We start from the raw sequence: 119,986 nt of genomic DNA, 5'->3' as shown, positions 1-119,986 counted from the left end.
TGTATGGAAGTGCGCACATTACGCCGATTCAATTTGGCCGATTCTTCATACAATTTAAAATCGGGCACAACTATCGGCCAACTAAAAATCGATGGTCTGCGCCTAGTCTTAGACTTACACAAAATTTGAAATGTGGGCGGTAATCTTTGAACCTAAAATATACATACTTGTAGGTAGGTAGTAGGTATGTGCATGCATGCACATACAAGTAAAATAACGAGTCAAGTCAATAAAATATCAGAGAAAACTTTTTAATAATACAATTTAAATATCAAATTATGATATAGGTCAGATGACTATGACGGCTAAAACAGTGTAACTGACTGATCGACCACCAACATTCTAGAAGAACCATATAGGGTACTGTGTATAATATAAATACGCCTAGCCTTCAAACAAACAATTTTGTGAGAATGATGTTAGAATATTACGGTTAAAATGAGGCATTAGATTAAATTTTTATAGCTTTGTTTTTTCCTTGTATGGATGACATTACAAATTAATGATGTTAATTGCACGTAACATATTATACTTTTTCGCTAGAGATACTTACGGTTTTGGGGAATTCCCGCTACCCTATTGTTATAAATAAACAATATTATAAATAAATACTGACGTCATAGTACGTTAATACCAGAAGTATAGCAAATAACTCGCAAAAAATTATGCACACTCGACGAAAATTTACGTAGATATGATCTAAAGCAATATTACTCATAGAGTTACAAAAAATATACTACGGAACTCATAAAGATCGTGACGTGGTTATTTATGTTTGTGTTGTGTTACTCCTAATTTTTTGCGCAGAGTTAATGTTAAGGCTTGGTATTTCTGCTAATGTAGGTATTTCGCGCTGTCAAAATCTGCGCGCGCAATACTTCGCCAAAGACAGCGCGCCAAAGAGCTCTCGCGGCTACACAGTATAGAAATAGCAGTTTAGAAATACGCAGTTGGTTAGGTTAGGTTGACTTCCTTCCGTTCAAGCGTCACACTCACAGCACTTTCTAATATAAATCATTTCCAAGTAATACAAATTAAAACAACTTTCAAAATTTTTGGGAATACATTTTAGAATCGAATAAATATAGAATATAACTGCCAAAGTAAACACGGTTCAAAGAGGCGTGGCGTCACCCGACCTTCCGGAAGTTCCGCGCCGGCTAAAAGAATTTCAAGATTACGTCACCCGACCTATCGGTAGATCCTCGGGAGCTTGAGCGATTGGAAAAACATTTTATGATCAGTTACTCGTAGTAGCGATTATTTAGAGCTTGGATAATAAATTATAGTTATTGCAATTCACAAAGCTTTGCATGTGGTTAATTACATTAATCAGTACACGCATCAATTTTGTTCAGTCTTTTTGTTTATTAATTTTTTTTTTCATTTATTATCATTTTACAAAGGAAGTTCTTAAACATATTACAATTAAATGCATTGGCATAAATCACTGAGGTTTGTTTGCAATGCTAGATGCGGTCAGTCTATTAAATAAAAATAAAAATATCATACCTACCAAAATTGCATACATATTTGTTTGTATTGGTCTGGGTGTTTTCTTTCCATAATTTATGTATAATGTATGTACGGGGCTCTGTATCGAAAATCACTATGAGCAACGAGCATCACACATTGCACCTAGAGAGCATTACCGCAGCAAAATTTTTATAAATGTTGTGCTTTAGAGAGTCGAGAGTATATCAGATAATTAGTCCATCGTGAGCAGAAATTTGTCCACTAATAGCAAAATTCGTTCAAATTATAGTTTGAAAGTTATTGTCTAGAAGATTCTTTTATCTTGCAGCTTAGACCTTTAGCTACAGACCTTAGACAGTATTTTTGAAACATTCTTACGCATGGTGGAGGAAGGGACGCTCTAGAGCAGTGGTTCTTAACCGGTGGTCCCTGGAGGCATTCCAAGTAGTCCACGATGTGCACTTGCACACCTTGGTCAAAACCACTTTTAACTGATTTTTGCAGTCAAACTGGTTTTGACCGATTATGAGGTGGTCTCTGACAAGACAGAAATTTGGTAAAATGGTCCCTCATGACTTAAAGGTTAAGAACCACTGCTCTAGAGACTCAAAACTACAAGGATACACATGAACTCCAGTTTTAAATCCGTTGATATCTGCTGCATCTGCCATATTTTTGGCTATAAGATTCTTCTATCTTACGGCTTAGACCTTTAGCTACAGACCTTAGACAGTATTCTTGTGAAAATTCTTACGCATGGTGGAGGAAGGGACGCTCTAGACACTCAAGTCTACAAGGAGTCACATCAACTCCAGTTTTAAATCCGTTGACATCTGCTGCATCTGCCATCTTTTTGGGTAGAAGATTCTTCCATCTTGCAGCGTAGACCTTTAGCTACAGACCTTAGACAGTATTTTTTTGAAACATTCTTACGCATGGTGGAGGAAGGGACGCTCTAGAGACTCAAGTCTACAAGGAGTCATATGAACTCCAGTTTTAAATCCGTTAACATCTGCTGCATCTGCCATCTTTTTGGTTAGAAGATTCTTCTATCTTACAGCTTAGACCTATAGCTACAGACCATAGACAGTATTTTTTATTATTTATTTGTGTCAGTGTGCTCTTCTAAAGAGTGTAAGACGATTGTATGTAGGTACTATTAAAATGTAATTTTAACACATTGGTTTTGTCTCATATTTGAGGAATGTACTATGTATCATGAGTAGAGTCTTCGTTTAAAAGGATGCGAACGATTTAAATTTCAATAGGTAGACAAAATTGATAATTCTTAATTATCAAAAATTTAAGCTTTCTCCAGTAACACTGATATTATTATACTGTGACTCATCAAAGTCATCATTGTCAAAAATATTGACAAATCGCGAACTGTCACGGCCAAAAAACTGACACGCGTCCGTCCTCCGTAAGCGCCACCGCGCGACTGATTGAGATTGTCCAAGCCGTCATGGACGATTTTTTCCACATTTTTTAACATAGTAACTAAATAAGACGCAATATAAAAATTTCATCCGTTAAAAGCCCTCAAGTTATTTCTGAACTTTAGTTTAGTAAAAGATTTAGAATCTCAAATCGCTTATTTTAAAAATAAAACCATAAATAGAAAACGAATAGAGGTAACTTTGGGAATATATTCTATCGAGTCAACTTCATCAAATCGTGTTTCCATCCGTTAATAGCCCTAGAAAATATCCTCAACTATGCCCAATAAAAATCTTAGCCTTTAATTTTACTGTTTAGTACCTCAAAAATGAAAAATGAAAACCTCATTTTCGCCATTTTCTCTGCTACCCGGCCTTAAAACTTCCTCGATACATACTTATAAGTAAGCCCTATCTAACATATACTAATATTATAAATGCGAAAGTAACTGTCTGTCTGTCTCGCTTTCACGCCTAAACCACTGAACCGATTTTGATGAAATTTGGCATAGATATAGTTTGAGTTCCGGGAAAGGACATAGGATAGTTTTTATCCCGGTGTTTGAAACAGGGACGCCGCGATAACGTTTTTCTGTGACAGAAAAAATTCCACGCGGGCGAAGCCGCGGGCGGAAAGCTAGTAAAAAATACAGGCGTGTCTACTTATTAACGACGGCCTACTTTACCACTAGCTGATGTCCCTGATAGCTATCAGGAACTTATCTGTCAGATAAATTACAAGGCTTCTACCACTTATACTAGCTTGGATTAAAAGAAAAGGGAAGATACGGCACACGCACACGCGTCTCAGTTATATGACACTCAAATGATGCCCACAATGGGCACAATCATTTCGCTACAGTCACAATCGGTCTGACCTACGCAATACAAGTCAAGAACTAAAAACAAAGTCCATGGCATCACTTTTAATTTGGAAAATATAATACTCATCTAAGGCCCAGTTTTTTGATTCATAGTTAAAATAACTAATTGTTAAATTTTGCTACTAATGGTTAAATATTAACAAAATGTAAACGAATAGTTAAAAAATGTACTAAAAGTCAAACTAACCATTGTTCGAAAAACATTTATTTCTGATATTTAACCACTTGTCATTTGACATCTGTCAAATTTGACCATTGGTTATTTTAACTACGAATCAAAAAACCGGGCCTAAGATGTACTACTAGACATCAAGTGTATCTATGTACTTCTTAACTCAATAGAATTGTTTAAGGCCCGGTTTTTTGATTCGTAGTTAAAATAACCAATGGTCAAATTAGACAGATGTCAAATGACAAGTGGTTAAATATCAGAAAAAAATGTTTTTCGAACAATGGTTAGCTTGACTTTTAGTACATTTTTTAACTATTAGTTAACATTTTGTTAATATTTAACCATTAGTAGCAAAATTTAACAATTTGTTATTTTAACTATGAATCAAAAAACTGGGCCTAAGACGGATTAAATTCCATTTTGCAATTTCAAAATGAAACTGAAGCCGGCTTAATGTTTGATACCTCCAGAATTATTTCACAATGTTTGATTATTTGATGACGGGATTTTGATTAGGTACTCAAAAAGTCGTCTTAAGCTTTGAGAAACGTAATTAATGCTTAATTTGATTGCAATCAAAGAGCATTTTCCGACGTTCAATCATACTAAACAGTTTCTGGTAATGTTGCTATTTTTAATTTAATTTTATGCAAATACAAATTGACACTAAATTATGATAAACTCGATCAGTATTCATGTTTATTTATCGAGACAAAACATATGAAGATAAAGATTGTAGTACCTTATTTAGTTTTAATAAGTCTTATTTATCAACACAAATGTGCAGGACTGAACAAATAGCAAATTGCTGACGAAATGTTAGGAGGAAAACAATAATTTACAGCTACCATTTAAACCGAGTTAAATTATTTAAATTAGTGAGCGATTAACTATCGACAAGACACGTTAGTGATTGATTGATATACGATATAAATTCATGAGTTTGAATAAACTTATTTATCCACTTCTGATAAGCGTTGTAAATATTATTGGCGCTGATAAATTGATAAGGCTGTGCATAACAAATACATTTTATACGTACTAGGTAGTACGTAAGGTATATTGTATATTCATATACCTAGTGACAGTGTCTAACGGTACTTGAAAAACAAGGCGCAGCACCCCAGTTACTCAGAATTTCGGAATTCTTAATAGTCCGCTCTGGCCTTGTTTAAAAATGGATTTTTCCACAAACATCAACTTCGATAATATCATCTATCCTTCTCTAAATAACTTCTACTGTCTCTACTTACTATAAGAAGCTACTATGAGACAGAGATGTAGAAATTAAAAATATTCACACACCTCTATCTAACGGACCAACCCATTTTCAGGTTAGCTTCTTTTCCCATGATTAATCTTGTTGAAGGATATACGTATAATCCTATGCGCCCTCAATCAAAACAAGCCAACACATAAGTAGAGTCGACATCAAATCAGACTAAAGTACGGCCAACTAGCAGCGATACAAAAGGTCGATACGACTGTCGAGTTGACAATATTATATTGTCTCTTCCCATCTTGTGTATTTGTCGTAATGTCTCGTTCTCCCGCCAAAATATGTCAAAGTCAGACGGATTCACCCATGACATTGGGTTTGTTTACATTTGGTATCGCTTCTCGTTGGCCGTACTTTACCTATAGATTTTTCTTTCAAAATAGCGCATATTACAAGTATCAAGTATACTAGGTGCCGTCATCTGTACATTTTATAAAGTGATGGTTATCACTAAAATCCTCGTCTGAAGTGGACCGATTTACGATAATAATATGAAACTTGAATAAGTATAAATGCGAAAACAACAAAATTATATTAAATATAATAATATCGATAAATTATGTCAATAGCACGCACAAAAAAAGAAACTAATAAGAACCGTGACAATGCTTCAGTGTATCAGTATTAATTACAATTCATGATTTTGTATGTCAAAGCGATTTAAAATCAAGATTTTTATCATGCCAAAATATTATTTTCAACCGAATCTAGTCAAAGTCACGAAAATCATTGGGCAATTTCGAAAATAAAGAGACGTTGAAATTCATTAAGTTGTAAGGGTTCCATGACCAGTTAGACCTTTAGAGAAAATATTATCCTCCTTTTTTGTGCTCTGGCTAAAACTGCAAAGTCATTGTTTATTGATCATTACGGGAGTCGTCAAGCAAGTGACCAACACCATACAATACCTGAATCTTATTGCATCATCGTGATTCGTGATCTTGTCATAGGAAAACCACTCTCGAGTAAATAACTTGAGTTTTAATGGCTTGCGATCTCTACATTTAAGGGCCAGTTTCGAAAAACAGGAAAGAATGTTATTATTGTTTGACAAAATAATGCTTTTTGAGTGTTACAGTGATACCACTGTAACATGTCTCCATTTTATTCGTGCACCACAATTTTGTAAAATTGTTGATGAGATTTTTTATTACATGTTTTCAATTCAGTATAAGCGTTTTTTATCGGACTGATGATAGGTGGAAACGAGTTATACTGGTCAAGCTGGAAAATGTTTACGTAGGTGTATCGAGTGGGCTTGAAGGCGCCCTCTGGCCTGATGGGTATACTAAATAAACTCGGTTAAATTTAACAGTGACAGTGGTTTGGTTACAGTTGCAGTGTTAAACTCACTTAATTCCCCATATAGGGGACACAATGTAAAATTACATAAGTATTAATTCCCAGTTTAGACAATGATAAGATATCACAGGCTTAGAAGGAATTTACTTGATTAGTCGACAATTAGATTTTATAAAGGCACATCTCAGCTGTTGCCGCCTACATAATATAAGAAAACGGAGAAAAAATTAAAGGAAATGTGGAAAGAATGTTAATTATTTGGTAATTAAGGAAAGACTTCTTAATCTCAACCGATATTGCGCGTAATTCTTCAAGATAACAAGTAAAATACCTTTATATTCCGTGTGCCAGAACAAACAAGAACTGAAAGGAGGTCATCCTATAAATAATGTCCCTCTAAATTGAAGAAGGGGCCGTCCTAAGTAATAATAGGACACTTTGGGTTAAATTTTGCTGAAAAATAAACTCCCGAGGTTGGAGCTCACCCCTGATTTGATTCAACTTGAGTGTACTCAGATGAAGAAAAGACCAAAAAAACCTTGTCTCTAGAGTCATTAGAGATATCAGGATTGCAGTTTTGTTAAACAAACCTGAATGTGCCGAATTTCCCACCTCAAAAATTCAAAACATTAACGTATGACAGTTTATTTACGATGAGTACATTTTTCTGCAGTTCTCTCTAGATAAGATAACTCTTAGTGAAAAAATAAAATGTTTTCCCAATCTTATCTTTGTTTATTTTTGACACAATTATCAGTACCTCGGCCATGAAAATTGAAAAGCAATGCTGATAACGGAGCCTTAACTCTTATTATGAATGCACAAATAAGTAACTAAAGACGGGGAAAAGAATTATACTTCATAAGCAAACAATAAACTTCTTGCGCAAATGTGTGTGGAAAACAAAAAAATATAAGAAAACAAAGTAAATGTCACACATCATCAGGTTTAAAAAACAACATTCCACGTGCCACTTCAAATACAATAAATCAATTATTGCAATTAAATGCAAGAAACAAATAAGCAAATAATCTTCTTACGAGCTCGTCGATAGCAATTAAGTAGCTATCATTTTAAAAACAAAATAAAATTCCCAAACAATTACATGCAGAAATTATACTGACTATCGCAGAAGGATTTAGAGTTAATTATTATCTCATAAATTTAATGCTCATTTTATTACCTAATAACTGCAGTTATTAAAAACAACCAACATTATCTTATCATTAGTAAAAAAATATTAATGCGATAATGGTTTACTGCGGTACGCTTGTGCAAAGTGAAAATTCTTATAGAATTTTTGATTACTTTTAAAAATAGGGAATGAGGAACATTTACAAGAACAACTTTACTTGCATGCAAAAAATGCATCTTCAAGTATAAAATATCGACTCTTTTAATTTTTCGAAAAAGGGAAACAGGAATCCTTTTATCACTGTTGATTAGATAAAGATCGAACCACGTGCCAGTATGTTAAACAGGCAATCGAGTTGACATATCGATGGTAACACTTCTCAGATCTCGTGCATTTACTCGCATATTTAATACCTCTGTAAATACATTAACATTAATTACCATACATTGAATTGCGCAAAACTATGCATCTGCTCATAGTTGAAATAGCAACCTTTGAAATAACATGAAAATAACATTGTGCCTATATCCTTATTGCTGATATAAATTAATAGTTTAATTATAGTAATTTTGCGTTTATTAGACGCTAATTTGCTATAAATATACAAGTACTTCCTATTCGCCAAATATCTACCTCGGAAGATTCTCAGTATTTGAATCTTTGATAAATATTCAAGGTTCCACGAACATTAAAGATTTGTTATCAAATCTTGTAAAAATAAAACATGGCAGCATCGAAAATGTTTCAAAACAAGTCCAAATAAAAAATGCGTCTACAAAAGCGCTTATTATACTGCAAAATTGCACAATCATGGTGAGGCGGCATAATCGAACTCTCTTTAGACTTAATTGGACCAAGGTCGAAACACTCGAAATGTGCTCGAGATCGGCGTTGGAGCTTACATAAATCGTTTAAGAGCAGTAGAAGAATGCACTGCTATGACTGATACAATTTTGGCAGCAAACGATGATTAGAAGACCCCAAATATAGGCTAAACTCTTAAACTACTCCCAACAGAATATCTCTTTAAAATCGATGAGATATTTTCAAGAATGGCAGTAATAATATAAATCTCAATCGTGATGTTCATTTTTGAAACTAGCAGCATTGAAAGTGAAGTTAGTAATCTGTCACGACTTAGCCATAACAAAGCATGATCAGCCCACGTTAAGTCAATTAAAGCCCCAAGTAACACAATGATTGATTTTCGGAACCAGTATGTATACAGCAATGAATATAACGAATTATAACTCTTTGTACTCTTCGAGCCTACTTTCACCATACAGAATGGAGGAAGTGTACCCAACTGAGATGAATCACAGATGGCTGTTGATTACATTTCACGAATCGATAACTCCATTTGAAAAGCAGTCAACAAATCTTCTCGAGACATACGGCACAGTGAGTGCGTTATACATTCATCTAATATAGAACAAATTCATCTTGCTGTCGCTGCGACGATTTATAAGTCAGACAATCTTAATAAACTACAGAATTTTAACGAGGTTCTAAAGTTATAACGGAAACTAGCAAGTTGTGGATTAAAAAATCTACACAGAAATGTTTAGAAAGAAAGAAGTGAACCCAATTTCACGCATCAACAGTATAACCGTCTCCTCACTTCTACGTATAACTAAAAGAAACAGCAAAACGGTTGCTCAATTACAGCTATCGACGTTCAAAGTGTTTTACGTTCTAAGCAGAAAAGTGCAAATTACATTTTTCCTTCCTGTGTTATTATGATAAAGTGGGGAAATTGTTATTAGCAAATATTTCAATTTTGATGAAACGGTGCACTAACTGTTTGCAATTCAAGTTAACGTTGCAACAACGAGTTCATGTATTTCGACAGTAGAGTACACTGATATTTCTATAGTAGCTACCTTATCGAAGAAACCTAAATCCTTTTCAAATAGCCACTGGTCATTAAGACATGAGCATTAATCATACTGGCTGTCAAGGTCTAATCGATAAACAACTCTTCCGTGACATTGTATTACATTTCGTCTCGCTTCCACATGTGGTGTGTAGCATTCGTGCGAGAAAGACGACTGTTATAGTTCACACGGTAGAATAGTAGACGCCACTGCATTTATGGTGAATCTAATTACGTTCCTCTCCTTTTATGTCTATGAGTTATTGTCAGCCTGAGGGTATGAGGAAACGTTGCCTGTTAACACGGCTAGATTATCTTGAATCGGTATATGAACACGGTGAATTTATTGTTCTGATACAATAATGTAGCTTATTGCGTTTGCTTTTCTGATTAGCATTTTGATCTAGATTCCTTATTACACTTGGCTCTATGAATTCATTAAGACCGGTGGCTTTTTTATTTAAATAACTCCGACAGTCTCCAACTACTTCTTCAATCACAATATTTTTCACGTCATAGTAATTTTGGAGGCCATTAGTTGATTTACCAAAGACTATCGACATAACCAAAACAACATTACATTGATTTCCTAATATTTATGGCACGACAACGCCATCATTTGTCCTCAAGCAAGTTTGTGGCTTAATACCAGATGTAGTGGAGTCGGTTTGCCTTGGCCAGGTCGATCTCGAGCGATGCCCCTATTCGGTCATGGCACGCGCACACTACAGGTGCTTCCGAGGTTCAGACGGTCAGACCTTGTTGGATGCCGGTCAACTTGCATTACGGTCATTGTGCCCTAGTATTATGTTTCTGGTTTTATTATTTTTGTACAGTTGGCCGCACTTCAAGCCATTCTGTGGTACCTTTTATGTGTGGTTTTGCAACAAAACTGTAGATAGTCTGGTATGATGGCGATTGTACATTTTTGAGTATCGCCTGTCTTTTGTTTTTTTCATTTATTTGGATGGTTGTAGCCGCAGCGAATTGATAATATACATAAGGAAAGACGCACCAAAAACACCATCACAACCATCGGCTGTTTTTATTCAATGATTACTTTTATTTGAATATGCATTCAATGCATGTAAAGTGATATGTCCGGAAGTATTTCCTTGGAGTTACATGTTCTGTTCTCTGAGTAATGACTTTACATATTACCTACAAGTAGGTAATCATTGGACGCCTTTCAGCAAAAGAGAGAAATAATATAAAAGAGTAAAAGCTTTGTTGAATTTAAGACGGAGTCATGAATTGAACTCAAACTAATTAATAAGTAATTAAGAGAAATTAGGTCAGTTTCTAACGAGAGTGTTCGAGGAAGAACAAAATTAAACAGCTTTGTTACAGTTTAAGAAATGCCAAATGGCGAAAGGATTCAGTGTTTTGGTTTTCTCTGAAAGTGATTCATCATGATGACTCAGTCAAGTTGGAAATCCATGAGAGTTTTTTTACTTCCGCTGCATACGCGTAAAGTCAGTGTTACGCCCGTATTCACAAAAGTGCTTGCTTAAGTGAAGCAGCAAAACGCACAGCGTTGCATAGAGCTCTGTGATTGGTTCGTGTGTCACCCTGTGCGTCCACGCGCACTGTGAGACCTCATCGTAATGTTTCTGAATACGGGCGTTAAAGTAGCATACATTACCTACCTTGAAAAGGTTTTTATTCTATGGTATCAACTCGAACTTACCTGCAACAAATATAAATTACAAATTAAACTTCAATAATCATTGAGGTCAAACAATAACCGTTTTATTTGGAATGAAATAAACTGTAAATATTGCCTCAGACTTATTGTAATTCAAATCATAATAATTATGTCAATAAAGCTCTAATTGTGATTGCGTTTTTATAACTTTTACCATCATAATTAACGAAAACGATTAACAGTTTGACACCGCGTTAAAAACAATCTTTGAAGGTTTAATAAGCCTGATTGTCAGTTAAGTTTCCAGAACGGTCTATCTATCTATCTATGTCAGCCTTTGGGTTCGCCTTCGAACATAGGCCTCCTCTTCAACCCTCCACCGTTTTCTGTCCCTGGCCACACGCATCCAGATTAGAGACGCTTCCAGAACGGTAAATAGAAAAATAAAATACGCAATCATTTTTCAATTTTATGCCATTAGAGAAACGCTAATAGAAATATGTAAAATTTCATCATTACACATTTTCCTTATTATTTCGGAAACCTATCAAATTCTTTGTCTCACAAAAATCAAAGCTCAACATTCTTATTTCATTAAAAAATACCTTGGATATAAGACTAAAAATAAATGTCTACAATAAACAACAATACAATTCCAATAATGAAATGGGAACATCATTTCTATTCATGAGACGCTAAAACAAGAGAAGAGCGGCAAAAGGTCTTCAAACAGAACAAAAAACGGCAAAAAATAACAAAACATACTCCTCTTTAATTGGGTTCTGCGACTCAGTTCAAAATAACGCAAATGTCATGTGAAAAATAAACCGGATCCAAAGCCAGCTCCGCCTAACTACGTTATTGGCGTTGTAAACAAAGCAATTAATGACAAAAACGTTTTAATATTATTATTATTCCCAAATACCAAGTAAGTGTGTCGTTGGCCTACTTGTAAGCACTTTCTCTGATTTCTTTGATAACGAAAGTGCCTATCTCTCTCTCTGATTTATGTCTGGGACAATTGCTTTCGAGCAAAAATTCTTCCAGTTCTAATAACCTATATTAATTTTCGTGATGACCTAAAGAATCGGAGACACCGAACTTTAGAGAATATGTATTAATTACAAAGGGGAAAAAATGTTAGATATTTAATATAGTATTTATGGGCATTTCTCCACTAAATGGAAAATCGCTGTCCCAAGCTAAATTTATGTAGTAAACCTTAAAATTTCTCAGGTTTTTGTATCAATACCGACATAGAATTAGGTATTCTTAGCATGACATAGCATATTTAGTAATTTAATCATAGAATATTCGAATAAATAACCTCAAACGTTTCAAATCACAGTCCCCTGGTACGTCCCTTTTCCAGAATTACACATATTGTTACAAATGTTTATTATATTGCTGTTGATATTTGAATAAAAAATATCCAAATACATTAACAATAACAGTTAGCATCTTAATACATCACAAACAATGTTTACAATATAATTTTAATCAAAATATCCTTCTGAGAATGCTGTCCTCAAATTATTAAAACATTCCCCTGTTAAAATTTTAAAACCGGTTTAAAGTCATATTTAGTTTTGGCGCAAAGCACTTAGATCGCGAAATGGAACGCAATAGGTGTTAAGGTTGTTCAGTTGTGTAGCTAGTGGCCAGCCGCTATTTTGTTTAATGCTACGACTGCGTCATCTGGTGAACCACGCGTCTCGGCCGTCAGTGAAAACATTCCCCTGGTGAGCCTTTTTTTTACTATTTTAAGAGTTTTAATAACGACAATTTGTTTAAATTAATTAATCTTCTAGTATGTAGCCACATAAGTTGCGTTTATTTTAATGTTTTTAAATGATATTGTTTTATGAAGTATTCACGTAAAAATAACATTCCCCTGGCGAACATTCCCCTGTCATTTCATAGCACAGGGTACTGTTCATACCACAGGGGACTGTTCATACTACTGTTTTCCTAGGTTTTGACCACTAAAATAACGTCTTTTTAGTAGGTATTATCTCAAAATTTCACCGAAAAAGAAGCTACGCGCAACATGAGTAGAATTTCTAGAACAAAAACGTATAGCTGTGCAATTATGATATCATCGACTTGAAACATTACCCTACAAGAAAAATTGAAAAAAAGAAGAAAAAAGTAAAACTTTAATTAAAATCAGTTAAAGATATGAGTTGTCGTGAGCATAAGGCTGTAAAAAAGGTTTGGAGGGAGCACTGTGCTAAGTTTCGTGCAAAAAAGAAAGTCATGAAGACATAACAAATAATTTGTGTTTCTTTACGAGATCGAATCAGAAATGAGGAGATCCGTAAACGAACTAAAGTCGGTGACGGATTAGCAAGCTGAAGTGGCAATAGGAAGGCACATAGCACGCAGAACTGATGGCCCATCGGCAGCAAGGTTCTGTAGTGGAGGCCGCGTGGACGTCCCACGCTGCGTTTTACGGTACACAAGGTGGACCGACGACATTATAAAGATAGTAGGAAGGCGCTGGACGCAGGCCGCTACGAATCGATCAACATGGAAGTCTTTGAGGGAGGCCTATGTTCAGCAGTGGACGTCCTATGGCTGAAATGATGATGATGATAATGAACAAATAATTTCGGAAGAGAAAATACCTACATCTGATTCAGAAGATTTCGCAGAAGAACATCAGGCGCCTTTAAGATCATCTGACCCAACACGAAATAACAAGAATAGCGTTTCAATATTACATTCACCAGAAACGGGGTCAAAAAACAAAAATTAGCAGTAATAATGTTTTTTGTTTATTACTTTTTGTATTTTTTTGGTTCTGTTTTAAAAGGCAGGATACTACATTTTTGATTATTATAAAGATTGACTTTAGTGTCATACAATTTAAGTCTTAAAACTTAATTGTTCGTTAAGTTTAATGCTACTGTTATTAGGCTTAAGAAAAGTCATTATAAATTAGTAATATTTGTTTTAATAATAATATTTCTTGTTTCAAAAACTTACATATTTTTATAATGGCAAAGAAAAATAAAGAGTTTGTTTACTTAAAGAAAAATACTAATTGTTTTTGTCCATAAAACATTCCCCTGGGTGGTTGCAACAGTCCCCTGTCGCAGTTTTGCGAAAAATCGCCAATAACTCAAAAACTAAGGGGAAAATGTGTGGGCTTTTTTAGATATGTATTTAAATTACTATTGCCCTGAATTTCATTAGCAAAATTTCTCAACAATGAATAAAATTACTTCAGGACAGTCTTGTATGGACGATTTTCCAAATAGCAGAGAAACACCCTTATGTTTGGTTTTTCTTTACATTATTAATCAGAATCTACGCGGAAAATTAGCTAGTTAATTAAATATGTTAGTGAATAAAATAAAACGCATACGTTCAGTCAGATAGTTCAGTCACAAAATAACATTCGCTCAATAACAAAAGTCAACAATCAACTTAAGTTTTTTACGTCGATGTTAACTCTACATTTTATAAATTTACGACGTACAATTTTATCCGATGTACGCGTATCAACTTCCGCAGTTATTTATGGTACTTTTACCTTGTGCCTGGCAATAGTGGCAATACTAAAGAAACGATCGTGTAAGCTCATGCAATGAGATCACATAATTAGATTAGATACGTAATCACTAGTGATGGGCGAGGTCTGTTTCACAAGTTTTAGTCGAATTACGGCACTTTAAAGTGAACTCCTAAGGTATTTGGTTCGGTTTAAATCAGTACTTTCAGATTCAGTTCAATGAACCGAGGTTCACCGAAATCTGGTTCATGAACCATATCCCCGCTCGCTACATTTATTAAGCAATTTGGCAAAGTACTTTGTAGTCTAACATCAAAGACTTAATATTTCTACGACGATAGTAAAAGTGGGTGCGCTTATGTGTCAATTTTGTCGCAACCGCGGGCATAATAACTGACGTTCGACCGAATTTCAAATTCCAAATGTTCGGCCGAAGTTCACATTCACATTCCGTTGATATTTGCATTCCGCCCATCACTAATAGTCATTATTATGGCAAAATGCGTGTCGAAGAAACGGAGATCGATGTACTGATTGATTTCTCTTTCGTTGCAAGAATGTTTTTGCGAATCGAACACATATTTCCGTTTGTTGTCTTTTGTTTTGTTTCTGAGTCACATTGACATCGTTATTTCTTTTGTTTTAATAATGCTCAAATAATGAATTCGCTTTGAGTAAACACAAACCGTCAAGGCAATAAAGGATGCAATGCGAATTCTTAAAACAGCAGTAAGCCTTGCAAAAGTTGTTAAAGTCCAGCGATTTCCGCAATGAGGTTAGAAAAATTTGTGCAAATGGGACATCCTCGTCTTGTGACATTTCCTGGTGCAAATAATTAAGTTTTTCAAGTAAAAAAACCTTCCATCTCCAGATTGCTTCCTCGTGAATATGCATTGACACAAGGAAATTAACTGTAGCGTTTTTATAAGGGAACGCGGATGGGCTTAATGAGTTTCATGAAGCTCTTGACATTTTTAAAGCAAATGTTTTTCTCTTGACCTGCATGAGGCGGATGCTGATTCAGCTAAAGAAAAGCAATAAGACGGATCGCTTGCGGGAAATAAACATGTTGGTGAATTTGCATATGATATGATAATGAAATGCAAAATACACATTTTTGCGTTGAACTTTTAATTCAAAATTAACCACACTTCGATCGACGCTTGGCACTTTTAATCCAACAAAGGCATGTTGATAACCTGAATCTAAATCATTGATGGAAAAAAGAGTAAACAATTTTATTCAAACGTGTTCTATTTACTAACAAGTAACTTTTAAAGGTTAAAGCGTTATTGCCCCGTATAGATTTTTATCTGATGAAATCACTTCGTCGTATGGCAAGCCGTGACATTATAACTCCAGGATAAAGTATACTGATCAGCCAATAAACATATTAATGTTAACACGAACGCGTGCTTGGACTTGGAAAACTTGAAAAAGTACTAACATCGTTTATAAACAAATGATATTGCTGTATCATTATTATTTTTAAATTGTAAATTAGCACCATGTCAACTACATATTTAATAAAGAAGTGTATTTTGTGAGCTTCATAGACCGCCTTCCGTACATATTTTAGTTTTTTTTATGCATAACAAGGCAGTTATTTGACCACAATCGCACCTGATGTTAAGTGGGATGCAGTCTAGGATGGTACATATCTGCCCTGTAAGTGCCTATTCAGTCTCGCCTTGAAAATGCCCGGATTATAGTCTTCGGGAAAGACAGCAGCAGGCAGCGAATTCCAGTCCCTAGCTGTTCGCATTATAAAAGACTCATCAAAACGCTTAGTGCGAGCTGGTGGAATGTCAACAATATAGGGTTGGTACGTCTACCTGCGTCTGGTTCCCCTATGATTACTGTGAACACACACTTCTTTTTCTAATAACAAAATCTGCAAGGAAATGATAAGCTGTCCTTTAGTTCTAGTTTCGTCCGATCGTTTCAACCTAATGCCATCGACTGCTAGACAAAGACCTCCCTCAAGGATGGACCGACGACCTTATAAAGGTAGCTGCAGGAAGGCCCTGGATGCAAGCCGCTACCAACCGGTCATTATGGAAATCATTGGGGGAGGCATATGTTCAGCAGTGCAGCAGTGGACTCCCTATGGATGAAATGATGATGATGAAGTTTTCGCTGATATTAGCTATTCTATTCGCAGAATGGATGACGAAAGCGAATATTGTGATAGAAAAAAGTCACCGTACGATTGCTGCGTAGAAAGTATCCTATTATACCCGAGGCAAATAAAGCGTGGGTTGGCCAAGTCATAAGTATTATTTATTCAATACAAGTAAATGCTGAGAGATTTATGTCTGCCTAGTAATATATTAGTTCTGTGGTCGCGATATAGCAATTTAAATAATTTTCCATAGTTTATTTATCCTCAAATACGTATAAAGTGAAATAAAGGGAAATAGATAAGTGCTATTCCGTCGCTGTCATATCATCTAGAAATGTGTTCGTGATTTTTTATCAAGGAAATTATAAAATGATTTATAACTTTGTTGATCAGTCGAGAGCATGTTCTGTACCTATTGTTGTCGCAAAGTCGCACCTATTTCAAGTAAATAAGGTGCTAGTGTTTAATTTATTGTACCTTACTGATACTGGACAATGATACCACAATGATAGGTTATCGGTAAACGTTGTGGTAGTTAACTTTAACTGTAACGTTATGGAGTGATAACTTTCATGCCGGTTAATAAATCACCATTTAATTATCGCGTTTACAACGAAATTCTGTTTTCATGAATGTTTTTACGAGTATTTTAGTACTTACTACTTGTGTAATATCCTTTATTTAAATCGATATTTATTTCAGAACCAGTTGAACACGCACATTAAAATCCGAAATGAGTTTTGAATAGCTCTTCAAATGTGAAGGTGATTTTGGATCTAAGTATTCTTCAAAGACAAAAATGTTCAACAACAAACCAAAGACACTCAGTCATCTATACTAATATTATAAATGCGAAAGTGACTCTGTCTGTCTGTCTTGCTTTCACACCTAAACCACTGAACCGATTTAGATGAAATTTGGCATAGAGATAGTCCCGGGAAAGGACATAGTATTAGGATAGTTTTTATCCCGGTTTTTGAAACAAGGACGCGCGCGTTAAAGTTTTTCTGTGACAGACATAATTCCACGCGCCGAAGCCGCGGGCGGAAAGCTAGTAATATAATATGTCATAATAGTAAAGGACGTGTATTACAATTTCATACAGTCAGTGTCAAATAGTTCGTGTCACCCAGAGTAGCCAATAGTAGTTCTCACGCAACTAGGGTTGCCAGGTCCAAAATCACAAAAGCCGGACTTTGTGTTTCATTTGGCCGGACATTTTACCCTAAAAGCCGGACATGTGACGGTGGGGGGGGGGGTGCAATTAGTGTCAGCTCATAAGTGAGTACCATCATCATCGGTTGCTAACCAACATCCTGATGCGTGCGCTTCATATGATTCTGTGGCTTTAGTTTCGCCTGGCGCGGCAACCGAATAAAAAGCCTAACAAAAGCCGGACAAGGCAACATTTGGCCGGACAAGACCCTAAAAAGCCAAACATGTCCGGCTAAAGCCGGACGCCTGGCAACCCTACACGCAACACGTCTTTGTTATGGTTGCATTGTCTACTTTTTGGCCACTTTAGGTATGACGCTGACTGCACAACATAAGTATTAATAATGTAACAGTTATGGATAAAGAATTTAATTGTGATTACGCAGATTAGAAAAATAAAGATAAAATAATCTAAAGAAAAATAATCAGTTGATCCTATGGCTTTAATAAATACTTGATTAACAGATTAGCCCGATATAAATGATCCCCTGTCCAGGTTCATAGTTCTTTGTTTTAAAGCCTAAAATAATTACTGAATAACTCTGGTTTTCTCAAAATAAATATGTAGTCACTGATGACTCTGTTGTGAAGTTATACGGTTCTTGATAAAGTTTCAGATAGAAAATCTGTTCATTCAACTTAAAGTTCAGCGGCCAGAAAGTTTTATTAGATTTTATCTTCTTATTAGACATCAGTAACTAGTGAAACAAGCCCTTTCTTGTTAATAGTGAAACTTCATTTCGTGGCCTCAAGATATTTCTTTTTAGGTTCTACTAAAGTAGAATCAATAGAGCCATAAATGGTTTAAGAAGATCTAATAGTCGCGGAATCAACCAAACTTTTAAACTGTGTGAAATAATTAAGATCACACTTATCTGATCGCTAATTAAAATCTTATACACATTTCATAACAAATTGTAACAAGTAGCCAAAATTACGTCCACTCCGTCCGCAATCTAAAACTAACATTGCCCAACTGTTCTTGCGCTAAATTCAAATACCTAAGGCATTAAAGGTAATACATAAGAGCTAAATTACAACATCCTTGCAAATGCAATAGACGGGTAACGGAACGTTTTGTAACGTTGTATCGTGACAAACGAGCCCGTAACGTGTAATTTCACCGAAAATTACACACAACAATGCACGCGTTGGTAAATGACTCATGGTGTTTCTATGGTTGCGAAGTTAATAAGGCAAGTAGAATTAACCCTCAGTAAAGAAACGTTCAAGGCAGTTTTGATTCCGAAATCACTTCGCTCCAGTTTTTCTCACTTTCTATTACTATTCACTTCGATCTATAGATCGTTGCATCCACGAAGACGCGCCCCACCAATTTTTGGTCAAGAGAAGTGCGGGGTGCGGATTTGATCGGAGCAATCCAAGCGTCATTATTGTAGTGTGCGTGTACACTCATGGATAATTTAGCGTGTACCGATAACACTCAAACATTAGCGGAAGAATGGTGGGGCGCTTCTTCGTGGATGACACGATCTATAGCGAAATTGAATCAGACCAAAGACAGAACCTCGAAACCAGCCGCTTGTCGTTACATTATTCCGCGAGCCCAGCATTTTCATAAAGTGCGGAAAATCACTTGATCAAACAATGATATGGTTTACGCAACTTACGTAATATAGACCGGTCGATTAATGAATGATTATGTTTCCATTTTATTGATTCTAGTCATATCTGGCTGGATTCCTTTTGACTTGAACCAGATTGAATAAAAGTTTTTTCATTCATTTGTCAAGTACTTTAAAAAGTGGACCATTCCCGCGTTTGGAACGCGTAAAACGTAAACAATGCTTAATCCACTTTACATATTTAAAACGTAATATGCTGTTTCCTTATTGTCACTTAAATGCGCCTTTCTTTTGGCAGCTGCCCAAGTCTGAAGTCCAGAAAAACCGACATTATGCCTATCAACAAAGGACGCCTAGGAAATTGTATGCGACAAAAACTGTGTGCTTCCTTGTTCCATCTTCTGCTGTGAATAAAGAAGAGCATGACGGCGAATGACCTGATGACTCATTGCAGACAAAGAACCGGCAATGACCGACGACAAAACGAAATAGAGGAAAACTGCCGAGGCGTGGTTTAAATCCAAGATCGCTGCGTAACGACTTGGGAGGAGTAGCAATGAAAATTTCGAAGCGCATATTTCGAATGGTCAACGCTTGGACTACCACAGTAAAGTAAAATACAGTTCACTCCCTCTCACGGAGAGCATAAAAGAAGTCATCAACGTAGACACAAAATTATGACCAAGGAAAATCGACTTCAAAAGACTAGTTTTGCTGACGCAATAAATAATATTACCGCGATAAACTGAAAGGTTTAGATTAGTATTATCTTTATTTGGCTTCGACGATCCCAGACCCTAGCAATAAGGAAATGAATCACAGAGCGAGGATATAGAAGACAAGTCGTATGCGCCCGCGCTCGCATCTTACACCGTAGTAACTGTGGTTTAATTTTAACGCGTCTCTTTGTGAGTAAACTAAGACGATTGCATTCGCGCATCTGGGATGAGTAAGCCACGCTCTGAAAACGCGCACCGCATTTATTTTAATCGTATTAAAAGGAACAGTTCAGAAACATTAAACGTTCGAAGGAATAAATTCTGAAACAACGTTTTGTGTAATCAATCACGCGAACGCATACGAACAAGCAGGAACTTGGCAATTAGTGGAAACTGCGTCGAATTTTCTAAGCTTACGTACCGCCTACTCTCTGGGCCTATCTATGTAGTAAACACGGCTCTAAACAGGTCGTCGCTCTCCAACCTACTTTCCCTAAGAACATTATACGTCCAGAGACTGCGCGTAACGTTATGCGCACTGCAAGTAAAGCTACAGGTCGGGACGTTGATGCTCGTAGAGACGTTTTCAGCATATTTATAAGGACATCGAACTGCACGTCGAACAAGGATTTATATCGATCATGCAAAACTACTACACCTTTTGGAGACAATGATATGCCGTATGCGCACGCGCGGCGAATGTATGATTTTTTGTCGCGAAGCCATTTCTTTTTTATTGTTCTAATTTTCGACACGCAACCACATAATTGGCATAAGCACTTTTAGACTGTTATTTTTGGGAAGCCGCACCTTGATTGTTAATCTAATAAGTGCGTACCTAAGTTAAGTGGTAATTGGCAATAGATTAAAAGGCCCTTAGTAGGGTCTCGCTCGGTATAACATTAATAATCTTGTTTAGTAAGTAAACAAATAAATCATTGTCTACATTTTGACACAACTGAGTCGAGAAGGATTCTAGTTCTGAGCGTCGCTTGAATTTTTACAGAGATAGGGCGAACAATCTGAAATAAGGACGACTAATAATTCAGTTTCTTATTCGTGTTTTGGATATTATGTTTCTAATAAAACTTGGTAAATACTAAGCGATGGAGTGGAAAGTCCCCTAACACCAGTTATGTAAGAAAACCGCTTCATATTAAAACTAATAGCGATAGTAGAAAATCGCTAGATATGGGAGCTAGGTTTTTATTATTGGATCGATGCGATATTGCTACGTAATTTGTCGACATGAATTACTAGATTGCTATAAGCAATCAAAACAATTATAGTTAAAAGGCAAAATGCCGCTTATTACGTGACAACATAATCCAAATAATATATTTCGCGGAACATAGGTAAGTGCTGATTAAACTATGTAATCATAGTAGAATAAGCATAGGAACATTTATAATATGTAGATAGACAATATGAAATGTGAGGAAGCTGTATCATGACGAGCAAATATAAATGGAAGCCATGTGTGTCTTATAGCGCAAATGGAGTTAATCGACCGAATTATTTTCCCATCCACATTAATTCAAGTCTATTTCTCGCTGTTGCTCATGCCAGCATCTCCCTACGAGCGAAAGGGATAGCCGAATACGAGACTACGAAAACGGCGTTGGGAGGACGTGGTCTCCTGTAGACGATTTGTACCAAAAAGACTTGATAGAAACCTGATATTTATTTTGTCAAAATGTGGCGTTAGTGTGAGTTTACATACAGATAATACTTTAGATAACGTAGCACTTACGCACTGAAAAGTTTGACAATGCGACTTGCCGACAGTAAATAATACTGCTTCCTCTTTCAGCTTTGTTGCGGGGTGTCTACTACTACTTCACAGTTCTGCACCGCTACCCTCACACGCACACACAGCTCTACTGAATAGAGTCCTAAATGGCTACCTATGGAACAATAATTTTGACATAGAATTTAGGTAGATAGTGAATGGTAAAGAAAGCGTTTGATTTTTGCACAAAAAACCTTTTAAAAGCAATTATTTCTCTATTCATATTCAGCAAAATCGTCATAAAATTGAGACAGGTAATGCGTCCAAATGCTGGAATTATCACCCTAATAAATGCTCTTTTCAAGGCCTGAGGGCTACTGTCAGGGGTGTAGCTACTAAGGGGTTAGGCGGGGCAGTGCCCCGGGGTCCTCAAGCTCAGGGGGCCCCCGAATCCTTACCAGAAATACTCAATTGAACTGAACTTTGAAAATTTCTCCCATTTTCAAAATAAATAGACAAATTCAAATAACTAGGGAATTCCCCTAAACTCTTTCTGTGGGTTGCAGTGGGGCCCCATTTTTTTATTTGCCCCAGGGCCCTTGGTTACCTAGCTACGCCACTGGCTGCAGTGCTGTATTATATTCAGAACCAAGAGAATATGCTGAAACTTAAATACCAGGAAACATTTGCCAGTAGCAAGTCACGACGTCATTTATGCCTCAAGTCACGCCAACTCAGCATATTTCGACTTATCTTGATGGGGGTCATAAATTTGCAGTGAAGTAGCTGAATGATGTCAGTCGTGTAAACGAAAGATCAATGTTAATCGCAATGTTTTCGATACTGATAATTCAAGCAAAAACCGATAGTCACAGTGCAGTGATCAAGTCATAATTTTGATAAAGAGATGCTGTTCTCTCTGCTCTGATATTATCTAAAGGTTACATTGTGTGATAAATTCTCGCATTTTTATCAGCCAGCTGGAATTACATTATATGGAATTAATGTTAATGGTAACCTTTTGTCTCTTACCTAATCAGATGCAATTCGGAACTTGTAGGCGGCATTAATATCCAATAAATATGTAGATGTATATAATGAGGGACACAAAGAGAATATTGATATCGCAATTACATGATTGCACAAAATTTGACTCTTATTTGCATTGCAATATGGCCATACTTGTCTTTGTTCATCTATTGCGTTGTAGACAATTGCTATTGTGAAATTTTAGTCTTTATGAGATGTTTCTTAACTTAAACAATTTATGTTTTGTTTATTTCCAAATAGATTATCTACATTGCATACATATTCTATTATACAACAAAGTAATTAAATAAATTTGACTAGGCAATTAAGAATGTTATAATCGTTTTCATAAATCTCAAGCTAAAGTAATATTTTTATTTATCACATACATACAACTTAGATGAAGCTGAAATAAGTGAAGAATGGAAGCTTTGAGCCAACATTTCTAAACGTTTAGGTATTAGCACAACATCACATCAAATTGTAATTTTACAAAAATTTGCTGTAAATGGGAATGCTAATATCTTCTTAATTTACATCAATTATCAATTAATTTAATAAAAATATCAGCAGATTTTATGAGATTCATGAAGGGAAAATGACATTAGAGTGAAGTAAGAGGTAATTTAACAGACGTACATCTAGTATGATGTCTGTTAAAAATAAACTATTTTTCTGTTTATTTTGCATTTACATTATTTGATAGTATTAATAAAATAAAGTTGTGATCATTAAATACAATAATACTTTTCTGAAATTAGCAAGTCTTTCAATGAAAATATAAGTTATAGATGCAAGAAAAAATAAACCATTTTTTTAGTAAAATGGTTTATTTTTTCTTACCTATTAAATGTCCTGAAAACTGTACTTGGATACCAATTACTTTTTCATAAAGATAGTTAGATACGGCGAATATATTGAGCACATTAATGAAACCTGTAAGACAGCATAGACTTACAAATTTTTTATAAATTCAAATAATACAATTTGGAATACACTATCAAAACCTAATAAATTAAAGTATGTACCACAAGGCAGATATTTATGTTATGTATATTTTTACTGCTTTGTGAATTCTGACTAAAATGCAAAATGTAACCGTTTTCATAACAGTTAGTCTAACGGAAAAACAGAATACCTTGATTTAGGAAAAGTAGAAACTGACTTTATTACTTGCCGCAATATTTTACGATTTAAAAGACTTTAATACTCACTTTCAGTCGTGTAAGATTTCCATCTCTAGCAGCGTTGTATACGGCTGTTTTGAAATCCATGGTGGTTCTCTTTGAGTCGCAAAAACACACAATAAACAAAATGCCACGTTATGAACAGCACTTTCTTCTGAGAATAATCATTGAAAAAACACAATTTCACGAATAATCAAAGCAACCAGTTAATTAATTTCAAAACACTCCGACACGACACCCTTCTTCGCTCAATGAACAGCTGCAGCGCGACGACGTCCTGCCAAATCTGCCATTAAAATATCCACAGACAAAATTAATCCATCGCCATAGACAAGGATGAGAAAAATATTGACGTTTGCTTTATGTGTTGCCGTAACTAAAAAACATAAAGGAGCCTTTACACTAAGTATTGCATCAGTTAAATCAGAGACAAATAACAGTAACGCGTTATTTTTCATTAATTTAACTGAGAATACCAATCTTATGACCGAATGATGAATGATGTTGATGGATGACATGACAGCCGAACAAAAATTACGGCGTGGATTTATGGTTAAAATTTAGCGAAACTGTCTGTTGCTTGTTTTACAAAGTAATTGTTGAATTAGAGTTTTACACAGAATTTTATAAGCTTGTTTGTAATCTAAATTAGGAGTTGTGGATGTTGAGATAATGACCGATAATTCAAAAGTTTTGAGGCAAAGTTTGTGCATATCATTGTCATTAGCGCGTAAGTCGGGCTCCCCGGTGTTTAGTGTGTTATAGCAGCGGCAGACAGTATTTTAGGAAATGGTGCTGATTGTGTTTGCTAACGGATCAAAAGAGAATTTTATTTGATTGTGTGTATTGAAGTAGCAGCGATAATTAGGCGTCGAGATGTATCCAGCGCCGACGCGGCACCCGGCTGCCGCGGTAAGGGTTTGTGTTATTTTCTTACTTTACCAGCCGTTTTGTTTGTAGAATATTGTCCGAGTGACTACTTGAGTGTCTCAGATCATTGCTTTTTGAGTTATTTGCACCACAAACTGCCTTATTGGCCTCGTTTTTGTATTTACATTTGCAGGGACCTCAGCCTACGTCTGGGCCCATAAAGTTTACGATAGCCGACACTTTAGAACGTATCAAAGAAGAGTTTAACTTTTTACAAGCCCAATATCACAGGTAAGTACTTAATTAATTGTTGAAAGTCACTTTTATGTTGTTACTTTTCGCTGATAATGTGATTGTTTTCAGATTGAAGTTAGAATGTGAGAAACTGGCAAGTGAGAAAACAGAAATGCAAAGGCATTATGTTATGGTAAGTTTGGCATAGAACATCTTTTACTTCTATAGAAGTTAATAATTAAAAAGATTATTGATGTTTTCTAATTTCATTTATTTGACCAAGTATCTTAATTTCCAGTATTACGAGATGTCGTATGGACTTAACGTGGAAATGCATAAACAGGTACGCTAACAATTTAAGCCATGTTAAACAATTGTTTACGCATACTTTTATGCTAATTTCTTGTTAGGTTAGATGACTATATTTTTTTTGCTTGTTTCTTTAGTAAGTTCACAATAAGTTAATTAGTATTTATTTATGTTAATTTGACAGTTCATTCATTATTAATTTTGAGATGCTTTTGCTATTAATAACTGTCTATATTTTTTCTAATAAGTGTTGTTCATTGAGTGCAGAATCTAAAAATGTTTAGTTTTACCAATTATTTTGATCAGTAATAGGAGTTAGCTAAATTTTTAACCACTTGAATTGAAGGCAGGCTGACCACTTCATAATAACCTAGTTGTATATTTTAAGTCAAAATCTTATGTTAATTAAAAATAGTTTCTTTTAAATATCATAGGGCCCAATAATCTTCAACATACAACTTTTTTACAGACTGAAATAGCAAAGAGGCTTAACGCTATAATAGCCCAAGTTCTGCCGTTCCTTGCGCAAGAACATCAGCAGCAAGTGGCGTCAGCGGTGGACAGAGCGAAGCAGGTCACCATGTCTGAGCTCAACGCTATCATTGGGGTAAGATATGTGCGTTACGACTCATTCATAGTTACTAATCGAAAGCTAGCCTTGTAATGGAGATAATGTTTATTTTTTTCGTTTTAAGCAGTTTCTATTAGTTTTATAATTGTTAGAGATTGTAATAACATTTTAAAATAAAATAATGGAATTAAAAAACTTGTTTTACAAATAGTATTTGACATTTTTGCATTACTTGAAGTTACTTTCATGTTTTTTTTATTAAGTTTACCATTTTACATCATTATCATAATTAATTAAAAAAAACTGCGGTTATCATGCCATAGTAAAATATGAAGCATGCTAGAGTAAAATGCATAAGTATCTTTGATAAATGAAAACAATTGAGTATTGTATCATTAACATCACAAAATTCACAAACAAATGAAGTACGCTTAGAACTAGCATGCAGTGACATAACAAGAAACATATCTGCACAAACTATACCTACCCATTTACTGCTATGTATTTTAACATTTTCATTAAAAAAAGCAGCGGCATTCAATGAGGTAACGAACAAGAAGTAGCATTAATTTGCATCAAAAAGGTTAGATGAATGCTCAGAATTATTAAGCATAAGTCTGCCCTCGACCATGTCATGCAACCAAGTTGAAACATCGGGATGGTAAATATCTGTTTACCGTTATAAAAGTTTTGGTTGCAAAATCCCGTGAGAATGATAATTTTATAGTAAAAATGCAACATAAGAGTTAAAAATATTACTAAGCACAGATGGAAAGTGAATATAATGCTGAAATTAATAGCATTATTAATATTCCGCAGCAGCAACAGCAACAAGGCCTCCAGCAACTCCTTGTAAGTCACGCACTAGTGTTTGGTTTATGTTTGTTGTGATTAACATTATTATCATTATGTTGCCATATATTTTGTTATCATCCAACAGGTGTAATTGGTATTGCCATTAACGAAATCTTTTGCATTTTCTTTAGTTTATTATTTGTTATTTGCTTTTAGTTAGAATATGTGTATTGTTTGATATAACAAAGCATTCTTGCTTAAAAGACTATTCTTAAATACAAGTACATAACTACACAATTCTTAACAATAATGCTAAATGTTTATTCTTTATTTATTGAATGTTTTACGTACATAGATAACAACTTACGCACGTTATGTACATTACATTATTGTTAGAAAAAAAACATAAATGTTTTCGTTTCATTATTGTTAGAAAATACATAATTGTGATGACTTGGATATGGACAAGATTCTTCCTTTAAAATATTTCTCCATATTTTCAAATACATGTTTAATTTAATGTTCACTTGCTAATCAAAGCAATGCACCAGTGAATTTGTAATGTTAGTTTCATAAATGAAAATGCAAAAGGTAACAGCGATTTAGTCGAAAATACTATTCAATGGAACTGTTTTATTATTTTTCTAACTTCACATATCATTGTTTGCAAGCACCGTAGCATTGTTCACTTAGTTTAGCCTCTTAACTCGTACTACTTGAGGTATTATGCTTGTTATTATTCTCAAAATAGGCTAGATGACAAAATTTCAATTATTTGTCCATCAGATAGATAATTAGAAAATATTACTCATATTTTTTATTTTTTTTCATAATTAAATAATAACAGTGCTACATCAAGTTGAAATGGCGCGTTACGTCACGCTTGAGTCGATTTTTTACTCAAAAGTGACGTCACGCGACATTTCAACTCAATATAATATTGTAAATATTCGATTATGAAGAAAATTCAAAAATATGTGTCCAAAAATGTTTTATTATCTGTCTGACGGACTAAATAGAATTTCGATTTTATTACCCAGTCATCATCCCTATTGTTATGAATTAATATAATATGTTTGATGCTACATAAGTATAAATCGCTCATACAATCCACTTTGTGTTAAGTAATTTTGCACTTCATTATACACTGTATCAAAGCATTCATGTTTATGTTTTATACATTTTAATTTGCTCATTATTTACTTTCCGTGTCTAATAGTAGATTTTAACGGTTGCTGAACAAACTGGCAATTGTTATTATAATATAATTATATGTAGATAATAATAAATCATTGTAAATCAAGTGTCAAGTGATGCAATAATAGTTGAAACACGTTTTTAAGTTTTGATAAATGGAAACTTTTTAATTTCATTATTGTGTTATAATTCATATTAACAATATTTGGTATCTTACATGGGCATCGTTCTATAATGAAAATCATACCTACCATACATATTTCAATACATAATAAGTGGGCATTCCATTTTCAGTATTTTACTAACACATAAATATTCATAATTCAATGTCATACCTCATGACAAACATAACTAAGTTGTTAAAATACGCTAATTGGAGTTAGATAAGAGATTTTATTGCCATACGGTGTAAATACGCTGGGCCAATATTGTCACACCAAATAACATTGTTTGTGGAGATTACGACTGTGTTCTTACGCTCTACAATACTACATTTCCCAGTGGATTTTACCATCAGTAAAATTTTTGTTTTGTGCAAACATTTGACTGAATTAAAAACATTATTTAGTCTAATATTGTGAAGTGCCTATTTCAGTTCTCTGTAGGACATTGGCCTCCACAAAATACTCTAAACTTTCCAGATTTATGGTTATTCTATACCTTTGGTATGTTGAACTAAATCCTTGATTTTTAACAAAGTTATACATAATATTGCGTGGAGAAAAAGCGTATCGCTCTCTTCTGATGAAAATTACATTAACATTAACTAAGAACTAGTTATTTAAATAAATGTTGCATTTATGTTTGACAGTGATATTGGTTTAAAAACAATATCCATTCTAAAGATTTTAAAAGTATGATGTTGACGAGTCCACTGTGTGTGAACAATGTTTAAATTAATATAAAATTACGTTTAAACAAGCTGGGTTAAACACACAGTCTTTATCAATATTAAATAAAAGAGACCTGTCTCAGAAAATATTTTAACACACACTTCTTGGTACACGCTCAATATTAGTTTTTAAAAGTTTTTGAATATAACAAAACTTCGAATCGCCATCAGAATATGTAATATGAAAATTTACAGCGCCCCTGTGAACGTAACAACCCTTAATCTGGTAGTGGCAGAATTGTACCACCATATTTTGAACTTTATTTAGTAACATAAGGTTCAAAACCAATGAAAAATATTTTGCTCTATACCAGTTAAAAGGGTAAAGTGAAATTAGTATGTGAAATGGTAGCACGAAACTAATTTTGACAACCGAGATTGTCACGTTATCGTCTAATTCGAAGGCTGTAGGCCTAAGATGCGCGCCATGATAACTTTTATCGACGTCAAAATGTATGGGCAAAATCGATAAAATGACGTGGTAACCGCTTATCGCGGCGCGCATCTTAGGCCTACTGGGTATCGAATTTTGTCGAATACGCAAAGTATTCGAAGACGAAAGTTTTTCCTGCTAGAGGTACAGGCCTCATCCTTCGCCTTTGTCCAAAGAAGTAGGATTTAAAGTTTATTCCTCACCAACATGACAGAAAAATAAAAATCGGGAAAATAGCGAGTGCTAGAGGGATGATACCTGGAGGTGTAGTGTGAGTTTACGTCAAACGCATTCGATATCGAATGCGTAAAAAAGTGACATTAAATGTCTGACTGATTGTACAGCGCCCCTAGCGGAAACTTTCAAGAACTAAAATCTTCACGCAGTCGATAACGAATGCGTTTGACGTAAACTCACACTACGCCCTCAGAACTATGGTTCCTGTGTCTCGGATGTAACACAGTTGTTGTTTTGTAGCAGCAGATCCATGCTTCGGCGGGCCTGTCACACGGAGTGGGCGGGGCTTCGGGTCTGCTAGGGGCGGGCGGGTTACTCTTCGCGCCGGGGGCGGGGCCGCCGCCGCCGCCGCACTTGCCGCCGCAAGCGCATAAGGTGAGACCATAATGAAAGAAAGAAAGAAAGAAAAAATGTTTATTCAGTATCATCGACAATACACTCACAATACTTAACATTATTTAATGAGAAGGTAATTACAATGATACTGAAAAGGTATCCACTCAGCATGGTGTCGTAGCATCTCAGTAGATAATGCCACGACGCTGGTCTTCCGTGGACACCCAAACAGGGAGAGCACTACTGAGCACAACAATTGCTTATGAATAGAGATGGGTTTGTAGCCAGCTAGTTTGGATAATAACTGATTATTATCTATTAATAGCCATTATTAGCCATCCATTGGCTAGTAACCCTGCTATTAATAGTTTCTTACGTTTTTTCTTCCACCTTTAAAATCAAATCAATATTAAAATCAAATATTACTCAAAGAAACAAAAAAGAACTAAAATATTAAAAAACATCAATGTAATTTATATAATATATAAAAGACATTGTAGTTAAAAAAGAATCTAAATATAAAAAAGCAGAAACTGACTGACTTAGTGACACTCAACGCACAGCCTAAACGGCTAAACGTAGGCACTTGAAATTTGGAAGGGACGTAGCTTAAATACCGTAGAGGTGCACTAAGAAAGGAATTACCAAAATTCCCAAGGGAACGGGAATTAGCGGGAAAATCCTTTTGTATGAAAAATCTAAACCGCTTAAGTTAGACGCTTGAAATTTGGCATGTAGGTACATTAGTAAACTTAAAGCTTAGTTACAACAAGGAATTCCCGAAATTCCCACGGGAACGGGAATTAGCGGGAAAATCCTTTTGTATGAAAAATCTAAACCGCTTAAGTCAGACGCTTGAAATTTGGCATGTAGGTACATTAGTAAACTGAAAGCTTAGTTACAACAAGGAATTCCCGAAATTCCCACGGTATTGGGAATTAGCTGGAAAATCCTTTTGTATGAAAAAAGTAAACCGCTTAAGTTACACGCTTGAAATTTGGCATGTAGATACCTTAGTAAACTGAAAGCTTAGTTACAAGAGAATATTGCAAAATTCCCACGGGAACGGAAGTTAGCGGGAAAAAACACATGTATGAAAAAATCTAAACCGCGTAAGATAGATATAGGGGCTAAAACGGGATCCATGCACATGCCAAATTTCAAGCGTCTATCTTACGCGGTTTAGATTTTTTCATACAAATGTTTTTTCCCGCTGATTCCCGTCCCCGTTGGAATTTTGCAATATCCTGTCGTAATTAAGCTTTAAGTTTCTTAAGGTACCTGCATGCCAAATTTCAAGCGTCTAACTTAAGCGGTTTAGATTTTTCATACCAAAGGATTTTCCCACTAATTCCCGTGCCCGTGGGAATTTCGGGTATTCCTTTCTTAATGCACCTCTACGGTACCTAAGCTACGTCCCTTCCAAATTTCAAGTGCTAAATTTGTAAACTATGAAGAAATATGTTTAATCATTAGTATAACATTAATAGCAGGGTTACCATCTGAAATCGGCTATTATTGGCTATTAATGGCTAATAACTGCTTTTAATCCGTTACTAGCCAATTGCTATTAATCGGATTATTAGCACTTACCCATCTCTACTTATGAATCATGATACATAATAATATAAATACCTCATAAACACGTTACATGCTTAGAGATTAGAGTTCAAAGTTGTATAGCGTGCTGCAGAGAAGTCTATGCCCAGTGTTGTGTATTATGGTGAGACATGTCAGCCAAGATACCTTAGTATCTTACTTATCTTCTTAGTGCTGACATTAAGCTTAAGACAATTAGCTTGGCATTAAGATGCCTAAAGATGGAAATTCAAGTTACATAGCGTGCTATAAAGGCATTTATGCTCAGTATTTCTTTACGGGACCGGATAAAAGTAAAGAGATCAGTAAGCGAACTGACAGAATAGCTCTGGTACACCATTTTCCATGCCTAAGCGTATAAAATGTTTGAAGGTAAATCGAGTTGGAAAATAGCATCCCTCCTCTTTCCAATAAAATTTACACGCACATCTGAATCCCTTTTTAAGGTAGTGTGTCATCTTTTTAGATTTCAACGTGTTCGTTCGCTGCAATTCAACCAAAGATCGCTCATAGCTAGACAAAGGCCTCCCCTAAGGATTCCACGACGACCAATCTTGTGCTGCCCGCATCTAAGTGCTTCTCGCAACCTTCACCAGATCGCCGGCCCAAGTTCTCCCACTTGTGTTCAACGTGGAATAACTCTTACTAAAGCCTGGTCCGTGAGCACGTAGAATTTTGTCCAATGACCCCAAGCTACCCATCCTTATCGCACACTCACTGCGGGCGCCCGTCGCACAGTCGCGACAGCAATATAATTACGCGCGAGCGATAAGGATGGGTAGCTTGGGGTCATTGGACAAAATTCTACGTGCTCACGGACCAGGCTGTAGTAAGAGCACTAGAATTCAAATTGCGTTTTGTTCCCAGGTGGAACTCCCTCCCCCGGCCGACATCAAGCCCCCAGTCTTGCCAGGGGGGCCGGCCCCGCCCCCCTTGTTGCCGGGGCAACCGCCGCCTCGCGAGGATGACAGGCACGCGGCGTCCAGGGCTATGCAACAAGTGAGTGTCTTTTTAACCGACTTCAAAAGAGAAGGTTCGATTTGACTGTTGTGTTTTTGGAAAGCACGAATTTCAAATAATTTATTTTTAGTGAAGTATGTAAGAGCTTATTGCCCTCTAGAATTTTAAGCGAATAAACGTGTCAATGACACCACTCAAATGATTTCTTGTAAATGATTACATTGAAAATTCATTGAGAATTTATTTTATGCTTGAAGCTTAATTAAACATTTAATTATAGGTGTGCGATAACTCTGGAGGCTTATTATGAAAAAATACTTGTAACTACACAAGTAGGATTTTGCAACCTAATATTCATTATTTATTTTATTTTATTCACTAAGTAGGTACACATACATTATTTTTCTAATCAGAAATCAAATAGAATTTGAAAAATAGACATCCTTATTTATAAAAACAAATGTATGTACCAAAGACAACAAACAAAACTGCAAAAAAACAGCCTCCTACAAAGTTAATTAGCCAAAGTTTGCTTGTACTTTTTTTACTCTATTAAACCAAATCAACACATCAAAATCTCTTTTAATTTATAGTTAACAGGAAAATTGCAAAAAACAGCCTCCTACGAAGTTAATTAGCCAAAGTTTGCTTGTATTTTTTTTCTCCATTAAACCAAATGAACACATCAAAATCTCTTTTAATTTATAGTTACCCTTCCAGAGACGTTCAGTATCGCCGCACGAGCGCGAGCAAAAGTACCGGCCGCGCTCGCCAGCCGAACCGGAGGCTTTGGACGCCAAGCGACGGAAGGAGGAGAAGGTACTCAGTCATGTGAGTCTGTGTAGTGTATGTGGCTTTACCTTTATCATGTTGCTTGTTTTGTTTTTTGTTTGGTCCGGGCGGCTGGGGGTTGTTATTGGTTGAAAACTTATTGGGAATGGTTTGGTTTTATGCTCTTCTGTCGCAAGAACAGTTGTAAACTATCGATTCTGTCTAATCTTGCGATGTTACAAACGGACGCTCTCGGTGAGACGTCACCTTTACATTCTTCTGTTGCGTATCGCACCCGTATTTCTACCTACTGAAAGGCGATTTTATCCATCTAATTCAAGAAAGACTTCCTGTGTAGGCTTTGATTGGGACGAAAGAGATTCAAATATTGAATTTGTAAGCCATAGACCTCATGGTCTATCTATGTCATTGGCCTTTAGAAGTCAACTTCTAGGCCTAGAAGCTAGCGAGTATTCTACACTGATAACTTTGTAGAAAATATATAAAAATCGTATCCGAATCATATAAAACAATCCCAAAATATAGCGATTCATGACATTATATTTAAAGTCAAAATATCTTTTACTTTTAATATAATGTCATGAACTTGAACCTAATAATGTGGTTACCTAAAACTAAGACTGATAACAGCCTCCAGCTTACCTTTTGACGCTTGAAGACTTGGCTTGTGTATCCGTGAGTTGCTTCAAACCATAGCTGTCTACATAAAGGTCATTTTTAGTTCATGGATTGCTTATATTTATTATTTTTTATATGTAGACCGTAAATAATAAACAGCGACTTAAATTTTTTAGGACAGCGACGCGGAAAAAAGTGACCAAGATCTTGTAGTAGATGTGGCCAATGAGGTAAGAGTTGTGTAAAGAGGTTTGAAAAAAGAAATTATAAACTTCTTGCTGTACTTTATTTATATGGTGTGGACTGTATAGGGCGACCAACGAAAGTTGAGGCAACACATAAAATGATGTAATATTTGAATACAGAACACATGTACAGTAGGGTGTCCCATAAATGGCTGAAAAAAATTTTTTTTTAGATATTGAAATGCATACCCTCTATTTCTTTTAGTACTACTCAGACATAGTTAAATACAAAATTTCATCTTCCTACGTCAACATTAACCCGTGCCGACTGAGCTCTGAAGATTTTGAAAAATGCTGGTTTTATCCCTTTGGTTATGTAGCTTAATCAATTAAAATATTTAAATTTTATAAAATATTTATATAAAGAAGATATCAGACAATATATTTTCCCCCTTGGGTCCCTTTTTTACATTCTGGATACAGATTTCCATGCTCCTGAATATTGGCCTGATTTTTGCTACACTTTGCGTAGCAAAAATAGCTTTTTCTCTTCCTTTGCAGTGATCAAACAATGAAAATCTTGCATAAGCTTTATAGCTCTCTCAGCTGTATCATTAACTACCCTTAAAGAAAGCACTTTTTTGCTTTTAAATAGGCAACATCTTCATCTCATTTAGAAATGGGTCTCAGGGGAAAATTCTTATCAATTTTCAATGGGAAAAATAAATGTATAGTCTTGACAGACACTAAATCACTCAATGGGTTTCCAGCAACAATAAATAAGGCAGTATTATTATCAATTCATTAAAAACATGATAAAAAAATTAGTACTAGTCCTATTTACCATAGAAATAATCATACCTTCTTCAGATGGAATGTATATCTTCCCAGAATCATACATACTCTCTCTTTGTACTTTTACTACAGTATTGACAGTGTTTGTTCATTACCTTCATCATCAAAGAGTGATAAAACGGCAATTTCTTCTGAAATGAAGTAACAAAGATGTTGACTAAACTTGCTCAAGGCTGCTTTGGAAATCAATTTGTCAACACTCTCATATACCTTTTGGAAAGTGGATGGCAAGAGTTCCTTAAGGCTTTCATCAGAGCTGGTAAGTTGGTCGTGATGATTAATTGAGAACAAATGAATACGCACCGCTACTGCCGTGCAACATGTTTCGATGCAAGTCGGCACGGGTTATCGTACTCCAAATAAAGTAAAAATTTATTTCCGAGTGTTTTAGAGGCAAACAAACAAAACTAAGACCTATGCGTTACAAATTTAAAACTTTGAAAATTATGGGACACCCTAATGTACAGTCCTCTCAACTTAAGCTGAAAATTGCATTTGTGTGAGTGCACACCGATAGTGTAGAGTGGCAATCGGCTTGAGGCGCGGCGCGTCCCGCGCATGGTTTTAACCGGTTTATACTAGTTTATAGCAAGCGGCCTGAGGCGCGGCGCGTCCGCCACGCGTCACTTCCCTGCCGCTCACATACTTCATTCACCCCCGGTACTGGTAGCAGATAGACGTGTAATTTTATGTGATTGTGTTCGAAATATTAGTGAAATGGCTCGTATTGTAAGTGAATTTCCTGTACGAAAACCATTAAGCAGCCAATTGAAAGAAATTTTATGCAAATTGAATAATTATTAACACAGGCTCTGACTCTGATGAGTCATCAGACGAGAGTGAAGATGAAGATGCAATGAGCGGAGTAGAAGAGTTATAAGATTCAGTCATTATGAGGTTGAGAATTGGACAGTTGGTCACATTGTGTTTTATGGACTTCCTTTTAATAAAACATTAATTTTATTTGTATGTGTTTTACTAACTGTACTTTTGGTGATCACTCACACAAATGCAATTCTCAGCTTAAGTTGATAGGACTGTATATCAGTCAGAGTCCGCTCTTGCGAATCTTTGTGTTGATCGCCTCAACTCTTGCTGTTCGACCTATAACTGACATTTGGCATCTAAAAGTTACCATAGGTATAGTCTGGTCTGTGAGCACGTATAATCGCGCGTAATTATGTCGCTGCACTGTGATTCGTGTAGAACAAGCTAGCTGGACAAAAGTCATTGTTGAATTTCTGATTATCGTTTATAAAAAACGATAAACAACATCCCAGACATTAAGGATTCCACAATTTTTTACTTTGTTAATTACCTAGTCGTGAGTAATTAACATGGTAAGTGAGGATATGAGGATAGTGTAATTTTTAATTCCTAATTTTGCTCGACTTTCGACAACACCTGACATTATTTTTTACTATGGTGACCAAATATTTGTGTGATGGATTTTGAAGATAAGGGTAAGTACTTTTTATTTTCTGTACAATAAGGTGCATAATAATGCACACAGTTTTAAAAAGTATGGCGAAATGTTGACCTTTATATTTTTCTCAAAATTTTATGTTTGGAAGACTAGAAGTTGTATGCCCCCACTTGACCCCAGTCTGGAATTTATATATATTGTAGCTGTAACCCTCTAGTATTCAAATATACCAGTTTCAGTTTGCACACTTTTGCACAACAATTTTATTTTTTCAGATTAATAAAAAATCAAATTTTTTGATTAATGATTAAAACATTGAAAAAGTGACCAGAATAGCATGATTTTTAATTTATATTCTCAAAATGTGATGTATTGGGATCACGAAAATTCGCTGAGAGAGTTGAAGAATAGCATCAGTCGCATTTCAATTTCATTTCAATGGACGAAATACGGCAAAACAGGGAACGCTTCATGAAAAACAAAACTGAGTGGATTCCCGGAGCCATAGTGTTACATGTTTCTGTTCATAAAGTTCAGTCTTCCACGTCGAAAGATTCTACACCTGGACGACCACTCAAGGAGTTCGACGAGTCCAGCAAAAAGACGAAAAGAAGAAGACTTTTAGACCTCATTTCCTCAAGAAGTACTTGAGAACTGATATTGGCTGCTGAAGCTGCAGCGCAAATGTCTGCTAGCCACAGCAACTTGGCAAGTCATTAATGTTGTCCCAGTCTACCCACTAAATTAAAAAAAAACTGAAGATTCTTTGTTCCATATAAATCGCAAAAATGTTTATATCGAAAAATTGATTTTCATTAAATTCTCCATAAAAAACGGGAATTTCATACTTTAACACCTAATACATCATAAGACCAATTATTATTATACTGTAAAGTTAGTTTCTTCTTTCCTTTTTAGTCTGTTTCTCTTGATTTTAGGAAATGAATATTTTATTACCAAAAAAAATTTTTTTTCAAACCTACCTATAATAATTATAATAACAAGCCTAATTAATCTTAAATTACACAAAAAAGTAAGTATTGCGTGTATTAAACCCATTAAAGTAAAAAAATAATATTGTCCAGCTAGCTTGTTCTACTCGAATCACTGTGCGCTGTCGCGCTCGCACACTCACTGCGGGCGCCCGTCGCACAGTCGCGACAGCAATATAATTACGCGCGAGCGATAATCGTTATTTTGTTTAGTGCACTTGGAACAATTGTGGAGTTTATCTTTATAAATATTTTGTAAATGTAATATTTTAGGTCTACCTTTTTTTTTTATATAAGGTGTTATTTTTTGTACTGATCATACTTTACCAACGCATCTAATAAAATCATACAAATACAACCCAAGTGTTTTTAAAAAAAAATTCAGGCTAGTTTTTGTTTTTACTTTTCCTAACAAAAAAAAGATATTATTTTTACAACCATCCTGTCTTCACTCACTGCCTCTCTCTCTTTCTTTACTCATTTCATTCATACGAGTACGAACAATGGCCGCGCGCATTCATTCAACGTTCACACACATAAAGGTTAGATTACACTAAACCTACGTTACCAAAAATTATCACTCGTGAGTATGTACGATGTTACGTCATGTTAATAGGTACTACGCGCTGGGAGAAACAAAATCTAGCTACATAAGTAGGTAAATAAGTGTATTTTCATTAGTGTAATAGCGGGGGACTTTTCCAACGAACCGAGGCGAATCATCCGCGTTAAACTAGAAATTTAAAAAAGGATAGAAATTGGAATTCAATATCTACGGTTTCGTAATGCCTACGCAATTTATTTAGAGACGTAATAAAAAATTGATAGGTACATACCTATTACTACTTCGCTTCGCTTCAGTGGAAATGCACCCTAATATTGAATATGAATAGGTGTTGTAAAGTAAATAAAACTCACTGATCAATTTTCCTGGTTTTAATTCCTAAATTATGATTTGCCATCACACTTTAGATTCATTGATTTTACTTATTCACACATTTACCTATTTTGAATGTTGTTATTTAAAGTTCCTAGGTTATTATTACACTAATCACAATACATTTTGAACGTCAAGCCTTTGTTGAATGTTCACGTAAACACTGTCTTGCACTGTCTAATCTAGCCACGATCGAATTGAGGTAATGCTTTCGGGCTGCACACTTGCTTGCTGTTCACTAGACACCACGTCAGATGTTGTATTCACAATTCGCGCACTAACTTTTTTACGGAAAAAGTCCCTTTCGCGTAAACAAGCACTCATCTGTCCAAATCACACTGTAGGTATGTACCTAGGTAGACTTCCGCAATAACCATCGATAGAACTAGGTCGCGGTCGTGGCCCTTTGGCAACAACTCCTTGATAAGGCATTCCGTATTTTTACGCAAAAGCCGCCGTCTGCGGCGCTCGCATCTGGGTACCGCCAGCACTGTGCCGGTGATTGAAATTGAAATCCAGAACTTCGTCCTCGAAGCGCACGGAATCTCGTCAAGTCAGGATACGGCTGCGCTCCCTGAAGCGCTGCGCGGCTCCAAACAAGCAATGAAGGTTTTCGACTCGTCAATGTTTCTCGTCGGCCAGTTAGTGTGCCCGAAACATAATTTCACCTGCGTTTTGTTATTGATCAAGCGCGGCATTGTAATAAATCACACATACACTGCAATACGTTTGGGCGCATTGGACGGACTGGGACGATTATTTATGTTGTTGCGCTCCCGCATGCCGATCGGCGGCTCGGCGCGGGCTGTGGGCGCGGAGCGACTGGCATGGCAGGCGAGCGATATCAATATGGCCGACTCACGCGGCGCGGCACGTGGCAGGTCGTTGCCCTCGGCCGGCTACTACGATAGTGCGTACAAACGAATACTCACCGCGCTCAAAGGATGATTTATTTTTTATTTTTTTCGAAACATTCTTTGTCGTTTTACTCGAAAACTAGCCTGAATTTTTTTTTAAAAACACTTGGGTTGTATTTGTATGATTTTATTAGATGCGTTGGTAAAGTATGATCAGTACAAAAAATAACACCTTATATTTTGTTTTGTATTTATGTAAATAAATTGATATTTTATTTTAACAGCAGCGCCCTCTGTTGCGCGTCTTTTTGCCAGGAAGTGTTACGAACCGACACGAATTTTATTGATAAACTTCGTCACTGTCAAAAGGACGCATAACTGGCGTAATAACCCCCATGTTGGTACCCGCTGAAAACCAGCTTCGTGACTTGACGACTTGTGTGTGTCATGTCACGATTTTCGCTGAGCGGGCGCCTTTTCAGCATGGCTTAGTAATATTTAACCTCTGTACATGTATGCACATAAATGTTAATGCTGAATAAAGGTATTCTATTCTATTCTATTCTATTCATAAGGATGGGTAGCTTGGGGTCATTTGACAAAATTCTACGTGCTCACAGACCGGGCTTTGTCTGGCATCATGGCTCAATCGAATAGATGGCTTTGTGTGCCCTCCGATGGACGTAATATGTCTCTCTCGATTCAGGATGTTGTAAACTGGCAGTAGCCTAGACAACTACAAAAACAACAGACGAATATGCTAAAACAATTGTTGGTGATTATTTTTTACTACTAATGAGGTCGTAGCTTCCATAATGTCAAAAATATTTAAATGTTCAGGCGAATCATGTGCTCATCCTCTTTCTTATAAGAAAGTAATAGAATAACAGTAAAGAAATTTAAGCCTCATCACGTTGAATTTCGGATCAAAATACAATAGGTACATATTCTTTTACATGGTCTTTTATGGAGTTATTAAGTATTTGTTGCAGTTGATTAAATAAAATTAACCAAAATGCCCATCTGGTGTGTGCAGCTGTTTTGGTGAACATTATTGTGTAACCAGATCTGTGACCATACTTCAGTAGCTTACGTAAAATGATGGTGAAATTATTGAAGATGATGACCTAGATGTAAAACAAAACCAAAAAAGAGTAATTATATTTATGAAGCCCAATGTCTTCATTCTTAATTAAACGAATGAGATAATTTGTCCTCATATAATAAAAATACTATATTTCTGAAATCGACACCATTCGTTCGTTCATTTTAGCCAAATGACGTCCACTGCTGGACAAAGGCCTCTCCCAAGAATTTCCATAACGAACGGTCTTGCGCTGCCCGCATCCACTCTTCCAAGTGAAGAATCTCTGGAATCGACACCATATTCAAACCAAAATAATGTGTACCAATTTAGCGCTAAAACGCGTCTCTATTGTAGGATTGTGTTCATCATCAACATCATTTCAGTCATAGGACGTCCACTGCTGAACATAGGCCTCCCCCAATGGTTTCCAATGGCCGGTTGGTGGCGGCCTGTTAGGTTAGGATTGTGTTAAGGCGGTTATCACACTGTGCCGCGCTCCGGCGACAGACTTAATCATTGTATGCAAGTACCTCAGTTTGTATAGAAAACACGCGCGGCACTTCACACTGACAACGCGTCCGCGCTCGTGATTTTTTATATGAGAGTTCAAGTAAAATAATTATACTCCATTCTATGTTTATTGCAGGAAGAGAGGGGTTCCCCAAGCGTTCGCACTGAGGGCGGGGAAAGAACTGAAAATGGACCGAGGCCGCCTTCTAGATCCGGTTCATCTTCAAGTCGTTCCACGCCCAAGAGCTCTAAAGATGTGAGTTACTCCTATTACTTTTCTTTTAAAATATTCCATCTGTAAAGGCAATAGATTACAGATAGGATTTAGTATGTGAACCTGCAGACATTAGCACATTAGACTTTTTGGTGGATAAGGTAACTCTATTTAATTTTAGCTTGCTGAAAATGTAAAATTATCTCAAACTGATATAAAACTTGAGATATATCTCGATAGGCCTATGTAAACCTCAAATTAAACCTACCAGAGATTTCTGACCCACCAAATAGTTTTCACGAGTTTACATTACTCCCATAGCACTATAACCGTTATTCGTAACGCGGTTTGCATTGCAATGTCACTATTTGCCTTCATAGTTTCATTCTGTTAAAAGTCAGTGTAAAAATTGCCTATTTTATTTTTGTACCAGGGAAATCTAGGAACGACATCGCACAGTCTTTTATTTTGCCTTAGAAGCGAACATCCCTGTTTTATTAATTCAATCGTTAGATATTACTATTATGTATAAAATTGATAAAGGAACTAGTAGTTGTATTTGCTTAGTTTCGAAGAAATATACGATATTGTGATTTTATAAAAAAAAAAAACAGTTTTAGAAGCATATTTTCCAAAAAAATTACATTAAGTCAGAATTTTGTAAATAAATTTACCTATCACTATAACGTCTACCTTTATGCAAAAATAAATGGTTATTGCTGCAGTAATTTAGGAATTATTTAATAATTTATGATTTTCAGAAAACATTTTTTTCTCCGTTGTCCTAGAAAATTGGCAGCTATATTTACTTTATATTGATGCATGATATAATTATCTATAATACCTGAAAATATTACTTGCCTATCCCGTGGAAGTTCGAAGATATTTTAATTTCTATGAGTTTAGAAAATTTATATGTAAATAGGGTTGTCATCTGAATATTTTTTAGTTTTTTAAATGCCGTCAGTAACAATACGGTTTTAATGCCTTTGTTAGATAACTATTGAAATTCATTGCTTTTACCATTATTAATTTGTCTGGTCGAGTTTGATAATTATAGAGTTGGCCCTGTGGCGGCTTATTGGATATCCTATCGTTTTCGAAACATCGATATATATGTTGCAGTCAAAACTCATAATCGATCAAATCACTTTTGACTGCAAATTTCAGTTAATAGTGGTTTTGACCGATGGCCTTAGTCAATATTACTTTTGACAAATTTTTCTAGTCGTATCATCGAACTCCCACGGGATAGGCAAGTAATATTTTCAGGTATTATAGATAATTATATCATGCATCAATATAAAGTAAATATAGCTGCCAATTTTCTAGGACAACGGAGAAAAAAATGTTTTCTGAAAATCATAAATTATTAAATAATTCCTAAATTACTGCAGCAATAACCATTTATTTTTGCATAAAGGTAGACGTTATAGTGATAGGTAAATTTATTTACAAAATTCTGACTTAATGTAATTTTTTTGGAAAATATGCTTCTAAAACTGTTTTTTTTTTTTATAAAATCACAATATCGTATATTTCTTCGAAACTAAGCAAATACAACTACTAGTTCCTTTATCAATTTTATACATAATAGTAATATCTAACGATTGAATTAATAAAACAGGGATGTTCGCTTCTAAGGCAAAATAAAAGACTGTGCGATGTCGTTCCTAGATTTCCCTGGTACAAAAATAAAATAGGCAATTTTTACACTGACTTTTAACAGAATGAAACTATGAAGGCAAATAGTGACATTGCAATGCAAACCGCGTTACGAATAACGGTTATAGTGCTATGGGAGTAATGTAAACTCGTGAAAACTATTTGGTGGGTCAGAAATCTCTGGTAGGTTTAATTTGAGGTTTACATAGGCCTATCGAGATATATCTCAAGTTTTATATCAGTTTGAGATAATTTTACATTTTCAGCAAGCTAAATAAATAAGAGTTACCTATCCACTAAAAAGCGTAATGTGCTAATGTCTGCAGGTTCATATAATCCTATTTGTAATCTATCTGGGGGCACGGCAGTGCCCCCGCCAAGTCGAGCGCGAAGCAAACACTGCCGTACCATCCTTTACTGGAACCATTTCGCCGCATTTTCAGGCCTCTATTTGAGAACCTCTGGATAAGACCAGAACGCAGAAATTTTCGTCATCTAGTAAGCTATAATCACATACTTAAAATCCAAAATTTCAAGTCTGTAGGTCATTTAGTTCCGAAGTTAAGCGAAAGCAAAGTTTCGCATTTACGACACTCACTCACTCACTGATGATCATCAAAATAGAACTAGTACTTCCCATAAACTCAGAGAGCTGAAATTTGGTACAGAGTTAGGGTTTAATGGCCACATAAAGGGAAAACTATAAAAACTAGGAAAATCGAAGATCTGGAGTAACACCACATTCATTTTCAATACTACTCCGGCACCGTGGTGTTCGCCTGTATAGCTCACCGCTAGATGGCGCTAGCACTAGCAAGCGGTGTCCAGATCTTTTCCTTTCTAGAGCCCCCCGTCGATGAAGTTGAATGTTGTGTAATTTGACTAATTTGCATTTAGTTGATTTCGTTTATTATATTGTAAGGTTCACTAAGGTTATGTTATTAAAACAATTCTGCTTCGTTGTCCATTCTAAAGGTCGTTGAGTTTATTTGTGTTAAATATCGTAAAAAAATGTCAATAAAACGACGACGTTAAATAATTTTGCCACTTTCTACAAAAAGAAGTGAAATCCCACCAAAAACATTCTGTAAAAAACTAGCCAAGTCTCGATGGAGCTGCTTGTTTATCTCTAAAAAGTAATGAAATCTAGACAAAGTCGTGCCAAGTCTATGGTTCCTTACTGCAATTTCTTTATTATTATAGTTAATGTTGTGTGACTTGGCCGTTGAAGGGTGACAAAACCAGGTGCTCCATGACACCATTGCACCAATCTGTCGCCAGAACTGCTACCCATTGACGATGGAAAATTGCCACGTAGACGTATTGCAAGGTAGACGTTATAGTGATAGGTATAGCCTGACCAGGAACATAAAAACCCTGGCATAGAGACGCGTCAATTGCATTTGATAGTGCAACACTGAGTACAGTCGTACCTGTGTTAAATTAATAGGCTAACTTTATGTATCAGGATTCAGGATTACGGGCTAATTTGATATTTTCATAAATTAACGAAAAAATATTATTATAGGTAACCTGATTTAAATAAATTAAATGAAACCATCAATCGAGCTAGTAGAATTTATTTTATTATTCATCAATAATCAAATTCAGAACTTGAATATTCAACTGCAATGTCTGCTCATGAACGCTTCAAACTCGGTACTTCTTTCCCAATCCCATAAAATTCAACACTTAGAAAGTGACAAAAATTTTTAAAATAGGTAGTTGAAACAAACCACAGCTAATTTTCATAGTGGACTGTACTATACGATAAACATGTCAGTCAATTTGACAACCTTTGTCGAAAACATTATTCAATGAAAATATTGTCCGAACCCTTAGAGAGATGGCGTTGGTGTCGCCACAGTGAAATCGACTCCGTGTATTTTTGTTATTTAAAAATATTTATACATCCAATATGATTATAAAATCAGTAGTGTTTTATAGAATTTCGTTTGATAAAGTGCCACAGACGTTATTACAATGATATCTCAAGGGATTATTGTTTTGGTGCTGATGTGTACCCGGTGATAAATAGTGACTATAAACGTGAATATTACGAGTGAATACTTACAATCTCGGACATAAACTGGTGTGGAGTGAACTATTCTAGCACTTAAACTCAGTGAGTGAAAACATTTTACGTGAAAATTGTTGATAAACATTATTCGTACGTTAATTTTTCAAATGACATGTAAACACAATCAGCTGATGAATCATTATGGACTAACAAGACAGTACACCGCTGCTACTCACCGCTAGATGACACTAGTTTCCATAATAATATTGGCGACATCTGTTGATATTTGTGGAAAGCGGATTGCTGTTTTCGACAACGCACAGTGACCAGGACACTCATATCGTAATTTTGCTACTGACCAGAAGAGGTCGCTACTTGCCATACAAGATCTTCCAACGACAATAAACGAACCTCGCTACTCACCACTAGAGGTCTCTGCTTGCCATACAGTAGATACAACAACAGCGTGACATCTACCAACTTGGAATTGTACTAACTGCTACAACATTGTGTGCATTCAGATAGATCACAAAATGTCAAAACCCACTAAAAAAGATGTATTAGTGACACGCAGGAGGGCGCTCATCGTCAAATGCCACAAATGTAAACAGAAAATTGACTCAAACGACGCCGTACAATGTTCGTTCTGCCGCAACTATTTTGAGTTTGATTGTATCGGCTACTCGGAAAAATTGCATCGTCTCAAAGATGCAAATACAAAAAAGAACTGGAAGTGTAACTTATGTTGCAAAAAAGCGACGGAGACCTCTACACCAAATCCTACATCTTACGTGACGCAAAGGAAAAAGGACACCATCGCCAGGTCAAAAAATACTCCTCCCCCCTGTCTGACCCTGTCGGAGGCTGCACCCGGGTCCCCAGAATCAACACCAGCGAGCGTGCTCTCAAGAATGGACTGCCACCGGGGAACACCTTCGGGCATGTCATCACACACTCATGAACAACTATCACAGTCGCCGAACGGGAGCGTTGCATCACAATTGTCATTCGAATCGCCCATCTCTAATATGATTAATGACTCACTAACGCAGGAGACCCTCGATTCATTAGATAAACCACTATCAAAAAGCTTGGACTGCACTGTGACCGACCCAATTCCAATAATTGAGGAAATGAAAGAGACTATCACTTTACTGCGGTCAGAGTATGCCATACTACAGAATGAATTTGATAATACGTCTCTTGAAAATAACAACCTTCGTCAGCAACTTAGCAAATTAGCAAAAGAAAATGATATGCTGAAAGCATTATGCCAATCTCCACTAAATGACAGTCATGCAAGTCACTGCTCCAAAAAAAGTAACAGGCGCTCAACATTACAGTCCGAGGCTGTATTTTCGATGACACATTCTGAACCTAATTCAACTGTCGTGCAGACACTCAGCGATAAAATCAAGACCTTACAGAAGCAACTAAAATTCGCTGAAAAGGAGATACTGAATCTGAAAGAATGTATCTCTTCATTGGAACAGAAATTATCACATGACTCACAAGAGACTCTTGGAAGAACGAAAAGCACGAATATTGAATGCTCAAGACTTGTTGACGATAGAAAACGGATATTCATCTTCGGAACGCAACGCTGTAATGGTCTATCGGCTGCCTTAACGCGTGAACGGGAACACACACAATATGAAAAATATAATGTTACTGCACAAACAAAGCCGTACGCACTATCCCCAGATGTATTAAGTAACGTATTTAATTTAGAAGTAAATCCTAGCGACAAAATAATAATTTGTATTGGGGAAAACGATTATGATAAAAAAATTACAGCTGCAAGCTTACACAGATTAGTTAAACGCTTTATTAAACATGACATAATTGTAGTAAATATACTGTCGAATAGGTACTTAAACTTAACTGATTTGAATCACAGTATAAATCAAATCTGTACTGAATATAAAAACTGTCACTATATCAATTGTAACTCTAATAATGTCTTTCAATTAGCAAAATGTATCAATTATGTAATCGACTGTGTTGACTATGAACACAAATATCTCGACCCTAAACAGCTGAAAAAATATATAGTGCGCGGTATGCTAAAAACTAAAAACATTGGAAAAGAACATCGGAAAGGTACCATTCCATATTTCTTTGCTCGAGCTCAAACTAGAAATAATAACTCTAAAGGTCCTGAGCTTATCGAGTCATCGCAATTAACTCAAACTACTTTGCATCAGTTCTTCCCACAAATAAATAAAAACAATTCCTTTCGTGCCTCAAAGCAATAAAACTAAAAGTCGTTTCAATATAATGCATCAAAATATTGCCAGTATACTATCAAAGCAAGATATTCTTGAAATAACCTTACAGGAACTAAACAAGTCTGGTAATGAACCAGATTTGATATGTCTCTCTGAAACCTTTTTGAGAACAGGCAACGAAAAATATATAAATATGATTAACTATGAGTTGGCATCTTCATTTTGTAGGGATAAGCAAAGGGGTGGCACATGTATACTAATAAAAAAAAAATATACTTACCGAGAACTGACTAAACTAAAAACGTATGCAAGCCAAAAAACTTTCGAAATTTGTGGAATTGAAATACCTATGCATAAATTGATAGTCATATGTATCTATCGGACACCCACATCAGACCCAAAAGTTTTCTTACATAAACTAGACCAATTACTGTTTGACCTATTGAAAAAACATAAACGTGACACCAAAATTGTCTTAACTGGCGACTTTAATATCAATACCTTAAAAAAAAGTAGTATTGCGAAGTACTTTGGTGATTTATGTCGTAACTATAATTTGAATATACATATTAATGAACCAACTCGCAAAAATTCGTGTATAGACCATGTGCTTAGCAATATTAAAGATGCCACTGCTGAAGTACTCCCCTTGTTTTTATCAGATCATGACACTGCACAGCTTTTGAGTTTTCCGGTTCGTCGGTCTTTTATACCAAGGTCATATGCGATACTTAGAAAGGACTACAGTTATGAAAACATTCGCAAGTTCAGGGAGTGTTTAGATAGTATGACTTGGAGTCAAATATACGCAAACACTGATCTGAACGCGGCATTTGTAGAGTTTCATGATGAACTTTGTCTTTTCTACAAGCTGTGTTTTCCAGACAAGAAAATTAGGATAAATCAAAATCCCAATAAAAACAAACAAAAATGGATAAGCAACGGGCTAAAAACTAGCTGTAAAACAAAACGGTCATTACGTTTTAGATACTATAAAGACAAAACGGACAAAAATAAAAACGAATATACAAAGTACTCCAAAATTCTAAGAAAATGCATAGACAATTCAAAAAAGAATTCTAATATGAAATATATAAATAATAGTAAAAATAAATGTAAAGCGACATGGACAATAATTAAAAATGAAACCTGCTATTCCAAAGTAGACGATGACATTTCTGAAATAAAATTTGATAATAAAATATTGACTAACCCACCTGACATAGCTGCGGCTTTTAATAATTATTTTATTGAATTGACTAATTATAAAAATACGACAACGACTAATACACAACAAAATCAAAATACCAATACCATGTCAAACACAATGTTTCTTCTTCCAATGAATGAAGATGAAGTTAAAAAAGAAATCATTGGTCTAAATAACACAAACTCCGAAGGTTTTGACGGAATCTGTACAAAAATTATAAAAGAATGTACTGAAGGACTTGTACCAATTCTAACACATCTTATAAATCTCTCATTTTCAATGGGTATATTTCCCGAGTTGTTGAAGCAATCCATAGTCAAGCCATTGTACAAAAAAGGTGCAAAAAATGAGGTAAGCAACTACCGACCAATTACGTTAGTTCCAATACTATCTAAAGTTTTCGAAAAATGCATGCATCGTAGATTAATGAACTACTGTAACACGTATAACATTATTAATAAAGCACAGTTCGGTTTTCAGAAGGAAAAGTCTACGACATTAGCAATTTTTACTCTAGTAAAAACTATATTAGATAATCTAAATAACAGATATCTAACTACAGGACTTTTCTTTGATATGTCAAAGGCTTTTGATTTTGTTGACCATAAACTTTTATTAAAAAAACTACAATCGATAGGGATAAGAGGACCCACTCATCAGTGGCTAAAATCCTACTTAAACAATCGTAGTCAACGCGTAGTTGTCAGCAAGTTAGTAGAGGACGAAGTAATACCTTACGTTTCGGACTCGAAAATTGTTGAGTGTGGTATCCCTCAAGGAAGTGTCCTAGGGCCTCTTTTGTTTATTTTATATATTAACGACATAACGGTAGTGACAAATCATAAATGCATCTTATTCGCCGATGACGTATCTATTATCGTGACATCTGAAAATAAATCTATACGTGACCATGAAATTGACATAAATAAAACAATCGACAACGTTATTAAATGGCTAGACATAAATAATTTAAAATTAAATCTTAATAAATCACATTTTATCCAATTTAATCAATCCAATCATAATCAGTCCAATTTTAAACTGAATATTGACAAAATAAAGGAAATAACGTCCACCAAATTTTTGGGAGTAGTCATAGACCAAAACTTAAACTGGGAATTGCATATAGATACTTTGTGCAATCGTATAAATAGCTTTGTCTATGCCCTTAACAAAATCAGGAAGGTGACAAACTTACAAACGGCTCTCACTACATACCACGCATATATAGCTTCCATTTTGCGTTATGGGATAATTATGTGGGGAAATAGCACAAATAGACAAAATGCGTTTATAGCTCAAAAAAAGTGTATCCGAGCTATCTGTGGATTGCCGCCCGGTACGTCCTGTCGAACAGTTTTTGTAAATTTAAACTTACTCCCGCTGCCGGCACTGTATGTTTTTGAAATAGGCTGTTTTGTGAAGAGAAATATCAACCTATTTATGAAAGCAAGTGACAGGAACACAAGACTGAAACGGGATCCTAACAGACTTGTGTTAGACATTATTCCAAGGTCAGCCAAATACATTAAAAGTTGCCTAACAATGTGTACAAAGATATATAATAATATCCCTAATGACATTAAACAATTAAATATTAACCAATTCAAATCAAAATTATATAAATGGCTTATTGACAAAAGAATATATGACATTAAAGATTTTATTGACATCAAAACCTAATATTAATGTATGTAAAATTAAATTGCTATACTTATTATAATATAAATAATTAATTAACTGACTGAAATGTAATTTTGCATGCTATTTGTAATGGCGAAACATGTGCACTACTGAATTCTATATATACCATGTAACATCTTTATATACCATGTTTTTACGCAAATAAAATTCTGATTCTGATTCTGATTCTGATTCTAGTATTTCTCTTCGACAAATACTTTAACACATTGTGAACCACTTTTCTTTCACGACTATAAAAATATTTTAGCAATTTAATTCATAAAACCAATTGCGCACATTTAAAATAAAGTTTGTTTACACTTAGACAGGAATAGACTGACATACAAGGTGACATGTCAATGAAGTTTTCAGTTACTGTTGCCATTAAAAGAAATTAGTACCATTAGTTTTCCGCAACATGGCGAGGGTTTTTATGTTCCTGCCCCCCTAGACAAAACGCACTTTTTGATCGAATCGAAAATCGAATCCGTCAAAACTCCATACAAAAAAGGGGCTTTTCGACCACTTTTCGACTGGTTTGCGATTATAATTTGCACTTTGTCTAGACCCACAGGTCAGGCTATAAAGGATGATGGGCACTTTTCTATGGAATCTGGGCGTAAAACCAACAGAAATGTAACTACTATTATTTGTTAGGACTTAATATCAGAAATATATTTTCATATAAATAACTACCAAAAACTCCCGGGTTTGCTCGGAAATTGACATAATGTGTAATAGTAATAGGTGCTTTATTGCGCAAACAAACAATATTATTAATTAATATACTTATCTACTTACATTTTAAATACATTAAGTTATTTATCCATTATTATGTCCAACAGTTCAGGAGTGGGGCCAACAAATGGTATATTTAAACCATGTTCTACATTATAAGCGACCATACATAGGTACCATTTAGAGAAATGACATGAACACAGTCATGTTTCAATGGGATTTCTACCAGTTAAGTTGTAGTGTTGTCGCATAATCGATAACGGATCGATTATTAATCGATATTGCTAAATAACGATTTATCGATTACAATTCGATTAATCGATTTTATTGATTACCATCATTACTATCATTTGATTGTTAATTCAATTCCTTATTTTCAGCAATATAATCGATTATTGCAATCGAATAATCGATTATGATTTATTCGGTATACATACTTACTAAATCGATAGAATCGATAGTAAGATATGATACAATACTCTCAATATGGTCGACAAAAGCAATCTAATTGACCTAATACTATTTTTATTACCCTAATGTGATGTGAAATACTATGGAAACTTTGCATATTCAACGACCTCTATCTCCGTATCCCCGCGTATTTCAGGATTGTTGTCATACTATGAAATGAAGTAATAGTATTAAGCTTTAATTTAGTATACTTTTTGTTTCTGTTGGTTTAACGCCCAATATGCCCATCATCCTTTATTTACAAAATTTTGACTTAATGTATTTTTTTTAGGAAATATGCTTCTAAAACTGTTTTTTTTATAAAATCACAAAATCGAATATTTCTTCGAAACTAAACAAATACAACTACTAGTTCCTTCATCAGTTTTATACATAATAGTAATATCTAACGATTGAATTAATAAAACAGGGATGTCCGCTTCTAAGCCAAAATAAAACACTGTGCATCGTTACCGTTTTAAAAAAAAATTAAGATGTTTTTACTCTCCTTGAATTACATTTATCCAGCCCCTAAAATACATTTTTCTCTTGTCAGGAGAAACCCGGAACGCCAGGTGCTAAAATGGGGCGGGCTTCCACGCCCACGGGATCGGGGCGTGGCTACGGGTTCCCGGGGTACGCGGGGTACCGCCCGCCGCACCCCTACGACCCGCCGCCCCATCATAGGACCAACGGGATCGCGCCAGCCAAGCCGTGAGTACAACACTATAAAGCCCGGTCTGTGAGCACGTAGAATTTTGTCCAATGACCCCAAGCTACCCATCCTTATCGCTCGCGCGTAATATTGCTGTCGCGACTGTGCGACGGGCGCCCGCAGTGAGTATGCGAGCGCTATAGATCGTTTCATCCACGAAGAGGTGTCCCACCATTCTTCCGCTAATGTTTGAGTGTTATCGGTGCACGCTCAATGAGGGCTATCGTTTTTATACTTAACAGTTGGCACCCCTGGTGATTGACAGGACCTTACTCTACAATGGCGCCATCTTGATGAGTGCAAATGCGATAGTCCTCCTACCACTTTAGCGCTCACAAGTTGGCGCCACTGTCTTCGCTACTAGCAAGTGACAGGACCTTACTCTACAGTGGCGCTAACTGGTGAGGGCTAAAACGATAGCCCTCATTAGCCATGAGTGCACACGCACACTACAATAATGACGCTCGGATCTAACTCCCCGCACCCCGCGCTTCCCTCAACCAAAAATTGGTGGGACGCGTCTTCGTGGATGAAACGATCTATATGACTGCAGCGCTTAACTGAGTCAGTACCTGAGGTACTGGGAACAGCACGGGAGTGTTTTTTGTTACGTCAAATGCCAGCGGGAGTTCAGATTTGTATGCTCTGTCACGTCATATGTCAAAATCCTTCCTTGTCCGTAGTATCTTAGTATCCGTGGTCCACCCTGGACTGCGGGTCTGCTTCGGTATCCTCAATTCACCCAGGTGAACCATAGGTCAGAACAAGTGGCCGTTGTCTACTCAGGTGAACTTGTTAGGTGTACTACGGATCAGGAAGGTCCCTTGCCGCTTCCATACCTCTGGCACTGTCTCAGTTAAACTCTAGGTCTGTATAGATACTCTCATTTGAACGTCTACGATTTCTGCAACGCTACCCGCATCTAGGTAGGAATTCTCACCACTCGATGTCATCATTATTAATGGAAATTTGAGTAAACAAGATGGTTGTCTATAAACGGGGTAGGGGCGTAGCTACGGGTTCCCGGGCTACGCGGGGTACCGCCCGCCGCACCCCTACGACCCGCCGCCCCATCATAGGACCAACGGGATCGCGCCAGCCAAGCCGTAAGTACAACACTATAGCTGTAGTGCTATGGGAACAGCACGGGAGTGTTTTTTGTTACGTCAAATGCCAGCGGGAGTTCAGATTTGTATGCTCTGTCACGTCATATGTCAAAGTCCTTCCTGGTCCGTAGTATCTAAGTTAGTATCCGTGGTCCACCCAAGTGGACAAGTGCCCGTAGTCCACTCAGGTGGACTTGTTAGGTGTACTACGGATCAGGAAGGTCCCGTGCCGCTCCCATACCTCTGGCACTGTCTCAGTTAAACTCTAGGTCTGTATAGATACTCTCATTTGAGCCAAAGGACGTCTACGATTTCTTCAACGCTACCCGCAAATAGGTAGGGATTATCACCACTCGATGTCATCATTGTTAATGGTAATCTGAGTAAACAAGATGGTTGTGTATAAATGGGTTAGGCCCAGTTTTTTTTATTCATAGTTAAAATAAGTAATTATTAAATTTTGTAAACAAATAGTTAAAAAATGTACTAAAAGTCAAGCTAACCATTTTTCGTAAAAAAAAACTTCTGATATTTAACCACTTGTCATTTGACATCTGTCAAATTTAACTATTGGTTATTTTAACTATGAATAAAAAAACTGGGCCTTAGACGGGGCTACGGGTTCCCGGTTCACCCCTACGACCCGCCGCCCCATCATAGGACCAACGGGATCGCGCCAGCCAAGCCGTGAGTAGAACAACACTTCATCATCATCGTCAACAGCTCTTTACAGTCCACTGCTGGACTATGAGCCTCCTCCACTATAGTGGAGGGTTTTGCCATAATCTCCACGCTTGGCAGGCGGATTGGAAATTGCAGTTTAAAAGTTTTTCAGAGAGCGCTTCTGCCCGTTCTCTGTTTGATGTGTAGTCCCTAAGTCGCCTCTTACGACACCTGTGGCAACAACACTTTGGAGACTCTCATTTCAGCTGAAGGACATCCACTACTGGACAAAGGCCTCCCCCAAGGATTTCCGCAACGCTGCCTGCATCTAGGTAGGAATTCTCACCACTCGATGTCATCATTGTTAATGGAAATCTGAGTAAACAAGATGGTTGCGTATAAATGTATAGATCGTGTCATCCATGAAGACGCGCCTCATCAATGTTTGGTCGAGGGAAGCGCGGGGTCAAAATCAAAATCAAAATCAAAAATAGCGTCAAAATATATACATAAATACATACATATAATTTATATAAAATGGATGACGAGAGGTAAGGGAGGATAGGAGAGGATAAGGGAGAAAAGGAAAGAATAAGGGAGATCAAGACGACATGATGCGTTCAAGAAAATGTTTGCGCACAGAGTGTTTGAAACAAACTTACTAGGAGCCTGCCTGATGTCGACGACTCAGCATCTTAAACATAAATATAATTTAAAACTAATTTATCTTCCAGAGCGTACTCATATCACACATGTGGCGGGCCTCTTCAGCCCGTCCCATTCCCGGCCGACGCGCTAATCGGCCCGGGAATTCCCCGGGGCGCGAGGCAAGTGGCTGCCTTGCCTCACGGTGAAGTGGTGTGTGCGGTGGCCCTATCGCTAAGTAATGGGGCCCGACACGCATATACTGGAGGCAAGGGGTGTGTTAAACTATGGGATATCACGAATCCGGTGTCACCTACAACGCTGGAACCTCTTTCACAGTTGGATTGCTTGGTGAGTTAAGTTATTGATCGTTGTTCACTTTTAAATTAGTCACCTCATACTTGGCGAATATGATTTCATTTGCCTTAATTTTATTTGCTTGTTTTACGCATTCACCTAAAAGAACTGGTGCTTTAGTGAAAATAAGATAGCTTCTTATCATTATTCCAAAGATTTCTATATGCCGCTAAATAGGCTGCTCTAGACTGATAATGCTCACAAATTGTGATTGTTATCACAATCTTATTTAGTCCATTTACTAGCAAGAACAAGAGAACTAAATGCGCCATAAGGCCTGCAAAGTTTATAGTCGACTAATGCCCGTTTTTACCATCAATCTCTAATTTTGAAGTGACCCCTATGAAAACAAAATTGCTGTTATGTGTTACCATGCATAGGGGTCACTTAAAAAATTGGAATTGATGGTGAAAACGGGCATAAGACAAACTGAGAATTATTATCGTTTATTGAGAACGATAAAACGTTTTCATGGTTTACATGCGTCTTTTAAAGTATAAAAATTTTATATGATCTGCACAGCTTTTCGTGTTTCTAGAAGTCTGAATTATTCCAATTTCATTTCAGCAAAGAGACAACTACATAAGATCAGTAAAGCTTCTGCCGGACGGGCGGACCCTTATTGTAGGCGGGGAGGCGTCCAACCTATCGATATGGGACCTCGCGTCGCCCACGCCTCGTATGAGGGCCGAACTGACCTCGTCCGCGCCTGCGTGCTACGCGCTCGCTATCAGTCCCGACTCTAAGGTAACATTGTTATGTGTATGTATTGTTTAGACAAGAGTAGGACCCATATTGTAGGCGGGGAGACGTCCAACCTATCGATATGGGACCTCGCGTCGCCCACGCCTCGTATGAGGGCCGAGCTGACCTCGTCCGCGCCTGCGTGCTACGCGCTCGCTATCAGTCCCGACTCTAAGGTAACTTATTCTTACGTGTTTTATAACAGGAGTATCTGCATCTTTTTTGTCACATTTTGCGAAAAGGGGGAAAACGGAGGAAGCTATGTCACAATATAAATCAATAGGGCCACCGAAATGAGAACGAGGCAGGTTATTACTGGTACTGATCAGAACTGAACAATGGTAGGGTTAATACTGGGACGTGTAAAAGTGCTTTTTTTAAGCCTATTTACAGAAATAAATGAGTTTTACTGAGTTTTATTTTTACTAAAGCGGAACGCAATCTGCCTATTCCGCTAGCTATCTTACTTCGCTTGAAAAACACTTACTCGTCACAGCCTGGCTTGACATTATAAAATCAAATGATTTTCTGTTTCAAAATTAACTATGCCGACTGTAATTTTGCAGCCAGCTGGCTATTCTAATTCGGTCTGTAACAAGGCACATTATTTGTAAAAACAATGTATCTTTTTATAGGTATGCTTCAGTTGCTGTTCAGACGGAAACATAGCCGTATGGGATCTACAGAACCAAACATTAGTTAGACAATTCCAAGGTACGTAATATTTTATAATACTGTAAGTTTGCTACACAGCAGTTTGTCTTTTATCACAGCCCTAATTTTCTGTCTAAATACATCCATTGCTGGATAAAGATCTGTCCCAAGGATTTCCATAGCTATCGGTCCTGCGCTGTCCGTTTCCACGAGCTTTTTGCAACCATGCGGTCAAGACTGCCCGCTACGATCGTGATATACATTTTAGACGACAGGGGGGGGGGGGGGGGGATTTTACCGCTAGCTGAGTCACGGGCAAAAGCTAGTTATATGGCGCAAGTACACAGCGGGAAATTGGTCGAGACGTATAGTGTAAACACGCACATTAGTTAGTTTCGCCGTGAGTCGCCTATACTTCGGTGTGCTAAAGCTTCGTCTCGGTCAATTTTTCACATAGTGTAACGGTGCAATGAGGGTTTTCGCGTATGAAAAATCCGCCAGATGACAATACGTAGACGCGAGGTCCAAATGCTGCATGATTGGTTATTTTTGACATGACATTGACAGATATGTCAAAATCCACCAATCACGCAGCAGTCAGACCCCACATCCACGTCCCGCCATCTAGCGAATCTTTCATTTTTATTTTATTTTATTTTTTTATTTTATTTATTTGGGAAATCAACGGCGATACATTACTGGTAATATTATACATTAGTATTGAATAAAACTTACAGCTAATTACAGATTTCCACAGAATATCATATTGAGTTGGAAATGTCGAATCGTTTAGATAACCACACAACCATTATTCATACGCGAAAACCCTCATTACATAAGATTATTATTGATCGTCTTATTTGTGCCCCCAGGACATACAGACGGCGCGTCGTGCATAGACATAAGCCCGGACGGCACGCGGCTGTGGACCGGCGGGCTGGACAACACTGTGCGCTCGTGGGACCTGCGCGAGGGCCGCCAGTTACACCAGCACGACTTCAGCAGCCAGATCTTCAGCCTGGGCTACTGTCCCACCGGTCAGTAGTTTACCAACCCTAAACGTCATTTAATTTCGATTATAAGAATTTTAGACTAGGAGCCGGCTGATTTGTGTATTGAGTACCTAATAACCTATATTTTATAAATAAATAATAATAAATAATGGTTGAGTCCCGGGAAAGGACGTAGGATAGATTTTATCCCGGTTTTTGAAATATGATAAAGATTTTCATCATCATCATAAATCATCTGAAAATTATAAATAACTTGAAAAAATCGAGTATTCGGGTAGCCCTAGTGTGACTGCCGATCCAACGAGCTACAGTCGCACGCGGCGGTTGTAAACCATGTCCAATAGTCAGAAGCCGTGTCCACACTAGACGTCACCGCGTGCCATGCGAATCGCGTGCCTGAGAGCTTCGCATATTCGCATTACACACGTCAAAAACCAACTCCGTTTCACTGGTCAGGCGTAAGAGATGTAAAAATAACCCTGTCCCCCCAGTAACAGAACGAACCTTAAAACTAGATTCAATGTCAAGCATAAATTGAGCCATTTGATTGGTTGAATTCCAATATTAAACCAATCACAGAACAGAATTTATGACGACACGATATTGAATTGAGTTTTGAAAGTTTATAGTATACTTAAACTTTTCATTTATTCATAGTGGATGGTGATGATGGATGGTCAACAGTTCATTGATGGTGGGCCAAGTGTTGGAGGTTTGGTTACTGGTGACATATACAGTCGGTAGTCAATACATACCATTAGCATTTCAAATACAAAATACTAAATACCCATTCCATTCCAGGTTCATGGCTCGCGGTCGGCATGGAGAATTCTCACGTGGAAGTGTTACACGCGGGCAAACCGGACCGCTACCAGCTGTTACTGCACGAATCGTGCGTTCTGTCGCTACGGTTCGCCAGTTGCGGCAAGTGGTTCGTGTCTACAGGGAAGGATAACCTGCTAAACGCGTGGCGCACGCCGTACGGTGCCAGTATATTCCAGGTGAGATAACTAGATGGTAGTGTTGCTGCATAATTGATAGTGTATCGAATTAATCGATGGTTCAAATGGGACTCAAAATTATTAGAATCAAAAAGTCTATTCTAATTTTCTAATCTTGTGAATCCCTTATTGACAAAATTAGAATAGACTTGTTAAAAAGTATTTACTTATGTTCTTGCTAACCCCTGAAAGTATGCTAAATATTGAGAGGGTGTTCACCACAAAAGACCAACCGCTATGACGGGGATCACACTCTTGCGTCCTCTTAAATCTGGAATCTCATGTTTTAACCGTTGAGTTGGGTCATATCAATTACTTTATAGAAAAAAAGCTCCGGTGGTTAATGTCCCTGATAGCTCATTAAATTAATTAATTTTTAAAGTCACTTGAATTTGAACATTATTGCCAACTAAACTGAGTCATAAACAGTACTAAAATATTGTATTTTCTTTCAGTCCAAGGAGTCGTCATCAGTGCTCAGTTGTGATATATCGGCGGACGATAAGTTCATAGTGACGGGCTCCGGCGACAAGAAGGCAACAGTATACGAGGTCGTCTACTGAACAATCTCAAATGAACTTGCGGTCCAGTGAAGTGAGATTGGTTTTATACTGACGGTTGGTGTTGGCTGTTCGACTTGACAAGGTCTGGTATATCGAATAAATAACGAGTTTGAATTTAGAACTCTGGAATGGCTGAGTTTGAATTATGAACTTGGGAATGGCTGAGTTTTGACTTGAGGACTCGGGAATGGCTGAGTTTGTTGAATCGAGAATGCCTGAGTTTGAATAAAGGACTCTGAAATGGCTGAGTTTGAATTATGAACTCGGGAATGACAGATTGAATTAAGTACTCTCAAAATGGCGGAGTTTGAAAAAGGACTCAGGAATGGCTGAATTTCAAAAAAGGACTCGGAAATGGCTCAGATTCAATTAAGAGCTAGAGAACAGCGGAGAGAATTCGAACGATTGAGTTCATTTTGAATTTATAAGTTGAATTGTTGTTAAGGATTAGTTTTTATTGTAAGCTTACCACATACACTCTAGCAGCAAATGTGCGGTACATACTTTTTTTTTTGAAAATTTTACACGTAGCGTAGCTTAACAGAACTGAATTTATAAAAAAAGGTTGTAAGTTAATTTAAGAGGTAAGAAAAAAGAGCATAGCTCTAATTTGTCATCAGCCAATCCCAACCACGTTAATTTAAGTGTAATTTTAATGTAACTGATAGAAATAGATCAATGTTGCACCGTTAAACATTAATATTTTAGTGTTATTGTATATTTTTATAATGAAATAAGAAAAAAACATTTTTTATTATTTTTCCATGAGTTGAGTTAGTTTAGGGTCCATTTCTTACAATTATTAAATTATTTTACAGTCCAATCATCACAATGGACTAACGTGACTATTTTAATAACGTAGATCTTTAAAATCGTATACATATCTTTATTTTTTCAGTATATTTTCGAAGATTTATTGTAAAAAAGATACCATAAAACTATTAGGTCCCTAAGTAAACACATTATGAAAAATTTACATTAATAGGACTTCATTTTATTTGATAGATTTTTTTTATAAAAATAAGGATGTTTTAAAAAAATGCTTTACGGTTGATGTTTCTTTTCATCGACAAACTTCACGTAGAAGAAAAACACGCACACACGCTTTTAGTGGATTGCGAGAGAATATCATGAATACGGAACCCATCTTAAGCCAAAACAAGACAATGACCACCGTAATTTAGATCTTATTGATTTGAAATAAAAGTGAAATCTATAGCAATGTGACATCTAAGGTTGCACCAACACTGTGGCACAAGATGGCGCCACCAGTAAATGTCAACATTTTTCACTTGTCATTCTGCTTTAGACAGATATTTTTTTTTTAACATTTCTTGGAGACCTGTATTAAATCATCAATTTTACTAGAGATATATCCTTAAAAAGTGGGTTCCATATTTAATTAACAATATCATACCATACCAATTTGTGAAATATGTTCGCGAAGAAAATCTAAACCGGTGCTGAATAGGATAGTCGACTAACTTTGATCGTAACAAAATGAACAAGATTGAAAATTCAAGCTCGAACCTCGTTATTCCGTGCATTACTCGAACTAAAGTCCGGTCGTCGAGCAGATTGAATTTCGTCCAACGGCCCTAAGCTACCCATCCTTATCGCTCGCGCGTAATTATATTGCTGTGGCGCTCGCACACTTACTGCGGCCGCCCGTCGCACAGTCGCTACAGCAATCTAATCACGCGCGAGCGATAAGGATGGGTAGCTTGGGGTCATTGGTCGAAATTCTATCTGCTCGACGACCGGACTTTACACTATTTTGGGTTGCCGTATGAAAAAAAAAGTTAGTCAACTAACCTATTTAGCCCGAAATGTACTGAATACTCGGAATAAAATCATTACTCGCTTTATCTATTAATGAACTGCTCTGTATTTAAGAAAATCTGTGATGCATCCAATTTATTTGTTCATTCTCAAAAATCTAACATTCATTTTGTAAAATTAAGTACAAGAATAGTTCCTTGTTGTTTTAGTGTAAAAATTAACATTTGAAATATTATATTCGAGCTTGCAGATTCAGACTGAGAGGTGAATGGGATGTGAATTAAATTATTAACTTTTAATTAGAGATTTGATCTTTTTTTTGACGATTGGTAAAATGTGCTAATGATATATGACGATTTAATAATCATTTTGACCAGAAAAAATTGAGAAGCAAAAATGTATTACTGATATTATTTCTATTCAAAATAGTAAAAAGGTTGTGGCCAGCAAATTGAGAACTAAAATCAATGACAAATAAAATAGTGATGTAATATAACATTATAGCAATAATTTAGTTCACCATTCACTGATTTTAGTTCCACAATAAGCTGGTTGTTAAACTATTAGATTTTAATTATGAAACCAGATGTCTAAGCTTGATCTTCATTAGATAAGTTGTTCTCGTTTGACTTGTTTCATGTTCCAACCGAACAAAGGTTCATTGCATTTTATGAAAACTTTAGTTGTACGATTATTTAGCCCACATTATATTATATGGCCAGCCCTGATATGGAGGTTTCTCATTAAGAAATTATTAGATCTTATCAAAGTAAAAATGGTATAAATGAAAATTGGACAGAAATCTATAATCATTTTAAGTTTCAAAACATCACAATACAATGAATTTTTTATTTCGTACAAGTTTATAGTTCTATAGTTTATTTATTTTCGATACAATATTGACTGTTGACATGAAGAATAACGTATACTTGGTATCGTTTATTTTTTCTTGAGTATTTTATAGTAATAGAAGTACCTAATGTACTTAACAACTTGAATTCCAGTATCTGTATGGTTGTCAATGATCTGCAAATTGTGATATTAACTCTCCAGTAAACAAGCAATGTAATGTTTTTATGTACACGCTACATCGGATTTGACTGTAAGCGACTAGTTGTTATTTTCATGCAAAATTGAATTGTATTACTTTAATTATATTTATTATTTCGATATGTGGTAATTTTTATTTTCAACACCCCTACAATTCCCAACTCATGTTCATTGCGCAAACATTTTTGAAGACCTCTGTGTGAAGTGTGAATTGATCTGCTACATATTAAAGGACAATGTTCATTTCTGGCCTGGCGTGGACAAGTTGCTAATGAAAATATGAATTTGGCAAAAATTTAATTATTTTTAAAGTATTTTCTTAGTGTAACTTTGTATCAATTTACTTAATTAAAAATCCAATTTTAATAGTACTTTAGGTGATAATTACAACTTTCTGTCTTTGACTCTGAATTCAGTGTTGCCAAAATAAATCCTATCGGTAATAATCGATTCAAATCGATTGTTTTTCGAAAATGAAATCAAGTGTATTTTTTTAATACTGATTCATTAAAATGACATTAAAAAAACTTTTTAATATGGGAATAACATTTACCATAAAATACTTTATTAACTAAATGAAATACACTTTATTTTGGATCATCAAAAATACGATCGATTTTTATATCGATTTATTTTTAATTATCACTACATAATTAGCATGGCAACACTGAAACACGATAAAAAAATACTGTCAAAAGCTGTTTTGCTGTTTATTTATTATTGTCCAAAGAGGATATAATTCACTATGTTATTGTCATTCGCTTTGTATTTTTCATCGTGAGTGTTGTTTGAGTGTTTCCCTTTCGACGACTTTATATTTTTGACCATGGACCTTGATGCTTCCCTTCCTGACGACCCTGGCATACTCTCGGACCCCGAATCTCGCTCAACCGATGACCATGGCTCACTTTCGGATAACGAACCTTGCTCAAACGCTGACCACGGCTTACGTATGGACTCCGACCCAAGCCCCAGTGTTGACCCCAGCCCGATTTTGGATAATGAACCAGCAATTCCTCAATCTCATGAGGAGCCTATGAGATGTATTAATTGTGGAGCTGACGTGACGCAGAGGAGGCGACATAACCTAGAGCTTATTCAAGTTCAGACGGTTATACGTCAGTGGATAGCTCCTCAACTGGTAAGTTATTGAATGAGTGTGTGGATTTGTTGAATACCTTTTACAATGTTTATAATCAACCACTTTTACTGTAGATAACCATAATCCTGATATAACTGTGATTTTTTTTTAGATTGATGACAGCAGTGTATGTTGTCACTCATGTTGGACCGTGGCTCTGCGCCAATCAAGGACAAATATGTCAAATGAAGAACCAACAACTAGCACCGGTCACAGACGTAATGTCTGTGTTAACTGTGGATGCTCGTTGTTACGAAAACGGTCTCATAGGCTGCATACTGACACAGAAAGAGAATCACGTATTCGAAATGTGATAATGGAACAGATTTCACCTCGTCAAGTAAGTATTGTAATGATTATTTTTATTAATATTTTATGAAAGACATTGGCTTGATATATTTTAACAAAATGTATGTTTTGTTCTATACAAATACTTTACTGATAAATAAACATTGACTTGTCTCACATCACATCTCAACATTTTAAAGAAAAATGAATTTTGAATGATACCTTATTTGATTTCTTTGTTTCAGCTGCGGGGATCTGACCAGATATGTCATCCCTGCTGGCAGAGAGCTGATCGAGCTGCTAGACATGCTGCGGAGCCCCAACAAGCACATGATGGGACGAGAATTCATTTGCCCTTATATTCAAGAGCATCGGACACTCAAAGTCATTGTTTTTTCCCCAAGTGTAATTCAACACAAAGATTGGCTGTTCCCATTTGGCTGAGGGTAAAGTTGTTTAGTGAGTATAAGTTTTATGTACCTCAAAACTGCAGGATTTGTGTTTTCCATTTACACAACAATAATTGGGAAGTATTATCTGACATTCCTCAACCGATACATAGTTTTAATGCTGACCATATACAAGATTTTGCATCTTTTGTTAATGAGAGGCCGCTGATGTTGGATTTTTCAGAGGTAGAGAGAATGTCAGATGAGCTTTTACATTATTGGGTTGGACTAACAAAAGCCAAATTCGAACAGCTCTATTCGGAACTACCAAGACTTGGAGCTATGCGTAATGGTAAATTGGCACTTGGTGCATATTTACTCAAGTTGAGGACAGGAGATAGTGATAAAAGAATTTCGACACTTTTGAACATATCCAGATCTAAGCTTATGAGATTGATGGGAAAAGCTAGGAATATTTTAAATGAGGATTTTGTGTCCAGATACTTAGGGACAGATAATATTAGATGAGGATGCAGGTATAATACTGGACATAATAAATCAAAAAATGTACACTGACAATGTATTAGCTGATTTTGTTATACAAAATAATTGAAATAGACGGCGGGCTAGGGTTTCTGCTCGAGCTTTCTCGAACTCGAGAAAACTCGAGAAATTTGGCTTCATTCGAGACGAGAAAAAAATCACTGGAGCTCGAGAATTCTCGAGTTTCGATTTAGAAGCTTTAATATTCTGTTAAGCCTATTTTCTTAGACAAAAGCTAGTTTTTAATTAAATAAATAATAAATAATAAATATCCTTGGCCAGTCTAAAAGCCTGGCCTAGTCTTTCCTTTTTGAACTGATTTGATTTGCAAGTAATGATCTCAATCGAAACTAAGTAATAATGTTCACCAACGAGTATGCTATATTTATTACCTATGTATTTTTATCTCTGACTGATTTAAAGACTGAAAAATTTGTTAACTGTCTATTACGTTAGGTACTAGTGCCTCCTTGTAAAGTTAATTCAAGTCGTTATCTTTAAGAACTTTAAACATTTATTAAAAAGTTTTTTTGGTTTATAAAAAAAACTATTTATCGTAATTTGTTATTTGGACTTGTGTTTTTGGAAAACAAGTGATTTAATTGTTGCTCCAGATTTTTATTGCTATTTATCCTTAAAATACACGCGACTTTATGACTTTTGTTATGATTATTAGTTAATATTAATTATGAAAGAAGATTTAATTTTTTGTTACTTTCCTTGCCAAAATAAGTGGTACTAAATTCTAATATTGATTGTTGTGCAATAAAAGTAGGTACTTATATTAGATTAAAAAACCTGTGTTTTTATTAAATTTCAACCGATTTCAACAGTTTTCATTAAAAGACTCGAGACCCGAGAAAACTCGAGACTTTGGCCTCGAGAATTCCCGAAACTCGAGAAAAAAAATAGGTCGAGAAATCAGAAACCCTACGGCGCGGGCACTTTCGCAGTATAAATGTGAACATCGAAAATGTGTCATTCCCTAGAATGGAGTTTAGTGAATTAATTTTAATAGCATGTGGTACGTACCAGCTAAAACAGGCTCGATCATATTATGGGGAACATATCAGAGGCAACGGTTCCTATACTATTGAAGTGTGTAGAGACACAGCCAGCAACCTACTGAACGATTACCCTACACCTTCGGCCAGTTGTAGCTTATTAAGGGGTAAGATACACAGCAGGCACATAAGCCGTAAAATAGGGTAAACCACCCAATCATTGGCACTCTACCAATTTATTGGCATGCTCCAGTTTTTTAAGAAAATTAAGGTTTTTTGTAGCCAAACCTTATATTTTTTAGTAGAAATAGTACAGTAATATCATTTATTACTCAACTGGCTACACACGTTTTTTATTTTTTCAAACATCGCGGCGCATCAACCATTTGTTTGACAAACCGCGACCTGTGCGAAAAAAACAATCGAAATATTCGTTTTTTACTAAGGTAAGAGCTATCATAATCTTTTAAAAAAATGCAAATCTATTTTGTTGTCCCTATACATAATCATTTTGTCTTATTATTGAATATATTAACTGCCTTTTTAAAACATTATTTTATAATTTAACCGCCAACTTTTAATTATTTGTGGTGTGCCAACATTTGGTATGCGTAAAATCCGTTTATCCATTTTATTGGCACACATGCCAATAAAAGGGTATTTAAAATAATTTGAGTTTATTAAAAATTATACCTTGGTTGTCTCAAAATTGAGTTTAAATTGCATTTAAAATATTTTTTAACGTTTTGGATACACCAATCCAAATGTTGGCCCACTGCCAATTATATAAATCCATTTATTGGCACGGGTGTCAAACATTGGTTAAAAAGGTGCCAAAAAAAATATTATCTTTACAGCCACTTTCAAAGCCTTTCAAAGTCATATTCCACTAATCCCCGTTGACAATCCCCGTCAACGGGGATTAGTGAACTTTTTGTTTATTAATCCCCGTTAACGCCAATGGAGTTTACGATGGGGATTAATGAACTAAAAAGTTAATTAATCCCCAGTACGTTAAAAATTGCTAAAATCAAGTGGCAGTGGGCGGGGCACATAGCTCGTAGAGACGATGGCCGTTGGGGCAGGAAAGTTCTCGAGTGGCGACCACGGGCTGGAAGACGTAGCGTGGGCAGGCCTCCTACTAGGTGGACCGACGATCTGGTAAAGGTCGCGGGAAGAGCCTGGATGCGGGCAGCGCAGGACCGTTCATTGTGGAAAACCTTGGGGGAGGCCTTTGTCCAGCAGTGGACGTCATTTGGCTGAAACGAACGAACGTTAAAAATAAAATACTCATGTAAGAATCAGGTACCTTCTATTTATTACTGAATAAGAACTCACTTATTATTTTTATTATCAAATTACATTAAATTTAAGACTGATCACAATACTTAAAAAAAAATAACACTTACCTGATTAACCAAAAGCACTATGGATATTGAATCGTTATTCTCCATTCATCATTTAAAAGAAGATGGAAACGATTACATACAAATTTGGGCCAAGATGTAACAAGATAAAAATGGTGTAAATTAATAGCTTTGTAATCAGGTTTAAATTTAATTTAATTTGATTATAAAAATAATCAATAAGTGAGTTCTTGTCCAATAATAAATAGAAGGTACATGATTCTTACATTAGTATTTTATTTTTTAACGTAGTTTTTTGAATAAAATAAACTAAAAAGTTCATTAATCCCCATTATAAGCTCCATTGGCGTTAGCGGGGATTAATGAATAAAAAGTTCACTAATCCCCGGGATTATTGGAATAAGCCTTTGAAAGTCTCTGAAAGTGGTACCACGGTCTACTATACAATTCAGATTGAAACGTCCTGATCATCGCTCTAAGCCCGGTCCGTTCACAATTTTAACTGACGAGGAAGAACAGCTTTTTGTTAACTGGATAAAATAAAAATCAGTAGCAAAAAAGTATTTCCGAAGAGAAAAGATTTGATAAAAGTGTTTATGGAAAGTTTAAAACCATATTTTAAATATAAGCGTTTGAACTGATATGGTATGTTCCTATACAAATGAATGTTACTTTTCTTATAACAAAGGATTTTATTTTGTTTATTTCTATCATGAATCTCTTTAAAACTTCTACATAAGACCTAGCAGCTATTTTTCAGTCTTGCGAGAACAGTGCCAATAATAGGTAATTATCACTGCCAATAAAAGGTTTGGCTATGCCAGGAACTGGTATTTTGAGGTATTTTTTTAAAAGGTACACTATATTGAATAAATGACTTAATTTATTAATGATAAGTACTTTATAATATTCTGCAAAGATTAAAAGACCAATATAAATGATTTTTTTCTTTGATAAAACATATTTTTACATGCAAATTTTACCGGTTTTGTGAAGTAGCTGCTTAAAGTGCCAATAATTGGGTGGTTTACCCTATATTATGTTTAAATATTATTTATGAAAATAATTTAAATGGGCGGGAAGTAGTAAAACAATACTGCTGCAATTGTATGGTTGGGCGAAGAACAGTAGGTTGCTGTGCTCATGTCATGACAATGAGGATCAGTACTGTTGTAGAAAATTCAATAAAACTGGTATCTACGTTAATCTTTAAGACATAAGAAAGATATATCTTTTTGAATTATCCAAATCGGACCATTACTTACGAAGATATTAAGTAATAAACATAGGCCGTTTTTGCCGCTCAAAGTCAACGTACGCAGGGCCGCGTGACGTCACTATATCCGAATCGAGCGCAGCCGGCGTACTATTGGGATGGAAAATATTTTTTTCCAGCTAAACTATCAGTTTTAGAAAAAAACTTTTAATAACATTTATTCATCAAAATAAAGTAACCTATCGACCAGTAATTTTTAAAAATAAAAATTGTGAAAAATAAGTATCACTATGTCCAAAAACCACATTTTCATAGGATTCGATGCAATGCGGAGACGCGGTTGGGGTGAGTGTAACTTAATGATTGTTTATATTGAACATAATAATACATAACGCCTTAGTCAGAAGTCAGCTGGAGTGTAATGCGGTTATCTGGGCACCTCACGAAACGAAATATAAGCTCATGTTGGAACGGGTTCAGAACAAGTTCATTAGGTATCTGTACTTGAAGCTGTATGGGGTCTATCCATTTTATCCGCTGAAATACCCTAATTTATTTGTTCTGGGAATGGTTGGGTATAGCGAGCTGAGGGTCAGGAGAGACTTCGCGTTGGTGTGTTATATCCACAAAATGTTGAGGGGGAGGGTGCATAACGTGGAGCTGTTTCGACATGTGCGATTCAGTGTGCCGGACCGGTACGCGGAGCGGCGGCGCGCGCCGCGGCTGCTGGCGCTCCCGCGCGCGCGGACCAACCTGCTGGCCGAGGCGCCGCTCACGCGCGCCTTGCACACTATTAACTTGATAGCGGAACAAGTGGACGTGTTTGCGTGTTCTCTGAGTGAATTCACAAGGACGGCTTTGGGTATTATTAGTTATAAAATGTAAATAGATACTGTATGGTTAGTTTTTAAGTTATTATTAAGCCTACCTAGATTAAGTTATGCTATCGCATTAGGTTTTAAGTACCTGTAAAGATAGTGATAATGTGTGTGTGGAAATAAATAAATAAATAAATAATTTATGATGCTAATACCCAGTTTCTGGCCTGGGGGGGGATAAGTCATACCCAGCTTATAGCCTGGGGGGAGGGGCAATCCTTACCCAGCTTCTGGCCTTGGTGGGAGGGGGGGAGAGGCAAGTCATACCCAGTTTCTGGCTGGGGGGGGGGGGGGGGGGCGGTATGTAATACCCAGCTTCTGGCCGAGGGGGAGTCATACCCACCTTATGCTTATGGGCTGGGGGGAGGGGCTAGCCTTACCCAGCTTCTGGCCTGGGGGGAGGGGGGAGGTCAAGTCATACCCAGTTTCTGGCATTTCTGGCATGGCGGGGGGTGTCATACCCAGCTTCTGGCCGAAGGGGAGTCATATCCAGCTTATGCTTATGGCCTGGTGGGAGGGGCAAGCCTTACCCAGCTTCTGGCCTGGGGGGAGGGGGAGGGGTCAAGTCATACCCAGTTTCGGGCCTGGGGGGGGGGGGGTAAATCATACCCAACTTCTGGCCGAGGGGGAAGTCATGCCCCGCTTATGACCTGGGGAGAGGAGGGGGGCGGGGGAGTCATACCCAGCTTCTAGGCTAAGATTAAATAGATTTCCAGGAGGGAGCAGCTGTCCTTTCCTGCAGCAGCTGGCCCGCCCATGGGAACGGCGAATAGATAGGTAGGTACGTAGGTTTAACTCAGAAAAACTAAATAACAGGTAGGTATTGCGTGTACATCGAAATGATCTTCATAGCAATGTCTTGTAGCCTAGGCAGAGTGTATCTGCCTCAGCTATACCTTATTGTTAGAAGTAAATAAATTAATACTTATACATTTTTATATTTTACTTGGAAGAAGATATGACTCTAACAACACTTATGAACACTTTATTTGAATAAATCGCCATATACCACCGCGGAGACCCCAATCGCGTCTCTGCGTTCCATTGAATCGTATGAGCGTATGGATTTTTTGCGTTATTTTTCACAATTTCTATTTTTTAAAATTACCTATCCATAGCTTACTTTATTCTGATGAATAAATGCCATTACAAGTTTTTCTCTAAAACTGATAGTTTGGCTAGAAAAAAATATTTTCTATCCACGCAGTACGCCGGCAGCGTTCGGATCGGATATAATGACGTCATCGTCCCCGCGCCGGGCGGTCAGTGAACTTTTTGAGTAATTTGGCCATAACTTCGTCAATTTTTGTCGTAGAACAAAAATTTTTGGACTGTGTATTAAGGATTTCTTAGCCCTATAAATCTGCATTCACAGCTAAAAATTGAAATGATCCTCATTGTATGGTTTTTGAGCTGGGCAAGGTATCAAGAACATGTATTTCCACCTGCCCAGTTCCTGGATAATATTTTGTTGACCTATGAATCAGATTTAAAATAAAATAATGTAAAAAAATGGTGTTTTATTTTGCTAAAAGCAAAACCTTTTTAAACTTAACCAAAAAACAATGTTTTTAATGATTTGGATACAAAATTATATTTATATTCTGTTTCTTACTGGTATAGACTATTTAACCAATAACAAATTACATGCTGTAATGTCTGTCCACCTCAGGCCAAAGGTCCCATACTAAGTGGGCATAACCCTTTACTTTTTGTTAATTTACAATGATACACCAACACCATACACCACCTCAAATAAAAAAAAATCATAGCACACTCATTTTACACGCACAGAAAGAGGACGGTTCGGCTTCGCCCGCGTGAGAATTTTGATCAAAGAATATATTTACTCTGTCACAGAAAAACTATCGCGCGCGTCCCTGTTTCAAAAACCGGGATAAAAACTATGTAAATAAATATGCCAAATTTCATCAAAATCAGTTCAGTGGTTTAGGTAGTAGGTAGTGAAAGCAAGACAGACAGACAGTTACTTTTGCATTTATAATATTAGTATAGATTTCATGTTTAATTTGTCCTAAATGAAGAAATCAAAAGTATCTTATCATAACTTAAAAGTAGACATTTAAAAAAATAAAGGTTGCGGGAGGTGCCTGGATCCGAGCGGCGCGTAGCAGAACCATGAAGCTAAAGATAAAAATGGAGGGCAAACTTGGAACAAAAACTTGAGTCAAATACCTACTTATATCTATCTCGCTCTCTGTGGCCCTACCTCTCTTTTTAGTGTGAACTGTAGTATTGCTATCTCCTGATTTAAATCTCCTAGTAAATTCTTCGAAATAGCCAATTCACTAACCAAATCATAAGTTAAACAAATAAATAATTAAATATTTGAACTACGATTATAGGTCTACCAGAATCTCATGGCAAATAAAAATATTGGAAAAAAAGTGTGTTTTTCATATGGCATTTGTCTATGGCTTTATTGTCATCTGTCAAAGAAAATTATGAAATCTGTCAGCCGCTGCAGAAATTTTGTAATCTTTTCTTGACTATTTGTTATTTTTGTGAAAAAGTCGAAAAAACTCAAGCGAGTCATATTGTTTTCAATGTGAATTGTGAAATAAGGCATAATTCAAAGTCAATCGTTGATTTTAAAGCACGTCGTCGAGTTGACAGTAAGTTGGACTGAAATGTTTTGATACATTTAGTTTACTACCCAACTGCCTCAGAAGGAGGGTTGGGTATTTCGCCAAAAATGGTCAACTTTGCCTAATTTCCTTGGTACGAAATATATTTTTGTTTTTAACTATTTTTAGTTTCCCATTGTATTAAGTAACAAAAACTAAGCTAATATATCTAAAAGGGGTGTCATAATTCGTTTTAGAAACAAAGTTATAAGGTCATGAATTTTTGGTAGCCAAGGAAATTATTATAAATATTTTTTTCTCTAAGTTTTCTTCTGTGGTTTGCTTTTTTTTTGTTCGACCCATTTTTGTGTACCTTCGCAAGCAAACATACCAATGAATATTGTATCATTACGACCTTTTTACACAACTAAGGAAGATAAATTCAGTAGATTGAGTTAAGAGTTAAAAACAAGTTGTTCTATATCTATTCTGATACCCATTTCTTAAAATGTAAATTTTAAACATATTCCAATAAAGAAATACTCAAAATTTGACTTTACGCTGAATTAAAAATGGTCTTTTATAATTTCCTAGGCCTTTTTATGCCACGGAAAACAAGGAAATTAGGGCCAAAGAAATTAGATTTATGCCTAAAAGACACCACACACAAAAACCTATTTACCCTATGCATTTACTATTTAAATCATGGGTTTACCCCTATAGACTGTAATATCTGTGTAAATAAACAATAAAATTAATCCATTGTTTAGCTGCAAAAAACCGTCCAAAGAAATTGACTTTTTAGTAAACAAAAACCCAAGGAGGGACCTACTTATGCGATTTGTCGCGAAACTGTTCAACGAAATACTGTCCTGCCTCGATGGCCTCTTGGGACGAAATGGCCGAGTGTAACGGTGCAGTGCATTACATTCTAAGTTCTTTCGTTTCGTTACTACAATGGTCGAAAAGAAGACCCAGGGAAATTATACTTTTGACTCGGACAAGAACTTAACTTCACTTTATTTCCTTCCTTTAAGTATTTGACATTTAAAGTTTTTATTTTCCGATAGCCAAACGTTTCTCAAATATAAAGAGATTGCTATTAGAATGAAATTACGCTTCAATTTGTTATAATGTGCCTTCATTTTGGTAAACAACAGTAATGGACATAACAAGGAAATTAGAAAAACGACTTTTGATTAAGTTTTTCTACGGTATTATTTGTAGTTTCTGCTATTGTAATAGCAAAAACAAATAAAACTTTTGATTAACTTTCCCATAAAAATAGTTTTATACATATAAATATAAAAAAACATGTGTTCGCCTGCCTGGACACAGAAAATTTACTGTTTCGGCGAAATACCCGGTTGTGTTTTTTTTATTATTCTTATTTAATAGCTGCTTTATCGGGATTTTCAGATGTATCTCACAAATTGGTGCAGAAGAACGGTGAAAATGTTATGACCATAGCTGGGCATTAACTCGTTAATCCGTTAATCGTTAATTAACGAAGTTAACATTTCTATTAACGGATTAACTTTTAAGTTAACTTTAAAAAATGTTAACGGACTCGTTAACTTCCGTTAAATTATCCTAAGTCCGTTAATCGTTAATCCAGTACCTACTATTTACCAAAAAGATACAGCAGGCATGCTGAAAAACGCGTTCTGACAAGTACGTTCGGGCTTCCAGAACTTCGAGAACCCAAAACAACAGTTTTTGTAACCACATCACCAACGCAATGATATAAAAAAATGCATTTTTTTTATTTATTTACAACTTAATTTAAGACCAGTTCTCCTCAACCGATTGAGCTGATATTTGGTATACTTACCTATGTAAGTACGATGACAATGCAATATTATGGTACCATTGAGCTGGTCTGATGATGGAGTCAGGAGGTGGTCATAGAAACTTCTAAATGAAACGGCGGAATCGCATCGAATTTGGGTTCGTTGGATTTGTCTTTTTAAGCACTTTAGTACTAGATGATGTCCAGGGTCCTGATGATGGAGTCAGGAGGTGGCCATAGGAAATTCCTAAACGAAACTTTGGAAACTTATCGAGTTTGGGTTTGTTGGATTTGTCTTTTCGAGCACTTTGGTGCTAAATTGTATTGTAATTTGTACCAAGGCTCTGAGATTGAGATGTCAACTAAAAAGTGTATTATAAAATTATTTAAAAAAAAACTTTTTTTTAAAACAAGCTTTTATTCTGAAATGCAGTTGTACTAAAACGAAAAAAAAATGTACCTACTTATGCAAGGTTCAAATAATTTCGAAAGCTTGTAGCGCAAACATAAAAGCTTTCGAAATTATTTGAACCTTGCGAACATTTTTTTTTCGTTTTATTATTACGTGTTAACGGATTAACGATTAACGTTAACTTGCGTTAAATCTTCCGAAATGTAGCGTTTTAACGTTTAACGAAGTTATTTTTTTAGTAACGGTTTAACGATTAACGAAGTTAACTATTTGATTAACAGTGCCCAGCTATGGTTATGACCATGCAATGAAAATTGAAAAAGATTTCATCAAGCAAGATTGAATAATGGAGAAGTTTCAATTATTTTCTTTTAATAAAACTTGAAAATATAAGTAAAACGAATAATAATTGTGAAAGAATCATGACAATATCTCTACAAATAAAGAAGTTACAGGGCCCTAAAGTTGCGCATAACAAATATTCGCGCCATTTTTCACTATACCGATCGGTATAGTCACGACAGTCATTCGGAGTACAAACAGTAAATCGCCCCTACCCCCCTAGACAAAACGCACTTTTTGATCGAATCGAAAATCGAATCCGTCAAAACTCCATACAAAAAAGGGGTTTTTCGACCACTTTTCGACTGGTTTGCGATTAAAATTTGCACTTTGTCTAGACCCACTGGTCCGTTCCCTGCTGTTGACAGATCCATTTTTTTTTATTCTAGTAGTTTTTAATTTTTTTAGCTAGGGTCACTCAAGATTCTTTCTTAGTAAAATTTTGTAACCTTTTTTAAAATATCCCGGACCTGGCCATATACAAAAAGAACGGCACAGCCTATGTTTGAGTTCCACGCTAAATTAAGTAGGTAATTTCTTGGTAAGGCCATTTCTTGATGGATTTCAAAAATCTATTGAAGAACAAGAAATGCAAGTGGAGTTTTTAGAATCGTTTTCTAGTTCTGAATGAAGTGATATGTTATAAGTATGATGATACATAATAAAATTAGTTACATAAAGTAATATACGATTTGCTTATTTTTCAAGACCTTTTCTTATGTTAAAAACCCGATGTCTAACAACATTTTTCATACACATACCTAAAATGTATATTATTCGTACTTCATAAAATGTATGTTCATTAACCCTTAACCACCTACCTGCGGTCTCAGAGACCGCAACGATTTTTCAAATTCAAATATTTCTGCGTGTGAGTGGCGTGCGACAAAGCGCGTTCATGTACCTTTTCTACACACCATTCGGTGTCGCGCTAGTGCTCGGCGAGTGTGTACGTGCACGCGTTTGGCCAGGGTAAGTAAAATAAATTCGCCAGCGGTCTCCGTGACCGCACGTAGGTGGTTGTGTGACTTTTTATTATTACTGTTTTAGAATCAAAATGAGTAAAAATGACGAAAATATTATAAGATGGCTTCAGCAAGAAATCTCGGACGAAGATGACCTTTCTGGCGACGATTGCATCCACGTCAAACCTGATGTAAGCGTTGATCAAGAGCAGGCTGAAGAGAGTGGATCTAAATCTGAAATTGAGGGTGACGACGACGAAAATGATGATGATGATGACTTGAAGTTCGTAAAACATGCTTTACGTGTCATCCAAAAAAGAAACGGAACACGGCTTACCTATGTTTCGTGTGTAAAGTACCTATTTGTTTGGAGTGTTCGCAAAAAATGAGTTGTTACTGCCGCGAAAAAATGCATAAGTTGAGGCTTTGCAATTTTGTTATTTTTGTTATTTTTTGTTTAGTTTTTTTATTTGATTTTATTTTTAGTTTATTTAAATTATTAGAAATAAGAAAAAGAAGTGAAAAATTTAAGTATTTTAGAATAAAGATCTCATTTTCTAAGTGTAGTTATTTTTGGTGCCATATTCCTTATTTCATAGATATTATTCCATTTTTATAAGACTTTTATATTACTTTTGCTAATTTGTGACGCTTGAATAAAGCAAATAGGTATAGACATGCATTTTATTTAATCGAACTTTAATTTCTTATGACAGATCCCAAAATAATCGCAATAATTTATTAGCGGTCTCTGTGACCGCACGTAGGTGGTTAAAGGACAGAAATAGGTGCTAGGTGGTTAAGGGTTAATATTAGTCATAAAAGTAAAAAATTACACAGTATCAAGATCGTTTAATCCAATTTCCCCAGTATTGCTCTCAACAAAGTTTATTTTCCCTATTTGCCATGAGATTCTGGTACATCTATACCTAGTTGAATTAAAAATCACAAAATTGTCGGCCGTTTAGGTTTAATGTGTTGGCGAATCAGGGAATTACAATCCCAATTCCTGGGGAATCGGTACCATGTGGCAACATCGGCCCAATCCGGCCCATCATGGCGGTTGTTTACTATTTTGTTTATTATGCAGTTAATTTCGTTTGAGATTGTTTACAGGAAATAATCATTGTTTTATCACAAGAAATGATGCAAAATTTTGTAGTGCGTTGTTGCGGTAGTACGTGGTGTCCTGGAAGTGACATAAGATTCCACGCGTAAGTGTTTATTTCGTGATTTCCGACATTGGATCATTGTAAACATTTTTCACATTTTTTACAGTAATTTCTTCTTAACGTTTTACCAGTATTTACACTTATCATTTTTAATGATACCTATGTCAAGAAATAAAGATTTTACATTGAGTTTCATTGAATTTGAGCAAATGACATTGGGAACTTTTTGCCCCACTTTTCGAAAAGTAGCGGACACAAACGAAACCTATCACAGATGATACATACTAATATCCAATGAATTTCCATGCATTTTTTTTTCTCTCTTATATGGGAATATTGAGAAAATGAAGTTTTAATATTTTATTTTATTTTACATTTAGGTAACATTTTTGACGACCTCCGTGGCGGAGAGGCGCACACACCGGTTTTCAAGGTGTGCCGGGCCAATCCTGAGGTCCCGGGTTCGATTTCCGGCCGGGACAATATAGAAAACGATCTTTTCACATTGTCTCTGGTTTGGGTGTGTTGTGGTTCGTCGTTCCCGATTTCCATAACACAAATGCCTTAGCTACTTATTTTGGGTTGGAGTAATATATGAGATGTTGTCTAATATTAATTTAAGTATTTATAATATTTTATTTATTTATATTATTTTATTTATATTTTTTATTTATTTATATTATTTTATTTACTTTTATTGGTTACTCTGCAATGCCAAACAACATAACATGTAAAATATCAAATCATTTTAGACAAATATATTTTCAACTTAGACTCGTCATATCTCAGAATTCCCATATCTCACAACATAGCGCTCTATGTGAATATACCTACAAGTATAAAGTTTTGAAATAAAATACGTTTCATCTTTGTCCGCCGTGGGGCATTTTCTCATATTAAAGTTCCCAATGTCCTTTATATTTTTTGTTTATTTAGAAAGAGAGAGTCTGCCCACAGAGAGCGAGATAGTGATACATAGTTTGTGCTTCAAGTAGGTATTCGGAGTGTGGCCTCCATTTTTATCTGTAGCTTCATGGCAGAACCGGTCTTTGTGGAAATCCTTGGGGGAGGCCTTTGTCCAGCAGTGGACGTCTTTCGGCTGAAACCTTAAACCACAGATATGGATTCCTTAAACGAACGAAAAAAATATAAAATAAATTTGGCCATTTATCCTATCTCAAATCCATAACATTTCAGGTAATAATTTTAAAAATACTTGATAAGTAGGGATGCAACATTCAATGTCCAAAAAGATATCGATTTATGACCCAATGAATTTGATGTCGACAGCTGATTATGTCATTAAGATAACAATATAGTTTATTAGGCACCACCACAAAATACTTAAACACTGGGATCATTTTTGTTTAAAAGGAAGTAATAGCAGATAGCAAAGGTCACAGAAGGTTATTCAAGATTTACAGGTAACATGAAATGAAATTGATTTAATTATATAATTTTCTCAAATTAATATTGAACAAGAACTCATACTTAGACTTGTTTGACATGTATAATTTTTTGAAACAAATTCGAACTGAATATTTTGTCAATCAAAATATTATTATGAATGATCGTGAACTCTCGAACATCATTGCTCATCCCTACACTTGTCAACTTTGACATGTTACTTTTTTTCCGTGAAGTGACGTTTGTTTACTAATTTTGTAGAGTTGGCGATTGTTATTAAAATTGTGAATTTTTAGAGATTTAATTCACTAAAATAGTAATTTAAGTGATTTTAATTGAATTTATCAGATGCTGTTTCATTAAAGATAAGTAGCGCTCAAATTGTGGTCACAATCATGACACAACCTAACTTACTAGATATTGTGCCTGAGCAACTATTTCAAACTCATTTTATTAGTGACATTGATCAAGTACAGAAGAAATTACAATATGAAATCGAGAGAAAACGAGAAGAGCTACGGGCTATGGTCGGGTATGTGCTGAGAAATACTTCACACAGTGTTTAATTCCTTAGTTTTCCCCTTAGATTAATAAAACCTAGATGGATAGTCTTCATACAAACGCTTCGTCAAGAGTGAGGCAAAAATCTTATGTCATTAGTGTCAATTTTGTTGGGGAGTGTAGACAGTGAAGGCGATTTTCCCGAAAGTAGGGAAATTTTTAATACGTTTTTAATTATTTTATAATTAACAAAAACAAAACGCATCATGTACTTACTTATTTATTGAATTCAAAGTACCTACCTAATAACAATAAGATAAATCGACTTAAAAGTCTCAATTTCATAAAAAAGGAAGTGTATTTGTACGGCGAACAATTGGGAAATAAATTTTCTTGTTACTGGTATCATTCCCGTATTTAATTTTTGAAAGCCAAATTCAAGCAAAATACGCGTCGAATTGTAGTACTTACTTATGAAATATAACACTGGTCACTTTCTTTCGTTTTTCTGATGCATTTTAGACACTCTTTCACAGCACAAACCGTTTTAATTAATTAAAATTCGTCGGACGTGTTTACCAATTTTTCACTTTGACAGTTCATGTGACGTTTACGGGTGAGCCGTGCCGGCTCCCTAAAAACTGCCTCACCTTTCGTGCACTGACTATCTATCTAGGTTTTATTAATCTAAGGTTTTCCCTGTAAACATTTCAAGTACCTAATTTTTGTTCTCTAGGGAAAGGTACCGAGACCTAATCCACGCAGCAGATACAATAGAAGAAATGAAGGTAACTACAGCCAGTACTCTCAACCACATTGGTGAAATGATGTCGGCATGTAGGAATTTGCACAACACACATCTTGTTGGATTCAAGATTGAAAATAAAGCTGCTCATCAAAGGTACAAACTTACAACTTTTTAAATGAATTCTTAAAATGTATTCCATCATTCTACAGTGCTGTCGGGTATAAGAATGATGTAGAAACAGATTTTGTTTATTTGAATTGGAATTCAAGACTTAAGACATTGATACTTGCATTTCAAGAGACCTCTATGTACTAAATTATTAAGAATGCTGGAAATGTATTGAAATGGCTCTGTTACAAACATTATAAAACAATTAGTGCTACTTAAGTAGAGCTTCTGGATTTAAATCTAGAAAATCATAAAGCCAGCAGTAGTAGTCCATTAGAATGGAGCAAGATTAATTAATTGAGATCTCTTATTTTTAATTCTTCCAGTTTTCAGTTCTCCCAGACAGACTCAGTTCACAGTTTAGCAGTTCAAGTGAAGTTGCTGATGGAAATACCTGAGAAGATATGGACTTGTATTGAAGCAGAGGACTTTGTGAAAGCCACACAACTTTTCATAATGGCTAGGCATGTAAATACTGGTAAGGTCCGATATACATATAAAGTAGAAAACATTGTGACTTTATCATCATCATTATTTCAGCCATAGGATGTCCATTGCTGAACATATGTCTCCCCCAATGACTACCATGATGACCGGTTGGCAGCGGTCTGTATCCAGTGCCTTCCTGCCACCTTCATGAGGTTTTCAGTCCACCTTGTTGGTGGACGTCGTGGGGCAGCTTATGCGGCGCTATTGCTAGCTGTAGCTATTACTTAATGCAGAGATATCTATCACAAGCCTGTTTAAAGGCTTTTATGAGCATTTCTTCCTTCTCTTAAGATGTCCATTTGATTCTTTGGAATCTTCCAAGTTTAGTTGAGTCTTTACAAAAAGCAATTTTCTCATTTTTTAATGAATAAGCTATGCTTTTGATGCATTGGCTGTATTTCCTCAAATGTTAACATAACATAATTTCAAACTTCAAAGTTTGAACAGCAAGTTCAATAGTTTACATTTTTCTAAATCATCAAAATTATTTCAGGTATACAACTACAAATTGGCGGCAAGAACATCAAGCCAGGCATGCAGTCACTGCACCGGCTGGTTCAACAACATTGGAACTCGATATCCAATTTCAATCAGACAATAGTTGACGTTTGCAGGCAGAAGTTGCAAGATGTTGACATTGGAGTAGAGGTAAATATTTTCTTTTGGGGTAATTTTATAACTTAGTTACAGTATGGTCTAGCTAGTGCACACCCCAGGATGTCGGTCTACCAATTTGAAGACGATAATGATTGATCTTAGTTATGATACTAATTGCATAGAGGCCAGGCCCCCTGACAAGTAACCCTATTTACGCCAATGCTTAGTGATCATTTTCTGAGAAATAATACAATTTACTGTCCCTGTCGTACTAATTTTTGTATCAACCTGAGAGGAACTAGGGTGATCGCTATAGTAATTAGCCAATACATAGTTATTGACCAACTTGCTAAAATAAAAAGAAACAAGTCTAATGGAAGTCATTAAGAGAGGAAAAGAGACAAATATTTTTTCTGAGCAATACACAGTCCAATGTAGTAAATATTTTTGTCTCTTACTTATTAACAATCCAATATACCAATAACTATGTATAGGCTAATTACTATAGCAATCACCCTAGTCTATTGTTTGTGTGTGTCATCATTCAACGTTACGAATTAGATTATATTTATTTCAGGTGGCATGCTCCTGCCTCGTCAGCTTATATCTCCTGGATTCACAATCCTTGGTGGAGCTCCTTAACACTCTAATCAGCCTTCAGAGTCACAGCAGCCTCAAGTCCACTCTTCGCTTTGACTTGGCCAACATTTTGGAAGGAGACGTCAAGGCGCAAATAAGAGAAAAGATTGTGAACGGAGTGAAAATCGTTTTGAAAACTGTTGTTTTGGTGTATGCTTGTTTTGTTGGTAAGTTATTTGTTATGGGCAAGTTACTCTTTGAATATTAGAAGCTAGGGAGTTGGATCTTGTAGTCTTGGGTCCGATTCTCATTTAGACATTGGAAAAATCACTCTCTGTGATTGTTTTTACTTTGATTTTTTGATTTTGCCTAGATGCCTTTGAGTGCTTTATTGTTTATGTTTGTCAGCATGTAAAAGCCTCTGAAACTTGATTGACATTACTGCCATTCAGGAATTAATTTCACACAAATCCTACTATGCAAAGGATTCTACTGATACAAGTACTACGGAGGCAAAAATGTGATAGTCCAGTCATTTAAGCTTAAATTAGGTAAGAATCTCGGAATTAGAGATACCCAGCTGTAAGTCTGTAAATACTTGTATATTGACACCCTAAAAGTTGTCTCAAAACCTACATATGGTAGGGTGTAAGCAACTATTAAATTTTAAGGTCAAAGGTCACAAAAATCGGTTTTTTGCGCTTTTTTTGGAAATATCTCATTTCCTATGGGTTTTTTGCTATTTGTATTTATTATCAATATTGTAGAATACTAAATTCTCTACAAATTTTGTTTAAAATTTTTTTTTATACGGTGAACCGTTTTCGAGATAGAGGGCGGAGAGCGCGCGGTCACTGCATCACTTCAGGTCAACTTAAGCGGTTTAGGTTTTTCATACAAAAGGATTTTCCCGCTAATTCCCGTGGGAATTTCGGTAATTACTTGTTGTAAATAATAAGCTTTAAGTTTACTAAGGTACCTACATGCCAAATTTCAAGCGTCTAACTTCCGTTAGGCGTTTAGATTTTTCATACAAAAGGATTTTCCCGCTAATTCCTGTTCCCGTGGGAATTCCTAAGTAAACTATAACCTGCCCAGGTGTATGAAGAATAATTGTACCAAGTTTCGTTAAAATTCGTCGAGTAGTTTTTGTTTCTATAAGGAACATACAGACGGACAGACAGACAGACAAAAATTTTACTGATTGCATTTTTGGCATCAGTATCGATCACTAATCACCCCCTGATAGTTATTTTGAAAATATATTTCATGTATAGAATTCTGTCCGTCTATAATTATGTTCCTTATAGAAACAAAAACTACTCGACGGATTTTAACGAAACATGGTACAATTATTCTTCATACACCTGGGCAGGTTATAGTATACTTAGGAATTCCCACGGGAACAGGAATTAGCGGGAAAATCCTTTTGTATGAAAAATCTAAACGCTTAACGGAAGTTAGACGCTTGAAATTTGGCATGTAGGTACCTTAGTAAACTCAAAGCTTAGTTACAACAAGGAATTCCCGAAATTCCCACAGGAATTAGCGGGAAAATCCTTTTGTATGAAAAATCTAAACCGCTTAAGTAGACCTGAAGTGATGCAGTGACCGCGCGCTCTCCGCCCTCTATCTCGAAAACGGTTCACCGTATAAAAAAAGTTTTTAAACAAAATTTGTAGAGAATTTAGTATTCTACAATATTGATAATAAATACAAATAGCAAAAAACCCACAGGAAATGAGATATTTCTAAAAAAAGCGCAAAAAACCGATTTTTGTGACCGTTGACCTTGAAATTTAATAGTTGCTTACACCCTACCTTATGTAGGTTTTGAGACAACTTTTAGGGTGTCAATATACACGTATTTACAGACTTACAGCTGGGTATCTCGAATTCCGAGGTGAACTTACTATAATGACTGGACTATGATACTTTTTTATAATTTTCCATAGATAATGATGGTGGAGCAGTGCTGGCTCAACTGAAAGAACTTTTCAGAAAGGATTCGCAACCTCTAGTCGAACTGGCTCGCTTTAGTGATCCGGTTGGCTTGAAACTCCTACCGCCTGTTATTTACAACTACAGGTAAATATACATTTTATTCACTTATCCAAATGTAATTTTAAATAGTTGTGAATTGTGACAACTTTAAATTATAAGAATGAGGGTTTTCTTATTGCGCTTACCAGTTAATGCCACTGGCGAGTCATAGGACCTTATTCGACACGTTCGGCATGATAAAATCTTATCGACGATTTTGGCGATAAAATAAATGTGTGAGCTTATCGTGAAAAATCGATAAAAGTTTATCGTGTTGCGCAATTAGGCGTTGGTGATTTCTCGTCAGTGGCGCCAACTTGTGCGCGCAAATAAGAACCTTAATTCATGGGATACAAAGCTAATTAAAATTAGCTCGAAATATCGTTGTTAAAATCAAACTATTTTTAAAATGCAAGCTACATTGACATAAGGGATAGTTTCCTCTAAACATTTATAAAATCAACAGTTCAATAAGCAACCTTATTTCCTTGTCACTAGGCTGTCATCCAACAAGGAAGTGCAAGGGTTAGCCAAAGAAGAAATAACGAAATGCGTCCAAAAGTGGGGCGTTTGGGTGAAGTCATTCATCGAGGAGAGTGTTCAAGCGTTGCTTCAGAACATTACGAGGGTGAAGTTCTTGCATGAGATTAGAGAAGAGGCTTTTAAAGTTGGTTAGTATTGTCTGTGGTAATACCAGGCCTGTTCAACTCCGCGAGTTTACATCGAAAACAAAACACGCACGATGGCCCACCTACAGGATACTATTCGACAAGGCCTCACATACGAGCGAACATTGACTCACGCACGCGTATTCTTGTGTATGATGGAAGAAAATAAAGAAAATGGTTTACGAAATACTGTGCAGTATTTAACTGCCTAAATAATAATAAAAACACAGAATGTACTTTTTTAAGTTGCCTCAAGACACTGAGAGGTAAATAAGTAGTTAATATTATTCATGATAATTCATGCTAAATCATGAATTTCCTCCGCCATTTTCCGCAGTTTGGCACCTCACGTCACATCATTTTACCGAAGTCAGCCCTATAGCTTCGGCGCAGTGCCGATCACTGACGTTTGTCAACATAATGGTGCTTGACTCTTGAGACAGGCTAAATTACACCATAAATATTGTTAATGATATTGAGCATACATTTTTTTAAATACCTTCGCGAAGTAAAACTTCTGTACGTAGTACTTATTATTATTCTGTGGTAATACTAATATTCTAATCATTTCATAGCATATTTTCATCTTCTTCGAATGTTGAGGATTTCGTTAAATTCGGTGTTCAAGCTCCAATTTTACTATGTTTTGATATTAGTTAACAAAGGACCGTTTAAGAGAAAATGTGTAAAAACAATAAAATAACAAGAGAAAAATCGAAGCAATTATTCTTTGATTTTTATCAAAGTATAATTGACCAACTAACAAATGAGACGAATAAATATTTTTTATTTAATATGAAAATGTGCAATATTCTATATGTATATAATTTAATAATTAATTGTCTTTCCAGAAACCCCATCAAACTGGGGCGCCATCTGCACATCCCTCGACATTCCCGAAGTCCACGTGTGGTGCCACTACTTCCAACCTCTTCTGACAGCACGGGTCAAGGTAAATTAACGCAATTTGTTAATATCTAAATTATTTTTTTAGTTTCGGAGAACTTCATAAATATTTTTCCTCTAAAATTCTTAACAAATTATATGTCTAACCCACCCCTAATAATATCAGCTGTGAAAGTGACCCCTATCATCGCGAGACCCGATTCCGTAATCACCTTTAACTAATCTCTGTCCGCATTGTCTCCAAAAAACACCGCTTCCTAGCGCTAATTTAATATTACACCTTATAATCTTGTATTTCTTTTTATATACGTACTAGCTTTTGCCCGCGGTTTCACCCGCGTGAAATTTAGTTTGTCACAGTTCGTCATAAATTATAGCCTATATGTTATTCTGGGTTATAAACAATAATACCGTAAAGTTTCATCAAAATCCGTTCAGTAGTTTTTGCGTGAAAGGGTAACAAACATCAGTAACATAGGATCAGTTTTGTTTGTTTTACTATAAAGATTCCATATACCTTAATAACGCCTTCATTTATTTCAGGCAATCATAGACAACCGCTGGGTCAAAGTCTACGATCAGTTCAAGACGCAAATATTAGTGGACTTAACCAAAGTGTCCTCAGAAAGCGAAACGGAGAAAGAAGCGGACATCAACTGGTTCGTGTGGAAAGACCTCATCGGCGAGACGGTTATAGAGTCAAGGAATGACGTCATTAAGGTCATGACGTCACTTATGAAAGGTATGTTAAATATTGGACTAACCTAACCTAACCTAACCTTTTTATAATTTGTGTGATTACGTTCATCTATCTATATAAATAAAAATGAATTGTTGTTCGTTAGTCTGATTAAAACTCGAGAACGGCTGGGCCGATTGAGCTGATTTTGGTTCTAAAATGTTTGTCGTAGTCCAGGGTAGGTCTAAACGGTGAGCAAATAAGGAAAAATTGCGATGGCTTATTTATTGCCTTTAAGGCGGAACAGAGTTCGCGGGGTCAGCTAGTATAGGATATAAACTGCATCATAAGTGGGGGTATGACGCAGAATGTGCACTTCGCAAAATGAGCATGTCGCATTTCTTTTTGATACTTCTCATATTTTTGTAACTATGCGCATATTGCGTATATTGCGTAAATCAAGACAAAAATTAATCGGATCATGCAACTACAGTGGTTAAGCCTTTAGTAGTTAAATATTGACAATTTAATTTGACAAAGACCAGTTCTTAAGCTTACATCTTTTTCAGGCATGACCCGCCAAGACCAAGGCATCACTCCAACCCTAGAAAAGCTTTGCGAAGCTTTAGACAGCGAGCTTTGCAAGCTTCTGGAAGACTTAAAAGTATACTTGAGTCGGGACAAGAGAAACGCTGTGACCAGAGACAAGATACTCTTTGCTTATGAAGAAGATGATGAGTCGGACCAGATATACAGCGACAAGGAAGACATTGAGTTGTATTTGAGGGATATATCAGATAGGAATATTCAGAGGTATGTTATCATCTATACTTATAATAAATCTGTAGAGAGGTCAATTCTGTACAATTATTCTTCATACTCTTGGGCAGGTTATAGTGTACTTAGGAATTCCCACGGGAACGGGAATTAGCGGGAAAATATTTTTTTATGAAAAATCTAAACCACTTAAGTTAGACGCTTGAAATTTGGCATGCAGGTACCTTAGTAAACTTAAAGCTTAGTTACAACAGGATATTGCAAAATTCCCACGGGAACGGAAGATAGCGAGAAAAAACATTTGTATGAAAAAATCTAAACCGCGTAAGATAGATGAAGGGGGTAAAACGGGATCCACGCGTGCGAAGTCGCGGGCGGCCGCTACTATTTGAATATTTCTCATAATTTATTCCCCTATCGAGATAAAATCTATTTTTTGAGTGTCGCCCTTCTTAAAATACTTATTTACAGATCTTTAGGATCTTGTTTATGTTATACACACCGTATTGCATTTTCCAGCATGCTTCAATACATAAAGGCGTGTTTCGAAGAGCCAACTCTCCAATCAACTGAGCTCCAAAGAAAAACTACCGCCATATACACCGCTCGCTACTCTCAAGCGATTCCAACCCTTATGCCCAACTTACGCAAGTGCTATATTCCTGAAGAACAAAACACATTAGGAGTTATAAGCGTAGACGAAAATGCTGTTAAAAGATGGAATGAGCTTTGTGCGATGTTAAAGGAAAGTTATCTCTATTGTTGGGGCAAATGGGTGGATATTGTGGAAGCTAAAATTGAGGAATTGACCAAAGGTTTGCCCCAAGAGTTTACGTTGGAAGCAAATGTTGACTATTTGATGATGGTAAGCAGAAATTGAATACTATCTAAGGCCCGGTTTCCACCAAGACGCAACGGAGCGAATACATTTTTTAAATGTGAAACCAATCAGATTCCATTGAGATTGAATGAAATTGGCTGAATGAAATCTGATTGGTTATTTAAAACATTTCTCCGCTCCGCCTTAGTGGCCTTATATTGTTATGTAGTTAATTTAGTTTTAGTATCCTAGGTTACTAGGCCTTTTTACCCTTAAATATTTTATGCTAAAGCATGTGTTAAGCCCTTGTGATCCAATTGAGACATATCCGACGCTTTATTTATTTTATTTATTTGAGATAAAGACCACCTTGTGTTTACTGCTTAAAAGATTATCTTTACTATGAGTAAAAGCGGCTATAAATGCAGTGGATGACAGTGCAAATATTTTATGCACGTACTGATAATATTTATATAACTCAGTCATATTTCCGTATAATATTAACAATAAAACTTTCCAGCAATGGGACGTAATAAAGATAGAAGAAAAGGATGACGAAGGGAATGCAATAGAATCAACAATTAAAGTACCCGCGGGCCCTTCTTTGAAACTTCAAGAATATCTATACTCCATAAGCAGAATATTAGACGAAGTAGTACCACACACCTTACCTATAGAAATCCACACATTGTTCATCGAAAAACTGACAACTATCACGTTCGCACACTACAACCGAGTTATACGTGAGAAAGAGGCAGATATAAATCAGAGATGCGCGCTCCAATTGCTTATGGATGTGAGGCACATGACTTTGTTGTTGGTTCCTAGAGAGAATAAAAAATCTATGGAGTTGTCTCATGAAGTATGTGAATTTTTGAGACAGAAGATCGATCCGTTTGATTATGATGTTTTCTATCCGTATATTCAAACTAATTTGAAGAGATCAGTGCAAAGGGTTCAGGTGAGTGATTACAGCTATCAGTGTTTAATGCCCGTTTTCACCATCAATCCCTAATTTTTAAGTGACCCCTATGGTAACAAATAACAAGAATTTTGTTTACATATGGGTCACTTAAAAATTAGGGTTTGATGGTGAAAATGGGTATGAGACTAGTTAGATAGTGTTAATTCAGTGTAGATTATGACTTCAAGTTAAAATAACTGTAATTACCTTACCAAAGATATCCTTTAATTTAGTGCCATTGCGAAATTGGGACTTATTGTGTAAAGCATACGATTGATTATTTTACTTTTACATATTTGTAATTATTTTCAAGCCATTCTTTTCTAGCAGTTGACTGCCACTGGTTGAAATGATGATAATGAAGATCAACTGCCGAGATCTGAGGGCTTAGTCGTAGTGTCAAAAAAATCTATGAAGATTTTAGTTATTGAAAGTATCTACTAGGGGCGCTGTACAATCCGTCATATATTTAACTAGCGGTCGCCCGCGACTTCGTACGCGTGGATCCCGTTTTACCCCCTTAGAGAAAAAATAAAATCCTTTCTTAGCGGATGCCTACGTCATAACATCTACCTGCATGCCAAATTTCAGCCCGATCCGGCCAGTTGTTTCAGTCAGTCAGTCACCTTTGAGTTTTATGTCATTTTATGTCATAGTAAACTCACAAGCCCTCTGTATCACCAAAACCATTCAGTCTTTTCCCGACATTTTTTGTTTTCCAGACTCTCCTAGGCAGTTTGATCCTCCACCACGGCCAGCTGACCGGTATTATCGGGAACAAACCGGTATTGTCCGGCGGCAGCGGAGACAAAGCAGCCGGTTTGCTTGCTTCAGGAGATTCCCACTGGTTCTCACTGCTACCGGTGGCCACACCACCCAGCTTGCACAAGAAGCAGGATAAACCGGTATGTATGAATATTTATAATATTTGGAAATAGGTATGACGACGTCAATCGGTTGACATACTTTTTAGATCTGTCAAAACGACTTTTATTCAAAGAATTTGAATGGAATGAGGGTTTTCGCGAATAAAAGATCCGCTAGATGGCGGGACGTGGATGTGGGGTCTGACTGCTGCGTCATTGGTGGATTTTGACATATCTGTCAATGTCATGTCAAAAATAACCAATCATGCAGCATTTGGACCTCGCGTCTACGTATTGCCATCTGGCGGATTTTTCATTCGCGAAAACCCTCATTATAGTCATGTTATAGTGACATCACTCCTTCGAAGTGGAAGTCAGGTGACAGCAAAAAAAATGTTTTTGCCTAAAAGTTATTGGAAATCAGTCATTATTTTAGAAAACTCTTTTTTTTATATTAGTAGCTTGAAAGGTCACATAATGTTTAAAAATCATGCTTTAGTGTATTGTTGTTAATGTTGGCCTAGGGGAAAAATACGAACTGATTTGGTTAGTGTTGAATTTTATTTAAATTGTAATTTATATTTTGTGTTTAGAACGGAGATTCGTTCTTCGCACTTTGAACGGTATGGACAGTGTGATATGACGTGCTTATTGTATTAATACTTAGGCTGGGTTGCACCATCTTACTTTGACTTTAACAAACGTCAAAATCTATCAAACTCCATACAAAAATCACCGGTTATCGTTGTAGTTACTGTTAAAGTTACGTGGTCCAACTCAGCCTTAATAAATGCAATCATCACCTAATTTAACTGAACTAAAATTCTCCTGAAAGAAAAGCATGGTTTTCCCCACGAAGTTATTTATAGCCTGACCAGGAACATAAAAACCCTCGCCATGTTGCGGAAAACTAATGGTACTAATTTCTTTTAATGGCAACAGTAACTGAAAACTTCATTGACATGTCACCTTGCATGTCAGTCTATTGTTGTCAAAGTGTAAACAAACTTTATTTTAAATGTGTGCAATTGATTTTGTGAATTAAATTGCTAAAATATTTTTATAGTCGTGAAAGAAAAGTGGTTCACAATGTGTTAATGTATTTGTCAAAGAGAAATACTAAGGGTTCGGACAATATTTTCATTGATTAATGTTTCCGACAAAGGTTGTCAAATTGACTGACATGTTTATCGTATAGTACAGTCCACTATGAAAATTGGCTGTAGTCTGTTTCAATTACCTATTTTAAAGTTTTTTATCACTTTCTAAGTTTTGAATTTTATGGAATTGGGAAAGAAGTACCGAGTTTGAAGCGTTAATGAGCAAACATTGCAGTTGAATATTCAAGTTCTGAATTTGATTATTGATGAATAATAAAATAAATCCTACTAGCTAGATTGATGGTTTCATTTAATTTATTTAAACCAGGTTACCTTTAATAATATTTTTTCGTTAATTTATGAAAATATCAGATTAGCCCCTAATCCTGAATCCTGATACATAAATTTAGCCTATTTTAATTTAACACATGTACGACTGTACTCAGTGTTGCACTATCAAATGCAATTGACGCGCCTCTATGCCAGGGTTTTTATGTTCCTGGTCAGGCTATATAACAATAATGCAGTGAGGTGCAAAATGGATTTGATTTTGAAATGTTTACTACTTATCTAGATACCCTGTCAGTATTTTGTGATATGCGTAAACGACAAATTCACAAAATTTCAGGTTTTTATTTATTTATTTATTAATAAAGGAACACCGACAGTAAAACACATAAGACATTTTTTTGATAAACAAAAATCCTTAACACTGGACCTCCAAAAATGCTGAGTATTATTGCCAGTAGAATTCACTGAGTTTTTAAGATAGTAAACATTTTAAGTATCTATCAGTTTCACGTAATGTACCTTCGTGTAGAGCTCAGTTGGCTTATCATGAATTAAATTCCTAAGTAGTTGTCACACACCACATTGAATTTAAAAAAATGATTTTAGAATTAACCACACATTACATCTCCATAAATACTCGTGATGAGCATTAACAGTTACTTACTAAAATTAAAATTAGTTTTAGTAATCAATGAAATTAATTAAATATTACTTAATAAGATTAAGAGTAAACTGTAGGATTTAATTAAGAATCAGGATTGAGTAGTCCCGGGGTAACTAACTACTTATATTGAAAAAAAAAAAAAAAACAGTATAAAAATCCCCCTACTTTTAGCTTCCGATGTTGGTCCATTCAGATCGTATAGATTTTTTACATACTAGAAGGGACTTAAAATTACATAATATGACTGCATCATAACTAAACTGATTTGTTACGAATTCGCCCCTATTATAAGCAAAATTGAATATTTTCCAGGAAGAGCGTTATAATAGCGCTTTCAGTCTATGTGCGAATTACTTTTTGTGATATTTTTCTCATTATAAATTAATCATATTGCCTGTTCACAGACAAAGAAGAAAGTCATAGCGGCCAGCCCTAACAAATCCAGGTCGGACATATCTGACCTTATGACCAGTTCGCTGCCCATCAACTTCGCCAACGCTCGTTCCGGGGCCGCTTCGTTCTTCAACTCTATGACGTCAGATTGGTTCAGTGGCTCATAGTCCTTAAATAGTGTATAGTCTGGTCTGCGAGCACGTAGAATTTTGTCCAATGACCCCAAGCTACCCATCCTTATCGCTCGCGCGTAATTATGTTGCTGTCACGCTCGCACACTCACTGCGGGCGCCCGTCGCACAGTCGCGACAGCAATATAATTACGCGCGAGCGATAAAAATGGGTAGCTTGAGGTCATTGGACAAAATTCTACGTGCCCACAGACCGAGCTTTAGGTGGTGTCAACTGACGTCATAATCCTGTAGTTTGACATTTAATGTAAGCATAGGCACGATGTCCATAGACACAACTGTCCATTGTCCATAGACAAAGAAGGTCATAGCGGCCAGTCCTAACAAATCCAGGTCGGACATATCCGACCTGATGACCAGTTCGCTGCCCATCAACTTCGCCAACCCTCGCTCCGGGGCCGCTTCGTTCTTTACCTCGATGACGTCAGATTGGTTCAGTGGCTCATAGTCCTTAAATAGTGTATAGTCTGGTCTGCGAGCACGTAGAATTTTGTCCAATGACCCCAAGCTACCCATCCTTATCGCTCGCGCGTAATTATGTTGCTGTCGCGCTCGCACACTCACTGCGGGCGCCCGTCGCACAGTCGCGACAGCAATATAATTACGCGCGAGCGATAAAGATGGGTAGCTTGGGGTCATTGGACAAAATTCTACGTGCTCACAGACCGGGCTTTAGGTGGTGTCAACTGACGTCATAATCCTGCTGTCTGACATTTAATCTAATCATAGGCATACTGTCCATAGACACAACTGTCCATTGTCCATAGACAAAGAAGGTCATAGCGGCCAGTCCTAACAAATCCAGGTCGGACATATCCGACCTGATGTCCAGCTCGCTGCCCATCAACTTCGCCAACGCTCGCTCCGGGGCCGCTTCGTTCTTCACCTCGATGACGTCAGACTGGTTCAGTGGCTCGTAGTCCTTAAATAGTGTATAGTGTCTGCGAGCACGTAGAATTTTGTCCAATGACCCCAAGCTACCCATCCTTATCGCTCGCGCGTAATTATGTTGCTGTCGCGCTCGCACACTCACTGCGGGCGCCCGTCGCACAGTCGCGACAGCAATATAATTACGCGCGAGCGATAAGGATGGGTAGCTTGGGGTCATTGGACAAAATTCTACGTGCTCACAGACCGGGCTTTAGGTGGAAGTGTCAACTGACGTCATTATCCTGCTGTCTGACAGTTAATGTAAGCATAAGCACAATGTCCATAGACACAACTGACCATTGTCCATAGACAAAGAAGGTCATAGCGGCCAGCCCCAACAAATCAACCAACTTCGCCAACGCTCGCTCCGGGGCCGCTTCGGTCTTCACCTCGATGACGTCAGATTGATTCAGTGGCTCATATTCCTTAAATAGTGTAGGTGGTGTCAAGTGACGTCATAATCCTGTAGTCATCTAATGTAAGCATAGGCTCACTGTCCATAGACACAACTGTCCATTGTCCATAGACAAAGAAGGTCATAGCGGCCAGTCCTAACAAATCCAGGTCGGACATATCCGACCTGATGACCAGTTCGCTGCCCATCAACTTCGCCAACGCTCGCTCCGGGGCCGCTTCGTTCTTCAACTCTATGACGTCAGATTGGTTCAGTGGCTCTTAAGGTCCTTATCAACCCGGAAAGGGATCAACACCGTATCGCCTTTCGCGGCGAGGCAAGGCGTTTACGTTGCAGTGCGGATGACTGTGCATTTCAGTTCGGAGTTTCATACAAATTATACTGCTGACCGCCTCGAGTTGATACGGTTACGGTCCGTTTTCGGGCTGATAAGTGTGCTTCGTCCTTAAATAGTGTGCTACAACAACTCAGGTCAAAATCTTGTTGTCTGACATTTAATGGTATAATGCCCATAGACTTTAAACTGTCCAGTGTCCATAGACAAAGTAATTTCGTTTTAAAATTACATTTCTTGAGTCCATTGCAATTTGATAGACGATGACTAAACTAAACTCTCAGTCGAACGTATGCTAAGGCTGGGTTGCACCATCTTATTTTAACTTTGACAAACGTCAAAAATCTGTCAAACTACATACAAAAAACACCGGTTAACGTCATAGTTACGGTCAAAGTTAGGTGGTGCAACTCAGCCTAAGTCTCTTGGGATTTCATAAATGGTTAATGTCAATTTATAATGAATCACATTCCTTTCGTGTAATAGCGTTGCGTGAGTCACGTAACATGTCAAAACTGCTGTTATCGTACATAATTAATTTATTGAAATTTTTAATAAAAAGTTCGACGAACGAATGTTACTTTGTCTATGAATCGAGATGGAAGTTTAATTTCTTAAGGATAAAGGGGTATCAACCTTATTGTGTTTTGTTAGGGCCAGAACAGTCGGTGAAACGCAACTGCAACGAAACTGCAACTACTAGTTACTTTTGAGTGGCATCTAAGTTTCTGCCATAGCGTCCGTTGGGAGACCACACATGACGCGACCAGTTTGAAACTTTCAGTTTCAGTTTCATTCATCAGAATCATTACAAAGTTGCAGTTTCGTTGCAGTTGCGTTTCACCGTCTGTTCTGGGCCTTAGAGCACACATTGCAATATTTTAAAAACTACAGATTGTGGCTACTTTCGATGGTGACTTTGCGATATAACCTAATTAGTCGTGCCTGTTTAAAGTTAATTAAGACTATCATAAATCAAATAATTATTTATTTTAATTTAATTCCAATTATAATGTTTATTCACTATTAATATAAATAAAAATTAAATGCTATTATGTTAAATACCTTTGTTTCTTTTGTGTTCTTCTCTTCGTTGTATTCGTAACAGAATTTGGTGCATGCTTGACTGAGCTTAGGCTCGGTTCAATAGTTAATACTGGCATTGGAAGTTCTGTGCTTTTTGTTCGTTTGTTAAATGTTTACTCAGAGCAATCTATATGCATTTAATTGTATTGTGTATTGGTATTTTATATTATACAATAATTAACCAATAAAGACAAACATTCCTGTTTAATCTCTCAAGTACATTATGTATTAATACCTACAAGTAAACAATGGACTATAAATAAATAGTGACCATAATCAATTTCCTAGAGTCAAGAAGATATGTTTCGTAGTCATTTTTGACACCATCACAATCATTTTGAACGTTCCAACAGCCCATTTAAGTATGAGCATTGACCACTGTTTATTCTTCAAAAATAAAAAACCAAAATAAAATAAAATAATATTATATTATTCATAAAAACAGTGCAAACAACAAAACTCAGATCATGTTTTCACAACTAAAAATTAACTAAGCCTCCTCTTCTTTTTTGGTTTCGCCCACTTTCCTTCCTAAAAGCCTGAAGTTGTCGCTGTACCCATCGTTGTACCCTCCGAAGTAGTTGCCGGGGTTGTTAGGGTACTGCCGGTCGTACCCGGGTCTGTATGGATTGTACCCAGGATATCCGGGTCGGTTGTACCCCGGGTACCCACCTTGACCCGGATAGTTATTGTAACCACCCGGACGGTCGTATCCGGGTCTGTAGTTGGGACGGTAGCCTGAAAAGAAAGTTTATGACGTTGAATTGTAATCGCTAATTCTTGCTATTTGCATATGACGTCAAAGCTATCTTTGATCAATATTACTATCACAGTATAATGAAGTGATAATAACAATCGTTTATGTTAATTCTGTCAGTGAGTCATTATCATGCAGTGTAATTAATTTATGCAGTGTTATTTAAATTTTATGCCTGGAATTGATTTGAACCAGATAAGAGTAATAGTGATGATAATAAGGTGGAGTATTTGTATTACAGACCTCCGTAACCGGGGTATCCGCCTATATTACCCGGGCCAAAACCTGGGTATCCGCCTTGGTAACCACCGTAACCGCCTGGACAAAACGGCAAAATGTTAGCCAAAGACCCATACCACCCATACTAGGAATTTTGAATTTTGTGGGAAAACCCTTCGACAGTTGTATACGTTTAGTTGAATACACATAGCGTCAGAAACTATTATTGAGGTGATAAACGTATCTAAAGAAGAACATAATTTAAAGTAGGTACCTACGCTATTTTATCATGCCAAAATCTAGGTTTGATTGAAAGTGACAAAGCGTTTACTAGCTAAAGTGGGGTTATAAAACTGCCCCTTAAACATTTACGAAACAAGGAACAAAACAAACCTCCAGGATATTGCCCAGGATATCCTCCGTAACCGGCTCCTCCGTAACCTCCATTGTATCCCCCATAACCGCCGTAACCACCAGTCCAGCTGGGGTTACCGCCATATCCGGGTCGGAATAGACCGTACCCGCCAGAGCTAGTGTACCCTGGCGAACCGTACCCGGCTGACCCATAACCGGGTGAACCGTACCCGCCCGCACTTCGTCGGGTGCTGTCAGAGGCATCTGTGCTTGTCTCTGTCAGCCTCTGAGCTGATGTGGCTGCTAGTGAGCATGCTAGTAGAATTATGTTCTGAAACAAACACAAAAAGGTAAGTTTTTTTATGCATGACAAGGCAGTTACTTATTACACCGCAATCGCACCTGGTGTTAAGTGAGATGCAGTCTAGGATGGTACCTACATATCTGCCGGCCCTGTAAGTGCCCATTTACTCTCGCCTTGAAAAGGCCCGGATTATAGTGTTCAGGAAAGATAGTAGCAGGCAGCGAATTCCTTTCATGTACAATTTTCAGCCACAGGACGTTCACTGCAGAACAATACATGGTGTCCCCAAATGATTTCCAGTTTGGATTGTCAGGGTCGGTAAAAGGTAAGTAAACTACTAAGGGTGGAACCAAACAAGACTAAATATTAATCTCAGAATAAGTCGTCAGTTTTTACATATTTTCCATACTGAAACTGTCAATGTGTCAGTTATACCAGGAGTTAATCTCGGATAAAAGCTTGGTCGAATCGGGCCTAAGTACCGCGTGTTGCCAATCGTAATGGAAAACCCTTGCTTATGGATTGATGACTAAAGAATACCTATAGCTGGCAGTGCAAGGCGTCCAGAACTCCATAGTATCATTGGTCGAAATGATGATGATGATGGCTCCGGTTAATTATAAAGTTTATTATGATCTAACTAGCTGACCTAGCAAAGTTGCTTTGTACCTAAGGGTATGAAAAATAAGTACGTTTACGTCCTATTCTCAAACCTACTGAATATACCTACCTACACACCTAATTCCATCAAAATCGGTCAAGTCTTTTTCGGAGAAGTTTTGTTAGAAACACTGTCTAACAAAATATGAAATTATCTCTATCTTAGTGTTTTATTTTACTACATTAACATTTAGTAAAGAACGTGAAATCCATTACCTTTATCAACATGGATTTACAACTTCCTTGTTATGTTTTAACAAATAATAAAAATCAATACCTTAATGTAACGTACGTACCTACTAAGATAAAGAAAAACTTATCATGTAAACCTATTAGAATTAATCCTTACCTATTTGTCTGTGATTAAAATATGTTAGTAATTATATTCACCTACTTTTTAATAAACAGTGTTTTACTGAAATTTATTAATTTAGAAAAAGTTTTATACGTCACTTTTATATCTTATCATTTATTTCATACGTTAGGTACACATGTAAAGCACATGTTAGTTAAGAACATATTATAAATAGTAGATAATATAGTAAATAAACTTAGGCATTTAATTTTATCGCTGGTAAGAAACTGTTAAAACTGAAAAAAAAAGAATTGCCAAAATTAGGATTACGATAATCTTTTTAAACCGCACTTAATATTAACACGTTAATTCCGAATAATTCTAATCACTCAAATTGGATTATTTACTACGCGTAAAATACGCTATTCATGAATTAAGTAGCCATTTTAATCTCAAATTTATTGTTTCTATCTTGAGATTAAAAGGCACACGTGTTAACAATAAATAAAGTTATATCTTTTCCACGAAGTTTTAAATCTAGCAGCAGCAGTGGTGTGGTACTCATGGCCTGCATAGAGTAAACGACAATATTTATCTAAGAAGCGCTGTACTAATCTCTTGTTATTTTTAGGTGCCATTGTAACAAAAATATAGCGCATACTACTATACGATTAATAAACAAACCACTGATTTTAACATTAATGGTAGACACTGCCTACTTAGTTACCGTTAAACGCTATCAACTCCTTATTTGAAATCACAGAATGAACCAAACTATAATACTCCTTTAAAATAAATCACTTAAACCACTTAAAAATATGAAAAATGATCTCACCAAATAGTTCATTTTATTTAGATCACAGCACGGTGCACTTCGTCCAATATCAAGATTGAATTTGATCATGCGCCTGAGATCCGTTGCCTTTATACCGCGGTTCAAGAACGCATCTGTTTCTTATGCGTACGCGCAAGATGATGGTATACGAACGTATTGTTTAATTCAATCAATTATCGAAGAAATGTTGTGTAACAGATCTAATTTGCCAGTTCCTATTGTATAGGAAATCGATGGGAAGTCGCACAATGATACGTTCTTGTCAACAAAATTGTTTGATTGATGCTTTAATTAAGGAAAATTATGTCTCTATGTTCTCGGATTGTATGGGTGAGAGTGGAAATAGCATTCGTTTGTTTTACTTGCCATTTGTGTAATTCTGCTAAGTTTTAATAAACAGTCTTGTGTCTTACAAAAATTGGTATACAAAATATTTATTTAGGACGATGCTAAATTCCATTAATATCCATCAAATGTAGGTTTTCCTTCCACGAATTCATGGGATATTATTACAGAGTAATTAGCAGCTGTAAATTGAGCACCACCAGTGTGTTTCATTCGTGGAATTGAAAATAGTTCAATTATAGTATTACTTACTTTGTGTGTAATCAAGGAAAAAAAACAAAATAATAGAAATTAATAGATCCTACTATCGTACTATTATAAATGCGAAATTATTTATTTATTATAAAAAATACTACTGTAAAGTTTTATCAAAATCCGTTCAGTAGTTTTTGCGTGAAAGAGTAACAAACATCCAGACATTTCGCATTTATAGTATTAGTAGGATTGGAGTCGCAATATGATGGTAGAACAAAAATTAATCTACATCGAAGTAATCGTAGACTATCTACTCAAGGAGAGTCAGATAAGTACTTATTACGAGTATTCGGATGGGTTATTATTAACTCTAGTAAATATTTTCTTAGACAGTAGAGTAGATATTATCACTAACAGTGGGGAAATACCTACTACATATTAGTTTCATTTGTGTAAGTATGATGTTAAGACAATCGTAAATCAAACATGAGGTTTGTGATTGTTGACAAGGATTTGAGATCGTGCTCTACCAATTTATTGTGGACAGATTGTAACATGGATACCTACCTAATCTTCCATGATATACCTATCAACTGTGAATGTAGTAAAACCTTTCAGATGTAGGTACAAAGATTTTAAAGTAATTTTGAACGATAATTGACGAGCATAACCTGCATTTGGTTAACATACTTTTAAAACAATCTGTTGTTGATTTATTCCTGCAATGTCCTAATAAAATTAGGCTCTACAAAGTCAATGTCAAAGCTTTAATTCAGTGCTTGACCCTTTCCTGGGCTGGTGCTGAGAAGAAGTGGCGGAAGAAACTCAATCACCTTTGTCAGCCCTTTGTGATATTAGCTAAGTAAGTGGACTTTTTAAGCCAGAACCTTTCAGTCGAGTCAAATGAGGCCAATATCTAAAAGTCAGACCACGGAGGCTTCTTTTAATATCAAGAGGTGACAATGAAGATATACGTAACACTTTTGATATAAATAAGGATAATGTTCTTGACCGTCAACTATACACGAAAAGGTACAGTCAGCGTCAATAGTTCGTGTCGTGACACCAAAGTAGCCAAAAAGTTGACAACACAATCTTATCCCAATAACAAAGACGTGTTGTGAACTTATTGGCTACTTTGGGTGTCACGAACTACACTGGTCATCACAAAAATCGGTCCACCTACGTATTACAGGAAAACTTGTTTCTACTGACACAATAACGGTGCCCCAACAATATTGGTGTTATTTGAAAGCCCAATAAATATCCATAAAGAAAAACACATTTAATAATTTCTTAATAAACGATTAACATAATACAATAATTGTGACTTAAAAAAAGACCTAACTTTGGGCTCACCTCTGGGATCAATTACACCAATTTTTATGGTTATAAAACCAAATACCTATCTAATGATCTCACGTGTCCTCTTTATCAGATGGATAGCGATTAATCTCAACAGTATTAAAAATAAAAGTTGGCTCAAGCGTAACTACCTATTTTTTGAAGAAGTAGCTATCTCTGGATCCTTCTAAAGACACATTTTTGGGGTAAAAACCTTTCCTTTAATTAAATGATTTTTAGAACTAGGCTTTCAAATGGTACCAAAGCTGGGAAGTGGGGATGCATACGTTTGATAAGTGCTTGTCGCGGGGAGGTGCGATTTATTTGATGACCAGTGTATTTGACGATGACTGTACTACGGTTATAAACGTGTTGTCTAACTCCTCAGCGACCAAATCCGACAAGGATAATGCCCGCTTCCGTGTAAGGTTTTGAATACCTTAATGCTAATTGGTGCATGTATAATCCATATTTAGATCAATCGTAAACAATGCAGTATTGTGTGCGTACTCCCGAGGGTGCGAGACCTTGTCATAATAATATACTTTGTCAAGATAGTTCGCACCAATAATTTTTATATGGCAGTAATAATTTACTTTAATTGTAATTTTGTGATCATTGCGACACGGTTTAGTCTCCATTTTAATTTTATCACTTCTGTTGCCAAAATCCATCTACATATTGGTAGACTAATAATGAGTGTTCTTTGTCAAGTTCAGGACAATTTCTTGTTACAGAAGTAAAGATAGAATAGAATAGAAAAAGTTTATTGATACAGTAAAAAAGACACAATACAGAAAAAAAAAAACAACAAAAACACATAATTATGTAGGCTTTTAAAACAAGAGGTGAGAAAAAACTGTGCCAATAGGCATTCATCGTGACATGCTCAAAAGGGCAATAAAAATACAATTAAAAATGTTAGTAATAACAGCTACTAAAAACCTGGAGATATAGTATACTCAGTTTTTAAAGACTAAACATTTTTCGGAAACCATTAGATAAGGGTCATAAAACGCCTACTTTTCACATAAAAATGTTACTTTCACTAACACACTATTATCGGCACCCTCCAAACCTATAGAGACTAATACTTTAAAGCCTTCTAAAAGTCTCTATTCGGGCCTAACATATCCAAACCTTTTCGAGATGCTCCACGCTACCCGTCTCTCTCCTTCCAAAGGTGCTAGAAAAGTAAAGGTGGAAGAGTTGACAATCTATCGTTTAACAAAATACAGCCCTTTGTGTTCCCATAGGATCATAATCAGGGCTATTATGGTTCATACGCGTCAATTCCGCGCGCTGCGGCGCGGCACATAATAAAGAGATTTTACGGCATCAGTCGCTGTAAAACGCGATAGGTAGGTCTATGACCAGATGTCCCCAAACCTTTGTTTGAATTGCCCCAGAACAGCTAGGGACTGGAGCTATTGAATACTATAATCCAGGTCTCTTCAAGGCGAGAGTGAATAGGCACTTGAGAGCAGTGGCGGATTAAGAGTATCCGAGGCCTTAAGCACAGAGCCTGTGTAGGCCCTCTATTGCTTAAATGGAAATGGAAGGAATGGAATGGAAGGTATAAAGTATAAAATGAAAGTTCATCAAAATAGAAAGTGTAGTAGGTAAAATGTAAAACTTAAAACATTATTTTCCTTGCCTTAATCAGAGCAAACTCCGAGATTACATCGTCGAAATTTATCCGACGAAATATGTCTGCCTCAATACACATTAATGCTAAATAATTAAGGCTTGTCTGGACGGATTTTTGTTCTTTGCGGGTTTTTTAACCTTTTTAGTTGTGAGAAGGATCGTTCAGCAAAGCAGTTAGTAATCATTAAGCTGTGAAAGATTCTAAACGCAACCACAATGATATTTAGTCTTACACTAGCACACTTCTTTTGTTTCTCTTCTTTTTCACATCGCATGTTTATTTTAATATATACATTTATAAATATATACACATACAGGGTGTCCCGTAATTAGGGTTGCCAGGTCCAAAATCACAAAAGCCGGACTTTGCGTTTCATTTGGCCGGACATTTTACCCTAAAAGCCGGACATGTGACGGGGGGGGGGGGGGGGTGCAATTAGTGTCAGCTAATGAGTGAGTACTATCATCATCGGTTGCTAACCAACATCCTGATGCGTGCGCTTCATATGATTCTGTGGCTCGACTTTCGCCTGGCGCGGCAACCAAATAAAAAGCCGGACAGGCCGGACAAGGCAATATTTGGCCGGACAAGACCCTAAAAAGCCAAACATGTCCGGCTAAAGCCGGACGCCTGGCAACCCTACCCGTAATGCAACGTCAAGCCGGAACTGGGTGTTGCAAGTTATGCCGGTTATCAAAAAAAAAATATCTATGTGTCATTTTGTCAAAATAATAGGCATTTAAAAAAAACAAAAAAACTACTCCCGGTGACGGTCTTTTTACTCGTGTTGCCACAAATCTTCACTTTTTCTAAATTTTTTTTTGTTATGTAACCCTGAATAATGCTTCTGTTTGGAATTTATTGTACCCTTCAGACTGCGCCTTTATCCGAAACTATTCGTAACTTTTGAATCAGTTTCGGTTACGGTTATGGATATTTTTTTATTTCGGATATCCGATAGTATCGGTTACGGTTACGGATATCCATAACATCCCTGCTTGGTAAGATGGCCCTCTCCGTTCCGCTCATACCTTTTAAAATGGCTTCTCCACCTCACTTAAGCCAGAAACTTGAATTATGGGCACATTAGAATAATAATATTTAACCAAGGTAGATAAAGTTAAAAACGGGATAATTTCCAAAAAAAACAAAAATTGTCGACAATTACAGCAAGAATTTACCAAGTGTTATACCATTTTGGAATCCTTACTAAATGCGCTAAATTATGACTTCACTTGCCATACTCGCGTAGTACAATTTTTTTTCAGTACAGTCAGTTTAAACTAGGCAATTTTGAATTTTTTTTTGGGAATAATGTATTTTTTTCATCCAAGCTGGAGCAGCTGGTTTCGTAATTTTGATAACAATTTAGAGAAGCATTATTCAGGGTTACTTAACAAAAAAAAATTTTGGAAAAAGTGAAGATTTGTGGCAACACGAGTAAGAAAACCGTCACCGGGAGTAGATTCTCTTGTTTTTTTTAAATGCCTATTACTTTGACAAAATGCCACATAGATTGTTTTTTATATTTTTCTGATAACCAGCATAACTTGCCTCAACACCCAGTTCCGGCTTGACGTTGCATTACGGGACACCCTGTATACACAATTATTATTATTTTAATACGGGTATTATTTTATTATGTAGCATCTTTAACCGCTTGAGTCCCAGACGGCATTAATTAATGTCATAACAATTGATTATCTATTGTGTCTAGATTCGCGGGCCTTGAAGGATTAATTTACTATAATTATGTTTATTCAACAAATGTTTGCACATTATTATTATTGTTATATATTTATACTAGCTTTTGCCCGCGGTTTCACCCGCGTGAAATTTAGTATGTCACAGATCGTCATAAATTATAGCCTATATGTTAATCTGGGTTATAAACAGTAATACTGTAAAGTTTCAACAAAATCCGTTCAGTAGTTTTTGCGTGAAAGAGTAACAAACATCCAGACATCCAGACATCCAAACATCCAGACATCATGACATCCAAACTTTCGCATTTATAATATTAGTAGGATTTAAACGGCCTTGTTGATATGCAGTTTAGGTTAGTGTCCGTGACTTCCACTCGGCATGGGGCCCACTGAAAACCAGCGTCGTGGCCTTCCCCACCGTGGGCCACGGCATATGCTGAGTGGAATCCCATTGCGATGGGCATCGCTGTTGCGACAGGATAGCACTGCTCACTGCTCAGTTCACTTTTTATTTCCTTGTAATATTTATGTGCCATTTCTGTCTTTTTCTCTGTCATGTATAAGTGATGTTCATCGTAATAAATTTTTCTTTCTTTCTTTCTTTAATCGCCACTTGTATATTTGGGAAAACGCACTTTACTTTATCTACACTATAATATTATAAAGAGGAAAACTTTGTTTGTTTGGTTGTAATGAATAGGCTCAAAAACTACTGGACCGTTTTTAAAAATTCTTTCACCATTTGAAAGCTACATTACTTACGAGTAACATAGGCTAAATCTCGATAAAATGTAGGTATGAAATGAAACGCCTCCATCCTCTGCTGGCGCGCCAGCAGAGGATGGAGGCCCCTGGAGAACAGGGGCCCCAAGCACGTGCTTATAGTGCTTATACGTTAATCCGCCACTGCTTGAGAGGTAAGTACAATCCTGGATTGCATCTCAGACAGGTGAAGGTGTGCATTGCAATCAAATACTTATTTGCTTAATTTAAAAAAAAAAAATTCGTAGAATACATTAATTATTTATCGATATCTGGCCCTTTTACAGTCGTATCTAAATTGAAAATGTTTGTTTTATACTCGTATGTCACTTCCTTGATTATAATAAAATTAATCTTTAATCTAATAGGTAAACCTAGGTAAAATATCCTACTTCCTCGAATATAACTTACCTACAATATCTATAAGACTTTGATGTGGATATAATCTAAAAAACAATTTTAAATTGTATTATCTTAAATTAAAAGTTGTTGTATTTATATATTTTGGTATCCCGTCAATTTGTCATTTGAATTTAGAATTATGTTAGAAAGCCACAACAGATGCCGCTAGTCATCTTTTGTGGAGCTGTTTGATTGGCCAACGTAAACTGACGCGCGCGACATTACCTGTCAACTCAGTTTTGTAAAAGAACGCAGGACCACTAATTAATTTTGTTGTGTTTGTTTGTGTGAAAAATACAGATACTGAAGTGATATTCGCTCGAGTTTTGTGAAGTGCGTTGTGTGAACTCATCCGTGACTATAAACTTTTCCTAAAGGATTTCTAGAGGATCTACGAACTCGACGAGTCTACCCTCGTGTCTTGGCTCCAAGATTGAAGGCGATCATGCTGTTCTGCTCCGCAGGTTAGTGTAGTTGTAACTCGTAACTTTAACTGAGCGACGTTTTGAGTCACTTGCTTAATTCCATCTTGTTATCATAAAATTTAACTATCGTGATAACCGTTGAGGAAACCTACGAATACGAACCGTATCCATGAAACATAATCTTAGAAAGATGGAGGAACACGGATTCGGTCCCCGCCGCCACTCGACTATTTCACTCGTGATACGAGCATTTAGCTTAATATTAATAATAATAATCTTTTAAAAAAATCAGAACGATCGTATGATTCATAAACTGACACAGTTTTAGTTAAGATTTATCGATGTAGTGCTTATTTTCGGAAGTTTGAAAACCGCTGGCTTGCGGCCTTAATGCAAAATTCGCTTGTAGTAGGCAAGTCCTTTGGGAATTCCGGTCTTCAATGCCGTCGGTTTATCTCTTTATAGCTGTGGAAATTTCGCGTTATTCGCCTGACACATGCCTGCGTTTACGGCGGAGGTCGTAGGCGAATGTTTGGATACGGGTTACGGAGAGGTGACTTAATTATTGCTCTAAAAGACTTAACGCGTCTTATTTTAATGGCCGTGTAAAATGCTTGAGGAGATTCTGGTACGTTCACTGGTTTAGGAACCCTTTTTATTTTGTAGAAAACGTTCATTATAATAATGTTAAAGAGCTATTTTTATTATACTAATAATTAGGAATAAAGAAAATGTGAGCTACGTAAAAAAAATATGAAACCCTGTATAATTTAATAAATGAAATGATTCTTACATTTGTAGGTACGTCGGTCGATTACTTCTTGAACTTATTTCTAACGTTCATGATTTACAAATTTTGGCCAAAATCAAATTAAAATTTCCATTTTCATGTAATCGCGAAACCTTTTCAAGTCTGCATTTAAATTTCTTTCATAATTTGTTATCTAATTACCTTTTTGACGTCCATAAACGCCAATTTCGGCCAAATATAAAACGAAAACGATTTTCCTAATTACATCCTCATTTTTCGTTAACCATTAAACTCTAACGCAAAATTATTACAGTTTTCCGCCGTTTTGCATCCCCAAAGGCATACAAATATCATTTTAATCAAATTTTATTATGATACGGTCCCCCAAATGTTTGTCCCCGTAGAGCACATAAATTTCGCCTCGAATCGGATTTCCCTAAAAAAATTAAGATGGAATTTCAACGCGGCACAGGGACAATAAATCCACATTAAAAACAAAACCAAACGCGTCACGGACACGCAAGGCGCTGCTCCGTAGATTTAGGGGGAAATGCGTTTACGGGAAAAACATTCCATTAAGAAAAGTAACCTTTTGAACGTCTTTTCTTATAGCAATCTTAGCAAATAGTAATGCCTAGCTGTAAACTTTTTTCAGCGTTGTTTTGTAATAATGTACTTACCTGTTTCTTTATGATGGGAAGATAATAAACTCGCAGTTAGGTGTAATTCTGCGGAAGTGGAGAATTTCCAAACGAAAAGAATAATATCATTATTTATACCATAAACCACGTCTTAGGAATTGTTTTCCCATGATAATTTTTAAGATTATCGTTTTCGATATCATACAGATGTGGATGGACCTATGGTATCAAAAACAGTTTGGATTTGAATGAAAAACGATTTCCCCGCGTACGAAAAATGGACGGCATAAATTAAATTAAAACATCGCTTCCAAAAATAGTACAATCGCCCCCACACTTCGTTGGCACTTAATTAACGAAGCCTCAAATATTGAAGCGTACAAGTTAGCGCCAGAAAATTGGAGCAAGGAACAAAGGGTTTTATGACAAAGGCTAGAGAAATCAAGTCAATAGGCAAGTAGGTGATGAATTACGGTTATGATTTTGTTTGATTTTGGGACTTTTATGGTTTTATTGACTCCTGGCAATTAAACCGCTTGATTGGCTCAAGTTTTTTTTAAATACAGCGTAAGTCCTAAGTACCGTGCCTGAGTTTTCATAAAGTGCACATATTATGAAAAAATAGGTAAAAGCAGACCTATTCTTATCGAAGGAAAAATGTAAAAAAAACTGACACTTTATGAAGACTCACAATGTATATTATACAAGATATTGTTGATGTCTTCTTTTGATTGTGGATTGTACAACTAAAGTCGCACCACACAGAAAGGATTGTAATACATACCTATATTTTGTAATTAGGCATCATAAAACAAGTTTGTATTCACATGGGCTCAATGTACTCAAACCTAACTACGGTCCGAGGCCAGAATGTTCACTGAAACGTTGAATTTTTTGTCGTTTTGTTATCGTTTTGTATTTGTTGTGCTAGCACGTTGACATTACAATGTCAGGGCGAAGGCTGGGCTGTTGCGACCTCGATTTACTTATGGCCTGGGAAATATCTATTTGTACCAAAAAGACTGACGGAAGTGTATGTGTAGAAGTGGTTTATTGATATTGAACAGTTTTTTTTCAACTATTACACTAAAATTCCCAAATATTTGCCTCTGCATAGTACAGAACTCGCTCTCATGTAGGTACTAAGCTAACTACGTAACGAATAAACATAATTTACACCATACCATAACATCTAGTACCATTATTATACTAGAATATTGTTCCTGCTCATCACACACTTGTCCCAAGTGGGATGCGAATCAGCAACCGTCTATCAGAATCACCAGGCCAGGCGGTACCTACACACATATTCTAGAACCACCATAAGTAACTAAAGTTTAACTAATAAAATAATGTGTGTTTTTGCCAGAACTAAACGCGTGATCTATGACACAGTAAGAGTTACCAACCACTGCGACAAAGCCTTTCTACAACCACAGAGTAAGTAGTACTTCGTAGAACCCAAACTGTTGTCAGCCTCGTATCTTAAAGTTTACAATATTCATGCTTTATAATCACTTTACAATAGCTCACCGACTTATATAGGTCGTGATCTAGTTACAACACAGGCTACTTTCATCTCGGAAAATGCAAAGTTTCTCGAAGCAAACGCGATAGTCTTTCTTTAAAGCTGAATAGTAGAGCGTTAAATTCGGTTCGCTGAAAATCTAGACTTTAATACTACAAACTGTGTAAGTGGAAAAACTTTTATTTAATCATTTTCTAATTAGCAAAGGACCGAGATAATTAGATGAAAGGAAACCTATTAAGTTTTCCGAGGAGCCGTTATAAAAATGAATAGCGTTTTGCAAAAAATATTCTCCCAAGATTTAAGCAAATTAAAAAGTAGCTCGTCACATGGGAAATTAAGTGTCTTGGACATTGGAAGCTATAATTATGAGAGACGTAATATTTTGAAAGCCTTTGGGACCGTATTTCAACAGAAAATGGGATCGATTCAATTTAGTGATGAAGATTGTGCGCTTGATTTGAAAATAATTGATAGTAAGAAGTTTCTAGCAATTAGGGATGTGTTATTTAGTACCTAATTGTTCTTTACGACTACTTAGTTGCAAATTAAGCAAAGTTGATTAACTGGATAACAGATAAACAAATATTTTATGGTGTTCTATCTAGCTCTATCAGACGATTAGCGGATTAATCGACAGTTTGTCTTCTAAAGTGACCATTATATGAGTAGGTCCCATCACTCCCATCATTATCAGTATCAAAATGAAAGCTCACCAAAACAAGATTAAAGTACACCAAGAGCTAAACTTAGTGGACTTCGCTCGATCACAAAGCGAAGTGTAATTGGTAGACGAATTAAAACGAAAGAGAACCCTCCCCGAGATAATTGTTCGCGAACAGAAAAACAAGATAAAATTAATGTGCCGCCATCAAAACACTTCAGATGTTCTTAATTAAGCGTCCACTTAGGCCTTTGTTTGTTGTGCTGGGGTGAGGTGAAACATTTTCTTTGGATAATGACTACGAATCGACGACTGCTACGACGTTTTGTTACGTGCTACGATTATACTACTACGAAAATCGGGATGACTACGGTAACGATAAAAGTATTTTGAAAATTATTTATAAGATTAATATCTTTTTTTTTTCATTATACTCTTACCAGAGTCGCTGTAAGGAAAATTATTTGATTTCTACTGTTTTTTCATACGTAAGTACCTAGCAGACACATCAACTCGGAAAGGGATCAAAACCGTATCGCCTTTTGCGAGCTGTCAATCGCGAGCCGAGGCGTTTACATATTAGGTCCAGAACACACGTTGTAACGCAATTGCAACGAAACTGCAACTTCTAGTTACTTTAGAGTTGCATCTAAGTTTCTGCCATAGATTCCGTTGAGAGACCACACATGACGCGACCATTTCAAACCGGTTTCAAACTGGTTAAATATGCGTTGAAGTATGGAGTTTCATACAAAGAATACTGACCGCCTCGAGTTCATACGGTTACGATCCCTTTCCGGGTTGATAAATGTGCTATGGCCTTAAAGTTCCTTTTTCTGCAGAATTTTATGCGTTTTTCTATGTGACGTAAACACGCGACAAATAACAAATTACGGTTCCAAAGCTCTTGATTGAGGCGTGTTGCTTCGGCGCCATCTTTTCAAATGGTAGTAATAAACAACGTAAATTACCAAACTACCCAACCGAAGTATACCATTCTTTTTCGCTCGAAACGCTCATTTTTTATCGAGCGCGAAAAAAATATGTACAACCTCTTAGAAAACCCAATTTTCTCACTCTAATATGAACGAAATTGTTTTCGCTTGCGACGATATTAGAGCCAGGATAAAGTCGTTTCGGCGACCTAAAGTAATATATCACGATTTTTCTATAAAGTGGGAAGTTTACGTCCATCTAGACGAGATAGCGAACTTGGAAATTAATTTGTGATTGGAAAGTTGGCCATGACGCCCTGACTATAAATAAAGTTTTTCAAGACTTCATTTGAACTTTAGGCTGAGTTGCACAACCTAACTTTGACGATAACCGGTGTTTTTTGTATGGAGTTTGACAGATTTTTGACGTTTGTCAAAGTTAAAGTAAGATGGTGCAACCCAGAATTTTTGTGTTTGCGTAGCTGGTAATATGCTAGTCACATAATAATGTACCTTACCTATCTCTTACCCCTTTTATTTACTACTTATATTTGTTTTTGGTCCAAAATATTTCAGTAATTTAATAAAATTCCTAGTTACTTTTAACTAAAAATTTATATTCTAAATCAAGTAATAACTCATTATTGGTCCAAATTATTGCCTCATGACCAAACCTTGCAGAAATAGAACAAATTAGAACAAGATGTACGTACCTACACGTAAGATTAAACTCTACATTGATCCCAATATTAAATCAGATCACCAATAGAATAAATATAGAACAAAATTTATACGTAAGACTAAACTCTACATATTCGTCCCATACAATATTAAATCAGTTTATTAGTAACCACATCGAATGGTCACGCTCCACTGCTTCTTTTGTCTCTTATGTATCGCCAGTAGTCGTAAGGTCATTGTCCCTCTAAAGGTTACATAACACCACTGAGTCACACCCACCCGACTGACCGAACGGTTGACCTCAGGTTTTTTCGTCTTGGACGTGCATGCGATCGTGGGTGTTGAGGTCGACCTTCACTTGTTTGGTGTTCCCCAAAAGTGGTAATTTAAGTGACTTATTTGGGAGTTTTTATTTAAAATGTTAATGCAATCCGTCTTTTTTAAGGATCCGTACAAGTTTTGTAAAGGTCTATAAGATTATTAATTTGTTGGTAATCTTTAAAACTATGTAGTCTAATTAAAAAGTAGATTTATGTATTTCAGTGATCCATACGAAAGACGTGCTATAGTAGATAAATAGGAAAAATCATTTTTAGCTACCAAAAACATACCTAACCAATTAATGGTAGGTATAATGGGAAAGTTAAACTATAACAAAAGAAAAAGAGCAATAGTTCAAATCTTTGGACGGATTTGCACTCATTAAAATCGTGTTGACCTTGTTCATCTTTTAATGTGAATGATAAAAGTGTCAAGTTATGATAACATGAACAGAAATTAATTTAAGAAAACATTATGCATTTGTATTGCATTTTCTATCTATGACGATCACAAACTGTTAATTGTTGCTAGTGATGTTACAGAGAAACTGAAGCGGAATTAAAAAAGCTTGATACTTATCGATATCCCCTTCTTCGCCGTTCGTCGTCCCCTTTTGGCGCAGTTTATTATCCGTTCATTGTTCTTGACATGAATTTTGCCTCATATGCCATACCTGACGTACCAAGGTCTTTTCAACCTCGTAAATTCGTAATCATGACGTCATCCGATGACATCTCAAAAGAATTGCAAGGGTCTCAAGGCAAACAATGCTAGATACATTCGTAAAGCACAAGGTTTATGTGGTTTTAATGTAATTTGTTTACCTGTTATACCTACTATAATTGAAATCAAAGCCTTGGGAGCATGAGCAATATTAGTTCTATTAAAGAAGATCCGCTTACGTAAAGTTGGTTGTTTTCCATAATTACATGTATTGGGATAAGCTACGGACTAGCAATAAAGTGTGAATTTAGATTACGATCTTGAATTTGATATCATTTATTTTGTATTTCTTATCGGCCAATACCTGTTATGTCCTAACTAACCGGTCTCTTGCCGTTGGGGCAGAAAAGTTCTCGAGTGGCGACCACGGACCTACGGATCCTACTAGGTGGACCGACGATCTGGTGAAGGTCGCGGGAAGAGCCTGGATGCGGGCAGCGCAGGACCGTTCATTGTGGAAAACCTTGGGGGAGGCCTTTGTCCAGCAGTGGACGTCATTCGGCTGAAACGAACGAACGAACGAACGAACGAACGAACCGGTCTCTACAGTAATTTTAACGTCACTTTTGTGTATCAATCCTGGACATCACACCTACGACCTGCTTAATAGGCTCTTACCTACTTTCTATAATATTACTTTTTACTATTGATTATTTTTGTCGTTTGGTTACCTACTATCATTAATTTTCCAATCAAAACAACTTCTTCCGTTTCTTACAGTCTTTCTTCGACTTAGGTGACATTTCATCCAAGAAAATCTGATCCGCGGATGAGTTGTCTCCCTTTTAAGTTTGTTAGGTGTCGAATCATCCGCATTTATCTTCGGATGAAACGTCACTGTTTCTAACTTGGAAGATAGATTAAATAAATTAAATTAAATTAATGTAGTACCTATTTCGGATGAGATCATGAGACGACACCTGCTTTGAAACGGTGACGTTCCATGCGAAGATTTTGATCATTTTGCGGATGCTTTGACACCTAACAAATTTGAAAGGGAGACAACTCATCCGCGGATGAGATTTTTTCGGATGAATTGTCACCTAAGTCCTTTCTTCTATGCCTTTTCCCATTCCTATTTTGTGGTCGGTTCTTCTCGATATTTTCCAGCCAAAACAACAATTGCAATTAAGGCTTGGTATTTCTGGTAAAGTAGGTATTTCGCGCTGTCAAAATCTGCGCGCGCAATTCTTCGCCGAAAACAGCGCGCCAAAGAGCTCCCGCCACAATTTCCAGCTACACAGTATAGAAATACGCAGTTGGTTAGGTTAGGTTGACTTCCTTCCGTTCAAGCGTCACACTCACAGCACTTTCTAATACAAATTATATCCAAGTGATACAAATTAAAACAACTTTCAGAATTTTTGGGAATATATTTTAGAATCGAATAAATTAATATAAAATATAACTGCCAAAGTAAACACGGTTCAAAGAGGCGTGGCATCACCCGACCTTCCGGAAGTTCCGCGTCGGCCAAAATAATCAAGATTACGTCACCCGACCTATGGGAAGGTCATCGGGAGCTTGAGCGATTGGAAAAACATTTTATGATCAGTTACTCGTAGTAGCGATTATTTAGAGCTTGGATAACACTGGTCAACACATGTTTTTTTTCCTTTAATTTTTTTTCTGTTATTGGGTATTTCTATTGCCCTGATTATGAAAAAAATACTGGGAGATCGCCAACAGCTTTACTTTTTAAAATATAGTTTTATTATTTTGACAAAAAAATACGAAAAATTATACATTGTGTTAATATAATATCTATTGAACACTAGCAAATGATATTTTATATGATTTCTTTGAATAGACAAGTTTGAGTAGATCTCGTTGCAAACTCCAGCAATGGTCTGCCATTCATATATGATCACCACCGCCCCTGATAACCTTCTTCCATTGTCCGAAAATTCTAATGACATCTTTTATCCTGCTCCTCACTAAACTCACCCACATTTTGTGGAAATCGATGTTAATGCGAGTACATGAAGTGTATTTTTATGCCCATGTTGCACCCTAGCTCTTGCAAGTTGGATAGCATGCTCTCAACAATTTCTTTTTGCTTAGGAAATTACTTATAACCAAAAAAATGAATTCTAAGCTTAGGACTGGACTTCAGTCATTGATTTCTTAAAATTACGATCATTTACCAGTTGCCTAATGTGAGTCCCATCAAAAATTACCAACTTTCAAGTTTTCTGTGCTTAATCCTGAAAACTTTCATGAATGAAAATTATAACATTCGTTACTTTTGTCAAGCGCCTTCACAGAGTGTTTCAAGATGCCGAGGTTAATATAAAGTGGTGGAAGTACTGTGATACGGTCTTGGCTAACTAAAGGCATGTTTATAAAATAGTTTGTATCAATTTTAGCTGAAAAGCAAAAGGTTGTGTGTGCGGGAAGTCGCACTGGTCAAAATTTTTGTAACCAATGCTTTTGTTTGTTACGACTATTCCAGATACACATGAAATGGGAATTTTATGTAGCCCCCTTGTTGGCCTAAAGTAAGTTACCTATTCTCAGAACACAAATAACCCATTTGTGGTCTTGATTAATTAATTTCAAATATTTATTTTAAAGTGTCGATGTTACGCAGTTTTCATAAAATCCGATAGAGATTTTCGACATTTTTCAAATATTATCTTTACCACAAACATAGCAGAAGTAATCTGGATTAAGCACACAACATCTTCATAACGAAGCAATATCGAAAACACCAACAAAATATTTTTTTTTGTCCAATTAAATCAAAAATCTAAGAAAAAATGTTAAATGAAGGTAGATAGCTATAACTTAAAAACTTTAATAATATGCTCTTACGTAATTATAAATAAACTAGCTTTCCGCCCGCCGCTCCGCCCGCCGCTCCGCCCGCGTAGAATTTTTCGGTTTTTATATAACCTATTACACTCAGACAGATATAATGTGGCTTTCTATTGGTGAAAGATTTTTTAAAATCGGTTCAGTAGATCCCGAGATTACCCCTTACAATTTAACAAATATACAAACACACAAACTTTACCTCTTTATAAATTAGATAAAGATAGGTAATTTGAAACTCTATTTTGCTTTATACTTTTTTTTATTTTGAATATTTCACAATCCAAACTAACTTACTGTAAGTAAATGCTATTTATAGTAAATATTAGTTTGGATTGTGAAATATCCTATCCTACTAATATTATGAAGGCGAAAGTTTGGATGTCTGGATGTCATGATGTCTGGATGTCTGGATGTTTGTTACTCTTTCAAGCAAAAACTACTTAACGGATTTTGTTGAAACTTTACAGTATAATTGTTTATAACCCAGATTAACATATAAGCTAACTTATGATGATATGTGATAAATAAATAAGACGTGTCTAAAAAGCGCCATCTACCTATCGTCATTGGTTAAAATCTACAGCGCTGGACAAACTACTGTATGACGTTCCTAAAAATATTCATTCGGGGGAAGCCGTGAAACGCCATCTATGAACATGATATCTAACGGGAGTAAAACGAGGTCCACGCGAACGAAGTTGCGGGCGGCCGCTAGTTTATAATAGGTAGCTTTCCCTCCGCAACCTTATTGGTATTCCATGTATGTGTCTTTTAACTGATTTCTGTTAAACATTTCATGTAAAATTTGTCCAGTTATAACTCCATTTACATCTGCATCTGTAAACAAGGGTTCATGTTCTCCAGCCCAGATGCCGAGTAAACAGAATCGTCTTTCAGTGACGTGCAACTGCCCCTATATTTGACCCACTGACCTAATATTTTATTATTTATTGGTATCAGTGTGCTCTTCTAAAGAGTGTAAGACGATTGTATGTAGGTACTATTAAAATGTAATTTTAACTCATTGGTTTTGTCTCATATTTGAGGAATGTACTATGTATCATGAGTAGAGTCTTCGTTTAAAAGGATGCGAACCATTTAAATTTCAATAGGTAGACAAAATTCATAATTCTTAATTATCAAAAATTTTAGCTTTCTCCAGAAACACTGATATTATTATACTGTGACTCATCAAAGTCATCATTGTCAAAAATATTGATATTGAAATCGCGAACTGTCACGTCCAAAAAACTGACACGCGTCCGTCCTCCGTAAGCGCCACCGCGCGACTGATTGAGATTGTCCAAGCCGTCATGGACGATTTTTTCCACATTTTTTAACATAGTAACTAAATAAGACGCAATATAAAAATTTCATCCGTTAAAAGCCCTCAAGTTATTTCTGAACTTTAGTTTAGTAAAAGATTCAGAATCTCAAATCGCTTATTTTAAAAATAAAACCATAAATAGAAAACGAATAGAGGTATCTTTGGGAATTTATTCTATCGAGTCAACTTCATCAAATCGTGTTTCCATCCGTTAATAGCCCTAGAAAATATCCTCAACTATGCCCAATAAAAATCTTAGCCTTTAATTTTACTGTTTAGTACCTCAAAAATGAAAAATGAAAACCTCATTTTCGCCTTTTTCTCTGCTACCCGGCCTTAAAGTAGATTGATCGAGCTTACTGACCGAGCAAGGGCTAAGCGTACTGAAGCACCCTTTGTTTCCATTAACCTCATATTGTTTACAATTTCCCTTAACTGGCATTTCCCCTTGTCATTAAAACCCATAATTTGCTCGCACAAAACCCTAACAAGCCTCCCTCCATTACCATAGTACAAGTACTCAATAGAAAAAATGCACCTGAGAAGAATAGGGCTATGGATGTGAAGGTTATCGATAACAATAGAATACATTTATTCCTTGAAATAAGATCTTTTATTTGTCTGTGGAATGTGGATAGTCAAAGACTTAGCGGTTCAATTAGACTACAAATGTGCTGACTTATGTATAACAGTCGGACGGTATGTACTTGACACTGCAAATTATTAATTTACAAAAATGTATTTTACTGCTGGTTAAATGCCAGCAATAAAAATCGAAGGTACACCAAGGCATAAAGCCCATTACTTAGATAGGTAATGAATTGATCGTATTTACAAGGATTTCTCGTAAATATCCGCTAAGTAAATTGAAATTTTAAATAATCAATGCATTGATTTCAAAATCTAATCAACTCACATCTGAATATTATGCGTTTAATAATTATTATTTCAGGAAATTTATGAATGCAATTGCAATTACACACCTGCCTATTAGCTATAATACATGGTTTTCCCGACTGCGCCAAAAGAAGGGTTGTGTTTTTACTGTCTTGGCATTATATGAATAGATTAATTGATTTTGCCATCGTGTGTATTTTAGTCTAGGCAAAACCGAACTCACCAAAAATTTATCATTATTTGTTCCCGTACTATGTAAGTGCTTCAGATTTTAGTAAAAACATCGACATTGATGTTTATCGATATTTCCATCACCTCACATTACATCACTACACCAGCTCACTTAATTAGTTCTGGCTAGAGGAAAAGCGTTCATTTCCATTGCATTGTCCCGGCGTTCCCGTGATTTTTGCCGCTGCCGACCGGGACAAAGCATTCGCGGAACGGATAAGTTGATGTAAAACGCTGTGCATAGCGAACAACACTATGCGGGTGCGGAAATGTTTTTTTATTTTAGACTAAGTAGCTGTGCCCGCGACTTAGTAAAATACGAGAAGTTTAATTAATATTTCCCGTTTTTTCCAATATTTTTCTTTACTGCTCCGCCCCTATTGGCTGTAGGGTGATGCCTTCCTCGTTAAATGAGCTATCCAACACTGAAAGAATTTTTCAAATCGCATCAGTTGTTTTTGAGATTAGCGCGTTCAAGCAAATTAACAAACAAACTCTACAGCTTTATAATATTAGTATACTTTATTTTGAATTATTTTGTAATTATTAACCATCTTAAAATATGAGTTTTTTTTTATCCACAACGAGGAAGCTCTTGGCCTGATCTCACCTGTTTCCTCTGTGGAGCCTTATTACCTGATGTTGAAGATAATGATGACCCACTATTTGACCCTTTCGCAGAGTAACTAAGATTTTACAGCGCTTTGAGCAATATGATTCCTTTAGAAAGCATCAAAAGGTCCTTTAATTTTATATCTAGGCACAATATAATAAGTGAACTGAGACACATCGAAATAACCGATCCAAAGCAAATCATCAAATTATTGACTGTTTAACATATTTTTAAGACAGATTAAAAAGTATGATAGATAAGTAGGTAAGTATCGGAATTTCATTAAAAAAGCAAATTATTGAAAAGTAATCGAAAATGGATAATTAGTAGGTACGAATAGACTAAAAATAATTACCTTTAGCATCAAACTTTCAAATTCACACGCATTTAATACCTACGTCACAGATTTACTAATCGAAGGTTACTACCTACGTACTTATTTAGAATTAAAAAATAATCAAGTAAAATCTTTATATTTGTTATCAGGCACGACTGTGCGGCTACACACTGATTGCGAAGGAATTTGCGATAAAATTCCATCGAAAAAACAAGGACGGAGTCACGGGCGAACATTAGTGAAGATGTAAAGGTCGTTGCTTATCACCGATGATGAAGTATTTACTTTCTGGAACTTCTATTAATTATTTATATCTCCAGATGTCTGCAATCTATCGACGTCATGTTATTAAAGTGATAATGACTTTTAATTTGTTAAAACTTTCCATGCTTGACATGTTTTTAGGATTACTCACTGTGGTGAAATACCTTTACCTAAACCTAGACTACTTTCTCGTATTTTGAATTTTTGATGTCTTTCAATACCTACAAAAAGTACGGCCAACGAGAAGCGATACCAAATGTAAACAAACCCAATGTCATGGTCATTTGGAATAGTAGGGGTGGGTTGCACCACCTATCTTTAAGGGTAACTATGACGATAACCGGTGCTTTTTGTATGGAATTTGACAGATTTTTGACGTTTGTTAAAGTTAAAGTAAGATGGTGCAACCCAGCCTAAGGGTTTGACTTTGACATATTTTGGTGGGAGAACGAGACATTACGACATATACACAAGATGGGAAGAGACAGAATAGATTGTCAGTTCGACAGTCGAATCGACCTTTTGTATCACTGCTAGTTGGCCGTACTCTTTAGATACAATATACCGTCTACACAAATACAAAGAAAAAAAAGTTGCTTAATTATTCAAATGAGTTTTAGATGAGATCTCTACTTTACCTTAGTTCAGTTCTTCAGTCGACTGACAGTACATGAATCTATCGCAAATTGGTGGGTTTCTCTAATTGATGTTAAAAGCTTTTTTTAAAATTATAATATCCTAAATCAATGAAGGTTCAATGTGTTGTAAGATAACATGCTATTAATTCTACTTACGTAGGTTATAATTATCATTATCTTCGGCAATAATAGTTTCCGATACTTCTTCCTTGACCAAATTACAATAACATTACGACAAGAAGTGTTTGCCAATTATATTATAATAAACAATTAATATCTTATTTAGCATTTTAATTACAATCGCGTAAGCCAGTGATTAATATTCTGTAATAATTATATTTTTTGTAAACGAATGATTTTTCTACGCTATGCTTTACACTTCGGGATATTTAGCTGTTTCCCATGGAAAGCTGGAAATTTTGGCTTGATCCCCTTCTAAAAACCGGGATAAAAACTATCCTGCCTTTACCCTTAGTTTCATCATCATCATTTCAGCTATAGGACGTCCACTGCTGAACATAGGCCTCCCCCAATGATTTCCATAATGACTGGTTGGTAACGGCCTGCATCCAGCTTCTTCTTGCTACCTTTTTATGAGGTCGTCGGCCAAACTCTACCTAATTTCAACTAAATCGCTTTAGTGGTTTACAAAACAATGGTAGTTATTAATTAGTGACTTTATGCAACCTTCAATTAGATCGTTACCAATGACGAACAAGCTTTTTGTCTCTGATCAGTGTCACGGAACACTGAGGATGCGTCCAGTCGTATTTTTTACATGTCACAGTGACAGCACGTAGAAGAATTACGGACTTAACCTCTGATTATCACATTTTGCTGAAGATATTTTTTTTGTAGTTGAAGAAAATGAAGTTCTGGCTGTATTGAAAAATACTCGTGTACAACTTAGTAAGTAAAACACTTTGATCTTTTCTGTACAGTATTGTTAACAATTTTACATAAAATATACTTTTATACAAAATTACCCCAATTTATATGAGACATTAGTGATAATGTGGTAAATCTCCCATCATTATAGGCTAGTCACACATGATTCTGATTCATTTACGAGTGACTGATATTAGATACAAAATATCGTGTACATAACGTCTGTATTAAATTATTAACTTTAAAACATTTTTGTACTAGCATTTCGATAAATTGAATACAGTGTGATCTCTAAATAAGGAAACCTCTGACTGATTATTTTTTGACACTAAAGAGAGTGGACGTTTAATGAAGTGACAGGGTAGAGCCATGGAAAATAAAGTAAACCAACAAAGTAACCCGACGTTATAATGGAGTTTGTCGTTAAGTCGAGAGACGTTATAAATAAAGAGTTTAGACACACAAAACCGTATAAAAATATTTATTATTTGTATATTATATCACATGATTAAAATAAAATTGTATTAGCAGTAGCTTATTATAAATTGCACTATAATTATTATTAAGACATCTCTTTTATTAGGAACATTATAAAAATTCTTAGGTCATTTTATGCTATGATTCAATCTATTCTTTCTATTCAATCGAGTTTTATGAATATCTATACAGGGTCCTTCTAAACTAGCTACATTCCTTTTAATGGGGGCATCTATACGGTACACTGAACAAGTTCACCAAATTTGAGTATGTGTTTTATAATGATTTTACAAAGTTACATTTTCTAACAAAAATAAAAATTCATTTCGTCTTACTTAATGGAACATGCTGTATTTTTTACTCACACAACAAAGCTGTAGTGTATTCATTCTGCACAGGAACACAAGACACAACACACACAACGCTCACTACCACTGCACACTTTTTTGTTGTTTACACTCACGTCATAACAACTCACAGCAGTCGTCACAGCTGATAGCCGATTAGCTGATCGACTGATTGGGCGAGCTATCACTTCAATGTTGCAGGCCTACTCTCATATCGTTGTCTATCCTTATTATCTTATGTTAATCACAGTAAAACGGACTCACGATACCATCGAAAAAAGGCCATGATTTTTAAGGCGTGTCTTAGTAAATTTATTTGCATTTGTGCACCTGTGCGTCATAGTTCACTTCACGAGCACTACAAAACGCACCTTCACACAAGAAAGCTAGTCAAAAACTGAATTAAATCAAAGCGCACGCGCCGACAAATGCCGACAAGCCGCACGCCTTTTGTTGACACAAATCACACAAAGACGCCGACGCCGCCAAAGCAAGAGCCGAAAAGTTGGCATAAGCGTACAGTCGACAAAAAAAAACTTATTTGTTTATTATTTTATCTGCTTGCTTTCGATTTCAATTGATTCGAATCTAAATTGTGGTGTTGAGTATTTCATGGTAAAATATCCTTTAACAGATAATAATTAAAAATTAATGAAACTTATTGTTTTGTGAAGGTAATTCAATGGCCTAGTCAATTATTTAGAAACATTAAATTAGACCATTGAAGCAAATAAAACTCTTGAATTTGTTTGTATTGATATTCCATTTATCCTAAATCAAAGTCCATTCTTAAATTAATCGTTAATGTCATCATTTCTATTACAATAGAAAAGTAGTGAGGTAGGTACCTAATTAGTTAAATAAAATTTCCGAATCATTTCCGTTCCAACTTGGTATTTATTTATGACCTATCTTATGTACCTGTGATTTAACAATAAACACAATTTTAATTTGAATAGTAAAATAAAGTTTGTTGCATTTCTTAATTTTATTTTGGTGAGTGTACATTGCGCTAGCCGGCGGCCGGCGGCACGTGTCTAAAGGCGGCGGCAAGATCGTTTGCTGCGCCGGCTAGTGTTGTACGATACGACACTCGAGTCTTGGAATCTTACTTATTAAAAGTTTGAAGAAAATAAAATAGCAATGAATTAAGACTGTGTGTTTATTATTTTATTGGACCGTTTTAACTTTTTGATTACGAAAATCGTCAGTCTTTAGATGGATACTTCTGATTCGATTATTTGCGTTTAATGCAATTTTATTGATATTACATTTGTATTGTGCGATTTATTTTATTTTCAATTAGGATATAACATACGGATGATGATATGAAATCATTCATTATTGCCTATTAGTATACACCAACTCAAGTTCATGTCATGATTCAGTCTAGCTCAAAGAACTTAAAATACTCGA

General features: G+C 36.1%; 4 protein-coding genes across 4 annotated transcripts; 3 read left to right on the top strand and 1 right to left on the bottom strand.

The window, feature by feature from the left end:
• The first annotated feature begins 24,853 nt into the window (after window positions 1-24,853).
• On the top strand, window positions 24,854-61,642 carry LOC135079552 (protein groucho-like). The gene is made up of 20 exons (XM_063974203.1): window positions 24,854-25,236; window positions 25,388-25,485; window positions 25,558-25,621; window positions 25,727-25,771; window positions 26,207-26,344; window positions 27,128-27,160; window positions 30,103-30,237; window positions 32,665-32,796; window positions 33,466-33,588; window positions 34,344-34,397; window positions 41,153-41,272; window positions 51,784-51,941; window positions 52,956-53,048; window positions 53,658-53,735; window positions 54,446-54,707; window positions 55,281-55,460; window positions 56,093-56,171; window positions 56,984-57,148; window positions 57,926-58,125; window positions 58,581-61,642. The coding sequence occupies exons 1-20, from the start codon at window positions 25,201-25,203 to the stop codon at window positions 58,686-58,688; spliced, it is 2,301 nt and encodes a 766-aa protein (XP_063830273.1). The 5' UTR covers window positions 24,854-25,200; the 3' UTR covers window positions 58,689-61,642.
• Window positions 61,643-62,274: 632 nt separating this feature from the next.
• Window positions 62,275-65,081, top strand: LOC135079159 (uncharacterized). Its single transcript, XM_063973746.1, has 3 exons — window positions 62,275-62,661; window positions 62,774-63,001; window positions 63,195-65,081. The coding sequence occupies exons 1-3, from the start codon at window positions 62,347-62,349 to the stop codon at window positions 63,864-63,866; spliced, it is 1,215 nt and encodes a 404-aa protein (XP_063829816.1). The 5' UTR covers window positions 62,275-62,346; the 3' UTR covers window positions 63,867-65,081.
• A 12,175-nt stretch (window positions 65,082-77,256) lies between these two features.
• LOC135079408 (conserved oligomeric Golgi complex subunit 1) lies at window positions 77,257-90,798 on the top strand. Its single transcript, XM_063974066.1, has 14 exons — window positions 77,257-77,556; window positions 78,262-78,426; window positions 78,768-78,919; window positions 79,424-79,578; window positions 80,105-80,333; window positions 82,062-82,194; window positions 82,648-82,820; window positions 83,669-83,769; window positions 84,267-84,465; window positions 84,972-85,215; window positions 85,699-86,044; window positions 86,520-86,960; window positions 87,686-87,868; window positions 90,289-90,798. The coding sequence occupies exons 1-14, from the start codon at window positions 77,420-77,422 to the stop codon at window positions 90,442-90,444; spliced, it is 2,814 nt and encodes a 937-aa protein (XP_063830136.1). The 5' UTR covers window positions 77,257-77,419; the 3' UTR covers window positions 90,445-90,798.
• Window positions 90,799-93,642: 2,844 nt separating this feature from the next.
• Window positions 93,643-96,765, bottom strand: LOC135079158 (uncharacterized). Its single transcript, XM_063973745.1, has 4 exons — window positions 96,658-96,765; window positions 94,603-94,894; window positions 94,234-94,308; window positions 93,643-93,971 (listed from the first exon to the last, which is right to left on the bottom strand). Exons 1-4 carry the CDS (start codon window positions 96,724-96,726, stop codon window positions 93,724-93,726), a joined length of 684 nt encoding a protein of 227 aa, XP_063829815.1. The 5' UTR covers window positions 96,727-96,765; the 3' UTR covers window positions 93,643-93,723.
• Between the last annotated feature and the right edge of the window lie 23,221 nt (window positions 96,766-119,986).

This window comes from Ostrinia nubilalis, chromosome 16 (assembly GCF_963855985.1).
Source record: "Ostrinia nubilalis chromosome 16, ilOstNubi1.1, whole genome shotgun sequence".
In the NCBI taxonomy this organism is placed as follows: domain Eukaryota; kingdom Metazoa; phylum Arthropoda; class Insecta; order Lepidoptera; family Crambidae; genus Ostrinia; species Ostrinia nubilalis.
Note: the sequence above shows the minus strand (reverse complement) of the source record. Positions and strands in the feature narration are given on the sequence as shown.

What these genes read in the sequence shown, in the direction of transcription:
- LOC135079552 (XM_063974203.1), top strand. Translation starts at nt 25,201, where the DNA reads ATGTATCCAGCGCCGACGCGGCACCCGGCTGCCGCG. An exon ending in GGGATCGCGCCAGCCAAGCC is followed by an intron (nt 53,049 to 53,657) that starts GTAAGTACAACA and finishes ACTGGGCCTTAG; the next exon opens with ACGGGGCTACGGGTTCCCGG. An exon ending in CCTGGGCTACTGTCCCACCG is followed by an intron (nt 57,149 to 57,925) that starts GTCAGTAGTTTA and finishes ATTCCATTCCAG; the next exon opens with GTTCATGGCTCGCGGTCGGC.
- LOC135079159 (XM_063973746.1), top strand. Translation starts at nt 62,347, where the DNA reads ATGGACCTTGATGCTTCCCTTCCTGACGACCCTGGCATACTCTCGGAC. An exon ending in AGTGGATAGCTCCTCAACTG is followed by an intron (nt 62,662 to 62,773) that starts GTAAGTTATTGA and finishes ATTTTTTTTTAG; the next exon opens with ATTGATGACAGCAGTGTATG. An exon ending in AACAGATTTCACCTCGTCAA is followed by an intron (nt 63,002 to 63,194) that starts GTAAGTATTGTA and finishes TCTTTGTTTCAG; the next exon opens with CTGCGGGGATCTGACCAGAT.
- LOC135079408 (XM_063974066.1), top strand. Translation starts at nt 77,420, where the DNA reads ATGACACAACCTAACTTACTAGATATTGTGCCTGAGCAACTATTTCAA. An exon ending in AATAAAGCTGCTCATCAAAG is followed by an intron (nt 78,427 to 78,767) that starts GTACAAACTTAC and finishes TAATTCTTCCAG; the next exon opens with TTTTCAGTTCTCCCAGACAG. An exon ending in TCAGATAGGAATATTCAGAG is followed by an intron (nt 85,216 to 85,698) that starts GTATGTTATCAT and finishes TGCATTTTCCAG; the next exon opens with CATGCTTCAATACATAAAGG.
- LOC135079158 (XM_063973745.1), bottom strand. Translation starts at nt 96,726, where the DNA reads ATGATCAAATTCAATCTTGATATTGGACGAAGTGCACCGTGCTGTGAT. An exon ending in TAAATAAAATGAACTATTTG is followed by an intron (nt 94,895 to 96,657) that starts GTGAGATCATTT and finishes TGTTTGTTTCAG; the next exon opens with AACATAATTCTACTAGCATG. An exon ending in TCCTGGGCAATATCCTGGAG is followed by an intron (nt 94,309 to 94,602) that starts GTTTGTTTTGTT and finishes CGTTTTGTCCAG; the next exon opens with GCGGTTACGGTGGTTACCAA.